Genomic DNA, 123,639 nt, shown 5'->3' with positions numbered 1-123,639 from the left:
CTGTGATCGCCGGTCCGTCTGCTGGATAGTCAGTTGACAGAAAGTCTCTTGTCCACCAGAGATCAAAGTTTTTCATAGTTGTAGCTTGATATAATGGATACGTAAGGTGTACCATTTCATAGTTGTAGCTTGATATAATGGATACGTAAGGTGTACCATTCGGTCGTTCGATCGGTTGCGTTTACCAGACTAAAGTACTTAAACAGCTGCAGACTGAATAATTGGTCTTTAGTTTGTAGATTTCTTAACCATTTCAGCGTGGGGATGATCCCCACGTTCTCTGGTCTTGTCCTTCGGTTGAGTTGTAGTTTAAACCATTTTGCAACATCCGGCTCACGCCTTAGTCTGCTTGGTCTATAGAGTGGTAGCCATTTCAACGTGGGGACCCCGTCCCTGCGCTCTCCTGACTAAATGAACATTTTGTCACAAGTCCTTTTATTAACTCTGGAAAGGGGTGTTCCATGACGTTTGTGTATAACGTCTGTGCTCACGGTGGCGTAGCCACTGACTGAGCATAAATTACTATGAAAAACAATTCTCATTTAGAAGACTAAGATCACATTGTCTTGCCAAAAGTATTCTTATACTCAATCATTCATTTTATACAGCATTCAGATGCAAACCCCATAATTGAGAAGTGTATACAAACAAAGATACAGTAATGTGTCTCCTGTCCTTCATGAGGTCACCAAATGAAACAAACTCGACATGACTGTTCCTTAAGTGTCCACGGACCACTCCAACTTTTTGAAATACAGACATACTGTTCAATTATTCAACCTTTTGATGTCCAAGTGTCTCTCTGTGTTCCACAGTCACATTCCAATCTCAATACTACAGAGCCCAGAAGCAGAGTATTTTACGAGAACTATAAAGCGGCCTACTCCACCTCTCCCCCTCTGTGGTAGAGAGAGGGCTGTGTAGAGCGGACCCACTGTAACCTGATCCTTCAGATCTTCACAGGAGAGTCATGACACAGTCACAGTGGTCAGGTATTCTGCCACTGTATACTCTCTGTTTAGGGCTAATTAGCATTCCAATTTGCTCCGTTTTTTTGGTAAATCCTTTCCAATGTGTCAAGTAATTATTTTCTTATGATTTGGTTGGGTCTAATTGTGTTGCTCTCCCAGCTCTGTGGGGTCTGTTTGTGAACAGAGCCCCAGGACCAGCTTGCTTAGCGGACTCTTCTCTAGGTTAATATCTCTGTAGGTGATGACTTTGTTATGGAAGTTTTTGGAATTGCTTCCTTTTAAGAGGTTTTAGAATTTAAAGTCTATTTTCTGGATTTTGATCATTAGTGGGTATTGGCCTAATTCTGCTCTGCAATGCATTATTTTGGTATTTTACGTTGTACGGTGAACAGGTCAGGGTTCCATAGCCAAATGCAGAACAGTTGAAACTGGAGCAGCAGCACGGCTAGGTGGACTGGGGACAGCAAGGAGTCATCATGCCAGGTAGTCCTGAGGCATGGTCCTAGGGCTCAGGTCCTCCGAGAGAGAGAAAGAAAGAGAGAAAGAGAGAATTAGAGAGAGCATACTTAAATTCACACAGGACACCTACTTCCGGCGCCGAAAAGAGATGGCCGCCTCGCTTCGCGTTCCTTGGAAAATATGCAGTATTTTGTTTTTTTATGTGTTATTTCTTACATCGGTACCCCAGGTAATCTTAGGTTTCATTACATACAGTCGGGAGGAACTACTGAATATACGATTAACGTCAACTCATCATCGTTCCTACCAGGAATATGACTTTCCCGAAACGGATCCAGTGTTTTGCCTTCCACCCAATACAATGGATCTGATCCCAGCCGGCAACCCTGTGCGACGCCGTAAAAGGGGCAAACGAGGCGGTCTCGTGGTCAGGCTTCGGAGACGGGCACATCGCGCTCCACTCCCTAGCATACTACTCGCCAATGTCCAGTCTCTTGACAATAAGGTTGATGAAATCCGAGCACGGGTAGCATTCCAGAGAGACATCAGGGATTGCAACGTGCTCTGCTTCACGGAAACATGGCTAACTCAAGAGACGCTAACGGAGTCGGTGCAGCCAGGTGGTTTCTTCATGCATCGCGCCGACAGAAACAAACATCTTTCTGGTAAGAAGAGGGGCGGGGGGGTATGCCTTATGATTAACGAGACGTGGTGTGATCATCATAACAACACACAGGAACTCAAGTCATTCTGTTCACCTGATCTAGAACTCCTCACAATCAAATGTCGACCGCATTATCTACCAAGGGAATTCTCTTCAATCATAATCACAGCCGTATATATTCCCCCCCAAGCAGACACATCGATGGCCCTGAACGAACTTTATCTGACTCTTTGTAAACTGGAAACCACACACCCTGAGGCTGCATTCATCGTAGCTGGGGATTTTAACAAGGCTAATCTAAAAACAAAACTCCCTAAATTCTATCAGCATATCGATTGTGCTACCAGGGCTGGAAAAACCCTAGATCATTGTTATACTAATTTCCGCGACGCATATAAGGCCCTCCCCCGCCCCCCTTTCGGAAAAGCTGACCACGACTCCATTTTGTTGATTCCAGCCTACAAACAGAAACTAAAACAACAAGCTCCCGCGCTCAGGTCTGTTCAACGCTGGTCCGACCAATCTGAATCCACGCTTCAAGACTGCTTCGATCACGCGGATTGGAATATGTTCCGCATTGCGTCCAACAACAATATTGACGAATATGCTGATTCGGTGAGCGAGTTCATTAGGAAGTGCATTGACGATGTCGTACCCACAGCAACGATTAAAACATTCCCAAACCAGAAACCGTGGATTGACGGCAGCATTCGCGTGAAACTGAAAGCGCGAACCACTGCTTTTAACCAGGGCAAGGTGACCGGAAGCATGACCGAATACAAACAGTGTAGCTATTCTCTCCGCAAGGCAATCAAACAGGCTAAGTCCCAGTACAGAGACAAAATCGAGTCGCAATTCAACAGCTCAGACACAAGAGGTATGTGGCAGGGTCTACAGTCAATCACGGATTACAAAAAGAAAACCAGCCCCGTCGCGGACCAGGATGTCTTGCTCCCAGACAGGCTAAACAACTTTTTTGCCCGCTTTGAGGACAATACAGTGCCACTGACATGGCCCCCTACCAAAACCTGCGGGCTCTCCTTCACTGCAGCCGAGGTGAGTAAAACATTTAAACGTGTTAACCCTCGCAAGGCTGCAGGCCCAGACGGCATTCCCAGCCGCGTCCTCAGAGCATGCGCAGACCAGCTGGCTGGTGTGTTTACGGACATATTCAATCAATCCTTATCCCAGTCTGCTGTTCCCACATGCTTCAAGAGGGCCACCATTGTTCCTGTTCCCAAGAAAGCTAAGGTAACTGAGCTAAACGACTACCGCCCCGTAGCACTCACTTCCGTCATCATGAAGTGCTTTGAGAGACTAGTCAAGGACCATATCACCTCCACCCTACCGGACACCCTAGACCCACTCCAATTTGCTTACCGACCCAATAGGTCCACAGACGACGCAATCGCAACCACACTGCACACTGCCCTAACCCATCTGGACAAGAGGAATACCCATGTGAGAATGCTGTTCATCGATTACAGCTCAGCATTTAACACCATAGTACCCTCCAAACTCGTCATCAAGCTCGAGACCCTGGGTCTCGACCCCGCCCTGTGCAACTGGGTCCTGGACTTCCTGACGGGCCGCCCCCAGGTGGTGAGGGTAGGTAACAACATCTCCACCCCGCTGATCCTCAACACTGGGGCCCCACAAGGGTGCGTTCTGAGCCCTCTCCTGTACTCCCTGTTCACCCACGACTGCGTGGCCATGCACGCCTCCAACTCAATCATCAAGTTTGCGGATGACACTACAGTGGTAGGCTTGATTACCAACAACGACGAGACGGCCTACAGGGAGGAGGTGAGGGCCCTCGGAGTGTGGTGTCAGGAAAATAACCTCACACTCAACGTCAACAAAACAAAGGAGATGATTGTGGACTTCAGGAAACAGCAGAGGGAGCACCCCCCTATCCACATCGACGGGTCAGTAGTGGAGAAGGTGGAAAGTTTTAAGTTCCTCGGTGTACACATCACGGACAAACTGAATTGGTCCACCCACACAGACAGCGTTGTGAAGAAGGCGCAGCAGCGCCTCTTCAACCTCAGGAGGCTGAAGAAATTCGGCTTGTCACATAAAGCACTCACAAACTTCTACAGATGCACAATCGAGAGCATCCTGTCGGGCTGTATCACCGCCTGGTACGGCAACTGCTCCGCCCACAACCGTAAGGCTCTCCAGAGGGTAGTGAGGTCTGCAGAACGCATCACCAGGGGCAAACTACCTGCCCTCCAGGACACCTACACCACCCGATGTCACAGGAAGGCCATAAAGATCATCAAGGACAACAACCACCCAAGCCACTGCCTGTTCACCCCGCTATCATCCAGAAGGCGAGGTCAGTACAGGTGCATCAAAGCAGGGACCGAGAGACTGAAAAACAGCTTCTATCTCAAGGCCATCAGACTGTTAAACAGCCACCACTAACATTTAGCGGCCGCTGCCAACATACTGACTCAACTCCAGCCACTTTAAAAATGGGAATTGATGGAAATTATGTAAAAATGTACCACTAGCCACTTTAAACAATGCCACTTAATATAATGTTTACATACCCTACATTACCCATCTCATATGTATATACTGTACTCTATATCATCTACTGCATCTTGCCATCTTTATGTAATACATGTACCACTAGCCACTTTAAACTATGCCACTTTATGTTTACATACCCTACAGTACTCATCTCATATGTATATACCGTACTCTATACCATCTACTGCATCTTGCCATGCCGTTCTGTACCACCACTCATTCATATATCTTTATGTACATATTCTTTATCCCTTTACACTTGTGTGTGTGTATAAGGTAGTAGTTGTGGAATTGTTAGGTTAGATTACTTGTTGGTTATTACTGCATTGTCGGAACTAGAAGCACAAGCATTTCGCTACACTCGCATTAACATCTGCTAACCATGTGTATGTGACTAATAAAATTTGATTTGATTTGATTTGATTTGACACCGGATAAGAGGAGAAATACTCCAGATATAACAGACTGACCCTAGCTCCCGACACAAACTACTGCAGCATAAATACTGGAGGCTGAGACAGGAGGGGTCAGGAGACACTGTGGCCCCATCCGATGATACCCCCGGACAGGGCCAAACAGGAAGGATATAACCCCACCCACTTTGCCAAAGCACAGCCTCCACACCACTAGAGGGATATCTTCAACCACCAATTTACCATCCTGAGACAAGGCCGAGTATAGCCCACAAAGATCTCTGCCACGGCACAACCCAAGGAGGGGCGCCAACCCAGACAGGAAGACCATGTCAGTGACTCAACCCACTCAAGTGACGCACCCCTCCTAGGGACGGCATGGAAGAGCACCAGTAAGCCAGTGACTCAGCCTCTGTAATAGGGTTAGAGGCAGAGAATCCCAGTGGAGAGAGGGGAACTGGCCAGGCAGAGACAGCAAGGGCGGTTCGTTGCTCCAGAGCCTTTCCGTTCACCTTCACACTCCTGGGCCAGACTACAATCAATCATATGACCTACTGAAGAGATGAGTCTTCAGTAAAGACTTAAAGGTTGAGACCGAGTCTGCGTCTCTCACATGGGTAGGCAGACCATTCCATACAAATGGAGCTCTATAGGAGAAAGCCCTGCCTCCAGCTGTTTGCTTAGAAATTCTAGGGACAATTAGGAGGCCTGCATCTTGTGACCGTAGCGTACGTGTAGGTATGTATGGCAGGACCAAATCAGAAAGATAGTTAGGAGCAAGCCCATGTAATGCTTTGTAGGTTAGCAGTAAAACCTTGAAATCAGCCCTTGCCTTAACAGGAAGCCAGTGTAGGGAGGCTAGCACTGGAGTAATATGATCAAATTTTGGGGTTCTAGTCAGGATTCTAGCAGCCGTATTCAGCACTAACTGAAGTTTATTTAGTGCTTTATCCGGGTAGCCGGAAAGTAGAGCATTGCAGTAGTCTAACCTAGAAGTAACAAAAGCATGGATAAATGTTTCTGCATAATTTTTGGACAGAAAGTTTCAGATTTTTGCAATGTTACGTAGATGGAAAAAAGCTGTCCTTGAAACAGTCTTGATATGTTCGTCAAAAGAGAGATCAGGGTCCAGAGTTTTAGGTCCTTCACAGTTTTATTTGAGACGACTGTACAACCATCAAGATTAATTGTCAGATTCAACAGAAGATCTCATTGTTTCTTGGGACCTAGAAGAAGCATCTCTGTTTTGTTCGAGTTTAAAAGTAAAACGTTTGCAGCCATCCACTTCCTTATGTCTGAAACACAGGCTTCTTGCGAGGGCAATTTTGGGGCTTCACCATGTTTCATAGAAATGTACAGCTGTGTGTCATCCGCATTGCAGTGAAAGTTAACATTATGTTTTCGAATGACATCCCCAAGAGGTAAAATATATAGTGAAAACAATAGTGGTCCTAAAACGGAACCTTGAGGAACACCGAAATTTACAGTTGATTTGTCAGAGGACAAACCATTCACAGAGACAATCTGATATCTTTCCAACAGAGAAGATCTAAACCAGGCCAGAACTTGTCCGTGTAGACCAATTAGGGTTTCCAATCTCTCCAAAAAAATTTGGTGATCGATGGTATCAAAAGCAGCACTAAGGTCTAGGAGCAACGAGGACAGATGCAAAGCCTCGGTCTGATGCCATTAAAAGGTAATTTACCACCTTCACAAGTGCAGTCTGAGTGCTATGATGGCGTCTAAAAACCCGACTGAAGCGTTTCATATACATTGTTTGTCTTCAGGAAGGCAGTGAGTTGCTGCGCAACAGCTTTTTCCCAAAACATTTAGACAAATGGAAGATTCGATATAGGCCGATAGTTTTCTATATTTTCTGCGTCAAGGTTTGGCTTTTCCAAGAGAGGCTTTATTACTGCCACTTTTAGTGAGTTTGGTACACATCCGGTGGATAGAGAGCCGTTTATTATGTTCAACATAGGAGGGCCAAGGACAGGAAGCAGCTCTTTCAATAGTTTAGTTGGAATAGGGTCCAGTATGCAGCTTGAAGGTTTAGAGGCCATGCTTATTTTCATCATTGTGTCAAGAGATATAGTACTAAAACACTTGAGTTTCTCTCTTGATCCTAGGTCCTGGCAGAGTTGTGCAGACTCAGTACAACTGAGCTTTGGAGGAATAAGCAGATTTAAAGAGGAGTCTGTAATTTGCTTTCTAATGATCATGATCTTTTCCTCAAAGAAGTTCATGAATTTATTACTGCTGAAGTGAAAGCCATCCTCTCTTGGGGAATGCTGCTTTTTAGTTAGCTTTGCGACAGTATCAAAAATAAATTTCGGATTGTTCTTATTTTCCTCAATTAAGTTGGAAAAATAGGATGATCGAGCAGCAGTGAGGGCTCTTTGATACTGCACGGTACTGTCTTTCCAAGCTAGTCGGAAGACTTCCAGTTTGGTGTGGCGCCATTTCCGTTCCAATTTTCTGGAAGCTTGCTTCTGAGCTCGGGTATTTTCTGTATACCAGGGAGCTAGTTTCTTATGACAAATGTTTTTAGTTTTTAGGGGTGCAACTGCATCTAGGGTATTGCGCAAGGTTAAATTGAGTTCCTCAGTTAGGTGGTTAACTGATTTTTGTCCTCTGACGTCCTTGGGTAGGCAGAGGGAGTCTGGAAGGGCATCAAGTAATCTTTGGGTTGTCTGAGAATTTATAGCACGACTTTTGATGCTCCTTGGTTGGGGTCTGAGCAGATTATTTGTTACGATTGCAAACGTAATAGAATGGTGGTCCGATAGTCCAGGATTATGAGGAAAAACATTAAGATCCACAACATTTATTCCATGGGACAAAACTAGGTCCAGAGTATGACTGTGGCAGTGAGTAGGTCCAGAGACATGTTGGACAAAACATGATGTCGAAAGCCTTTTGGAGTGAGTCTGTGGACTTCCATGTGAATATTAAAGTCACCAAAAATTAGAATATTATCTGCTATGACTACAACGTCCGATAGGATTTCAGGGAACTCAGTGAGGAACACTGTATATGGCCCAGGAGGCCTGTAAACAGTAGCTATACAAATATGATTGAGTAGGCTGCATAGATTTCATGACTAGAAGCTCAAAAAACATAGTTTTTTTTGTAAATTGAAATTTGCTATCGTAAATGTTAGCAACACCTCCGCCTTTGCGGGATGCACGGGGGATATGGTCACTAGTGTAACCAGGAGGTGAGGCCTCATTTAACACAGTAAATTCATCAGGCTTAAGCCATGTTTCAGTCAGGCCAATCACATCAAGATTATGATCAGTGATTAGTTCATTGACTATAACTGCCTTTGAAGTGAGGGATCTAACATTAAGTAGCCCTATTTTGAGATGTGAGGTATCACGATCTCTTTCATTAATGGCAGGAATGGAGGAGGTCTTTATTCTAGTGAGATTGCTAAGCCGAACACCACCATGTTGAGTTTTGCATTACCTAGGTCGAGGCACAGACACGGTCTCAATGGGGATAGCTGAGCTGACTACACTGACTGTGCTAGTGGCAGACTCCACAGTATAGACCTACTAGAGTCACAGTATAGACCTGCTAGAGACACAGTATAGACCTGCTAGAGACACAGTATATTTCTACTAGAGAGTATAGACCCACTACAGACACAGAATAGACCTACTAGAGTCACAGTATAGACCTACTAGAGTCACAGTATAGACCTACTAGAGTCACAGTATAGACCTACTAGAGTCACAGTATAGATCTACTAGAGACACAGTATAGACCTGCTAGAGACACAGTATATTTCTACTAGAGAGTATAGACCTACTAGAGAGACAGTATAGACCCACTAGAGACACAGTATAGACCCACTAGAGACACAGTATAGACCTACTACATACACAGTATAGACCTACTAGAGACACAGTATAGACCTACTAGAGACACAGTATAGACCCGCTAGAGACACAGTATAGACCCGCTAGAGACACAGTATAGACCCGCTAGAGACACAGTATAGACCCACTCGAGACACAGTATAGACCCACTCGAGACACAGTATAGACCCACTCGAGACACAGTATAGACCCACTCGAGACACAGTATAGACCTACTAGAGAGACAGTATAGACCCACTAGAGACACAGTATAGATCTACTAGAGACACAGTATAGACCCGCTAGAGACACAGTATAGACCCACTCGAGACACAGTATAGACCCACTCGAGACACAGTATAGACCCACTCGAGACACAGTATAGACCCACTCGAGACACAGTATAGACCTACTAGAGAGACAGTATAGACCCACTAGAGACACAGTATAGACCTACTAGAGAGACAGTATAGACCCACTAGAGACACAGTATAGATCTACTAGAGACACAGTATAGACCTACTAGAGACACACCGAAAAATCAACCCCCTTTTTCTCCCCAATTTCATGATTGCGATCTTGTCTCATCGCTGCAACAGCACAATTGGCTCAGGAGAGGCGAAGGTCGAGTCATGCATCCTCTGAAACATGACTCGCCAAACTGTGCTCCTCAACACCCGCCCACTTAACCCGGAAGCCAGCTGCACCAATGTGTCGGAGGAAACACCTTTCAACTGACGACCAAAGTCATGCTGCATGCGCCCAGCCCGCCAGAAGGCATCGCTAGAGCGTGATGAGCCAAGTAAAGCCCCCCCGGCCACACCCTCCCCTAAACCGGACGATGCTGGGTCAATTGTGCACCGGGCTATGGGACTCCTGGTCACGGCCGATTGTGACACAGCCTGGGTTCGATCCCAGACTGTTGTGACACCACAACACTGTGATGCAGTGCCTTAGGCATGCTGAGGGGTGCAGCGGTCTATCGTAACCCTAACCTTAAACCAATTCTAACCCTAATTGTAACGGGGGAAATGTCCCCACGAGGGAGAATTTTCCTTGTTTAACTATCCTTGGATAGAAGAACCCCCCCCCACACACTCTCTCTCTTACTTCCTCTCTCTCTCTTTCTCTCTCTCTCTCTCTTTCTCCCCCCCCCCCCACTCCCCTGTTTCATTCTGGTCCAGTCATTGGATAGCGGTGCCTTAAAGCATCAGGATTCCTTCTATCCCTCTCTGTCTGTCTTTAGGGCTCGTTAGTCTGCTGTCGGGCCCTCAGAAGTGGTGAGCTTCAGAGATTACTACTCCTGATCCCCCATGTCTTGGAGATATTTTTAAAGATGATGTTAGACCTGTGAAATACTAAGCTGAGGGTAAGACTTTGATTTGGATGTAGTAAGAAAAGAAACCCAACGCTTAAACGAGGTGGTGTGACGAGCGACTCATTGACGAATAACAGCTGTCTTTTAACACTACAAGTATATCATATTCTAAAATGCTAAAGGCTACTTTTTAATTAGTAATTTACAATTTATTATTATATATATATATATATATATATATATATATTTTTTTTTACATAGGCCTACATTTCCCCACTGTTTCTGTGTCCCAAATGTATCCGCTGTCGTTTATCATGTACACGACTAGAAGTCTTGCGTTCCTCTGGGATTGTGGTTTGGATCAGTGGAACTCAGTTCCACAGAGTTGATGAGCGAGATGTGAGTGAGAGAGAGAGAGAGAGAGAAGCCATGATCATGTAATGGGTGGAAGGGTGGAACACAGAGCTGCAGACCACTGGGATGTCGCCTCACTCCAGAGCTATTTCCTGTGGACAAGCTGTTTTGACAAATATGGGCTGCTCTGAGTGAAGACTCTCCATGGCAACCATCCAAGAGGACAGCCTACATAGAGGATGTTAAAATCAAATGCATTTTGAGTAAAACTATGATAGATATTGACATCAACAAGAGGCAGAGCAGAAGTTGTCAACATAGGGTAGAGACTGGCATATGTATTATTGGTATTTGGTTCATCAAAATATTAGAAGGATTCAATGAAAATCCTGTATTTACAGTTGATACAAGACTTCACTCTCATATCTGTTACTATCAGATAGAACAGCTCATCTTTCTGGTAGCTACAGTACTGGCTGTTGTCTTTGTCCTTTCTCTCTTCTCTGGCCACTCTCTCAGACAGATAAAGAGGGAGCCCCAGCCTGGCTTTGTCTGTTCGTTTCAAAGCCTAAACGACTGTCTGTCACATTCTTTTATCTGAGACTGAGGTGAAGGATTCAGGCTTGCATCCCAAAATGGCACTTTATTCCCTACATATTGCACTACTTTTGACCAGAGCACCTATGTACCCTGGCCAAAAGTAGGGCACTATATAGGGAATAGGGTGCCAATTTAGATGCATCCTCACTATGGCTTCTCCTGTCAACCTTCTCTTTGTCCTCTGCTGCCCAGGGGTGGCTGCATCCCTCCACTAACAGAAGATTGAAGATGCATAAAGACATTTGATCTAACAAAAGATTGCCACCGTCTCTGACAGACACATTCAAACAAACCACATGTACTACCACAACTACAGCAAATAAAAGGTATTTGGTATTATTATCCATGTCTCGGCAATCATCCAAAAACAAGAATTACTGTCAAAAATGAGGGTTGGGATGAGTAAATACTATGTAAATAATGAATGATCAGTGCAAGGAATTAAAATGTAATGGCTGGCATAGCCGTGATTGTGAAACACTTAAGTATTATTTTATCTCACTGAATCGCATCTGTTCTGCCCTTGAAAGCCAAGCATTCATGTTTGCAAATTGCTTTCCTGGGAGCTTGCTTACCTTATTATTTTACCTTTATTTGACTAGGCAAGTCAGTTAAGAACAAATTCTTATTTACAATGACGGCATACCCCAGCCAAACCCTAACCCGGACAACGCTGGGGACTCCCTATGGGACTTCCAATCATGGCCGGTTGTGATACAGCCTGGAATCGAACCAGAGTCTGTAGTGACGCCTCTAGCACTGAGATGCAGTGCCTTAGACAGCTGCACCACTCGGGAGCCCCTTAGAGCTTATTCATTTACAATTCATGACATCTGTCGTGATAAGCATACTAATAGATACGCCTGTACTAAGAGCTGTTTTTGGAGTATCAATAACCTGAAACAATGATTATGGTGTCCTATTCAAAGTATTGGGTGGATTGACCTGTGATTTCTGGGAATTTGTGACAATGGAGAATATACTGATCCTGTGGTGTTAAGAGACACCAGATATATCTGATTGGAAACAACAGATGCACAAAGTGGAACTATGATCCATGACAACAAACACAATATACCGTTATCTGATAACTTTATTAACAAGTTAAAAAAAGACAATGAATTACAATATTTACAGAATATCCAGAGATCAAATGGAATACAATTGTAAACAATCATTCTAGGCCCACCTTTAGGAATCAGATTTTCACAGGAGAAAAGGCAAAATGGAGAATCTAAAGTAGTAAAACTATAGAGAACAGTCTGAAGAGAGGAGAGAAACATAATGAAGACAAACTAAATATATATATATATATATACATACAAGTATCCAGTGTGTTATGACGAGCAGGGATTAAATTGGGAGGTGGGAGGAAGGGGTGTGACCAACAACCAAAAGAGTCCCACCACCTTCAGGGTACAGTGAGACACTGTATACAGTGACAGTTCAATAGATTTATATGAAAAATGTACCAATTTTGGGGGACAGAGAGACAGGACAGTTTCATCACCTTACAAAATCCATATTTAACCCCTGGTTTTAAGTGGAGCGGCTGCCACTTTTTAAAAGCTTATTTCCTCAAACAAACATTTCTCTAACGGGTTAATGTTTAAAAAGCTAGGCTAGTCCTTTAAAAGGAAAAGAGGACAAGGGGTAAAAGACTCAGCACCCCCCCCCCCCCCACATTGTTTTTAAGGTACAAAAAAATAACCGATATTTCTTATCAACCAGACGTTGTACAACAGCTTATTATTAACATTTTGATTTGGGAGTCTGAAAAACACTCCAAAGGTTTTTATCTTTAGATTTTTTTGTTTTGTTTATTTGTTTAATTTGAGACCAACACCTAAAGGGAAAAGGTTAAAGTTCCTTTCTGAAACACCACAGTTTCAAACACTTAACAAGCAGTTTGTTTTCTCTATACACAGCTGCATGTCACATACGTACATGCAGGACACCCTATAGGGGAACTGGATTCTATCAGAGCCATATATACATTAATACTGTATATATATATGGCTCTGGGTTCTACCCCTATGCAACAATGGTTCTTTACCCAGGAAAGACATTTGTAGCAAACATAGCCAGCTAAATATTTTGGTACCAAGAAAACATTTTATTTTCTGTCATTTTGATGGCTCAAATGAGTTATACCAATAACTGTCAATCACTTTGTATTGTATTTTTGTATTGGTTCCAACCAACCACTGTTGAAAAGAAAACATTTGTTTTGATGAAGCTTGAAATAATTGCTATTCATAATTCTAATAAGGCTTTGGGGTATTTGAGCAGCAACTTCTAACATATACAATCTCTGCCTTGTTTGTCAAAACAGCCTAGTCTAAAAAAGAAGCCTACAGAAGAGCAGGCTCTCCTAGTTATCTCCATAAACAATGATAGAATCATAGAATACAGCATAAATGCACTGGAGAACATTAGTTAAACACCCCAGTGGTCTACTTTCACATTGCTGGTCAGTCACATTTAAAATCATTTTTCTTTAGCATACAAGTTGGTTGTCTTTCAAATGCTGTCACAATTCTCTATTGATGAGGTGAATTAGCTGCTTACGTCATGCTATTTTCCACACATTATTCCCTCTATTTTCTTTTGACGTTGAAGATATATTTATATCACCAGAGTACAGTGTAGCTCGCTATCGATAGACCAAATAGCAAGGGAACTTAACCAATTAAGTCAAGCTGCTGGTTATCATGTTGTGGGAACACGGTTGTGTCAGTTCACCTTCAAATGTCAAAATCTCAACTGTCAGAAGTTGGACTATAGACAATAAATTCAGTTATAAAGAGTGGAAGTGATGGGAATGCCTAAGGCTGAAGGCATCACATCATATTCAAGGGAACCATATTAGGGCAAAAGCCAAGTCAATATTCTAAAAGTTGGATATATACTATAGATAAGGTGCAACTATTCCTCAAGGAATTATTCTACTTGATTAACACAATGCTAAAAAAAACTACTGTAAAGTTATCATTCGGGTCAAATCACAGAAATGTCCTACTGTGTTTTACAGCTAGTATAGATGGGTGGAGAGTGACACGTTGAGAAGGCAGATCTAGGATCAGGTCCACACTGTCCATATAATCTTCTTCATTATGATCTAAAAGGCAAAACTGACCCTAGATCAGCACTCCTACTCAGAGACACTTGAATACAGGCACAGGTCAAGAGGAGTCATCTCTCATATACTGTCTGTCTCTCAACATCATGAAACCGACGGCAGTCAGCTGCTCACAGTATATCTTCCTTCACAGTATATCGTCCTCCACTGTCCGTGTCCCCATAACGGGCTCGAACCAGTGACCATCCTCCTTGACAACGTACCGACCGATTGAGCTATACAAAAGGATCCAATTGCATCGACGACATTTCAAGCTAGCTGTGGAGTGACCTTACGGCACGTTCTTAACTCTGTTACAACGACAACACTAGACGATGGGATTATTAGGATAAGGAAATGAGGATCTGGATGGTAGCAGTGAGGTTAAAGGTGGGTCAGGGATTAAATGGGGGTCAGTGAGCTGAATGTGTTACCCCATACAGTAGGTTAAATGGGGGTCAGTTAAATGTGTTACCCCATACAGTAGGAGGTTAAATGGGGGTCGAGGTGAAGGGGGGTCAGGGAGCAGGAGGTTAAAGGGGGTCAGGGTGCAGTAGGAGGTTAAAGGTGGGGTCCGGTAGCAGTAGGAGGTTAAAGGAAGATCAGGGAGAAGAAGTAAGTTAAAGGGGGATCAGGGAGCAGTAGTAGGTTAAAGGTGGGATCATAGTAGAGTAGGTTAAATATCTTTAAAGAACCCCTCGTTTGGAACTTCCATGGGGTCAAAGGTGCTTTGATACATACAGTGCCTTCAGAAAGTATTCACACCTCTTGACTATTTCCCACATCTTGTTGTGTTACAGCCTGAAATTAAAATGGATTAAATGTAGATTTTTTGGTCAATTGCCGACACACAATACCGCATAATGTCAAAATGGAATTACAGTACTAGTCAAAAGTTTGGACACACCTACTCATTCAAGGGTTTTTCTTTATTTTTACTATTTTCTACATTGTAGAAAAATAGTGAAGACATCCAAACTATGAAATAACACACATGGAATCATGTAGTAACCAAAAAAGTGTTAAACAAATCAAAATATATTTTATATTTGAGATTCTATATATATTTGAGCTTTGCACACTCTTGGCATTCTCTCAACTAGCTTCATGAGTTAGTCACCTGGAATGCAATTCAATTAACCTTGTTAATTTGTGGAATTTAATTCCTTCTTAATGCGTTTGAACCAATCAGCTGTGTTGTGACAAGGTAGGGGTGGTATACAGAAGATAGCCAATTTTGGTAAAAGGCCAAGTCCATATTATTGCAAGAACACCTCAAATAAGCAAAGAGAAATGACAGTCCATCTTTACTTTAAGACAAGGTCAGTCAATTCAGAACATTTCAAGAACTTTGAAAGTTTCTTCAAGTGCAGTCGCAAAAACCATCAAGCGCGGTGATGATACTGGCTCTCATGAGGACCGCCACAGGAATGGAAGACCCAGAGTTACCTCTGCTGCAGAAGATAAGTTCATTAGAGTTACCAGCCTCAGAAATTGCAGCCCAAATATATGCGCTTAGTGGGACTATCATTTGTTTTTCAACAGGACAATGACCCAAAACACACCTCCAAGATGTGTAATGGCTATTTGACCAAGAAGGAGAGCTGCATCAGATGACGTGGTCTCCACAATCACCCGCCCTCAACTCAATTGAGATGGTTTGAGATGAGTTGGACCACAGAGTGAAGTAAAAGCAGCCAACAAGTGCTCAGTATATGTGGGAACTCCTTCAAGACCGTTGGAAAAGCATTCCAGGTGAAGCTGGTTGAGAATGCCAAGAGTGTGCAAAGCTGTCATCAAGGCAAAGGGTGGCTACTTTGAAGAATCTGAAATATAAAATATATTTTGATTTGTTTAACACTTTTTTGTTTACTACATGAGTCCATATGTGTTATTTCCATAGTTTTGTTGTCTTCACTATTATTCTACAATGTAGAAAATAGTAAAAATAAAGAAAAACCCTTAAATGAGTAGGTGTGTCCAAACTTTTAACTGGTACTGTACGTTGTTAGAAATTATTTGAAATTAATAAAAAATGTAAAGCTGAAATGTCTTGAGTCAACAAGTATTCAACCCCTTTGTTATGGCAAGCATAAATAGGTTCATGTTACATAATACGTTGCATGGACTCACTCTGTGTGCAATAATAGTGATTCATAGTAATAAACATGATTTTTGAATGACTACCTCATCTATGTACCCCACACATACAATTATCTGTAAGGTTCTTCAGTTGAGCAGTGAATTTCAAACACAGATTCAACCAATGCCTCGCATAAAATGGCACCTATTAGTAGATGGGTAAAAAAAGCAGACATTGAATATCCCTTTGAGCATGGTGAAGTTATTAATTACACCCAGTCACTACAAAGATAGAAGCGTCCTTCCTAACTCAGTTGCCGGAGAGGAAGGAAATCGCTCAGGGATTTCACCATGAGGCCAATGGTGACTTTAAAACAGTTACAGTGTTTAATGGCTGTGATAGGAGAAAACTGAGGATGGATCAACAACATTGTAGTTACTCCACAATATTAACATAATTTACAGAGGGCAAAGAAGGAAGCCTGTACAGAATAAAAATAATCCAAAACATGCATCCTGTTTTCCAATAAGGCACTAAAGTAAAAAAGCAAAAAATGTGGCAAAGCAATTACCTTTTTTGTCCTAAATATAAAGTGTTATGTTTGAGGCAAATCCAATATAACACATTACTGAGTACCACTCTCAATATTTTCAAGCATAGTGGTGGCTGCATCATGCTCTGGGTATGCTTGTAATCGTTAAGGACTGGGGAGTTTTTTAGGATAAAAAAAAGAAATGGAATGGTGCTAAGCACAGGCAAAACCTTGTTCAGTCTGCTTTCCACCAGATACTGGGAGATTAATTCACCTTTCAGCAGGACAATAACCTAAAACAAAAAGCCACATCTAGACTGGAGTTGCTTACCGAGAAGACCGTGAATGTTCCCGAGTGGCCGAGTTACAGTTTTGACTTAAATCTACCTAAAACTTTATGGAAAGACCTGAAAAGGGTTGTTTAGCAATGACCAACAACCAATTTGACAGAGCTTGAATGATTTTGAAAATAATAATGGGCAGATGTTGTACAATCCAGGTGTGGAAAGCTCTTAGAGACTTACCCAGAAAGACTCACAGCTGTACTTGCTGCCAAAGGTGCTTGCATCTACAACAAATTGACTCAGGGGTGTAAATACTTACGGAAATTAGATATCTGATTTAATTTTCAATAAATTTGCAAAAAAATCTAAAAACACTTTTTCACTTTGTCATTATTGGGTATTGTGTGTAGATGGCGAGAAAAAAAATATGTATTTAATAAATTTTGAATTCAGGATGCAACAACCAAATGTGTAATAAATCAAAGGGTATAACTACTTTCTGAAGGCATTGTATAGGCTTAAAAATGTAATTCTCCAATTTCAAACATGTTTTGGGGAAATGTCACCCACTCTTTTCTTTAAACAAAATAAATATCTTAGTTCAGTAGACGTGAACTAGGACTTAAGCTGTGGAAACTGACGATTTGACCTGAATGTATGCTTTACAGTACCATCCACTATTGGTTACCAATATATTAACATCTATTCTATGGGACCAGTGACTCACTTTAAAGTTAAACCATTTACATTTTTTGGGATGTAACACAAACGGTGATGTATATAAACCCTGGATTGCTGATGCTATGTATTGACCAATGAGAGGCGTTGAAGCCACCGGTCGGCCATATTGGCACTCCACAGAAGAAAACAGTCCATAGAAATGAATGGAATTCTACAGTATTAAAATTGAATGATTCAAGGTCAAAATTAAATGTATTTTAGTATTTTTGTTGCTGTAGTGGGCAAAGTAACATTATCACTTTCAAAACATTATACTTTAATGCAAATGTTTTTATATATATTTTTTTTTTCAATTTTTATTTATTTTTATGTTTAGCTCACATAATATAATAACAAAAATATGCATTAACATGTCTGTAATATACTGAACAAAAATATAAATGCAACACGTAAAGTGTTGGTCCCATGTTTCATGAACTGATATAACTGATATGTTCCAAATGCACAAAAGCTTATTTTTCGCAGATTTTTTTTTTTACATCCCTGTTAGTGAGCATTTCTCCTTTGCCAAGATAAACCATCCACTTGACAGGTGTGGCATATCAAGAAGCTGATTAAACAGCATGATCATTACACAGGTGCACCTTGTACTGGGGACAATAAAAGGCCACTAAAATATGCAGTGTTGTTACACAACACAATGCCACAGATGTCTCAAGTTTTGAGGGAGCGTGCAATTGGCATGCTGTCTGCAGGAATGTCGACCAGAGCTGTTGCCAGATGTCCACCAGAGCTGTTGCGAGAGAATGTTATGTTAATTTTTCTACCATAAGGTTATTTTATAGAATTTGGCATTACGTTCAACCAGTCTCACAACCGCAGACCACGTGTAACCACGCCAGCCCAGGACCTCCACATCCGGCTTCTTTACCTGCGGGAGTATCTGAGACCAGCCAACTGGACAGCTAATGAAACTGAGGAGTATTTCTGTCTGTAATAAAGACCTTTTGTTGTGAAAAACTCATTCTGATTGGCTGGGCCTGGCTCCCAAGTGGGTGGGCCCTGCCCAGTCGTGAAATCCATAGATTAGGGCCTAATTTATTTATTTAAAATGACTGATTTCCTTATATGAGGTGTAACTCAGTACAATCGTTGAATTACATTTATATTTTTGTTCAGTATAGAATAAACGTGGCAAAAACAAATGTAGACTTTATAAATGCATTTCTATAGCTTCCAAAATATTTTTTCAATGGTGGGGGAGTTCCAAGATGGAGGCGCGGTGGCATCAACACAATGGTGGGGGAGAGCCAAGATGGAGGTACGGCGGCTTCAAAACAGCGCTCCCTGTCAGTCATCTAGTGTATATATAAATCATTGAACACAACCTATTGTTTCCAATATGTTACACTTAAAAGCTAACAATGCTCCAAAAGGTGACAATTCCTTTGACTTTGTTTTTTATGTTTACATCTTTTTTTTTTGCAGCCTATTTTTGATACCCAACCCAACATCAATATCCATAAAACCTAATGTTATGGTCTCTAGCACAGTGACTACAATGTTAGGCCACAGTTCTCTTCTCTTCCCTCTCTTCCTATAGGTCATTTTTGGTCTCAAGTATTTCTTTGTCTTCCTCATTCTGATTTTTACTACTCTGTGATACGTCAGAGGCATATCCTCTCTCCACCTCCATGCCGTTGCTGGATAGGTCCATCCCTCTATCGGTCATTGTCACGACATCCAACGAGCCAATAAGAAGCTGATCTGAGGTGTCTATTGCTGGAGTGGTGCTAGTGTCTGTTGTTCTGCTGTTGGTAACAGTCCTGCATGGGGATGAGAGGGTGAAAGGTCAGTGTTCATCACCATAGGAACATACTGGGGGAAAACATGCTGAAGGAAGAGGCTGAGAGGGAGGGAAAGAAGTAGGAATGGAGAGAGAGAGACGGGAGAGATGGGACAGGGAAAGGAGAAGAGAGGTATGCAATCCTAGTAAACAAAATTACGTTGAAAATATGTCTTTTAGACATCTAGTTGCTGAATCAAAGTTAAAAATATGAATTTTCCGGACGTTGAAAATACATATTCTACAGGGCATTGAAATCGGGTGCATTTCAGGTGCGGAATGAAAGGTGAAAATACATATTTTCCGGACATTGAAAAGACGTTAATAACAGACGTTGAAAATACTTATTTTTTCAGTCATTGATTCTATGGCCAACTTCATATGAATATACACTACCGTTCAAACGTATGGGGTCACTTAGAAATGTCCTTGTTTTTGAAAGAAAAGCACCTTTTTTGTCCATTAAAATAACATCAAACTGATCTGAAATACAGTGTAGACATTGTTAATGTTGTAAATGACTATTGTAGTTGGAAACGGCTGATTTGTAATGGAATATCTACATAGGCGTACAGTGCCTCATTATAAGCAACCATCACTCCTGTGTTCCAATGGTAATCCAAGTTTATCATTTTAAAAGGCTAATTGATCATTAGAAAACCCTTTTGCAATTATGTTAGCACAGCTGAAAACTGTTGTTCTGATTAAAGAAGCAATAAAACAAACCTTCTTTAGACTAGTTGAGTATCTGGAGCATCAGCATTTGTGTGTTCGATACAGGCTTAAAATGGCCAGAAACAAATAACTTTCTTCTGAAACTCGTCAGTCTATTCTTGTTCTGAGAAATGAAGGCTATTCCATGTGAGAAATTGCCAAGAAACTGAAGATCTCGTACAACTCCCTTCACAGAACAGCACAAACTGGCTCTAACCAGAATAGAAAGAGGATTGGGAGGCCCCGGTGCACAACTGAGCAAGAGGACAAGTACATTAGTGTCTAGTTTGAGAAACAGATGCCTCACAAGTCCTCAACTGGCAGCTTCATTAAATATTACCCGCAAAACACCAGTCTCAACGTCAACAGTGAAGAGGCGACTCCGGGATGCTGGCCTTCTAGGCAGAGTTCCTCTGTCCAGTGTCTGTGTTCTTTTGCCCATCTTTTCTTTTTATTGGCCAGTCTGACATATGGCTTTTTTTTGCAACTCTGCAAAGAACACAGACACTGTGTTTTCCGATCAATTTGATGTTATTTTAATGGACAAAAATGTTGCTTTTCTTTCAAAAACAAGGACATTTCTAAGTGACCCCAAACATTTGAACGGTAGTGTACATTCTCAATGAAGTATGCATTATATCACAACATTTATTATATGAAAAAGGAATTCAAGATTACAACAGAATATTTATTCTGTCACATGCACTTATTTATGTGAGCTTTTTCAAAAGCTTTAAAATGTGCTATTCTTTGCTATGACTGTGATATTTTGTGATTTATCTACTTAAGTTGAATGGACTGACTGTAAGTCGCTCTGGATAAGAGCGTCTGCTGAATGACCAAAATGTAAATGTAAAAACAAACACTTGCAAAGCATGCCGGGTATTATTGTAATGAGCCCCGCCCCAAACAAGTACATATTTGGTTGGTATGGACCAGATCCAAATCTGAACAAATCATAGACGTCTATGCTATGTTTCATCAATTTGAACATCGCAGTACAGTACAGCGCAGTTTAGCACAGTAGAGCACAGTACAGTATGGCACAGTACAGTAAACTTTAATTCAGAAGAGTACAGTACAGTAGAGTTTAATTCAATAGAGTAGAGTACATTAAGAGTAAAGTAGTGTACAATACAGTAGAGAGGGTGTGGTAAGTTGAACCAAAGGGGTAAGTTGAACCACCCTTGTTTCTAGGAAACCATACATAAAATGAATAAGGTCATCCTTTCATTTAGTCTGTGAAGGAAGAAACCACATGGAAAAGTGGTAAGCAAGTTGCGTCAAAAAACATTTTGTTTTTACAAAGTCAAATGAATTTATCGTGTTAGAGGTTTTATGATGCTTGTATCTAAACTAAATTAGATAATGTAAAGATTGTTCTATACATCAGTTGGGATCTCTATAAGCTTCAATATAAGGTCATAAAACTAGCATGAAATTGCTTCATTGTAGCTGTGTGGGCTAATAGTCAAAATGTTTGCCTTGGGGTAAGTTGACCCAATGGCCATGGGGTAAGTTGAGCCAATGGCCATGGGGTAAGTTGAGCCAATGGCCTTGGGGTAAGTTGAGCCAATGGCCATGGGGTAAGTTGACCCAATGGCCTTGGGGTAAGTTGAGCCAATGGCCTTGGGGTAAGTTGAGCCAATGGCCATGGGGTAAGTTGACCCAATGGCCATGGGGTAAGTTGACCCAATGGCCATGGGGTAAGTTGAGCCAATGGCCATGGGGTAAGTTGAGCCAATGGACTTGGGGTAAGTTGAGCCAATGGCCTTGGGGTAAGTTGAGCCAATGGCCTTGGGGTAAGTTGAGCCAATGGCCATGGGGTAAGTTGAGCCAATGGCCTTGGGGTAAGTTGAGCCAATGGCCTTGGGGTAAGTTGACCCAATGGCCTTGGGGTAAGTTGACCCAATGGCCTTGGGGTAAGTTGACCCAATGGCAAGTTGAGCAAATTCAAGTGTTTTCTTCCCAAGCGTAATGCAAGGCATTATTACTGGGATATATTAGCCAATGTTAAAAGTGTTTACAAAAGTACAAAGTGTTTGTTATTTGTTCAAAGATGCTTAAAATGATTAAAATACAAAAAAAGTGATTGTGTTGAATTGTGTTTGGGGAAAAAATATAGACATAGTTTTAAAAAGGTAGTGGTAATATTTCATTCAGTACATAAATGTGTAGGCGGCTTAACTTACCCCATACCCCTTTGTTTTGGACAAACTATGCTTTCAAAACAGTCATGTTTACAAGAACTCAGATTTTTTTCTAGGGATACACAACATCCAGAAATATGTGTAGATATCTTTATTAGAAAGAATACTATATTTCCCTTGAAGAAGTGATGCTCAATGTAAAAAATGGCTCAACATACCCCACTCTCCCCTTCACTCTACTTTATTTTACATTTTTTGTATTTTATATTTATATATATATATTTTTACTCTACTATACTTTTCTGTACTGTACTGTGTACTGTAATACACTTTTCTTTACTGTATTGTGTACTGTACTAAGCTGTGCCATACTGTACTGTGTACTGTACTTTACTCTGCTGTGCTCTACTGTACTGTGTAGTGTGCTCTACTGTACTATATTGTACTGTACTCTACTGTACTGTATTGTACTCTACTCTGCTGTGCTCTACTGTGTACTGTACTGTGTTGTACTATACTCTACTGTGCTTTACTGTACTGTGTACTGTACTGTACTCTACTGTACTGTACTCTGCTGTGCTCTACTGTACTGTGTACTGTAATGTACTCTACTGTACTGTACTATACTGTACTCTGCTGTACTCTGCTGTACTGTGCACTGTACTGCATTGTACTGTACTCTGCTGTACTGTGCACTGTACTGCATTGTACTGTCCTCTGCTGTGCTCTACTGTACTGTGTACTGTAATGTACTCTGCTGTACTCTACTGTACTATATTGTACTGTACTCTGCTGTACTGTACTCTGATGTACTGTACTCTGATGTACTGTACTCTGATGTACTGTATTGTACTGTACTCTGCTGTGCTCTACTATATTCTACTGTACCCTCCAAACTTATGAAACAGATGTCTACGATTGCTTTTTGGTCAGGACCAAATCTGAACCAATTATAGACGTCTACGTTTGGGCCAAATAAAGGCCAGACCGGACCAATTCTGAATCAAACATAAACGTCTATGATTGGTTCAGATTGGGTCTGGTCCGGACTAAGAATCTACGTCCTTGGACATTAAAATCAAGGCCGGGCCAGACTGCACCAAAAAAAGACGTTGCTGTCGGTAAATGCTTAGCGGGGGGGGGGGGGGGGGAAGCACAGAGCTAAATACTAATATAAGATATTATAATGTATCTCTATGGACTCACATTCCGTGTCGGAGGACGTGGCGTTCCCACTCTATGTTGTTGCTGAAGCAACGACCACAGAACTCACAGGGGAAACGCTTCTCACCGGAGGCAGACACACTGCTGCTGCTAGGGGAAACCACAGGGACATCTGGGGGACAGACAGCGATTAGCATGATGAGGGGTTAATATCAGACATACAGCAAAGACAGATATAACAGCCCCCCAGTCACATCACATTACTGATCAGTGACAGGGCCAGTAACAGGGTTGTGTTCATTAGGGCACATGTATCAAAACGTTTTGAAACAGTCACTCCCTGATTGTCAGTTTTCTTCTGTTTAGTGCCTAATGAACACAGCTCAAAGATTCTTGTTTACCTTTAGGAAAAGGCTTTTCTGCCACTCCCCCTTCCTCTTCCTCCTCTAGCTCTTCATCTCTACTCTCCTCCATCATCTCTTCTTCCATGACCGTTCCATCCTCCTCTCTCTCCTCTTCCTCCTCGGCGCTACTGCGAATCTCCTTTAATGCATCCAGCTGATCCAGATTGACCCGCCCCATCGACTCAAAATTACGGATCACCTGATCAACAAGAGAAAGACAGAGGTATCATCAGTATGTTCTTACTGCTGTCAAGTTGTTGTTTACTTGTATACAGAATTGTATACAAGTTGGCACGATCTTGTGATTTTCTCAGGATGACATCCTTAGAGAACTGCCTATTTTAAAAGCAAGTAGGTAATTTTTTAAAGCCGACCCATCCCCAGGACACGTACAACTGAATTAAAGATTGATGTGTAGGCTACTCCAAAGTAAAAAAAAAAGATGAACAGGAAGAGCATGTGTCAAGGCAGGGCATGCTGGGAGTTGGAGTTCAGACCACATCGTGGAGGGGTGTGTGCCACAGAGTGAAAACAAGACTATACTATAATATCAACACACTTCCCATATTGACAGGATGAAGTCCCTTGCATATATGCCAGCCAGACAGGCTGCATGATGGGAGTTGTAGTTCTGAGTCTGACTTACCTTGTGCTCGTCTCGGAGGTGTTCCTCCAGCTGGTAGCGCTGCCTGCTGTCGTAGTAACACAGTTGGCACTGGTAGGGTTTCATCTCGTTGTGCTTGGTGACGTGCAGCTGCAGGCTCTGGTCGCTGGAGCAGGTGAAGGTGCATTTGTGGCAGCGGAACACCACGCCCGCCAGGTGGCGAGACAGCTTGGAGCGGGACACCTCCAGGGGTACCACGCGCTCCTCTGTGGGGGTGAGGGAGAGGAGGGGAGAGAGAAAGAACGAGATAATGACTATTGTGTAAACACCATAACACTTACAACTGTGAAGTCATATCTTAGCACAGGAGGTTGGTGGGACCTGGGGAGGAGGGGCTCCTGGTAATGACTGGGGCGGAATCAGTGGAATGGTATCAAATACATCAACCACATGATTTCCATGATTTCCAGGTATTTGATGCCATTCCATTTGCTCCATTCCAGACATTATTATGTGCCGTCCTCCACTCAGCAGCCTCCACTGTATCTTAGTAAGTGTAGCTAATCACTTTGGTTTGCGACAATACAGTGTAATGTCCCGGAACTCCGAGACTAGTACAGCTGTGACTTTAAGCTCAATAAGATCATGACACTTGGCACTAAGAGTTATTTCCCTCTGAATTGTCTTATCAATATTTGAGCAGATAAACTATGGCTTACCCCTGTGCAGGACGATGTGGTCGATCATATTGCTCTTGTATTTGGTGTGGTAGAGACAGAGTGGACAGCGTAGGTCTTTGTGACCCTCCTCAAGAACCACGGTGTGTCCTGCTTCCACATGCATGGTGAATGCTGACCTGAGAGGAACCGAACAGATGCAGTGAGGCCCAGCGGACAGAAGAAAACAACCAGCACAATCAGTTGCCAAGCAACCATCATAAAACTCCCCCAAAAAGAAGACAATTTGTCTTTCCTTGATTCCTCATGTCCACTCTCCTCTCCATTTTGTCAACATGTATTTGAGAGGGTTCCGAGGCGAGGGACCTTGGATCCTCTCCTCCAATGCGGTTTAAGGAGTAAAGAGGACGTGAGGACTCAAGGAAAGACAAAGTTGTTGTCACAGTATCATTCATTTTCTCACTTGGAGCAGGTGAAGAAGGAGCAGTCCTTGCACTTGAACAGCTTCTTCCCTCCGTGTCGGTCTCTGTAGTGGCGGCGCAGGCTCTGCATGTACCCCGAACTGAACTCACAGAACTCACAGGTCAGGATGCCATCCGGACGCGTGTCGGAGGTCGCGCCCTGGGCCGGGGCGGTGGTCACATGACTACGAGATGCTAGCTGATAGTGACTGAGCTGCTGCCGTACGTCCGCCGTCTCATGCAGGTACCCAGCGTCTAGAGTGCGGGAAGAGAGAGTGGGGGCTGAGTGTGTATATCGTATAATACACTACCATTCAGCAGACACTTTTATTGAAAATGACTCACAGTTACAGTACAATTAGTGATTTTTTTTGTGTGTGATCCCCCCGGGAATTGAACCCACAACCTTGGCATTGCTAGTACTACGCTAATGCAAACTAAGCCACACAGGACCATATGGATAAAAATCATGAAGAAATACTGCCTTACAGTAACTTCCTTTTTTATACTGTAGTAATTAATCATCTACTAGTTATTAACCGAGAAAACTCCCTGTCAGGAACTCAAACAGGCTGTGAGGATTCACCCAAAGAGCTATAAAAGTAAACATGGCTTCAGAATCTGAATGGATCTGGAGTGTGTTGGGTTTTACTTCTAGAATGCCAGAGGATTCCGGAATGGAAATCAAACCCACCACGGCTCTACACACTAAGAATGGGTTCCTCAAGGGTTCTTTGGGAAGAGTGATGGTTCTATGTGGAACCATAATGACTCAAAGAACACTTTGAGCCCTTCAATGGTTCCTTACAGTTCACAAAAGGGTTCTTTGCTCTTTTAGTGCTAATTCAAATGTAGGGGAAGTGGCTCAATATAATATTTTGGGGCGTGGTTTACGCACAGCTCTTTTTGTGCAACCATGAGTGAGAGTGTCATTTCAGTTTATCTAATCTGTTGTGTTATGCCATAACATGTTATACATGACAGGTGCCAGTAACGGTGTCTTGTGAAAGAATCAAGTAAGGCCTTGTGTCAATTGAGAACTGTTGACTAAATCAGTGGTTGTCAATTCTCTCCTCAGCGACCCCCAGCCGTTCCAGAGCTAGTACAGCTGATTTAACTTGTCAATTAACACAATAATGACACCCATGGAATTTTAACAATATGTCTAACCAGAATATAAAACCCTGTATGATTCTTCAAAATGATCAATAAAGAACCTTTGAGATTGAGGAAGGTTCTTTATAGAACCACTCTCCATAAAGGTTCTGTAAAGAACTATTAAAAAGTGTTCTATATAGCTCCCAAAAGGGTTGTAACCATAGCGAAACCCTTTTTTGGTGCTACAGTGGCAAGAAAAAGTATGTGAACCCTTTGGAATTACCTGAACTTCTGCATAAATTGGTCATAAAATTTGATCTGATCTTCATCTAAGTCACAACAATAGACAAACACAGTCTGCTTAAACTAATAACACGCAAACAATTATACGTTTTCATGTCTTTATTGAACACACAGTGTGTAAACATTCACAGTGCAGGGTGGAAAAAGTATGTGAACCCTTGGATTTAATAACTGGTTGACCATCCTTTGGCAGCAATAACCTCAACCAAACGTTTTCTGTAGTTGCACATCAGACCTGCACAACGGTCAGGAGGAATTTTGGACCATTCCTCTTTACAAAACTGTTTCAGTTCAGCAATATTCTTGGGATGTCTGGTGTGAACCACACTGAGGTCAGGACTCTGACTGGGCCACTCCAGAAGGCGTATTTTCTTCTGTTGAAGCCATTCTGTTGTTGATCTACTTCTGTGTTTTGGGTCGTTGTCCTGTTGCATCACCCAACTTATGTTGAGCTTCAATTGGCGGACAGATAGCCTTACATTCTCCTGCAAAATGTCTTGATAAACTTGGGAATAAATTTTTCCGGCGATGATAGCAAGCTGTCCAGGCCCTGAGGCAGCAAAGCAGCCCCAAACCATGATGCTCCCTTCACCATACTTTACAGTTGGGATGAGGTTTTGATGTTGTTGCGCTGTGCCTTTTTTCTCTCCAAACATAGTGTTGTGTTCCTTCCAAACAACTCAACTGTAGTTTCTTCTGTCCACAGAATATTACGCCAGTAGCGCTGTGGAACATCCAGATGCTCTTTTGCGAACTTCTGACGTGCAGCAATGTTTTTTTTGGACAGCAGTGGCTGCTTCCGTGGTGTCCTCCCATGAACACCATTCTTGTTTAGTGTTTTACGTATCGTAGACTCGTCAACAGAGATGTTAGCATGGTCTAGAGAGTTCTCTAAGTCTTTAGCTGACACTCTAGGATTATTCTTAACCTCATTGAGCATTCTGCTCTGTGCTCTTGCAGTCATCTTTGCAGGACGGCCACTCCTAGGGAGTGTAGCAACAGTGCTGAACTTTCTCCATTTATAGACAATTTGTCTTACTGTAGACTGATGAACATCAAGGCTTTTAGAGATAGTTTTGTAACCCTTTCCAGCTTTATGCAAGTCAACAATTGGATCTTCTGAGATCTCTTTTGTTCGAGGCATGGTTCACATCAGGCAATGCTTCTTGTGACTAGCAAACTCAAATGTTGTGAGAGTTTTTTATAGGGCAGGGCAGCTCTAACCAACATCTCCAATCTCATCTCAATGATTGTACTCCAGGTTAGCTGACTCCTGACTCCAATTACGTTTTGGAGAAGTCATTAGCCTAGTGGTTCACATACTTTTTCCAACCTACACTGTGAATGTTTAAATTATGTATTCAATATAGACAAGAAAAATACAATAATTTGTGTGTTATTAGTTTAAGCAGACTGTGTTTGTCTGTTGTTGTAACTTTGATGAAGATCAGATCAAATTCTATGACCAATTTATGCAGAAATACAGATAATCCCAAAGGGTTCACATACACATACAAGGTTCTATATAGCACCAAAAAGGGATCCTCTGTGGTAACAAGCCAAATAACCCTTATTTGGCACTATATAGAAGCATTTGTTTTTAGTGTGTACTGTAACATCCCAGAACTGTGTGTGTGATTGGCACCACAACCACTGTGGATGTCTGCATGTGAAAAAAGCCTCATTCAGCACAGTAGCAAGACGAAGCCAGTGAATATGTAGATGAGATGGCAGGTACAGTCAAATCCTTTGAGAAAGTAGTAATCTGTCTTCTTAAATGGTAGTAACAGAAGCCAATAGTTCTGCCCAAGAGCTGTTGAACCGTGCTGAACCCCTGTGAAGCAGGAAGGAAGCAGCAGACTCCTTGGGGACTTTTCAGCCAAGTGAAATATTTTTACACTAGTATCATGACGACCACAGATATTCAACAGTCAATTACTTTCATAGGAAAACCCTGCACCGAACTACAAGACAGCACAAACACTAGTTGTAAAAATCTACTAGTTGTAACATTTAGAACTGCTAACGTTCTGCTCTGTTCCCCCTCAATGGTCTGCTGTAGCCAACGGTGACATGGCGGTTGCATTCCACAGTGCTTCTCTGCTCTGCTCTCGGTGTTCCACTTCCACCTAGAGGGAAAATTCCATTGTGCCCACAGCTAGATGACACCTGCCAAGAACATTCTAGAACAGAGCGGGGCGGTCGGTTGGAGGGCCAGGCACCTGACACGCTAGTTTAACACCTTCTGGAACCAGTCATGGGCACAAAAAGAAAGGTGGATTCTGTTTGATCAGGTCTAACAATGTGAATCCTGGGATTTCAGAGGGAGACCATATGTTAGCTCCTATTCCAGTGTTTCCCCTAGCGGTGAGAAGGGCTGCCCTGCTGAGTTCTGATGCTCGCCAGCCTTGAAATGAATGAGGCTTGTACTGGTTGTAATTTAAAATTTGTATCTGTGTCAACAGCACCCAACCCCAAATATTGTCTTTGTAGTATTATTGTTCTGTATATACAGTGGGGCAAAAAAGTATTTAGTCAGCCACCAATTGTGCAAGTTCTCCCACTTAAAAAGATGAGAGGCCTGTAATTTTCATCATCGGTACACTTCAACTATGACAGACAAAATGAGAAAAAAAATTCCAGAAAATCACATTGTAGGATTTTTAATGAATTTATTTGCAAATTATGGTGGAAAATAAGTATTTGGTCACCTACAAACAAGCAAGATTTCTGGCTCTCACAGACCTGTAACTTCTTCTTTAAGAGGCTCCTCTGTCCTCCACTCGTTACCTTTTTTAATGGCACCCGTTTGAACTTGTTATCAGTATAAAAGACACCTGTCCACAACCTCAAACAGTCACACTCCAAACTCCACTATGGCCAAGACCAAAGAGCTGTCAAAGGACACCAGAAACAAAATTGTAGACCTGCACCAGGCTGGGAAGACTGAATCTGCAATAGGTAAGCAGCTTGGTTTGAAGAAATCAACTGTGGGAGCAATAATTAGGAAATGGAAGACATACAAGACCACTGATAATCTCCCTCGATCTGGGGCTCCACGCAAGATCTCACCCCGTGGGGTCAAAATGATCACAAGAACGGTGAGCAAAAATCCCAGAACCACACGGGGGGACCTAGTGAATGACCTGCAGAGAGCTGGGACCAAAGTAACAAAGCCTACCATCAGTAACACACTACGCCGTCAGGGACTCAAATCCTGCAGTGCCAGACGTGTCCCCCTGCTTAAGCCAGTACATGTCCAGGCCCGTCTGAAGTTTGCTAGAGAGCATTTGGATGATCCAGAAGAAGATTGGGAGAATGTCATATGGTCAGATGAAACCAAAATATAACTTTTTGGTAAAAACTCAACCCGTCGTGTTTGGAGGACAAAGAATGCTGAGTTGCATCCAAAGAACACCATACCTACTGTGAAGCATGGGGGTGGAAACATCATGCTTTGGGGCTGTTTTTCTGCAAAGGGACCAGGACGACTGATCCGTGTAAAGGAAAGAATGAATGGGGCCATGTATCGTGAGATTTTGAGTGAAAACCTCCTTCCATCAGCAAGGGCATTGAAGATGAAACGTGGCTGGGTCTTTCAGCATGACAATGATCCCAAACACACCGCCCGGGCAACGAAGGAGTGGCTTCGTAAGAAGCATTTCAAGGTCCTGGAGTGGCCTAGCCAGTCTCCAGATCTCAACCCCATAGAAAATCTTTGGAGGGAGTTGAAAGTCCGTGTTGCCCAGCAACAGCCCCCAAACATCACTGCTCTAGAGGAGATCTGCATGGAGGAATGGGCCAAAATACCAGCAAGTGTGTGAAAACCTTGTGAAGACTTACAGAAAACATTTGACCTCTGTCATTGCCAACAAAGGGTATATAACAAAGTATTATGATAAACTTTTGTTATTGACCAAATACTTATTTTCCACCATAATTTGCAAATAAATTCATTAAAAATCCTACAATGTGATTTTCTGGAATTTTTTTCTCATTTTGTCTGTCATAGTTGAAGTGTACCTATGATGAAAATTACAGGCCTCTCTCATCTTTTTACGTGGGAGAACTTGCACAATTGGTGGCTGACTAAATACTTTTTTGCCCCACTGTATTGTGTTCGTTTAGGAATTTACTATTTGATGTCAACTGTGTTGTACATTTGTGTACAATTCAGTCCATGATTGCAATAAACCAATAAAACCTATTAATACTACTACTTGGGGCCTTTTGTAAAGGGTGTTTTCACACCTGGTCCTTTTCAGAATATTTTTGTGAATTCAGTGCGGTTCGCTTAATTTTTGTGTGCAGTGTGAACACTCCTACAGAACTCAGACCCCTCAAAAGAGCCCCCGAAGTGAACCAAACGGAGACCATCTCGAGAGGTGGTCTGAGTTCGGTTAGCTTGAATTCCACAGTCCTGTTCCCTTTTTTTGTGGGCAATGTGAACACAAAGCTGCCCAGGTTCTCTTGTCATTATTCCAGAACCACGCACTAGACTACTGCAACACCGTTTCCCCTGACATAACCCCTCACATTAGTGGCACAAAATATATTGATTAGAGATTGTCAAGGATGCAAAGAAATTCCAAAATATGTGTAGAGTTTTGTACTGACACAATGTTCAGATTATTTGTTTTCAATATGTGATCTACAGTATAGGCTAAGAGAGCTTCATAAGCTGTTTATTCCATTCGATTACAGGCTCAAAATGGCGAATACAGGCTCAAAATGGCCAGAAACAAATAACTTATTTCTGAAACTTGTCAGTCTATTTATGTTCTGAGAAATGAAGGCTATTCCTTGAGAGAAATTGCCAAGAAACTGAAGATCTTGTACAACGCTGTGTACTACTCCCTTCACAGAACAGCGCCAACCCGCTCTAACCAGAATAGAAAGAGGAGTGGGAGGCCCCGGTGCACAACTGAGCAAGAGGACAAGTACATTAGTGTCTAGTTTGAGAAACAGATGCCTCACAAGTCCTCAAATGGCAGCTTCATTAAATAGTACATGCAAAACATCAGTCTCAACGTCAACAGTGAAGAGGTGACTCCGGGATGCTGGCCTTCTAGGCAGAGTTCCTCTGTCCAGTGTCTGTATTCTAGGCAGAGTTGCAAAGAAAAAGCCATCCTCCACCAAACTTTACAGTTGGCACTACACACTGGGGCAGGTAGCGTTCTCTAGGCATCCACCAAACCCAGATTCGTCCGTCAGACTGCCACTCCTGTGGCGGGCCGGACGCATACACGCTGACACGGTCGACAGTTGTACGGTGTTTTCTTTGACACATTGGTGTGGCTTCTGGGTTAAGCGAGCAGTGTGTTAACTTCTTATGGCTGGGGGCGCTATTTTCACGTTCGGATGAAAAGCGTGCCCAGAGTAAACAGCCTGCTACTCAGGCCCAGAAGCTAAGATATGCATATTATTAGTAGATTTGGATAGAAAACACTCTGAAGTTTCTAAAACTGTTTGAATGACATCTGTGAGTATAACAGAACGCATATGGCAGGCAAAAACCTGAGAAAAATTCCAACCAGGAGGTGGGAAATCTGAGGTCTGTAGGTTTTCAAGTCTTTGTCTACCCAAGATAGTGTAAATTTGGTCCGAATGCACTTCCTAAGGCTTCCACTAGATGTCAACAGTCTTTAGAACCTTGTTTCAGGCTTCTACTGTAAAGGGGGAGAGAATAAGAGCTGTTTGAACCAGGTGTCTGACAGAATGCCATGAGCTAAGTCAGGCGCGCGGCCATGAGAGCGAGCTCTGTTCCTTTTCATTTCTAAAGACAAAGGAATTGTCCGGTTGAAACATTATTGAAGATTTATTATAAAAACATCCTAAAGATTGATTCTATACATCGTTTGACATGTTTCTACGAACTGTAATATAACTTTTTTGACTTTTCGTCTGGACTTAGTGCTCGCGCATTGTGCATTTGGATTACTGGACTAAACGCGCAAACGAAAAGGAGGTATTTGGACATAACTGATGAACATTATCGAACAAAACAAACATTTATTGTGGAACTGGGATTCCTGGGAGTGCATTCCGATGAAGATCATCAAAGGTAAGTGAATATTTATAATGCTATTTCTGACTTTTGTTGACTCCACAACATGGCGGGTATCTGTATGGCTTGTTTTTGTGCCTGAGCGCTGTACTCAGATTACTGCATGGTGTGCTTTTGCCATAAAGCTTTTTTGAAGTCTGACACAGCAGTTGCATTAAGGAGAAGTATATCTTTAATTCTATGCATAACACTTGTATCTTTTATCAACGTTTATGATGAGTATTCCTGTAAATTGATGTGGCTCTCTGCAAAATCACCGGATGTTTTGGAGGCAAAACATTACTGAATATAATGCGCCAATGTAAACTGAGATTTTTGGATATAAATATGAACTTTATCAAACAAAACATACATGTATTGTGTAACATGAATTCCTATGAGTGCCATCTGATGAAGATCATCAAAGGTTAGTGATTCATTTTATCTCTATTTCTGCTTTTTGTGACTCCTCTCTTTGGCTGGAAAAATGGCTGTGTTTTTCTGTGACTAGGCCCTGACCTAACATAATCATATGTTGTGCTTTCGTCGTAAAGCCTTTTTGAAATCGGACACTGTGGTGGGATTAACAACAAGTGTATCTTTAAAATGGTGTATAATACTTTAATGTTTGAGGAATTTTAATTATGAGATTTCTGTTGTTTGAATTTGGCGGCCTGCACTTTCACTGGCTGTTGTCAAATCGATCCCATTAACGGGATTTCAGCCGTAAGAAGTTAACCTCTTGAGGCTGAAGGGGCAGTATTGAGTAGCTTGGATGAAAGGTGCACAGAGGTGCCCAGAGTAAACGGCCTGCTCCTCAGTCAAAGTTGCTAATATATGCATATTATTATTAGTATTGGATAGAAAACACTCTAAAGTTTCTAAAACTGTTTGAATTATGTCTGTGAGTATAACAGAACTCATATGGTGTGGGGGCTGTGCTTTGGTAAAGTGGGTGGGGTTATATCCTTCCTGTTTGGCCCTGTCCGGGGGTATCATCGGATGGGGCCACAGTGTCTCCTGATCCCTCCTGTCTCAGCCTCCAGTATTTATGCTGCAGTAGTTTATGTGTCGGGGGGCTAGGGTCAGTTTGTTATATCTGGAGTACTTCTCCTGTCTTATCCGGTGTCCTGTGTGAATTTAAGTATGCTCTCTCTAATTCTCTCTCTCTTTCTCTCTCTCTCGGAGGACCTGAGCCCTAGGACCATGGCTCAGGACTACCTGGCATGATGACTCCTTGCTGTCCCCAGTCCACCTGGTCGTGCTGCTGCTCCAGTTTCAACTGTTCTGCCTGCGGCTATGGAACCCTGACCTGTTCACCGGACGTGCTACCTGTCCCAGACCTGCTGTTTTCAACTCTCTAGAGACCGCAGGAGCGGTAGAGATACTCTTAGTGATCGGCTATGAAAAGCCAACTGACATTACTCCTGAGGTGCTGACTTGCTGCACCCTCGACAACTGTGATTATTATTATTTGACCATGCTGGTCATTTATGAACATTTGAACATCTTGGCCATGTTCTGTTATAATCTCCACCCGGCACAGCCAGAAGAGGACTGGCCACCCCTCATAGCCTGGTTCCTCTCTCGGTTTCTTCCTAGGTTTTGGCCTTTCTAGGGAGTTTTTCCTAGCCACCGTGCTTCTACACCTGCATTACTTGCTGTTTGGGGTTTTAGGCTGGGTTTCTGTACAGCACTTTGAGATATCAGCTGATGTAAGAAGGGCTACATAAATACATTTGATTTGATATGGTAGGCAAAAACCTGAGAAAAAATCCAAACAGGAAGTGGAAATTCTGAGGCTGGTCGAGTTTCAACCAAGATCCCATTGAAATCACAGCGAGATATGAATGAGTATTCACTTCCTACGGCTTCCACTAGATGTCAACAGTCTGTAGAACTTTGTCTGATGACTCTACTGTGAAGGGGGGCCGAATGAGAGGAGAATTAGTCACCACTGCCATGAGGTGACCATTCTTTGACCATGCGTGTTCACATGAGAGGGAGCTCCGTTCCATCGCTCATCTGAAGTCAATGTAATTCTCCGGTTGGAACGTTATTCAAGATTTATGTTAACAACATTCTAAAGATTGATTCAATACATTGTTTGACATGTTTCTACTGACTGTTACGGAACTTTTGGACATTTCGTCAGGTTTTAGTGAACGCGCTTCGTGACTTTGGAATTGTTTACCAAACGCGCTAACCAAAGTAGCTAATTGGACATAAATAACGGACATTATCGAACAAATCAAGCATTTATTGTGGACCTGGGATTCCTGGGAGTGCATTCTGATGAAGATCATCAAAGGTAAGGGAATATTTATCATGTAATTTCTGGTTTCTGTTGACTCCAACATGGCGGCTAATTTGACTATTGTTCTGAGCGCCGTCTCAGATTATTGCATGGTTTGCTTTTTCCGTAAAGTTTTTTTGAAATCTGACACAGCAGTTGCATTAAGGAGAGGTATATCTATAATTATCATCTACATTTATGATGAGTATTTCTGTTGAAACGATGTGGCTATGCAAAATCACTGGATGTTTTTGGAACTAGTGAATGTAACGCGCCAATGTAAACTCAGATTTTTTCATATAAATATGAACTTTATCAAACAAAACATACATGTATTGTGTAACATGAAGTCCTATGAGTGTCATCTGATGAAGATCATCAAAGGTTAGCGATTAATTTTATCTCTATTTGTGCTTTTTGTGACTCCTATCTTTGGCTGGAAAAATGGCTGTGCTTATTGTGGTTTGGTGTGACCTAACATAATCGTTTGTGGTGCTTTCGCTGAAAAGCATATTTGAAATCGGACACTTTGGTGGGATTAACAACAAGATTACCTTTAAATTGGTATAAAACACATGTATGTCTGAGGAATTTTAATTATGAGATTTCTGTTTTTTGAATTTGGCGCCCTGCACTTTCACTGGCTGTTGTCATATCGATCCCGTTACCGGTATCTCAGCCCTAAGAAGTTTTAAGAAGCAGTGCGGCTTGGCAGAGTTGTTGTTTCGGAGGATGCATGGCTCTTGACCTTCGCCTCTCCTCATTCCAAAGGCAAGGGGAGTGTTCTTCCTGTTTTTTGTTTTTTTTACCCCAGAGTTCACTTTAAACAGGACGGAGATAATTTATTTTAAAAGAGGAGTTCTCCTGTACAGTGTCTTGCAAAAGTATTTACCCCCTTGGCGTTTTTCCTATTTTGTTGCATTACAACCGGTAATTTAAATGGATTTTTATTTGGATTTCATGTAATGGACATACACAAACTAGTCCAAATTGGTGAAGTGAAATGAAAAAAATTACTTGTTTCAAAAAAATAAAATATAAATGTAAAATTGAAAAGTGGTGGGTGCATATGTATTCACCCCTTTGCTATGAAGCCCCTAAATAAGATCTGGTGCAACCAATTACCTTCAGAAGTCACATAATTAGTTAAATAAAGTCCACATGTGTGCAATCTAAGTGTCACATGATCTCAGTATATATACACTTCTTCTGAAAGGCCCCAGAGTCTGTAACACCACTATGCAAGGGGAACCACCAAGCAAGCAGCACTATGAAGACTCAGGAGCTTTCCAAACAGGTCAGGGAGAAGTACTGATCAGGGTTGGGTTATAAAAAAATATCCGAAACTTTGAACATCCCAAGGAGCACCACATTATAAAAAATGGAAAGAATATGGCACCACAACAAACCTGCCAAGAGAGGGCCGCCCACCAAAACTCACGAACCAGGCAAGGAGGGCATTAATCAGAGGCAACAAAGAGACCAAAGATAACCCTGAAGGAGCTGCAAAGCTCCACAGCGGAGATTGGAGTATCTGTCCATAGGACCACTTTAAGCCGTACACTCCACAGAGCTGGGCTTTACGGAAGAGTGACCAGAAAAAAGCCAATGCTTAAAGGACAAAATAAGCAAACACGTTTGGTGTTCACCAAAAGGCATGTGGGAGACTCCCCAAACATATGGAAGAAGGTACTCTGGTCAGATGAGACTCTGGTCAGATGAAAATTTAGCTTTTTTGGCCATCAAGGAAAACGCTATGTCTGGCGCAAACCAAACACCTCTCATCACCCCGAGAACACCATCCCCACAGTGAATCATGGTGGTGGCAGCATCATGCTGATGTTTTTCATTGGCAGGGACCGGGAAACTGGTCAGAATTGAAGGAATGAAGGATGGTGCTAAATACAGGGAAATTATTGAGGGAAACCTGTTTCAGTCTTCCAGAGATTTGAGACTGGGACGGAGGTTCACCTTCCAGTAGGACAATGACCCTAAGCATACTGATACTGCTAAAGCAACACTCGAGTGGTTTAAGGGGAAACATTTAAATGTCTTGGAATGGCCTAGTCAAAGCCCAGACCTCAATCCAATTCAGAATCTGTGGTATGACTTAAAGATTGCTGTACACCAGCGGAACCCATCCAACTTGAAGGAGTTTTGCCTTGAAGAATGGGCAAAAATCCCAGTGGCTAGATGTGCCAAGCTTATAGAGACATACCCCAAGAGACTTGCAGCTGTAATTGCTGCAAAAGGTGACTCTACAAAGTATTGACTTTGGGGGGGTGATTAGTTAAGTTTTCTGTTGTTTTTTTGTCTTATTTCTTGTTTGCTTCACAATAAAAAATATTTTTCATCTTCAAAGTGGTAGGCATGTTGTGTAAATCAAATGATACAAACACCCCCAAAATCCATTTTAATTCCAGGTTGTAAGGCAACAAACTAGGAAAAATTCCAAGGGGGTGAATACTTTCGCAAGCCAGTCTATATATGAAAACACCCTAAAATAAACGGCATATCATCGAATAAATTAGGGCTCATTTGAATAAGATATGTTAATCGCAATTACCTTCCTGGTTAAAAATAAATAAAAAAATATCAAACTAAAAACAATCTACAATCAATAAAAGTCTCCCTTCTCAGTCTGCTTGGTAATACAGATGGAGCTCTTACCGTCAAGGTTAGAGGTCAGGGGTGTCTGGTGAGGGTCTGAGCCCAGCCTGAGTGGCCTGGTCTGGGGGCCCTGGGTGGTAGCGCCAGCACGAAGCCTGGGGAGGGTCAGGGCCTCCCCATGGTCCCGCAGAGAGTGCTCCTTCAGCTGGCTGATAGTCATTGAGGAGAAGGGGCAGGACAAGCACTTATAGGTGTTCTCGCCTGTAAAATAGTAATAATAATAATAATAGCAAGTAAAGTAACCCAGAGTCAGAATGGCTCATAATAAAACATGGGTTTTATGTAACCGTTAGAGATTCTCATGGACCCAAAGACACCTTGTATGTGTCAAGAATAAATAAAGATCATATCAATATGATATCAATATTTTACAGTTTGATGATAATATATCACTAAATATAATTTCATTAAAGTCACAGTAAAAAAACAACTAAAAAGAAAAATACTATGATAGTGTAAAAGAAAGGACTCTCTCTCTTCGGCAAAGTAACAGAAACGTTGGTCAGAGAGAGAGTCTTTTGAGAGCGGCTTTGTCCAACTTAGTATGGAGTCGAACACGCCAGTCAGTTTTCAGACTCCGAGTCACTCAAGACACGACAATCTGCCGCTCGTCTGACAATTTTCTTTTTTGACACTTTTTATGATGAGAACCCCGACTCTATTCAAGGGCAAATCGATTGGCTTGATACTATATTGTAAGGCCAAAAGCTTTCAGCTAGACTGACAGAGCCAGTGCCTTTGGCAGCCAACGGATCTGAAAAGAGGGGTGCTGACACTCATTTTCTACTGCTCTACCCTTCAATGACTTTTGCACCTTATCGAGAGAACCAGCATTCACATGCCACAAGCTATGGATTCCACCGCGTTCACATGATCCATTACCAAGGCAGCAATCCAAACCCAATCTTTTTCAACTGTCCCGTAATCTGGTTTTAATGTCCATTCTAGAATGCCCTTCCAACAAATCAGAAACTAGTTTTCAACAATGCTGTGGTATAATAATACTGTAAACAACAGAAGACGTTTTGAAGAAAACCACCACCAACAGACCATGTTAGAACACTTTCAACATGTAATCAAATGTTAAATGGCTCTGCTTTGGAGTCGATTATCTGAAGCAATTGTTGATTGTTGTTGACTCATCTTTCTGTGTTCTTTTCCAATCATAACTGAGACAACATTCATGACTAGTTTTTAGATGGTTCTTCTATGTACTCGCATTGTCATTTGTGATGATTGGCTATCATATCTATTCCTATGTTCTGGCGTTGGTTCACTGGCTACATCAGTGCAGTCTATAGGAGTAAATATCCAACAACATCACACACAGAGCAAATCCGCAGCCACTTGTATGACAGATATTCCCTGCACTCAATGACAGGCTGACTTTAAGATATTCCCATAGGGGACATATGAGAGACTACTGATATTAGTGTTGATTTAGTATCCTCGAACAGCTCTGGTAAAGTCATACATTCAGACTAGGCCACAGCCCCAATACACAGCTGGGGACAATAATAACCCACTAGCTTGGTCCTAGATCAGTTTGTGTTGTTTAGCCAGCTCCTATTAAGTCATGTTTGGCAGCATGAACAGATCTGGGACCAGCAGGCTAATAACATACCATGTACACGTGGGTTGCGTCTGAATTGTTATCCTATTAACCAGAGCCCTGTAAAAGTAGTGCACTACCCACATGAAAAAATACTACAGTTTACTATACTGCCCTACCAAGTAAAAGAGCAATAACTACTCATTGAGTGTATCTGGGAAAAATATCTTTAAAGTTTTAATTGTTCAGCCAAATGAGTTGGCAGATCACTGAAAATGTGGTTATCTGTTGTCTTACTATAAGGTCATTTTTTTAATTCATATTGACTCTGACATTACCTTTGACCCTAGACTGCAGTTACTGTCTTCTTGCTTGTTACACCCACTGGAATACATTTCCATTATGATTTTTTTTTAAACACAAACTTGTGTTCATAGATTTATTTGTATGTGGCTATCAGTTTCATATAGTTTGATACTTGTATCAGCAAAGAAGAATCAATAATACCAAGGTAAACCGTACACACTGCAGATTGGTGATACCAAGGTAAACCGTACACACTGCAGATTGGTGATACCAAGGTAAACCGTACACACTGCAGATTGGTGATACAAAGGTAAACCGTACACACTGCAGATTGGTGATACCAAGGTAAACCGTACACATTGCAGATTGGTGATACAAAGGTAAACCGTACACACTGCAGATTGGTGATACAAAGGTAAACCGTACACACTGCAGATTGGTGATACAAAGGTAAACCGTACACACTGCAGATTGGTGATACAAAGGTAAACCGTACACACTGCAGATTGGTGATACAAAGGTAAACCGTACACACTGCAGATTGGTGATACAAAGGTAAACCGTACACACTGCAGATTGGTGATACCAAGGTAAACCGTACACACTGCAGATTGGTGATACCAAGGTAAACCGTACACACTGCAGATTGGTGATACCAAGGTAAACCGTACACACTGCAGATTGGTGATACAAAGGTAAACCGTACACACTGCAGATTGGTGATACAAAGGTAAACCGTACACACTGCAGATTGGTGATACAAAGGTAAACCGTACACACTGCAGATTGGTGATACCAAGGTAAACCGTACACACTGCAGATTGGTGATACCAAGGTAAACCGTACACACTGCAGATTGGTGATACCAAGGTAAACCGTACACACTGCAGGTTGGTGATACCAAGGTAAACCGTACACACTGCAGATTGGTGATACCAAGGTAAACCGTACACACTGCAGATTGGTGATACAAAGGTAAACCGTACACACTGCAGATTGGTGATACCAAGGTAAACCGTACACACTGCAGATTGGTGATACAAAGGTAAACCGTACACATTGCAGATTGGTGATACAAAGGTAAACCGTACACACTGCAGATTGGTGATACCAAGGTAAAATACCAAGGTAAAAGGCAGTATCTGGCGTGCTTTTTTCCTTGGTTTTACGGAAAATGTTTGCAGTTACTGAAAACATGACACACCATTGTCTCCATAACACAACACAATGGAGGTAGGATATTTGTCCACATGATAGAGCATGTATTTAATGTATCAAAAATGTCAGTAACACATTTTTGGACCAAATGTGCAGTTACTGCTCTTTTGCTTGTGAAGGACAGTATAGAATACTACAGTACGTACTATAGTATTCTACAGGAAACTGTATTATACTGTAGAATACTATACTACATACTGTGGTGTCCCTTGATCTTGTGCAGTACTTACTATAGAATGTTGTAGTATACTGTAGAATACTATTATAAATACTACAGTAATGTCCACAAAAACACTACAGTCCGCAAAAACACAACTTTTTTTAAAAAATATAACTAGCGTAAATACTACAGTATCTTTTTTGCATAAACCCTGCCCATTCCCCTCCCCATTTCATAATTTGTGCCATCCATGAGTGAGAAACCTACATGCCAAGTGAAGACCATACAACGTGTTCCCTACAGGTGATAGAAAAGAGCAGAAGCCCTGAATTATCCGTTCAGATCCCAGTCGTAACTACCCACCTACAGGTTATGGAAAATGTGCTCTTTTAGTATTTCTCCAGTAGGTTTCCTAAAGGAGAAAGCCTCCACTTCCATGTCAAAGACAGTTAAACAAAAACACTAAAGTAAATACTACAGTAATGTCCGCAAAAACACTAAAGTAAATACTACAGTATAGTACAGTCCACAAAAACACTGCAGTAATTATTATAGTATACACTACAGTTTTCTTTTACTACAGTATTTATACTATAGTTAACTGTAAATACTACAGTATAATACAGCATTCACTGTAGTGTTCTTGCAGACTATTGTCTGCAAAAACAGTATTTACACCACAGTATACTATAGTATTTCTTTACGTGGGTGTATAGGGAATAGAGTTCTATTTCGGACCCACCCATGAACACGGTCCGTTTCAGGTAGTTGTATAGAGCTCAGTGAGGTGTGCTGTGGTTGTTTTCTACCTGCGTGTGCTTTGTGTAGGTGACTCTTCAGGCGACTCAGGTAGGCAGACTTAAAGGGACAGAGCTTGCATCTGAAAGGCTTGTGGTGCCCATGGTGGGACTGCACGTGTCTGTCCAGACTGAAGAGATGGAGACAGAGAGGAAGCAGGAGGAAGAGGGTTAGAGAGAGAGAGGAGACAGACAGAGCGAAGAGACAGAAAGGGAGACAAAGAGAGATATAGTGAAAGAAAAGTCTTCACACATGTTCCAACACATCACAACAGAATGCTTTCAGGGAAGCAGAGGGAATCTGTTTTCATATAACTTCCTTTTTCAAAACCACAATTTCCAATGACTATTGAGCAGAGGCCGTAGGGGAAAAGATCTACCACAGTCCCTGTATCCCTAGTGTATCTCTTTGTGTCTGACTGCAAACCACATAGAACGTATCTGGGGAATATTAGTGTGTTTTCATACAAGCCTCTTGGGTGGCATGGGAACGCATTTCCTTTCTGGGTCAGGGCACATGCAGTAGAGTGGGATTACACAATGGAGCTCAACAAAGATGAAGTCTTTCAGCTTTGGATAAGAAGACAAATTAAAATCAAAATGTCTGCCATGCCTGCAGTGTCTCTCACTGGAGTGGACTGGAGTGAGCTTTGGAGGCAATGTGTGTTCCATCTAGCCTGGTGCCAGATCTGTTTGTGCTCTTTCCTTCTCTATTGCTGTCATTGTCAATCACAAACAGACTGGCACTTAGGCTTCATTCCATCCAGAGAGAATGTTGAAATAAAGCACAGCTAAGGAGACAGGTGCAGGAGAGTAAACGCCATACAGAACACAGCCACACACACCAAGACATTAGAGGACACTATTCATCGAAACAGCAACACACTCAATCTTAAACAATTCAGAGGGTTTACGAAAGTGAACTCCAAATCCCAGAATGCCTCTGATATATACATGTACTGTATGCCCTTCGTGTGTGTGTGTGTGACAAGCAGTGAACCAATCATTTATATTATCTCTTTAAGTCTATATGATGTCCTCTTACTTGTGTCTGAAGGGGGAGACGAACTGGCAGTACTGGCAGCTGTACTTGTCCTCTCTGGTGAACATGGCCATGGCCGAGTGGCTCCTCTCGTGGGACCTCAGCCCCTGCATGGACATGAAGACGCGGTCGCACTGAGCGCACGGGTGTCCCCCAACAAGCCTCTCCTTCACCTGCTGGCTGACGGGCGCCACTACCCCAACCCCCTCTCCAACTGCCATCTCCGTCGTTTCTATGGCAACAGCATCCCCGGCGACCACCGGGCCCATCGCTGTGGCGACCATCGTCATGTCCTTGGGGGATGTCTCCATGATGGAGTTGTCGGTCACCTCTTCCACCTCTCCGTTGGTGATGCTGTTCTCTCCCGGGATGGTGGACAATGGTACATCTGTGACTTCCTGCTGAGGTGAAGGACAGAAGGAGAACAGCATTATAGCAGCTATATTTATTTATCATTTCCATATGCTTTGGCAGTTAACACGTCGTACTGACTAATGTACTCCAAACTGTTGCCATTGTACCAAACTAACCTTGCTTTAGGCTTTGGCTCACTGGGCTAACAGTCTCGTGGTGCGTAGAGAACTTGAACCTAGTCAGTCACACCATCATGGCCGAATATGTTATTTGATTCCTGAATTTCATTTAAAACAATATTGCTAGCTGTGATTGAACTTAAATTCGAATAACCTCCCTACCGGCATGTACATACTGTAGAGCAGGGATAGCCAACTAGATTGAGCCGCGGGCCTTTTTTTGTCGGAGTGGATGGTCAGGGGGTAGGAACATAATCATAATAATTTTTACACTGCAAATTGACCGCAACTAAGCCCAAAAATATATTGTATTTGAAAATAACAATTATTTCCTACCTTGACTACATTGATATACAATCGCATAAGACTCTTTTTTTATTTGTGGAAATACTTGGGAACATATTTCCTAAATTAAACTCATTTCTTGCTGAATTCCTGGTCTTTTTTGACCAAATGTTTCTTTGTTTGTTTTTTTATAAAAACTTTGCAAGCCAAAAACAATCACTTGCAGGCCGGTTTTGGCCCGCGGGCCGCCCGTTGCCTAGCCCTGCTGCAGAGAACAGTAAATTAGCCATACCGTAGTAAACAGTAAATTAGACATACCGTAGACAACAGTAAATTAGACATACCGTAGAGAACAGTAAATTAGACATACCGTAGAGAACAGTAAATTAGACATACCGTAGACAACAGTAAATTAGACATACCGTAGACAACAGTAAATTAGACATACCGTAGAGAACAGTAAATTAGACATACCGTAGAGAACAGTAAATTAGACATACCGTAGACAACAGTAAATTAGACATACCGTAGACAACAGTAAATTAGACATACCGTAGACAACAGTAAATTAGACATACCGTAGACAACAGTAAATTAGACATACCGTAGACAACAGTAAATTAGACATACCGTAGAGAACAGTAAATTAGACATACCGTAGATAACAGTAAATTAGACATACCGTAGATAACAGTAAATTAGACATACCGTAGTAAACAGTAAATTAGACATACCGTAGACAACAGTAAATTAGACATACCGTAGACAACAGTAAATTAGACATACCGTAGACAACAGTAAATTAGACATACCGTAGAGAACAGTAAATTAGACATACCGTAGAGAACAGTAAATTAGACATACCGTAGAGAACAGTAAATTAGACATACCGTAGACAACAGTAAATTAGACATACCGTAGAGAACAGTAAATTAGACATACCGTAGAGAACAGTAAATTAGACATACCGTAGAGAACAGTAAATTAGACATACCGTAGACAACAGTAAATTAGACATACCGTAGAGAACAGTAAATTAGACATACCGTAGAGAACAGTAAATTAGACATACCGTAGAGAACAGTAAATTAGACATACCGTAGAGAACAGTAAATTAGACATACCGTAGAGAACAGTAAATTAGACATACCGTAGACAACAGTAAATTAGACATACCGTAGAGAACAGTAAATTAGACATACCGTAGAGAACAGTAAATTAGACATACCGTAGAGAACAGTAAATTAGACATACCGTAGAGAAGAGTAAATTAGACATATCGTAGACAACAGTAAATTAGACATACCGTAGAGAACAGTAAATTAGACATACCGTAGAGAACAGTAAATTAGACATACCGTAGACAACAGTAAATTAGACATACCGTAGAGAACAGTAAATTAGACATACCGTAGAGAACAGTAAATTAGACATACCGTAGACAACAGTAAATTAGACATACCGTAGACAACAGTAAATTAGACATACCGTAGAGAACAGTAAATTAGACATACCGTAGACAACAGTAAATTAGACATACCGTAGACAACAGCAAAATAGAAAATGGTTTAGGAGTAAAAGTAGGGCTTTAAAACACTGATTGTTTTTTCTAGTCAACGTTTAAAACGTCCTGTGAAAGTAGACATAATGAAGATCCAAGGTCTACATAATGAACTACTAAATTCTTACTACTGCTGGTACCACTAACACTAACCAGGTCTTCTGTGTGGCTTCTTTAATCTGACAGTTGGTGATGGTTAAAGTAGGATCTGTTTTTTAACAGACCTTCCTCATTATTAGCCAAAGAGAACTAACTTTGCCCTCCTGTGACTGTAGTTGATTATGAGGACATTAACCTTGAAAACGCCCTGACAGAGACCAGGCGACCAGAGACCAGGCGACCAGAGACCACGGCCTGAGACATATTCATTAGCCCATTGAAAGAAAAAAAGTTTTTAAATGCTTTGCAACAGGAAACAGAAATGAGTATTTCTGACTGGGCAAGTCCATGTAGTCCCTCCCTGTTTCAGTCCGTTTTCCGTTGTTTGGTGCCTAATGAATAAGACCACGACCTGCCCTGGTCTGCATGTCCCACTTCCTTGATCTGGGAAAGGCAGCACAAAGTGTTTTCTGTCCTGTGCCCCTCGCTCTCTCTCTCGCTCTCTCACACAGACATGACGGCCAACAGACAACCAACCTGGCTTTTTATGGCCTACAGGAAGCTCACTATTTCTGCTCAAGGACCTGACCCCGCACTTCATAGGACCATAAATAAGATGAGCGTCCGCAGAGCTGGCCAGCCTTGCATCGTCAGCCTATTCTCACCACCCTCTGGGAGAGCTAGGGGACAGGCCAGGGCCAATGTAAATGGCAAGAAATCTAGTACAAACTAGTACAGAAACATGTAATAGCCTAAATGTTCATATGAAACAAATATGCAGTGTAAATATTTGCTATAAACTGATTGACTTTCTCTTCATATTCAAAATATTTCCACCACACTTTTATTTGGTGGCAAATTTCCAGAGTGGTTTTGTTTTGTTTTCTAGTTGGTGCCGTCATGGAGATGGCTTCTCTCGCTCTCTTTCTGACAGGACTTCAGCCATGCCATCTTCAGTATACAGCATTACAACGGCCTGGAGTGGCCTCCCTGGAGTGGCATGGCCCGCAGAATCAACCAGGCATTCCTTTGGCTTCCTTTTTGGGTGAGGCTTTAAATCTTCAGGCCTGTCGTCCCTTTGCCAAGTCCCTGGCAAGCTCAGTGGAATACTAATGTCCAAGCGGTTATCCGCTGCACTCAAAGTTATGGCTTCTTTTTCCCCTGCAACAGGAGGGAGGGACTACCTCACTTGTTTTCTCCAGGGGAAGTTGACAGACTGTCTACCCAGGTGCCTGCCTGCCCTGCAACGGGAGGGAGGGACTACCTCACTTGTTTTCTCCAGGGGAAGTTGACAGACTGTCTACCTAGGGGCCTCCGTTGCAATAAACAAAACTGAAAACAGAACCCTGCTGCCCCCTAAAAACAGACCTCAGCAGTGTGGGGGTCTCTGAGGGCTAGGAGTCAGAAGTCATGACGGACTCTGAACCAAAGAGAACAGGGGACACAGTGGCTTTTAGAGATACGTTTTAGGGGAATTTTAAACATTTAAAAAGCAGCTTCAGAAGTAATCTTTCAGTTTCAGCTGAGATAATTTTTCATGAGAGGTAAAGGGCTAAAATGTGTTATGGGATGAAAACACACATAATAATAAATCATACTTCTATTTGTAAGAATGTATTTAACCATCTTAATGCACGTACATTAATAATATGCATATAAAGCATTTACATTTATATAAGCAATAAACCAACTAACTCTACAGTCTAAATGGACTAGTGACTGAATACTGATGAAAAACCCCTATACTTAGAGCCTGCAGCTGCAGGTAGAAGGCAGCTTTAATTCACCTTAAGACTTGTCAAGAGTATGTGTGACACCCGTATGTTACCAAACCCTTGGCTATGTGATCATCATTACCTTGACATGGCCCTCCTTCACCTCCCCGTACTGGACGTGTTTCCTCAGGTGGTTACAGATGGCTCTGAGAGTGGGGTGGACCTCAACACAGAAGTTACACCTGTAGCCGATCGGCGCTTTGTCAGTATTGTTCACCAGCTAAAAGAAAGGGAAAACGGGGGGGGGGGGGGGGGGGGGGGTGGACAGCCAAAATTGTAAACAAGTTGCTTTTCACAAGACTAGTTGCAATGATATTTTCTATTGCTGATGAAATTTCTTAAAATAATACTTAAACATTTCATATTCGTTATTCAATACTATGGGTAACATTGCTATTTTAGCCATTACATTTTAGACTAACAGTGAAATGCTTACTTACGGGTCCTTTTCCAACAATGCAGAGTCAAGATAAACGCTCCCTATAGTCTTGCTTATTATGCCTGTCTCATTCGACTCTGACCACATCTAGTATTTTACTGAGATGATAAATAATTTGTCCTTGAACTCTACAACTCACCTTCTCAGTCTTTGTCTCCGGTGGCTCAGATGCCTTCTGCTTGCTAAGGAGCTGCCTCCTCCTCTCCTGCCTCATCGCCCGCTTCTGGAACTCCTCGTTATGGTTCATCAGGTGAGTGCTGAGGAGAGGAAGACCCAGGAATTTCAGCTCACAGTGGGCACACTGATAGAGCTCTGTCTCCGTCCCATCCTCCGTAAGGCTGGGGTGGATGACGAAGTCCCGCTTCAGGTCCTTGCCACTGTGATGGTCGTTGTAGTGCATGGAGAGCAGATCGACCGTGCTGAAGGATAGCTGGAAGCATTTTAGACACTTGAACGGCAGCCACTCGGCAACCTCTCCCTCTGGCTCGGGCTTCGGTTCAACCTCCACCACTTTGTTCACCTCTTCGATGGGTTCGGGTTCTTTGGCATAGAGTACAGTGAAGTAGCGTCCGAGTTTGCTGGAGTGTTGCCGTTTGGGGAAGACTCCTGGATGGCGTTTGATGTAGTGGGAGACTATGCTCTTCCTGCTGAAGGCCTGGAAAGCACAGAGCGAACACTTTCTCCTCTCCACGGCCAACCGTAACTCCTCGGTCAGCTCCGACCCTTCCGCCTCCGACGCCAAGGGCACCACCACTTTACTGGGCTTCTCCGTCAACGTCTTGGAGGCTGCCAGGCAATGTGTGTAGTAGGCATCAATGTCATGACGCTTCTGATAGTGAGCCGCCAGGCCTTTGCGAATGGGATTGGTGTACGAACAGAGAGCACACTTGAAGACATTGTTCTTGCCTTCCGGCTGAGCTCTGACATTGTTGTGTTTGATGCGGTAGTGTCGAGCTATGCCTTTTCTGGTCGAGCAGAAGTACTTGCAGAGCTGACACCTAAACACAGCATGGGCCTCTCCTTTGTTGATGGGGAACTGGGTGAGAGCGAGTTCGAATTCGCTGACCTCTTGTACCTCTGACGATAGACTCGTGGCACTGCATTCAGCCACCGGCTCATCTTTCACTGTGGAATATTGCACGTGGGGAGTCTTGAACATATCTGAAGCTGGTTGATTGTGATATTTCTCGTAGTGAACTTTCAGTTTCTCCAATGTCCCATGAGTGTAAGGACACATTTTGCACCTGTACGCACCATAGCCCTGTCTTTGGGTTTTGCACTTGTCATCCACTTCAGTTATATCTTTAACCTGCTCTATATCGTCTGAGAAGTCCTCCGCGGTGACCTTGACCAACGGATGCCTCTTCTGGTAATGAGTGAGAACTCCATGGATGCGTGAGTTCACATACGGACAGTGGCGACACTTGTAAACCGAACTTGGATTGATATCAGCTTCCTGTGCGAAGTCAGCCGCCTTGACTTTCATGCCTGGGTGTTTCTTGCCATAGTGTGTCAGAAGTCCATGTAGGCTGTTATACTCAGACAGACATACAGTGCACTGGTACGGGCTGTTTGAGATAGAGCTGCTTGTGTGGGAGAGCCTGGGATGGTGTTGGAGGTGTTCTTGAGGTGGCGTAGGGATATCCAGTGGGCCTTCATCGTGCTCAGTCGGAAGAAAAGTGAAAGGTGGTCCTTTAGCCATCGACGGGTGGAGTGTCGCTTGGGACCTTTGACCTTTGATGATGTCCAGTAGCACAGACTCATCCCCTTTGACAGCCCAGGGGTGGACAGCTTGGTAGTGGTTGGTGATATCCCAGATGGAACAAGCCTCGAAGGCACAATCTCTGCATTGGTAGTGCTTAGTGTCCCCAGCGTTCCCTCCCGGCTGGGAGGCAGTAGTATCAGGCCCTGCCCACAGCTTGCTGGCCATGTATGTGTAGTCAACGTTGTGCTCTGGGTGCCGTCTTTGGTAATGCAAGAGCAGCCCGTTGGGTTCTCCGTGGGAATAGATGCACCACTCACAGTGGTAACCAGCCTCCAGGATGCCGTCTTGGTACGCCCAGTGTAAAATGGTCATGGCTGTGGCCTTCACAGTAGGATGATCCTTCTTCAGGTGCTTCTTCAAGGCGTAAACGTATGGAGATGTATAAGAGCAGTGCCTGCACTTCAATGAGCGAAGGGTTTCGGAGGACGTCTCTATCATCTCAGCAGGAGCAGCAGGCGCAATGGCAGAGGCTGCAGTGCCTGACTGGCCCATCTGAGCTCGCTCTCGTTGACTGCGGACCACTGCAGTGTGCCGGCGTACAAGGTCAGCATTCGACTTTGCGTCCCTGTGCTTCTTTTGGTAGTGAATCAGCACTCCTTTTACAGTGCGGTTCCCGTAGTCACAGTGCTGACAGAAGAAAAGCATCTCTGCTTCTCCCTTCTCTGTGCCAACCCTACCATGGGAATTACTGGACCCATCGAATCCGTTGTTGTTGAACTGTTTGAGGAACTGCTTTGGAGGTGCAATCTGTAGCTCATCCATTAGTTTCATCAACCCAGGGGTGGGACTGGCATGCTTGATGTATTTCGCTGTGACTTTTATTTCTGGATGTCTCTTTTGATAATGGACAAGAACACCCACTACAGAGCGGTTGCTGTAAACACAATGTTTACAGTAGTAGATCTCCTCATCCGTACCAAATGGCATTGTGGCGCTGGATGACTTCACAGGGGTGGGTATGTTGACATTGTAGGAAGAGCTGCCTGCTGACAGTGGCCTATCAACTGTGATAACCCTCATAGTTTTCTGAATGCGGAAATACGAGGCCTTCTGCTCTGGGTGCTTCTTCTGATAGTGAACTAGAACAGAGTGCATGTTAGGGCTAGCAAAGGAGCATACTTCACAGTCATACACCACAACATTACCACCCTCTTTCAGGGCTTCCGTCTCTGCAGTTGTATCTTGCGTCTTTGCAACATTTTTGTGTGCAGGACTGGATGAGGACTTGGGCGTGGAAGTGGAAGAGCTACAGGTGAAACTCTTGGGACCGGAGTTTAATATTTCTCTCAGCGTTTGAGATTCTGCACCCTTGTGTTGCTGTTCCACCACGTAGCTTGAGAAGATCATAGCGTTGTTTATTTTCACTTCAGGGTGCATTCTTTGGTAATGGGGCATCAAGCTCCTGACGTTTGGACTTGTGTACGAACAGAAGCGGCACATGTACACCAGATCTGGTTGGTTGAAGTTCAGCACATTGCTGGCTTCTGGATGGTGATCCATGTAGTGATCGTGAAGATCGTTGAAGTTGGTGTATTCGATGAAGCACTCCAGGCAACGGAAGACTGCGCTCTGATCCTCGGGGTCGAGGATGTATCTAAAGCTAAACTTGATATAAGGGTGCATTCTCTGGTAGTGGGTGCTTACACTGCGGGCTGACTTGTTGTGGTAGTCACAGTGCTTGCAATAGAAGCGTGCGACCCCAGAGACCTCTGAATAGTCCAGGTTCTCATGGAAAGCAGTATCTCGGCTGTCTTGGCTGCTCTGGTCCTGGAGATCAGCTTTAGGATCAGCAGAGTCGTTGTCCTCATCGTCAGAGAGTGTCAGCGCAATGGGAATGTTCCTTAGCTTTGACGTAAGGGTTCTTTTTCTTTTCCCCACCCGGCCTTCGTAAAGCTTGTTGTAAACGTAGCCATGATTTTTACTATCGCTGTCATTCTCCTCCTTGTCTCTGCCCGCATCTTCATCAATGTTGAGCTCTCCTTCCTCTTCATCATCAATTCCTTCCAGATGAATCACCAGATCCTCCTGTTGTTGACTGATCTTGCTCTGAAGGTTGTTGGCGATTTCATCAATCCTAGTTCTCTTTTTGACTGGAGACAGATCTAAAGGTAGGTCGTTGATGGACTTTCTTGCTGTTTTCCCGGTTAAGTGCTTTTTGGATCCAAGTCCAAGAATCGAAGTCTGGGTTTTTTGTACAAAGCTCTGAGAATTGGAGAGCGTTTCTAATTCAGAGTCCTGCTGCTCATTTGCTGACTCCTCCAGAACGACAGCTTGCATTTCGTCACAGTAGGAGTGTTTGTGTTGCTGGTGAACCCTCAGACCTTTCAGGGTGGTGGTCGAGAAGCTACAAAGAGTACAGCGGTGAGGGTTCTGCTGATTAAGGTCATTTAGCACACTGTTAAGCTTTTTCCCATTGACTTTGGAAGCAGCAACATTTCCTCCGTTCACTGGTTCTGGAGTCTCGTTCTGAGGACCTGGGCTTTCACTGGTCAAGTCCATGGTGTCCCAGTCTGAGGAGTGGCTTTGCTTGTGCGTGCCTAACTTGAGAGGGCTGGTGCAGATGAAGGGGCACACATCACACTTGTACACTGTAGTCTTACCAGACAGGTGTATGTTCTCGATGTGACGGGAGATGCTTCTGCGATGCATGGTGAGGAAAGAGCAGAAGGGACATTGGAACCTGTTCATGTACCTTCTGAACGGTATCCCTTTAGTCTCCAGCATCTTGTTATCCTCCTCAGACAGAAGCTGCTTAGCAGAATCACCGGCTGACAACGGGTCGGTGTATTTGGGGTCATCCTCGTCACCCAGTTCACCGTCGTCGTCTTCAGAGCTGCTCCTAGGGTCCTCCAGCATGCCTGAATCCATCTCTATGGCAGAGTTGGAGACATCAGACATCACGAAGGTGGACCTTTCAGACAAAATGGAGGATCCTGTGCTGTTGGGCGCTACCGATTGGATCTGTGAATACTGATAGGGTGATATCCCAGAGGCGGTCTTGCTGAGCTTGAAAACTGAGCAGTTGCCTACTGAGGAGCCTTCATTAACACTCTGGTCATTGGAAACCATATTGGAGTTAGGAGGGCTTCTTGGGGAAGAGGGGGAATCCGATTTAGAAGAGCCTGCGCTTCCCTCTCCTTCTCCACTTGGGTGGATGGTTGAGATCCTTTTCGCCATGTTGCTGTTTTTCATCATGTTATCACACCATTCCCCACGAAGAGCCTGGTTCCCCCTGGACTTCCCCAGAGGTTTAACCATGGACTCCAAGATGCCACGTTCCACCACATCCTCTTCTATTTCCTCACTGGGTTCCTCAGACGACAATGCCTCAGATTCTTCAACAGCCTCAGATGGAGATTCTGGGGTGTCCAGATTAAGTTTCCCTTTATGATACATCTTTTGGTGTTTCAGGATCCTGGCTTTGCGTGGAGACTTGTATGTACAATACTGGCAGGAGAACACTTTCCCAAGACTATCATGGATGAGGATGTTGTAGTTGGACTGTTTGGACGCCTGGGAGGCTGGTGAGCTCCCACCACTTAGTGTGGCTCCATGTACCTTCTTGGTGTGTTTACTCAAGAGAGATTTGGATCTAAAGTAACGGACACAGATCTTACACTGGAATAACTGGTTTGCTGACTTGTTGGATTGGTTTGCTGACTTGTTGTATGGCATTTGGTTCGAGCTGGAAAAGTCTGTTTCGAAGCAGTGGCCTGTGGGAAAGAAAGAAGAAAAAAAGAGACCAGTGTAAAACTTGAATCAATCTTTCCTTTAATAATTATATGCTTTATATAAATATATAAAATATGTACATATAAGACATATAAATATGTAAAGTATAAATATGTAAAGTATAAGACATACCTATATCATTCATAATAAGGAATCATAATCATTTATCCATACACAACACAGTCGATGGAGTGCCCTTACCCGTTTCAGTTTGGGGAGATTCATTCTGCTCATCCTCCTCCTCCCCCTCTGTCTGGCTGGGGGAGTTAAGAGAGTCTGACCTGGACTGGCAGGGACTCCCGCCCCCCTCTCCGTCTCCGACGTCCGTGGGCTGCAGGAAGGCTGTGTGGACATCCTGGATGTGGGCCTTGAGGTCGTCATATGACTCAGCACGGAAGTCACAGCCATCGCACTGTAGCACCTCCATCGCTGAGGACTCCCTGGAAAATCAGGGAAACCTGGCGAGGAAAACACAAGAGAATAGAATGGGTGAGTAGGGGAAGAAATTAAAGTGAAGGGGCGATGCCTCAGTCTCAGTCTCACACAACAACATGTCACATTTAGGCCACATGGGTGGAAACACAAAAGTATTTAGGCCTAGCACCGGTGTAGGCTAAAACCCTGGGATAGAAATTAGTGTAGGCTAAAACCCTGGGATAGAAATGCAACAGTAGAGACATTTTAGAGAAGGCAAGACAAGAGAATTGGTCAGTTTCTGCCTCGGTCTCACACGTCAACATTAGAGACATCTACAGACGGCTGGATTCTTCAGCTCTGACATCACTGCAGTGCATACTAAGGAGATCTGTTGTTGTTGCTGTTGCATGGTTCCAAGAACAATGGGCAATCTGAGGAGGGATTACTGAGTTGATTTGTTCCATCTTTATTACCTTGGGATAAACTACAGCTGGAGAGCAGTGCCATCAGGATGAGTCCCAAATAGTACCCTATTCCTGATATGGCGCACTACATTTGACCAGGGCCCTATAGGCGGTGGTCAAAAGTAGAGCACAAAAAAAAGGGACTAGGGTACTATTTGGGACGCATAACCGTCAGACTGCATCCCAATATTTACATCACACACACACACACACAGACAATTCTCTCAGATTGCATCAAGTCCCTCCCAAATAAGACTTAAATCAATCCACACAGAGAGAAAGATAAAGCTTTGTGTCCGCAGTGCTATTCTGTTCCATGATGAAACACACAACTGATGTAACTGATAATGGTCAGTGCTATCCGGTACCCTTGGGACGTCCCTACCCTAATCCTTAACCCCTACCCTAACATGAACCATAATCCTTACCTTAAACATTTTAAACGGGGTAGAGACGTCCCAAGGTTCACGGATAGCGCCCAAGGTTCACGGATAGCGCCCAAGGTTCACGGATAGCGCCCAAGGTTCACAGATAGCGCCCAAGGTTCACGGATAGCGCCCAAGGTTCACGGATAGCGCCCAAGGTTCACGGATAGCGCCCAAGGTTCACGGATAGCGCCCAAGGTTCACGGATAGCGCCCAAGGTTCACGGATAGCGCCCAAGGTTCACGGATAGCGCCCAAGGTTCACGGATAGCGCCCAAGGTTCACGGATAGCGCCCAAGGTTCACGGATAGCGCCCAAGGTTCACGGATAGCGCCCAAGGTTCACGGATAGCGCCCAAGGTTCACGGATAGCGCGGACCAACTGATAATAACCTGTCACCTCTGACCTCGACATTCTAACTAACCAATGGCATTGCTTGTTGGTCAAACTGACTTGCTGCACATAAATACACCAATATGCCATTCATTTACATTTCTCTGTTTCAAATAGACAGTTTTCAATGTAGACCAATGCCACATAAACACACACTGGTGTGTATTGTTATGATACAAACATAAATCCCAAACTTGTGGACAGACTTGTCTCAAGAGGAATAAAGTTTTACACAGTGTGGCAAAATACACACAATTCCAAATGGTAACCCGCTTCCCTTTCTAAAATATGTTTCCAAAACAATGGATGTTAAACAAATACATCCATTATAGGTCAAATAGCACAGGACAGTTTTTAGACCATCACAAAAGATAGGCAATCTTAATTAGCCATCTCTGTCTACAGAGATGTGTCAGTTAAAAAGGAAAAAAACACATTTCAATGTGTTAATGAAACAGAGAGAGTGAAACATGACTGGGGCATAAAATGGCTGTTTATGTGGCAGTTATGACAGCTATTTCATCAAAAGGGTTTTCGCCTCTTGTCCACACTTCTTTGTGTGGCGACACACAGAGAGAGACACACGGCATTACCTTGAAATGTCACCCATTAACACTCAAACTCCTCACAGCGTGATGTGCACTCGCTTTTTTATTATTTTTATATATATTTTATTGGATTTGATCACTTTCTAAATAAAGGCTGAACTAAAACACCAGGTCTAATTCTGCAGAAAGCAGAACAGGCCATATTTAATACATTTGCCACAGGTCATCTGTGCTGTGCATTCGTCTAGACCAAGGACATTAATATTTACATGTATTCAAAGAGGATTATTGCTTCACTCTACGAGCACAGTGTAGCCCAGTGAAATATGCATCGTTTTGTATAATCCTTTGGTCTTGGCAGAACAATCATAACATAGCATTCTGGGGGTTATTTATTGGTAAGATGTCTATAGAATTTGACCATCCCTTATGGCAATAGTCTATACAACCAGCACTAGTTCCTATTCTGTTCAGAATATACTGTTCAGAAAAGTAGAAGGTAGGAAGAGCACTAAGAAGCTGTTGACTTTAGAAAGCCTGTGTTATTCGACTCCCTGGCCCTATCTTACAGAGCCATCCACCAGCATTCCTGTCCTAGGAGGAGCTTTGCAATACCACCACAAGGCCTATATATCCTGTTCATCAGAAGCGCCTGCACCTGTGGCAAAATGGTGGCCAGTAAATGTCAATTTGAGTTTGAGCACACACTCTTCCTTTACCTGGTCCTGTAAACGTACACCATACTAAAGTACCAACAAAATAAAAGGTTGAACAGTGTAACCTGGTGCAGAGCTCCAATGACACAGTGACTTCTCCTCTCCTATGACTAACTGTGGTAGAAGGGGACATTATTTTCCCTCATCTGTCCATTTGTTTTGGTATTGCCCCTATGTAGCTTATTTTTGGCTGCACGTTCAGGAGACCTCTGGTATGTAACCATAACAGTTAACGTCCGTCCAGTAACCAACCAATCTCCACTGGAACAGCCCCTGCAGCCTGCCAGTGGGTCCCCGAGAAGCCAGTTCCTGCTCCCTCATTGTTGTCCAGGGTCAGGTTGCCACGCTGATCTGTGGCAGCTCTCTCGTCGGAACTCAGAACATGAAATACAAAACAAAGATGCATTCTAATGCCAGGATCCTTGACATGGATATCAACAACGGTCCTGCTACTATCTCCCTTCGTGTCAGTTTAGTGACTTCATGCCAGCCACACCAAGTTAATGGGCGGTATTTGTAATGCTTTTATCTGCTCTGTCGGCGCTCTGACAGTCAGGCACTGAGCTGTGCAGCAGATCCTTTGAGCTTCAAGGGCAGCCATTTTAGGAGACAGCCAGCTATGTGTGCTTAGGTGTTCAGCCAGTGCTCTCACTGCACAACATGGCCCCACGGATCAGATCCTCCTCACAGAGGCTGCATCACAAATGGCTCCCTATTCCCTATATACTGCACTGCGTTTGACCAGATCCCTATGGGGCCCTGGTCAAAATAGGGCTCTGGTCAAACGATAGGGCTCTGGTCAAACGCAGTGGACTATATAGAGAATAGGGTGCCATTTGTGACGGGTCCTGAGACAGCACAGACAGTCACTTGAGAGCTGCTGACAGAAATCTATCTGCCAGATGTACTGTGCCTCAAGTCCTTCAGCCTGCCTGCCTTGCCTGCAATGTAGCTCAGCAAAACCACCTCGCACTTGCCAGCCTTCCTGACTTAGCCCTTTCATTCATTGGTGACAATACATTTATTGGGGACAAAAAAATTACTTTAAAAATAACCAAATAATTAAGAGGGTCAGGCCTTTGGAATTACACCACACCAGCTTCTTTAAAACAAATTGGGAAGAGAAAAAATATTTTGAAATTGCCAACTCAGCCCCACAAGGAGGTTTTAACATGCCTGAACTTCCTTTATTCAGAGCTCAGAGAAACATCTGCGGTCTTTGGCTTGAAGAGCCAGAGAAGAGGGGTGGAGAGGAGTGAGGAAGAGAGGGGAAGACGAGAGGAGAGGAAGAGAGGAAGATGGGGGAGGAAGATGGGAGGAAGAGAGGAGTGAGGAAATAGGGGAGGAAGATAGGGAAAACAGGCCAGCATGACCCAGCCACCTGACTCTGCTCCCCAGATTCCAAAGTCTACTGACATTTGTTAATCACCAACCAGTCTCTCTGCATCGGCGAGGCTGCCAGCAGTCACACCCTCTACTCAAACTGGGCCCGGCCCGGCGGCAGCAGCTGCCCTGTCTGAAAGAGGGCCTTTCAATAAGCCAGCATTAAGCTGATTAAGAGTACAGAGGTTTTGTCCTTAACCGTTGGTCGGTCTGGTCTCAACCAATCCACCATCTCGTGCAGTATACAGGAGAGGCAGGCAAGGGAAGCCGCAGATTAAATTATGTGGCCACATTTAACTGATAACACACTACAGACACATGTTATGGAGGTGTAGAGATCCTCAATTATTAATCCTGGATTGATTGAGAACATTACTGATCTCTCTTGTGTTGTGTCATCTCTCATGGACATCAATCTATTGTTGTGTCATCTCTCATGGACATCAATCTATTGTTGTCCAAGAGAGATGACACAACACAAGAGAGATCAATACATTATTATTTAATATTTGAAAAGGTTTACAAATAACAAACATACAACCAAATTTTGACAGAAACCAGATCTCTGACACTTCATCTAGAAGCTCCCTGTCACATCATCTAGAAGCTCTCTGACACTTCATCTAGAAGCTCTCTGACACTTCATCTAGAAGCTCTCTGACACATCATCTAGAAGCTCTCTGACACTTCATCGAGAAGATATCTGACACTTCATCTAGAAGCTCTCTGACACTTCATCTAGAAGCTCTTACACTTCATCTAGAAGCTCTCTGACACTTCATCTAGAAGCTCTGACACTTCATCTAGAAGATATCTGTCACTTCATCTAGAAGCTCTCTGACACTTCATCTAGAAGCTCTCTGACACTTATTCTAGAAGCTCTCTGACACTTATTCTAGAAGCTCTCTGACACTTTTCATCTAGAATCTCTCTCCCACATCTCTCTGTCACTTCCTCTAGAAGCTCTCTTCCACAGCTCTCTGATACCTCATCTAGAAAATCTGACACTTCATCTAGAAGATCTGACACTTCATTTAGAAGCTCTCTGTCACTTCATCTAGAAGCTCTCTGCCACTTCATCTAGAAGATCTCTCCCACAGCTCTCTGACACTTCATCTAGAAGCTCTCTGACACTTCATCTAGAAGCTCTCTGATACTTAATCTAGAAGATCTGACACTTCATCTAGAAGCTCTCTGACACTTCATCTAGAGGCTCTCTCCAACAAATCTCTTGACACTTCATGTAGAAGCTCACTCCCACAGCTCTCTGACACTTCATCTAGAAGCTCTCTCCCACAGCTCTCTGTCACTTCCTCTAGAAGCTCTCTTCCACAGCTCTCTGACACTTCATGTAGAAGCTCTCTCCCACAGCTCTCTGTCACTTCATCTAGAAGCTCTCTTCCACAGCTCTCTGTCACTTCATCTAAAAGCTCTCTCCCACAGCTCTCTGTCACTTCATCTAAAAGCTCTCTCCCACAGCTCTCTGTCACTTCATCTAAAAGCTCTCTCCCACAGCTCTCTGTCACTTCATCTAAAAGCTCTCTCCCACAGCTCTCTGTCACTTCATCTAAAAGCTCTCCCCCACAGCTCTCTGTCACTTCCTCTAGAAGCTCTCTTCCACAGCTGTCTGTCACTTCCTCTAGAAGCTCTCTCCCACAGCTGTCACTTCCTCTAGAAGCTCTCTGTCACTTCCTCTAGAAGCTCTCTGTCACTTCCTCTAGAAGCTCTCTGTCACTTCCTCTAGAAGCTCTCTGTCACTTCCTCTAGAAGCTCTCTGTCACTTCCTCTAGAAGATCTCTGACACTTCAACTAGAAGATCTCTGACACTTCATCTAGAAGCTCTCTGACACTTCATCTAGAAGATCTCTGACACTTCATCTAGAAGATCTCTGACACTTCATCTAGAAGCTCTCTGACACTTCATCTAGAAGCTCTCTGACACATCATCTAGAAGCTCCCTGTCACATCATCTAGAAGCTCTCTGTCACTTCATCTAGAAGATATCTGTCACTTCATCTAGAAGCTCTCTGACACATCATCTAGAAGCTCTCTGTCACTTCCTCTAGAAGCTCTCTGTCACTTCCTCTAGAAGCTCTCTGACACTTCAACTAGAAGATCTCTGACACTTCATCTAGAAGCTCTCTGACACTTCATCTAGAAGCTCTCTGACACTTCATTTAGAAGATCTCTGACACTTCATCTAGAAGATCTCTGACACTTCATCTAGAAGATCTCTGACACTTCATCTAGAAGCTCTCTGACACTTCATCTAGAAGCTCTCTGACACATCTAGAAGCTCCCTGTCACATCATCTAGAAGCTCTCTGTCACATCATCTAGAAGCTCTCTGTCACTTCATCTAGAAGATATCTGTCACTTCATCTCGAAGATATCTGTCACATCATCTAGAAGCTCTCTGACACTTCATCTAGAAGCTCTCTGACACTTCATCTAGAAGCTCTCTGACACTTCTTCTAGAAGCTCTCTGACACTTTTCATCTAGAAGCTCTCTGACACTTTTCATCTAGAATCTCTCTCCCACAGCTCTCTGTCACTTCCTCTAGAAGCTCTCTTCCACAGCTCTCTGACACCTCATCTAGACAATCTGATACTTCATCGAGAAGATCTGACACTTCATTTAGAAGCTCTCTGTCACTTCATCTAGAAGCTCTCTGCCACTTCATCTAGAAGCTCTCCCACAGCTCTCTGTCACTTCATCTAGAAGCTCTCTGACACTTCATCTAGAAGCTCTCTGACACTTCATCTAGATGCTCTCTGACACTTCATCTAGAAGCTCTCTGACACTTCATCTAGAAGCTCTCTGACACTTCATCTAGAAGCTCTCTGACACTTCATCTAGATGCTCTCTGACACTTCATCTAGAAGCTCTCTGACACTTCATCTAGATGCTCTCTGACACTTCATCTAGAAGCTCTCTGACACTTCATCTAGAAGCTCTCTGTCACTTCATCTAGAAGCTCTCTGCCACTTCATCTAGAAGCTCTCCCACAGCTCTCTGTCACTTCATCTAGAAGCTCTCTGACACTTCATCTAGAAGCTCTCTGACACTTCATCTAGATGCTCTCTGACACTTCATCTAGAAGCTCTCTGACACTTCATCTAGAAGCTCTCTGACACTTCATCTAGATGCTCTCTGACACTTCATCTAGAAGCTCTCTGACACTTCATCTAGAAGCTCTCTGACACTTCATCTAGAAGCTCTCTGACACTTCATCTAGAAGCTCTCTGACACTTCATCTAGAGGCTCTCTCCCACAGCTCTCTGTCACTTCATCTAGAAGCTCTCTTCCACAGCTCTCTGTCACTTCATCTAAAAGCTCTCTCCCACAGCTCTCTGTCACTTCATCTAAAAGCTCTCTCCCACAGCTCTCTGACACTTCATCTAGAAGCTCTCTGTCACTTCCTCTAGAAGCTCTCTTCCACAGCTGTCACTTTATCTATGTCAACACTGTACAGATCCAGATTATTCAGAACTTCATATGGGTTAATTTGTTAAAGTAATTATCATATATTCAAAGTATGACTTTCAGAATGAATATGGTACAATGAAGACTAGGCAATGTCAACACAAAACAATTTAGACTTTGAGCTTCAGGCTTATTACTTCAGACCTTATGGGTCAAATATTTATATATTCAACCCATGGCTTTCAGAATGAATATGGAACAAACAAGACTTCCACTAGACAGCTTCAGACTTCAGACCTAATGGTTCAACATGTTGTCCTTTCATATATCTAAACCAGAATGAATATGTTACAAGCAAGAGTCTGCCACCTATAAAATTGCCTCATGGGTCAATGGAATTCAGTGGAATATTAATATTGTCTGTATATGCATTTTTCTGTCGACGGCAAAACCCACCATTGGTGTGTGTGGCCAAAGAGCTGTTTTTCCATGTCATATAACCACAGCACCGGTTCTAATCTTAGTGCCAATACAGTTTATCAAACTCCAGGCGGTGCTATCGTCAGATGACATGAAAATAGAGGCTTTTGGCCACGCACACCAATGGTGGGTTTGGCCTTCAAAATAACATGCATATGCAAAAAATACTTCCACCACCATACTTTACAGTAGGGATGATCTTTGATATTATGGGGCTATTTTGCTTCCAATGGTCCTGTGGCCCTTGTTAAGGTCAACTGCATCACGAATTTTACCAAGTACCAGGACATTTTTGCCAAAAACCTGGTTGCCTCTACCAGGAGGATGAAACTTGGCCACAAATGGATCTTCCAGCAAGACAATTACCCCAAGCACACATAAAATCCACTAGGGCTGTCCACGACTAAAGAAATCTGTTATTTTGACCAATTGATCAAAATGGTAACATTTGTATTTTTCTATATATAGACACACGCTGTGTATTAATAAAATCAAGTATATGCACTGAGCTTGTCTGATGCTTTAAGCACACTGTTTGATTAAATAATTAAGACACAAAAAGGACTCAAGAGGGAATCAGAGATCTAGATAACCAGAAGGAAAAAACCTGTTCCCGACCCTCCTCCTGCAGTTGTCAGTAATAGGCTACACCAGGGGTCAGCAGTCTTCTTCCTGTGGAGTGCCAATTTACAATTAATATGACCATTTCTACTGATCTGCGTGCCAGTTATGATTTTCATATGCACATTGTCATGGAGCAGTTTCAATTCAATTATAATAAAGTATGTTTGTTCTATTGCCAATTAGGTAAAAAAAATTGCATACAGAAAGCTAACAAATAAAAACATTGCAGGAAAAAAATATATAAAAATAAATATTCAATAAAATCACATTGGCTACGCATGGAAGTTTGTTCATGTTCTTCATTCATCTCTACTCCACTTGTCTACAATGAACTTGAAACATTGTAACAACTATCAACTGGTCCAGCTCACAGCAACATTGTATCAACTATTCTGGGAACTCAGGGTTTCCGGAGCCAGTGAGCTCCAGACAGACACAGTTGTATTTGTGCAAGGGCTAAGAAGTAAATCAGGTATTTTATGAAGTTTCCACTGGATCAGAGTATGCAATTTTTCCCTTTCACGCTGAGACTCAGTGGTTATCGAAAGGGAGAGACCCCGAAAAATGTTTTAAATACATTGAGGAACTATTGTTATTCTGTAAAAACAGACTTTGTTTACATGCTGTTTGAGCTGAAGAAAAAAACACAGCTCATTAGTGGTGGTCAGAAATACTATCAGACATCCCCAAACGGGGAGGCCTACTTCTATGCGTAATTACCTTGCTAATGCCTGTCTTAGAGTGATGGACTGACATTCCTGCTGCTCGACAAAAAAAAATCTCAGTCGACCAACAGCCTATCGACCAAACAATCGCCCAGTCGACTAAAATGGGGTCAGCCCTAAAATCCACAAAGAAATTGTTAATTGACCACAAAATAATTTTATAGTGGACATCTCAGTTTCCGGAACTGAACCCCATTGAAAACCTATGGTTTGAATTGAAAAGGGCAGTCCAAAAGCGCAGATGAAGGATATCAAAGATCTGAAAAGATTCTGTATGGAAAAATGGTCTCCAATCTCATATAACATTTTAGAAAAGAGCTCAATGTCATTAACCTATCAATGGGAGTATGCTGGAGCTGGAGGATTGAAAACAGGGGATCCAATCATTTTTACCCCCATCTTAAAATATATATATATATACAGTTGAAGTCGGAAGTTTACATACACCTTAGCCAAATACATTTAAACTCAGTTTTTCACAATTCCTGACATTTAATCCTAGTAAAAAATCCCTGTCTCAGATCAGTTAGGATCACCACTTACATTTTAAGAATGTGAAATGTCAGAATAATAGTAGAGATAATGATTTATTTCAGCTTTAATTTATTTCATCACATTCCCAGTGGGTCAGAAGTTTACATACACTCAATTAGTATTTGGTAGAATTGCATTTAAATTGCTTAACTTGGATCAAACGTTTCGGAAGCCTTCCACAAACTTCCCACAACAAGTTGTCCTCCTGACAGAGATGGTGTAACTGAGTCAGGTTTGTAGGCCTCGTTACTCGCACACACTTTTCAGTTCTGCCCTCAAATGTTCTATAGGATTGAGGTCAGGGCTTTGTGATGGCCACTCCAACATCTTGACTTTGTTGTCCTTAAGCCATTTTGCCACAACTTTGGAAGTATGCTTGGGGTCATTGTCCATTTGGAAAACCCATTTGCGACTAAGCTTCAACTTCCTGACTGATGTCTTGAGATGTTGCTTCAATATATCCCCGTAACTTTCCTACCTCATGATGCCATCTATTTTGTGAAGTGCACCAGTCCCTCCTGCAGCAAAGCACCCCCACAACATGATGCTGCCACCACCGTGCTTCACGGTTGGGATGGTGTTCTTCGGCTTGCAAGCCTCCCCCTTTTTCCTCCAAACATAACGATGGCCATTATGGCCAACAGCTCTATTTTTGTTTCATCAGACCAGAGGACATTTCTCCAAAAAGTATGATATTTGTCCCCATGTGCAGTTGCAAACCGTAGTCTGTTTTTTTTCTGACGGTTTTGGAGTAGTGGCTTCTTCCTTGCTGAGCGGCCTTTCAGGTTATGTTTATATAGGACTTGTTTTACTGGGGATATAGATACTTTGTACCTGTTTCCTGCAGCATCTTCAAGAGGTCCTTTGCTGTTGTTCTGGGATTGATTTGCACTTTTCGCACCAAAGTACGTTCATCTCTAGGAGACAATACGTGTCTCCTTCCTGAGCGGTATGACGGCTGCGTGGTCCCATGGTGTTTATACTTATTATGACGGAGGTCTACTATTATTTTCTGAGATCTTGGCTGATTTCTTTTGATTTTCCCATGATGTGAAGCAAAGAGGCACTGAGTTTGAAGGTAGGCCTTGAAATACATCCACAGGTACACCTCCAATTGACTCAAATTATGTCAATTAGCCTATCCGAAGCTTCTAAAGCCATGACATAATTTTCTGGAATTTTCCAAGCTGTTGCACAGTCAACTTAGTGTATGTAAACTTCTGACCCACTGCAATTGTGATACAGTGGATTACATGTGAAATAATCTGTCTGTAAACAATTGTTGGAAAAATTACTTGTGTCATGCACAAAGTAGATGTCCTAACCGACTTGCCAAAACTATAGTTTGTTAACCAGAAGTGTGTGGAGTGGTTGAAAAACGAGTTTTAATGACTCCAACCTAAGTGTATGTAAACTTCCGACTTCAACTGTATATATATTACTTTCTAAGCAAAATCTCTTTCTCTGAGCAATTGTATTAGCATAAAATTAAAATGAGCATATAATATAGCTCAGTTTTTGTATTATTTATTTTATAGTCTTTTTTCTCATCTTTATCAAGGGTTCCAATAATTACGGACTTAGGGGCCAGGCTCCGGTCTAGACGCACGCTTACGACTGCTCCTATAGTTTTGCTTCGGTACTGCAGTTTAACTGACCCCCCTGTCCAGAAAGACAGTTTCCATACACGGCCACATACAGACGTCAGATTAGAAAATACCTAATAAGACACTTTAGTCATCACCTTTGTGCACAAAACATCCATTGAATGAATCAAATAATTGTGTGAGGCAAATTTTTTCTTCCAGCACTCAAGCTGAAAATATTAACATATTAACACGTCATCACTGCTCGTGCTGCCCCCTGAGTGCTAGTGCTCATGTGATGTTGTTCAGATAAACCAGATGCAACCCGGACATAGACGGTCGATGAATCGGCGTATGCGAATGCTAGTAGATTACCTTTTAAAACAATGGTCGGACATCTTGGACGCAGTCTCCAGTTTTGATTATACCTCAGTGATCCGGACCCCACTGGATGTTCTTTACCATAATAACTGTAAGAGCATGTTGTGATACATGTTCTTTACCATAATAACTGTAAGAGCATGTTGTGATACATGTTCTTTACCATAATAACTGTAAGAGCATGTTGTGATACTCTAGTAGCATATACTGTATGTTCTTTACCATAATAACTGTAAGAGCATGTTGTGATATATATTATTTACCATAATAACTGTAAGAGCATGTTGTGATACTCTAGAACCATATACTGTATGTTCTTTACCATAATAACTGTAAGAGCATGTTGTGATATATATTATTTACCATAATAACTGTAAGAGCATGTTGTGATATATATTATTTACCATAATAACTGTAAGAGCATGTTGTGATACATGTTATTTACCATAACTGTAAGAGCATGTTGTGATATATATTATTTACCATAATAACTGTAAGAGTATGTTGTGATACTGTAGCATAGATGTTCTTTACCATAACTGTAAGAGCTTGTGTTGTGTCATTGTATACCGATAACGTCATCGCCGGTTGGGGCGTGTCTCGTTTAAGTGTACAGTTTCATCTCCAGCTGCAATGAGACATGATGAAAAAACTTGCTATAAAGGGACAATTCCGCCACTTTATAACCAGTTATTATCCTGTTAGTATATACGCAGTACTTTAAGATTTGATACACATTTTGATCTTTTATCGTTTTTGTTAGTCATACTGCACAATTTTTGTCATTTTGAAGCTTCTGTATTGCCCTCGTCTACAGCATACTACGATTCCCATGGTGCATTTCGTCTCCCACGATGCAATGCTCCGTCTAGGTTAGCCTGCAGTTAGCTTAGCTTAGAATGTCATTTTGAATTAATTTAAATGTCATTGACCACGTTTCCATCCACAGTTTTTATGCGAGTAAAGTCATATAGTATTAAAAAAAAATCACGACAGCTGTGTAATTTTATAAATGCCGACAGATCATTTGTTTGTTCGACATGGTGAGATATTGTCTTTAAAATTAATTATGCAGGAAACGGCGGTGGAAACGCCTTTATGCGCAAATATTGATATAATAATCGATATTTCAAAGTAAATTTGGAGTCACGCGATGATATGGTGTATGGTCCTCCCACTACGACTCGGGAAACCACAAAGTTTATTAGGCTACAGATGAAATAAGTTATGAAGTGTGGTGAAACTGCACGGTGATAAGCTTGATGCTGCTTTCCAATAAATAGAAGGTCTTATTCTGGTGACATGGTGATCGATGCGTGACTGCCGTTTGACAAATACAAATACTATGGCTCTTATCCATCATAATCTCATGTAGATAGCCTACCTACACAGCCTACCCACATCGTATATAGGAGATGTGGGCTAGGTCACAGGTGCCAAGACCAGAATAGGCATATTTCCTATTTAACGCAACAGTTTTTGTGACAAAACTAATCGGTAGAGTTGAAAATGCGATGGAAACACATTGAACTTCATTCAGTAGGTGAAAATGTAAGCGATAAAGTCCATTTTGTGTGCACTACGTCATCACACATTGATTTTGATCTGAAACAAGTCTGTTTGGTGGAAACACACCACCGCTGGGAAAATGTGCATATTAAAAATGCTTTATTAGAAAAAAAACTAAAATAAAACTTATGTTAGGTTTTGTTGAAAGGGTCAAACTGTATTGAACCACACCCTAATCCATCATCTCCTATGGACGTAAATGCATGGCGTTTAGTCCTCCCACAACGAGTCGGAAAAACATGCAGTTTATTAGGCTACTGTTTTATAATACATATAAAAACAGGCCAGCACAGCCTTTATGACAATAATTGAAATGATCGTTAGGTAGGCCTAGTGTAGGTCTCTGTTCGATAATGTCAGAGGTGTCCCTGATGCCATGACGAGGTAAGAGAGGGAAGAGAAGAGGGTATACATTATGCATCACTGTGCCTTGATATAAAAGAAAGGCCCAACGGGCACCAGTCTGTTAGCGAATCGGCTGCACTTTGTTGTGTTTCTGGCTGTGGCATGGGATGCCATTTTTCACACTTGACCCCTTACATTCTTGATATAATTACAATCACATTCTCAGTGCATTATTTATGTTGAACGGACCAGACTATCAGACCCAGGGCTGCTCCTGTTTCTAAGTTGCACACCTGAGGAGAGAAGCTCCTAAATCACATATCACCTTAGCTAGCATTGGTATGTCTGTGCTGAGTATGTCATAGGCCTGTTACCTAAAAAGGATGTCCAAATGCATGCTTTGCTAGTTATTTTGGTTCAAAATGGGACTGGTGCCCCCCACTGTGCACACAAAGGTTATGCAAGCAACCAAAATAACTAACTAATCTCTAGTTCAAACTGATCGTTTTGGGTAAACTAAATACATAGTATCTTCTCACGAAAACGTTCTTAGCGTCAGAACGTTCTCCGTTTTTCTCTACGACCCCCACAAGCCCCACGGGACTCATCTGCACTCAGTAGCGCCGACGTGCCAACTTCTGTCTGTAGCGTCCAAACCGTTTGGGCTACAAACTAATGCGATCTTATGGAAAGGAGATACTCTCTCTTTGGCTCTATGACCCCACGGTAACCCGGTACCTGTTAAAAAAAAATATGGAAGTTCAGTGCCTTCAGAAAGTATTCACACCCCTTGGCTTTTTCTGCATTTTGTTGTGTTACAGCCTGAATTTAAAACTCAGATTCTTTTTCCACTGGCCTACACACAATACCCCATAATGTTAAAGTGGAATTGTGTTTGAAAAACTGAAATGTATTGGGTGTGGATACCGTGGAAAGATGTGGGTCTGCGCAAGTGTGATGTCATTAATGTTTGTGGAAATGCATGTATGTAACTGTTTGTTTTTGTCAATGTATGTATATATATTTTAAAAAATAAGAGGAAATCCAAGGCATGTTTGACTAGCCTGGTATCTCAGATCTGTTTATGTTGTCTTGCCGGACTCCTATGGCCGTTGTCATAGCCAAACATTGGAACCAGGATCATATTTGACCCCTCTCTGAACTTCCTTTTCATAAGGCCTGTGACTTATCCTTTCATGACTGTTTCCTCTCCATCTATGGGAGACACTGACAGTTAACATCACACAACAGTTCTCCAAAGGTAAGAACTTCATAAACAACCTGCACAGGGCATTTGTTTTCCAGTGTATGGAGTTACATCATAAACAACCTGCACTGCGTTTTCCGTTAAATGTTACTTATGTAGGCAAGCTATTCATAAAACTCCAGTGCCCCACGCCCCAAAACACAGGCCCAGTGGCCCACGCCCCACGCCCCAAAACACAGGCCCAGTGCCCCACGCCCCAAAACACAGGCCCAGTGGCCCACGCCCCAAAACACAGGCCCAGTGGCCCACGCCCCAAAACACAGGCCCAGTGGCCCACGCCCCACGCCCCAAAACACAGGCCCAGTGCCCCACGCCCCAAAACACAGGCCCAGTGGCCCACGCCCCAAAACACAGGCCCAGTGGCCCACGCCCCAAAACACAGGCCCAGTGCCCCACGCCGCAAAACACAGGCCCAGTGGCCCACGCCCCAAAACACAGGCCCAGTGCACCACGCCGCAAAACACAGGCCCAGTGCCCCACGCCCCAAAACACAGGCCCAATGGCCCACGCCGCAAAACACAGGCCCAGTGCCACACATCCCAAAATACAGGCCTAGTGCCCACACTCCGAAATACAGGCTCAGTTCCCCACGCCCCAAAATACAGGCCCAGTGCCCCACACCCCAAAACACAGGCCCAGTGCCCCACACCCCAAAACACAGGCCCAGTGCCCCACACTGTAATAGCCTAGCTACAATTAAACTGTTACTCATACTGTATAATTTATATGTGTGCATACTAATACAACATTTATACTAATACTAAACCCATACTGATGATAAATCCATACTAATATTAAACCCATACCGATGCTAAATCCATAATGATGCTAAACCCATACTGATACTAAACCCATACTAATACCAATACTAATACTACCGCCATACTGACACTAAACCCATACTAATACTATACCCATACGAATACTAAATCCATACTAATACTATACTAATACCAAACCCATACTAATACTAATACTGAACCTATACTAAGACTAAATCCATACGGATACTAATACTAGTACTAAACCCATACTAATACTAAACCCATACTAATACTAAACTCATACTGATACTAAACCCATACTAAACCCATACTAATACTAAACCCATACTAATACTAAAGCCATACTAATACTAAACTCATACTGATACTAAACCCATACTAAAGCCATACTAATACTAAACCCATACTAATACTAAACTCATACTGATACTAAACCCATACTAATACTAAACCCATACTAATACTAATACTAAACTCATACTGATACTAAACCCATACTAAAGCCATACTAATACTAAACTCATACTGATACTAAAGCCATACTAATACTAAACTCATACTGATACTAAACCCATACTAAAGCCATACTAATACTAAACCCATACTAATACTAAACCCATACTAATACTAAACCCATACTAATACTAAACCCATACTAATACTAAACCCATACTAATACTAAAGCCATACTAATACTAAAGCCATACTGATACTAAAGCCATACTAATACTAAACCCATACTGATACTAAACCCATACTAATACTAAACCCATACCAATACTAAACCCATACTAATACTAAACCCATACTAATACTAAACCCATACCAATACTAAACCCATACCAATACTAAACCCATACTAATACTAAACCCATACTAATACTAAACCCATACTAATACTAAAGCCATACTGATACTAAAGCCATACTAATACTAAACCCATACTGATACTATACTACACCCATACTGATACTAAAGCCATACTAATACTAAACCCACACTGATACTATACTACACCCATACTGATACTAAACCCATAATAACACTAACCCCATACTAATAATACTAATCCCATACTGATACTAAATCCATACTAATACCAATACTATACTAATACTAAACCCATACTGATACTAAATCCATAATAACACTAACACCATATTAATACTAAACCCATACTGATACTAAATCCACACTAATCCACACTAATACCAAATCCATACTAATACTAATACTGAACCCATACGAATACTAAATCCATACTAATACTATAATAATACCAAACCCATACTAATACTAATACTGAACCTATACTAAGACTAAATCCATACGGATACTAATACTAGTACTAAACCCATACTAATACTAAACCCATACTAATACTAATACTAAACTCATACTGATACTAAACCCATACTAAAGCCATACTAATACTAAACTCATACTAATACTAATACTAAACTCATACTGATAGTAAACCCATACTAAAGCCATACTAATACTAAACTCATACTGATACTAAAGCCATACTAATACTAAACTCATACTGATACTAAACCCATACTAAAGCCATACTAATACTAAACTCATACTGATACTAAACCCATACTAATACTAAACTCATACTAATACTAAACTCATACTAATACTAAACCCATACTAATACTAAACCCATACTAATACTAAACCCATACTAATACTAAACCCATACTAATACTAAACCCATACTAATACTAAACCCATACTAATACTAAACTCATACTAATACTAAACCCATACTAATACTAAACCCATACTGATACTAAACCCATACTAATACTAAACTCATACTAATACTAAACCCATACTAATACTAAACCCATACTAATACTAAACCCATACCAATACTAAACCCATACTAATACTAAACCCATACTAATACTAAAGCCATACTGATACTAAAGCCATACTAATACTAAACCCATACTGATACTATACCACACCCATACTGATACTAAAGCCATACTAATACTAAACCCATACTGATACTATACTACACCCATACTGATACTAAACCCATAATAACACTAACCCCATACTAATAATACTAATCCCATACTGATACTAAATCCATACTAATACCAATACTATACTAATACTAAACCCATACTGATACTAAATCCATAATAACACTAACCCCATATTAATACTAAACCCATACTGATACTAAATCCACACTAATCCACACTAATACCAAATCCATACTAATACTAATACTGAACCCATACGAATACTAAATCCATACTAATACTATAATAATACCAAACCCATACTAATACTAATACTGAACCTATACTAAGACTAAATCCATACGGATACTAATACTAGTACTAAACCCATACTAATACTAAACCCATACTAATACTAATACTAAACTCATACTGATACTAAACCCATACTAAAGCCATACTAATACTAAACTCATACTAATACTAATACTAAACTCATACTGATACTAAACCCATACTAAAGCCATACTAATACTAAACTCATACTGATACTAAAGCCATACTAATACTAAACTCATACTGATACTAAACCCATACTAATACTAAACCCATACTAATACTAAACCCATACTAATCCCATACTAATACTAAACCCATACTAATACTAAACCCATACTAATACTAAACCCATACTAATACTAAAGCCATACTGATACTAAACCCATACTAATACTAAACCCATACTAATACTAAACCCATACTGATACTAAAGCCATACTAATACTAAACCCATACTAATACTAAACCCATACTGATACTAAACCCATACTGATACTATACTACACCCATACTGATACTAAACCCATAATAACACTAACCCCATACTAATAATACTAATCCCATACTGATACTAAATCCATACTAATACCAATACTATACTAATACTAAACCCATACTGATACTAAATCCATAATAACACTAACCCCATATTAATACTAAACCCATACTGATACTAAATCCACACTAATCCACACTAATACCAAATCCATACTAATACTAAACCCATACTAATACTAAGTCCATTCTGGGATTGTTGAGAAGTAGACCGTTTTGAACAGGGTTTCATATTTATTTCCATGGACCATCGATTTGTAATAGTTCCTATTATGCAATTGTTTCTAGTCACCAACCTCTAACTACCTTACAAGTTCTACTCAATAATTTGTGTTTCACTACTTATTTACTGTATACATGACTGATGATGTTGACCGATTTCCTTATTTAATTGTTTTATTTAACCTTTATTTAACTAGGCAAGTCAGTTAAGAACAAATTCTTATTTACAATGACGGCCTAGGAACAGTGGGTTAACTGCCTTGTTAAGGGGCAGAACGACAGATTTTTACCTTGTCAGCTCGGGGATTCGATCTAGCAACCTTTCGGTTACTGGCCCAATAATTCAGTAAATCTTTGTAATTGTTATATGTTGTGTCTATATTTTTGTTCAGTATACATAATAAACTCAGCAAGAAAAGAAACGTCCTCTCACTGTCAACTGCGTTTATTTTCAGCAAACTTAACATGTGTAAATATTTGTATGAACATAACAAGATTCAACAAATGAGACATAAACTGAACAGGTTCCACAGACATGTGACTAACAGAAATGGAATAATGTGTCCCTGAACAAAGGGGGGGTCAAAATCAAAAGTAACAGTCAGTATCTGGTGTGTATTAAGTACTGCAGTGCATCTCCTCCTCATGGACTGCACCAGACTTGCCAGTTCTTGCTGTGAGATGTTGCCCCACTCTTCCACCAAGGCACCTGCAAGTTCCCGGACATTTCTGGGGGGAATGGCCCTAGCCCTCACCCTCCGATCCAACAGGTTCCAGACGTGCTCAATGGGGTTGAGATCCGGGCTCTCGCTGGCCATGGCAGAACACTGACATTCCTGTCTTGCAGGAAATCAGCCATACTGCTCGTTCTGCGCATGGTGGCATTGTCATGCTGGAGGGCCATGTCAGGATGAGCCTGCAGGAAGGGCACCACATGAGGGAGGAGGATGTCTTCCCTGTAACGCACAGAGTTGAGATTGCCTGCAATGACAACAAGCTCAGTCCGATGATGCTGTGACACACCGCCCCAGACCATGACGGACCCTCCACCTCCAAATTGATCCCGCTCCAGAGTACAGGCCTCGGTGTAACGCTCATTCCTTCTACGATAAACGCAAATCCGACCATCACCCCTGGTGAGACAAAACCGCGACTCATCAGTGAAGAGCACTTTTTCCAAGTCATGTCTGGTCCAGCGATGGTGGGTTTGTGCCCATAAGTGACGTTGTTGCCGGTGATGTCTGGTGAGGCCCTGCCTTACAACAGGCCTACAAGCCCTCAGTCCAGCCTCTCTCAGCCTATTGCGGAAAGTCTGAGCACTGATGGAGGGATTGTGCGTTCCTGGTGTAACTCGGGCAGTTGTTGTTGCCATCCTGTATCTGTCCCGCAGGTGTGATGTTCGGATGTACCGATCCTGTGCAGGTGTTGTTACACATGGTCTGCCACTGCGAGGAGGATCAGCTGTCCGTCCTGTCTCCCTCTAGCTCTGTCTTAGGCATCTCACAGTACGAACATTGCAATTTATTGCCCTGGCCACATCTGCAGTCCTCATGCCTCCTTTGCAGCATGCCTAAGGCACATTGTTAAAATAATTCCCACTGTCAGCGGTGTCTCTGCTACTTGCCACTGATCTGGGCTGAGGTAGTTCGTTTCACCTCTCGGCCTATGTCGTGTGCGGAATTTCCTGTCAAGAAGCCTTCTGAGGGCCTCCCGGGTGGCGCAGTGGTCTAGAGCACTGCATCGCAGTGCTAGCTGCGCCACCAGAGTCTCTGGGTTCGCGCCCAGGCTCTGTCGCAGCCGGCCGCGACCGGGAGGTCCGTGGGGCGACGCACAATTGGCCTAGAGTCGTCCGGGTTAGGGAGGGTTTGGCCGGTAGGGATATCCTTGTCTCATCGCGCTCCAGCGACTCCTGTGGCGGGCCGGGCGCAGTGCGCGCTAACCGAGGGGGGCGGGTGCACGGTGTTTCCTCCGACACATTGGTGCGGCTGGCTTCCGGGTTGGAGGCGCGCTGTGTTAAGAAGCAGTGCGGCTTGGTTGGGTTGTGCTTCGGAGGACGCATGGCTTTCGACCTTCGTCTCTCCCGAGCCCGTACGGGAGTTGTAGCGATGAGACAAGATAGTAATTACTAGCGATTGGATACCACGAAAATTGGGGAGAAAAGGGGATAAAATTTTAAAAATAAAAATAAAAAAAAAGAAGCCTTCTGAGCATTGATCAACTTTGGGAATGCAATAATAAGTGGGTAAACGATAATCAACTAAATAAAAAGGTGAGTAAATGCTATTTCACAAAAAAAAAGCTGTGTAAACAGCTTTTACGTGTGTTTACCCTACACTACATCCCTGGTTGTATCTGGGGAAAAAAACATTAATAAATGTCAATATCCTGCCAGGCAGGGTTGAATCTACATTTGTCCGGCATTTTAGCTATCGATGTGACGTTTGGAGCCGCCTAATCAGTCAGTTCTGTACCCGCCTGGCTGAGTGGCAGTGTGGGTTGAATGAGCGAGCTCGCCTGGAAACCAGAGTGCGAAACACGTGAAGACATCTGCTTTACAAGACCAATACATTTCTACTATTTTTCATATTAACATATGTGATCATTTTCTGTTCTCTCATTTTAATTCAAGTACTTTTAAAGTACCAACTTGAGTAAATGTCTGATTTTCAAGGTATTCCAGTACTTGAATTTCAGAGTTCCAAATTCAAGTACCTCAAGCAACTTGTGCGAACCCTGTTTGAAACAAAATACTTACCTGAAGAAGAAAAAAACATAATATACACAAATTGTTCTCCTATATCCATTTATCAATATTCCACATTTCTACACATTTCCCAGAGATTAGCCAGTACACGGTTCACAACGGTGAGGAAAACAATTACTGTTTATTCTATTCCCTCTGTTCTATTCACTCATCGTCATCAGAGGACAAAACTTCCTTAATGGATTTGATCATGAGGAAGTGTCTGAAAACACACAGACATGACGCATTGATTCCACCTGGCTGATCGATGAGGCAGCAGGCCCTATTATTATGTTCAAAACAGGGGAAATAATCAGTAGAAAAAGCACCATGTCGTTCAACATATATCAACTAGTGTGTGTCCAAATTGGCACCCTATTCCCTATGTAGTGCACTAAACTGACCAGTAGTGCCCTATAGGGAATAGTGTGCCATTACAGACACAGCACTGCTGGTATCATGGGCCATATGAGGTGACATCAGCCAGACATAGTCATCTCCCAGTGAATCTCTCTCTGCCCGGTGGGGCAGCTGCTAGTCATGGTGGAGGTGACATCAACCCAGGCTCATAGTTTCGAGTATGATATGTCTCCTCTAGTCTGAACCATGGTGACATAAGTTAACCATTTAGTGATGAATCTATTAAAATGACTTAATCTAGCTAATGTTAAAACCACAGTTTGGCTGGGTGATGAGTCAATCAACCACTATGGATAGATCAGGATCATAATAATTCAATATTTTACAACATTTTCTAAATTAGTTGCAAAATGTTTTTTTATTATGACGCCTTGGCTTGAAACATTACTAAATTAGATGATTGTATATTACAGTAATCTTCTCCACCACCAACACCACCATAATGGCTTTTATTTTAGATGAAATGTGTTCCAGGAAGCATATGGCATATGGAGCTGAACTAGGTCAACCATTAACGAACTAACACGATGCTTCTCAGACAGAGAACACCCAACTGAAGCCCCGCTTCTAATCTACACGGGTAGATATTTCACAGTTTGACTGACCTTAGCTAATGTATGAATGGGCCCTGGTTAATAAGGGTGCACTATAAAGGGAATAGGACGCCATTCCACATACACGTCTATGTTTATGGAGCAACAGCTCTCCGTCCCCAGAAATATTTATCTTCAATCTTCTTGTTCAACAACATTTGAATAGATCTTGGAGTAATAACAAATCAATTCACCGCCAGTCAGCCTCAGATGACAGATGGTTACCCGACGTCCCCCGAGCTAGCTAAAGCTCAGCTAGCATTATTACTTAATATCGCCACATCGCTTTCTTCTTCTTTACGGGGCCAGCCAACTCTACTGCCTGCCTGCCGACCAAACCATTTCCCATTTTGTCTTTCCATCAAAGCCATCAAAGAGCACATCATGGCACAGTACAACCTTGCTCCGAGGATAGCGTAGCCTTTGTCTCTTATAGAAAGCTTCTATTGTTGCTCCACTGATTCTAAAAAGGGTGGTTGTGACAGAGCACTCAAGAGCATTGGCCCCTCTTGCACAAGCACGAGATAATGGCCCCTCTTGCACAAGCAGGAGACAATGCCCCCTCTTGCACAAGCAGGAGACAATGGAACTGCAGATCAAGAAGAATGTTCTCCCATAGCTGTCCCTCTAATGTCATCTAGCAAGCTGGGTATTTCCTCCTGGTAGAAAGCATCACAAACATGGCTGATACGATCTAATCATATACAACGTGCTAGTTTAATATTCTGCTAACATTTACATTTCCTGAAGCAAACGTACAGTTGGCTTTCAAAAAGAAAGGAGGACCAAGGCACTCTTCATATAATGAAATGGCCTTCGTCAGGGAGTAGCGTATACAGGAGGTTACATTCAATAACAAACATTTCTGGATTAATCAAAAGTGAAGCCATTATCATTTCACCATCTGACTGTGTGACCTTCAAACCTTCAAACCGAAAGGAAAAGCAATCAACAAAAGCAACAAAACACAGCATATTAAATCCTTAAAACCCTGTAGGTTTGGTTTGAAGGCAGCTAAGCTAGATAAGTCTCAGCACTCTGGATCCTTCTTGCCATGCATGGCTATGGTTCACTGTCTAATCAGAATATTGCTCAACCTGCTTTAACAGAGTCACCTCACTTGGCTGGCTGCTCCCTCTGGCCTGACAGAATTATCTTCTGCATCACAGAGAGACCAGCAGAGCAGAGATTGGGTGAACAGAGCTAGCTACGCAGAGACAGAGAGAGAGGACTCCATTTCATAGAGCACCCACTGCAGAGCAAAACAGAGAGAACAGGGAAGTATCAGTGGCTCAGTGGCATTGGACGGTCATCCACCATTTTGTGATCCTCAAGGTCTGCATGGGCAACCCAGTCCCCCTCCCTGCCCTGCCTGCCTTTACCCTGCTATCTTGTTACACAGATGGGACTGTTTAGCTAGGAGCACAGACCTGGACCAGTTTCCTTTCTCGTTTTCTGCTGTCATAGCTGACAGAGAAAGGAGAAGTGAAATGTTCTCTCTGCTAGGTGGTTGCCTTGTCACCACAAGGTCTTCTTCAGAAGATAGGTAGACACAAGAGATTTGAGGATCACAGTTCAGCCACCACCAAATATGGAACGTAATCTCTCTTTGAGATAGCAGTCATGCTGTAGGTTAACCAAGGTTTCCAGAGAAGGCCGTGAGAAGGGTTTACTGATAACACGATGAAACACAAACATACATTTGCAGTGCTTCAGCCTACATTTGCAGTGCTTCAGCCTACATTTGCGGTGCTTCAGCCTACATTTGCAGTGCTTTCAAATTGAGGTAATTGGGTTTTATTTCTGATAAAACACACAACTCAGGCTTTTAGGCTCACAGCAATAAGGTTAATTAAATATGCCATCCCCAAAAAGTATTAAGTGCACAAACTAATTGCAAGCCTTTAGCACTATTATTCAAAAAATGTTATTCTTTTTTTTTTTAATCGGTGGAGGTACTTCTCACTTGGTTTCTCTGCCCTTTGGGTTAGAGTATTCTCCATGGGCTGAGCTGATACATGTACCTTAGCAACTTCTCCAATGACGCAAACCTCACTTCACTTTGACATTGCTCCTGCTCAAAACACCTGGTCTAGAGTGTTAAATCGCAAGGTAAAACATTCGGAATACATACAGGCACAGGTAAGCACCGTCAACGTGTCACTGTGTGAAATTATACAGCCTATTTTGTCATTCATGTAATTTAATCCCTGAGGCCATATCACAGTTTTATATTTTTACATTTTAGTAATTTAGCAGATGCTCTTATCCACTGTGACTTACAGTAGTGAGTGCATACATTTTCATACTGCATCACAGTGCTTGGCTTGACATCGTGTCAAGAGTTTCATCATCATTTTTATTAACACACTTACTGGCTACATTAGTTGCTAGAAATGTATTAATAGTAAAGGAAATCTGTGTAGTATTGAGAATTAGAAAAAGCATATAATACTGCAATTGCCTCAAGAAGCAATCACTCATCGATCAATCATCGATCACTCAGCGATCACTCAGCGATCACTCAGCGATCATTCAGCAATCATTTAGCATTCATTCATCATCAGAGGCACGGACAATATGAAACAATAATAATATCCGCCTCCCACACTAACAGTTAAACCACCACATAATTAAACAGTCATCTCACACTATTTGACATTTCCATTATCTTACCCAACTGACTGCTGCTCGCCATTCACAAGGCAGCGGAAATAATCATAATAATGACTAATCCAGAGATCTCAATCAAAAATTGATCAAAATAGTCTGACTGTCAAAAGTTCTCTCAAGGTCAATTACAAAGCCAAAAGGTTTGCATAAATACAAACAAGTTGAACCACATTTACTATGTGCCCATTAAGAAATGCTTGAGTTCTTTACTACTAGTAAACACTGTAATGGTACCTTAAATAAATTAGGTTCTTAGATGTAGTGACCAGTGGATAGTAAAGCCACAAGCCCAGAACGTCTGTTTGAAGCAAAACTCAAGCTGTGGCTCTGTTTTCAAACTGTCTTGGATTGTATTTCCCAAAGGGAATGTGCTGGGTCACGGATGAATACGTAGAGTTAAAGACAGAAAACTGAAGTAGGATGTCCAAGGACATTCTTGGAGAATAACCAGGAAGTGTTTTTCCACAAAGACAATTAGGCCAACTTCAGCAAACCATGATGCATTCAGCATTCCACTACACAACCAAGCAATCCATAACCCATCTCTGTTTGACTTTGGCACCATTTCCCAAAGTTAGGCCAACAGAGCCGACCTGCCAATGCTATGTGTCCAATTCAAAATAGATTTGAGGCACATGGATTTCTCCCCTGAGAGGTCACCATTGCAGGCCTACAGAAAGCATGACTATTATTGGTCACTGATGACAGAAACCCACATAGGTGTGAAACAAAGGCTGTGAATAGGTTGTAACAAGGTTGTAACAGGATTAGCCTACAACAAGATTACTACAAGATTACATCAGTTCTCTCTCTTTCCACACATTGGGGTTTGTCCACTACGTTCAGAGCTTTCATCTCCATAATCAAACCATTTAATAAGAAGTTCTTCTACCTTGCTTCAGTGATGGTCATCATACTGGGCGTCCTCTATTGTTAGATCTAAGGTCAAAGCTCTGTAAATAATGTGTCCTAATCTTTTTCTCTTCATACTTAGAATATATTCTGCTCAATTTAAAGATAAACGAGAGCATGACTGATCTTAAAACATTATTGCTCTTTATGAGGTGTAAGCAACATTTCTCATCGTGACGTTCTTTGTGGAAGTCTTCCAAAACATTCAGCATTACTGTCATCTTCCTTTACCTGACACAGATACCAGTTACAGGGTGAAGGTGAGGTTACAAGCTGGTAGGTCTTGAAGTGAACGAAGCAAGACAGTGGACATAGATATAGATCCCACTGGTGGAAACGGGAAAGCCTAACAGAACTGTTACTTTCTAGATGTGACATTTTTAAACTGTTTCCGCTGTATGCTAGTCTCTCCTACTGTATGCTAGTCTCTCCTACTGTATGCTAGTCTCTCCTACTGTATGCTAGTCTCTCCTACTTGTATAGAAGTATCTTACGGTCCCTCTTCAGGTGAGCCAAACCACCCTCTTGAAGAGCAACACAAGACCCATTAATATTAACTTACCAGCGAGACCTCCTTCCCAACTCCTTAAATATTTAATCGGCCTTGGACAGCTTCATTGCTCTGTAGGCTGAGGCCAGTGGATCCCCTTTACAAGACCACTCCTGTTCCCTCTCAAAGAGGGCCTTGTCCCCTGCCACTAGACTGCCTCACAAACTGGCGTCTCCAAAGAATTCAGAATTTTTCCACCGCAGCTCAGCTCGACTCGGCTGACAGAGTTGGTTTACTGTGTCTCGTTTGAGAAACTTATGAAGGATTGTGGATGAGACTGATCAGACTTGCTAACCTATGGGAAAGCTGGTGGCTACTGGCTAAGCCTATATCAGTCTGATTAAATATGGTTTACTAGATATCTTGAAAACAACATAAAGGCACATAGAGCTTCTTAAATTCAGTTCAAAATAGTCCTAGATGTCCACAGAGACTCCATGCATGTGCAATGATGCCTCATGTCTCATGATCGACACTGTCTCTGTTTTTATTGTATTTTTTTAAATTTAACCTGTATTTAACTAGGCAAGTCAGTTAAGAACAAATTCTTAACTTTGTGTACCTCGTAGTACTGAGCAGTAAAAAGAAATCCCATCAGTATATAGTGTAAGATTTTTCTACAGATCAAACAAGGAAGCTCCTTACACATGCTGACCTTACTAGGGATGTACCCCTGGCACTAACATCTTATGTAATATAAAGTAAATATTATAAAATATTAAAAAACAGTTAAGTAACGTTATTTCATAACCCCTTCCAAAGTTGGTATACAGATAGAGAGAAGATGCCATTTGCACTGAAGTGAACCATGACAACAGTAACCAGAATGTCACTGCCACAAGAAAATCACTTCCTTTAACAGTTTAATTTATTCTACCATGATTTGTGCTCTTGTACCTAAATACAAAATAATGCCAAGAAGAGCTATAATGTGGGTTAGGTTTGATTTACATGCAAGCTAATCAGAAAGCAGGTAAGATGGTAGCTGTGTTTTGCAGTGGCAAAAAAAAACACTCAAAATATCCAATATTGACAGAAAGGGGGCTATTCTGAAATAGGGCCATAGCATGAACTACTAAAAGAAAGTGTGTTCACCGTTGCAGTAGGCTAGGCCCTACATCTTATGAGCCAATGCATCATGTCAAGAAAGCACTCACTGGACCATTTCAATTGGCTTTTGTGTCTCTCTCTCCCGTCCCTGCCACGGCCGCAAGGTATCTACACTAGAGTGCATCACTCTGCCACTCTGCCCGAGCTCCATTTCATTCTTCCTATATGTCCAAACCGTCACTGAACTAAGAGGTCACATTCATTCTGTTGTCTAATTCTTCCCATTTTCTTCATAAGACTGAAATACCTCGCTAAAATCTTGTTATAAAAGTATCTCTTATGATTATAAGAACTTGACAAATGTTCACAACAGTAAATCCCTTACAACAGAATGGGGATAAAACATCAAATTATATATAATTGTATTTGTCACATTCGTCGACTACAACGCATGTGAAATGCTTACTTATGAGCCCTTACCCCAAAAAATGCAGAGTTAAAAAGTAAGAAAAATGTGCAGAAGATGTCAAAGGAAATAGTAACACAATAAAATAACAATAACGAGACTATAGACATAGAGTAGCGGTACCGAATCAGTGTGCAGGGGTACGAGGTAGTTGAAGTAATTGAGATGATATGTACATGTAGGTAGGGGTAAAAGTGACTCGGCAATCAGGATAGATAAAAAGCAGAGTAGCAGCACCGTATGTGAAGAGTGTGAAAGTGTGTCTATGTGTGGCGTCCCTGTGTGTGGTGTCAATATTCATGTTTGTGTGTGTGTGTAAGCGTATGTAGTGTTTGTATGTGTGTGTTGGGGTGTCAGTGTAGTATGTGTGAGTGTGTGGGTAGAGTCCAGTGAGTGTGCATAGAGCCGGTGCATAGAGCCGGTGCAAATAAAAAGGGATCAATGCAAATAGTCAGGGTAGCCATGGTTGTTGTCCTGGCACCACACTGCCAGTTCTCCGACCTCCTCTCTATAGTTGTGCACAACCATGCAGTGGTGGGTGAACAGGGAGTACAGGAGGGGACTAAGCACGCACCCCTGAGGGGCCCCGTGTTGAGGGTCAGCGTGGCGCATGTGTTGTTGCCTACCCTCACCACCTGGGGGCGTCCTGTCAGGAAGTCCAGGATCCAGTTGCAGAGGGAGGTGTTCATGGTGTTGGGCACTATGGTGTTGAACGCTGAGCTGTAGTGAATGTACAGCATTCTCACGTAGGTTTTCCTTTTGTCCAGGTGGGAAAGGGCGGTGTGGAAGGGGCAGTATGTCTGGATGATGGTGTTGATGTGATCCATGATCAGCCTTTCAAAGCATTTCATGGCTACAGATGTGAGTGCTATGGGTTTAGACAGGTTACCTTGGCGTTCTTGGGCACAAGGACTGTGGTGGTCTGCTTGAAACATGTAGGTATTACAGACTGGGTCAGGGAGAGGTTGCATGCTCTGAGTATGCGTCCTGGTAATCCATCTGTTAACCTGAATGTTAACCTGTTTAACCTCTCTTGGGTAGGGGCAGTATTTTCACCTCCGGATGAAAAGTGTGCCCAAAGTAAACTGCCTGTTACTCAGGCCCAGAAGCTAGGATATGCATATAATTGGTAGATTTGGATAGAAAACATTCTAAAGTTTCTAAAACTGTTAAAATAATGTCTGTGAGTATAACAGAACTGATATGGCAGGCAAAACCCTGAGGACAAACCATCGGGGGGGGGGGGGGGGGGGGGATTGAGGTCATAGGATTTTCCAATTGTTTTCTATGGGATACCCTTATTATTAGGAACCTGGTTGCAGTTCCTATGGCTTCCACTAGATGTCAACAGTCTTTAAAAATTGTTCTATGTTTTTCTTTTGAGAAATCAAGAAGTAGTCCTATTCATTGTAAGTGTCACTCCAGGTGGACTCTACTGTTTTGGCGCGCGTGAACTGGAGCGCGCTTCACGTTGTTTTTATCCGGTATTAGAAACAGTTTATTCCGTCTTAAATTTTATTGATTATTTACGTTTTAGGGTACCTGGTTAAGGGTACCTGTTTGGACCAAGATTACAGGTAACTTATTAGATACTTTGTAGGCATGTTGGGCGAGTTGAAACCGGTGTATTTCTGAATCAAACGCGCCAAATAAATTGACATTTTTGGGACATAAAGAAGGACATTATCGAACAAAAGGACCATTTGTGATGTTTCTGGGACATTTGAGTGCCAACAGAAGATCTTCAAAAGGTAAGGCATTAATTATATTGCTATTTCTGACTTTTGTGGCGCACCTGTCTGGTTGAAATATGACTTTCATGTGTTTGTATGCGGGGCGCTGTCCTCTGATAATCGCATTGCTTTCGCCGTAAAGCCTTTTTGAAATTTGACACAGATTTTTACAGCGGCTGGATTAACAAGAAGTTAAGCTTTATTTTGATGTATAACACTTATATTTTCAAGAATGTTAAATATTTGAATTTGGTATTTTGGAAATTCGCGCTCTGCAATTTCACCGGATGTTGGCCAGGTGGGACGCTACCGTCCCACCTGCCCATAAGAAGTTTTAAAAGGTGTTAGTCACATCGGCTACAGAGAGCGTGATCACACAGTCGTCAGGAACAACTGGTGCTCTTGTGCATGGTTCAGTGTTGCTAGCCTCGAAGCAAACATAGAAAGCATTTAGCTTGTCTGGTAGGCTCGCGTCACTGGGCAGTTTGCGGCTTTGCGGCTTTGTAATCCGTGATAGTTTACAATCCCTGCCACATCGGCGTCAAAGCCGGTGTAGTAGGATTCGATTTTAGTCCTGTATTGCCGCTTAGCCTGTTTGATGGTTCGTCGGAGGGCATAGCGGGATTTCTTACAAGCGTCCGGATTAGTGTCCCGCTCCTTGAAAGTGGCAGCTCTAGCCTTTAGCTCAGTTCAAATGTTGCCTGTAATCCATGGCTTCTGGTGGAGATACGTACGGTCACTGTGGGGACGACGTCGTCGATGCACTTATTAATGAAGCCAGTGACTGATGTGGTAAACTCTTCAATGTCTTTGGATGCATCCCTGAACATATTGGAGTCTGTACTAGTGAAACAGTCCTGTAGTTTAACATCTGCTTCATTGGACCACTTCCGTATTAAGCGCGTCTCTGGTACTTCCTGTTTGCGTTTTTGCTTGTATGCAGGAATCAGGAGGATAGAGTTCTGGTCAGATTTGGCAAATGGAGGGCGAGGGAGAGCCTTGTATGTGTCTCAGTGTGTGGATTATAGGTGATCTAGGTTAATATAAATATTTGTATAGGAGTGAAAGTCGCCTTGTTTAATTTGGAAAGACTGAGGTGCTTTCGGTGGCTTAATCCTTCCTACAGCAGGGCACAAATATTTAAACATAAACACGGTAATAGCCTAATGCATTGTCGGTCAGTACAATGAGAAAGTAGACTAAATATTTTTGCATTAATGCTGAAGAAAAACAAAACTACTTTGATAAGGAAATGCACTTTAACCCCCAGAGTGTCAACACACAACTTCTGGAGGTCTTGGACAATCCATCAGAATTGGGCTACTGTGTAATGCTGGAGATCTGCTAACTTCATCCAGATTGTTTGAGACTAAAAATAGCCTAGACATGAGGTTCACAGTGATGTTCTATCAGTGATCAATTGTGATCATAGCATCAAAATGTAGGCGATAATGCAGCTAACTTGGGTCGTAAGTATCCATTCTTCAACGTGGAAGCTATTTGCATGGTACAGGAATGACTGATCTGTAAAAGATCAAGACTACAGCATGAAGTCTAGCAAGAACATCAACTTCCCAGCAAATACCAAAATCTGCCCTGCTCTGAAGCCATCTAGCCTACATATTTTCAGTCCAAACATCCCAGCTAGCTCCTCCTTGAGAACCTGTTTCCCTTGACATGTGAGACCGAGACATGCGCCACCATTTTGATTGCCTCCTAGCCCACAGTTGTCGCAGAGTGTATAGTTCAGTCTCCTTGTCAGCAAGATTTCACCGTGGCCAGAGCGAGTGAGTCTGCAGGAGAGTCAGGCACACATTGCCTTCTCTTGACTGAGTGAATGACAAGGAATGCCATTCCTTCAGCCATACGGTACACACCAGTTAAACTGAGGTTGAGGAGAACTACATGTACTGTACATGCTGAGAACATAAGCACATAAATAACAATTCGATTAACAAACGACTATTCAAACTCTAAATCTCAAAACAATGTGTAATAAAACATGTAAATTGTTCATTTAACTTTTTGGATAGCTCTGTCTATCTAATGTACTGTAGCCTAAATTGACAAATAGCCATATGGCATAGCCTGCATGGTGAGATGGTTGAAGTGTAGCAAACTGCTTTTGAAAGTTATCTACTTTACTCTCAAGAACTTTGTAAGACTGCACTCCTCTGTGTGTGTGTGTGTGTGTGTGTGTGTGTGTGTGTGTGTGTGTGTGTGTGTGTGTGTGTGTGTGTGTGTGTGTGGTGTGTGTTGTGTGTTGTGTGTGTGTGCGCGTGCACTGTTTGGGGACCACCACTTTGTAAAGCATGAACAACTCGCAGCTACAACCACTACATTATTAAGCATTAAAATTCCCATCTCATCCATGTGTGTCTGCGACTGTCCTTCTCTCCCCAGCACATTGACAGCTCCAAACCATCACAGACTAGACCTACCACTGGGACCCATAATAACACTCCTAAAGTACCCTACATTTACCCCTAAACTCAATGGCAATAGTAGAACAGGTGGAAAGGAAATGAATCAAATGAATCCAAAATAGAATATTAACTTCACCTTGACTTGTTCTCATAAATCACTATAAATAAAACTAACAATACTTGTTGGTATCCATAAAGACTTCCAAACTATAGCTACATTAACCCTGTAACAACCCAGAATTGGCTGCTGTACAGGAGAAGAAAGTCAACCTTTGTTCTTCCGTGAAGGCTCCTGTCTGACTCCAGGCTCTCCTCTGAGACTCATCTGCCTTCCTCCATTTTATGGTGAAGCCCCAATGACATACCTGACTTCAGAGCCTTGGCTGACAGCATAACATCCAAAACAGTTCTCCTTACAGCGCCACATCAGACTCAGAATACATTTAAAAAAGAAGTCAAACTGATCATACGGATATTTCATCCAAGAAACTCGTAGTTAGATAGTTCCAATCATATGAAGAACCATATTAAATCCACATCAGATTAGATTGTAATTGAAGGAATAAACCATCGGCAGCATAACATAGTGGACATGGAGTGTCTGGACGTGTACCAGCGGCTATGCCAGCCAGACTGTCGCTAATGGAGGCTGGGCTCTCTCTTTCTGCTCTGGCTGGCTGGGAGTGGGAGAGGAGGTAGAACAGTCCGTGCAATGGCTTCTCCTTGGAGCAATCGCACAACACAGCCGGGGGACCGACAGCTAAATCTCCTGACTCTTCCGACCTAGCGCAGCTCACAGCCTCGGCTTTCTTATTTCCTCCTTATCCAGTTTGATAAGAACACGAAAGATAGATAGCTAGATAGCTACACGAATGGAAGGTTGGTAGAATATTGGTAGAAGAAGCTAGTTGACTTTGACTACCATGGTTTCCAGCGCCAGCCAGTTCGAGCATTCGTTTGTCCACCCGTTTATTCACGCTCGCCCAGGCAAGTCACCACGTCTGGTGCTACACTAACTAAGAAAGGAGATAAGCTCTTTCCATGTCATTCACGAGGCGCTCTCTCTGTCTCCAAATTATTCCATCTATCAAACAACGACGTACTCGTGAACCATGAACCCAAGCGAGCAGTGATCTTGAACAAACTGGTACATTTTATTATAAACTCACAGTTACGTCTTCTTCTGGTGGAGAAGCGATCTTCTACATAAAAGTTGTCCTGTATTTCATGCGTTCGCCCGGTCTAATGGATGAACGCCATGTTTCCTGCTTCTCCTTTGCTGCAGCTGCAGATGACCTGAGATCCGCCTGTCTCTGAATAATGAGCAACCACAGAGACAAGGAAGACAATCTGCAAAGCAGGCAACACAAAGAAGTTTTGGAGACTAGCAAGCACCAGAGGGTGCACAAGAGTTTGCGATGAGACGACAGGAAAGGAGCAGCAGCAGGATGATGGTCAACGTGTGTATCCTCTGAGCAACTCATCACAACGTGTGTATCCTCTGAGCAACTCGTCACAACGTTTGTATATTCTGAGCAACTCGTCACAACGCGTGTATCCTCTGAGCAACTCATCCTTCACCGATTAAAATTAAACCCCAGTCTCAGGCAGCCATGAATGGGCGTCGTTAACAGCTAGAGAGGGAATCTAGTGCATGAATATAGAAGTTATATCCATATGCACACGTCATGAGGGTTATCAACAGTTCACAGACTGAAACTGGGTAATGATGCTGGATACTGTATCCCACATCCAACCTGACAGACAGGCAAACAGACAGACAGACAGACAGACTAGATTAGATAGACAGACAAACAGACTAGATTAGACAAACAGACATACTAGATTAGACAGACAGACAGACAGACAGACAGACTGACTGACTGACTGACTGACTGACTGACATACAGACAGACTAGATTAGATTAGATTAAGCAGACAGACAAGCAGACATACAGACTAGATTAGGCAGACAGACAAGCAGACAGAAAAGAAGAGAAGTGAAGAGACTATAATAGAACAATGTAGTATAGAATAAAATAGAATAGAATAGCATATTGGCTTCCCCACCACCCTTGTCTCCCATTGTGTAATAAAGTACATGTGCATGTGTTATAAACAGATTCAGGACACATTTTTAAAAATCACAATAGCTTAAATATGACTAATAAAGTCCATGATGATCCCCTTGGCTCCTGTAGTCAATGTTGCTCTTCCATCAAGATGCTAACCAAGAGGAAACAAATAGGACATCCTGTTTTGATCCTGTATTGGTGGAGTGTGAGAGAGAGATGTGTAATGTTTACTGTTAATTTTTATTGTTTATTTCACTTTTGTATATTATCTCCCTCACTTGCTTTGGCAATGTTAACACATGTTTCCCATGCCAAAAAAGCCCCTTGAATTGAATTGAGAGAGAGAGAAGAATGAACTACCTTTCCAAATAGAAGGAACGTAACAGAGTTAAACATTTCCTGATGAGTTACAATATCATGATGTAAGTTCTGCCAGAGCCCTCCGAGACTATTATAAATGTCCAGGTAGCCTATAGTGTAGCAAGCTGTTTAGCAATGTAATTAACACCCACAACAATTGTCTAGACTCATTTTCTACTTTTGTGTTTTCATTACTGTGTAATTATTCTTCTAAGTACATTGTAATAAGTATTGTATTTACTTGTTTTTACCGTGCATAAAATAGAGTTATGTTGGTTATGATAATAATTTTATGATGGATAATTGTGAGACTTTCTGACACAGAAATACTACATTAATTAATTATGTTTTGTTTCAAATGTTTTCATGTCATTCATGAATTATAAACAACTTTGGTTATGGAAGTGGGGGGACATAACTTTTTATATATATATATATACAGTGGGGAGAACAAGTATTTGATACACTGCAGATTTTGCAGGTTTTCCTACTTTCAAAGCATGTAGAGGTCTGTAATTTTTATCATAGCTACACTTCAACTGTGAGAGACGGAATCTAAAAAAAATCCAGAAAATCACATTGTATGATTTTTAAGTAATTCATTTGCATTTTATTGCATGACATAAGTATTTGATCACCTACCAACCAGTAACAATTCCGGCTCTCACAGACCTGTTAGTTTTTCTTTAAGAAGCCCTCCTGTTCTCCACTCATTACCTGTATTAACTGCACCTGTTTGAACTCGTTACCTGTATAAAAGACACCTGTCCACACACTCAATCAAACAGACTCCAACCTCTCCACAATGTCCAAGACCAGAGAGCTGTGTAAGGATATCGGGGCTAAAATTGTAGACCTTGTAGAGTCCGTGCCCCAACAAATTGAGATTGTTTTGAGGGCAAAAGGCGGGATGTGGATGTTTTTCAAACACTTCCGCAACCAGCAAAAGGATATTCATGAGAATCCTCGGCGAGAGGAGGCTATCGAAGAGTGGATGACACTTCATCATTCGCCAACTAACAAATTGATACTCTCCTTGACGCTTGACCACTTTTATGTTTCCAGGTCAAGGAGGAGAGGAGGACGGAGGAGTCGAAGAGAGGACGGACTTTTGCCAAATTGTGAATCTCTCAGAGGGAGCAGGTGTGTAAGGAAATGGGAGGATCCATCTTGACTCCATCTTGGTCAGAAATGAGGGGACTCGATGAATGCCCCAGGCATGCCCTGGGTGAACTGGGTTAGCGTTGACTGCATTTGATTTGGAGCCGGGTGCCCCGTTCTGGCCATAAGAGGCTTTTCCAGCAAGACAATAACCCCAAGCACTAATAAAAATTCACAATGAAATGGTGATTGACCACAAAATCAACATTTTGCAATGGCCGTCTCAGTCTCGGGACTTGACCCCATTGAAAACCTGTGGTTTGAATTGAAGAAGGCAGTCCATAAGAGCAGACGAAGGATCTGGATAGATTTAGTATGGAGGAATGGTCTGAGACAATGATCATCAACTAGATTCAGCTGGGGACGATTTCTTTTCTTGAGCGGATGGTCAGGAAGCCGGAACATAATTATAAATAATTTGTAGACTGCAAATTGACAGCAAGAAGACCAAACGGATATAACATTTGACTAAAACATAATAATTTCAAATCGTGCTTAAATTTGTATACGACTATGTGTCTCTCTATTATGTGTGAGAATACTTGGGAACAGATTTCCAAAATTAAAAGCTGACTTCCTGGTGCTTTTATTATAGCCAACAATGAAAATAAATAAAATGATGTACAAAAAAATTTGGTACATACAGTACATATATATATATATATATATTGTTGCTCAGAATACTTGGGGGGCCAAATAAACCACCAGTTGGGGAACCTTGCTCTCCCAATGTGTTCTCCAAGCTCATAAAACATTTTAGAGAAAGGCTCCGTGTGGTTATCCTCGGGAGGGTGCTAGAGTGCGGGACGATGCTAGAGGCTTGAAAACAGACGTGACAATAATTGTTATCAATATATATTTTTTAGAGATGTTTTGTATTAATTTTTAAACAAAATATCTTTCTCTGAGCAATTGTATCAGTATAAAATAATAAACATTAACATTTTTGGGGCGCATACAATATAGCTCAGTATTTGTGGAATTGGTTTTATAGAGCTTTTTTTTGCTCATCTTTATCAAGGGTGCTAATAATTATTGACCTGACTGTATATGTCTATATAACTAAGTACATCTCTATAACTATACTGAAGGGGTGAATGAAACTACATCAGATGACTGATGGGATAACAGATATGACTAGTACATAATATATCATCACACACACACTCACACACTCGCATACACACTCGCACACACACTCGCACAAACTCGTACACACACACACACACACCACACACACACACACACACACACACAGAGAGAGAGAGACAGATGGGATAACAGATATGACTAGTACATACTCTATCATCTCACACACACACACACACACACACACACACACACACACACACACACACACACACACACACAGACGGGGTAAAGATATGACTACATAAATACTGTAGTATCACACATGCACTAAATATACATGGTATGTGGACACCCCTTCAAATGAGTGGGTTTCGGCTATTTCAGCCACATCCGTTGCTGACAGGTGTATAAAATCAAGCACACAGCCATGCAATCTCCATAGACAAACATTGGCAGTAGAATGGCCTTACTGAAGAGCTCAGTGACTTTCAACGTGGCACCGTCATAGGATGCCACCTTTCCAACAAGTCAGTTCGTCAAATTTCTTCCCTGCTAGTTCTGCCCCAGTCAACTGTAAGTGCTGTTATTGTGAGGTGGAAACCTCTAGAAGCAACAACGGCTCAGCCGCGAAGTGGTAGGACACATAAGCTCACAGAACGGGACCGCCGAGTGCTGAAGCGCATAAAAATCATCTGTCCTTGTTTGCAACACTCACTACGAGTTCCAAACTGCCTCTGGATGCAACGTCAGCACAAAAACTGTTCGTCAGGAGCTTCATGAAATGGGTTTCCATGGCCAAGCAGCTGCACAGAAGCCTAAGATCACCATGCGCAATGCCATTGGACTCTGGAGCAGTGGAAATGCGTTCTCTGGAGTGATGAATCACGCTTCACCCTCTGGCAGTCCAACGGATAAATCTGGGTTTGGTAGATGCCGGGAGAACGCTACCTGCCTGAATGTATAGTGCCAACTGTAAAGTTTGGTGGAGGAGGAATAATGGTCTGGGGCTGTTATTCATGGTTCGAGCAAGGCCCGAACGCTACAGCATTCTAGACGATTCTAGCCTTTTCCTGTTTCAGCAAGACAATGCCCCTGTGCACAAAGCATGTTCCATACAGAAATGGTTTGTCGAGATTGGTGTGGAATAACTTGACTGGCCTACACAGAGCCCTAACTCAACCCTATCGAACTCCTTTGTGATGAATTGGAACACCGACTGCGAACCAGACCGAATCCCCCAGCATCAGTGCCCGACCTCACTATTGCTCTTGTGGCTGAATGGAAGCAAGTCTTTGCAGCAATGTTCCAACATCTAGTGGAAAGCCTTCCCAGAAGAGTGGCTGTTATAGCAGCAAAGTGGGGACCAACTCCATATTAATGCCATGATTTTGGAATGAGATGTTCGACGAGCAGGTGTCCACATCCTTTTGGTCATGTAGTGTACAGTAACAATTCATCCCTACTAACATGATGACGTGTGTAGCTCTGTGAACGTCCTGTAGCCTACGCAGTAGGCCGGGAATCCATATGGTCAAAAGCACTGATGAGGGTTCCAAGATTGTTGTTGTTGTGAAAGTGAGTAATCCTAATTTGGCAACCTCCTCACCACTTTGGAGCACTCCTCTGTGACTTTAGTTATTTTTCTTTTTCACATTTACCAAAGAGAAGATTACAGAGATCCACAAGCCTTGTTGTAGGCCTAAGATAGCCTTTGCTGGAGTGTAGGAATGTGTTCCGATATGTAAGGAGATCCTTGTAAAAGACACAGCCGCGGCCAGGGTTGAGAGTTGGTTGTGATTCCCAGGGGTGCTGGAAAGGTGGCTGGGTCTATCACGCTGATACGACATATGGCTGCTGAAGAAAATCTGGTTAATGTGGGCGGAGTCCCAAATGGTGACCTATTTCTAATACAGTGCACTACTTTTGACCAGGGCTCATAGGGTAGTGCACTGTCTATGAGGGATAGGTTGTTATTTGGGATGTAACTCAGGACAGACTGCACCGGGAAACACCAACCGTTTCCATGTCCCCTCTGTGCCTCAGTGCCAGGCCTTCCTCCAGCGCAGGCAGCTAAAAACAGACAGACGGACGTCACGGATTCACATGGTTCCACTGTGGGAGGGTGGGAGGTCAAATCAAAATCAAATCAAATGTTATTGGTCGCATACATGTATTTAGACAGATGTTAATGCGGGTGTAGTGAAATGTTTGCGTTTCTAGCTCCAGCAGTGCAGTAATATCTAACAATTCACCACAATACACACAGATCTAAAAGTAAAAGTAAAAGAATGGACTTAAGAAATATATAAATATTAGGATGACCAATGTCAGGGGTCCAGAAAATAAATATATAAATATACAGTATATATATATATATGTGATGGGATGTATGGACATCATAGACATTATGGTCAGTATGTGGATAGAATATTTAGTGTATCTGTAGAATACGTAGGATAGAATAGTATATATAGAGCAATAGTTGAATAGGATGGTCTTGACTAGAATACAGTATATACATATGAAATGGGTAAAACAGTATGTAAACATGATTAAAGTGACTAGTGTTCCATTATTAAAGTGACCAGTGATTCCATGTCTGTGTACATTGGGCAGCAGCCTCTAAGGTGCAGGGTTGAGTAACCAACCATGGGAGGGGAGAGGGGAGGAGAGGGTGAGGCACAGAGGAGAGGCACAGATTCAAGATGACCTACAGCTTTATGGATCCATATTCAGACGGTCCTCCTTGTAGATATAAATGGTCAATACTGGATCATAATTGTACATGTATTATTGACTGGGATGATTGGATTCACAATTGTGATTAGACAGATTGATTAAATGAGTGAATCTTATTAAAATAAATACTATGGGTGTACACAACTTATGTAGGGTGCCAGTAACCATCTTATGTTTGTAGTTGGTATTAGTACACAGGAAATACTTAATATATTAGCAATTCAACAAGCTCAGCTTACATTGTTCACCATTCAAGGAGCTACGTTCTTTAGCTGTCTGTTATTATCTCAGGACCTGTTCCATCACATCCACATCTCAAAGTCTGATTTCTTCCCTCAGTTTCAAGCTGGGGGGTGAGGTGCTGTGTCTAGGGTTCAATGAACTGTTACCCCAAAAACATTGGGGCTGTTAAGACAGACAGACACCAGAATGAAAGCAGTTTGTTCAAAATGTGTGCAAACATTGACAATGTCTGCAAGGTTTTTGGTCTTGTCTGAGAAAGCTTAGAGAGCGATTTGTTGAGTTTGTCAAAGCCTCTAGTCGTTTATTGGGTTTCGAGTCTTCAGAAAGTAATTTTCAAGTCAAATTGTTACCCAAATCAAAACTAGAGGAACTGCTTTGGGGGCACGTAGACATGAATACAAAAAAGCAACCATGGACTGAACAATGGCCGTGCCTGCTGTGTAATTTGAATGCAATTTTGAAATATTTTAAGTGAAGAAAAAAAAAACATTACTTTTCAAGGGAAGCACCAGACTACCGAGGGTAATTTTAAACAGAAAATATTATAATATAAATGTAGATAAATGCAGGCTCGAAGCATACGTGATAAGGCCTCAACACTGTACCCTAATTATTTCTCTGCAAACATAAAGAATACATTTTTTTTGCAAATCAAACTCTGTTTTCAGCACATTGCTCAAAGATGAGAAAAATATAAGAAACCCGCACACTGCTCTTGCTAGTATAACTGCTCTTTATTAAGCTTTGCGTATCGGCCTCAAGGCCTTCGTCAGAGCAACGTGTCTTATTTTTTCTCATCTTATTCAACTGTTATCATGCACCTGAAACAAAGATAGCTCTGATGTGCGAACGCCTTTTGAATTTTGAAGCACATTCCTCAAAGACAAGCAGAAATTAGGAGGAACATGAAATGAAACTTTTTTTTTTATTTTATTATTTTTTAACACAGGTCTTATGTTCATCAGGCCATGAAATCCCCAGCAGAGGAGGCTGGTGGGAGGAGCTATAGGAGAATGGGCTCATTGTAATAGCTGGAAAGGAATGATTGGAACGTACCAAATACATCAAACATATGGAAACCACGTTTGACTCCGGTTTCATTCATTCCCTTCCAGCCATTACAATGAGCCCGACCTCCTACAGCAGGGGTGGGCGTCTCCAGTCCTCGGGGGCCTGATCATGATTAGGTGATTATTGGAGTCAGGTGTGTTAGTTGGGGCTGGTGCTAAACTGTGACACCAATCAGGCCCTCGAGGACTGGAATTGCCCACCCCTGTCCTATAGCTTCTCCCACCAGCCCCCTCTAATCCCCACACCAACCAGGGTGTTGCAGGAGCACCAGTGGTCACCTCGCCCATAACCTAGTGTGAAAGGTGGTTGAAATAATATCAGTACAACCTCATAACAACCAGAAGTGGTCCTCATAACTATCTTTGCCCGCTGGGATTACACGTCACCAACACCTTCCAAACAGATTTGAGTAACACATGCAGAGACATGTACAGTTCCCTGGAATCAGCTCATCGTCATCGGTGTTAGACACTGTGTAGCACCTGCTAAAAAAAGATCCCTCTCTCTATCCTCTTTCTCAGATCCTGCCTTTTCTGATGCCACGCAGAATGCATTCCATATTTGCATAGCACTTACACCCAGAGGAGGCTGGTGGGAGGATCTATAGGAGGATGGGCTCATTGTAATGGCAGTTGGTTGTTGATCATTGCTAGACAATCCATTTTCAAGTCTTGCCATAGATTTTCACAACGATTTAAGCCAAAACTGTAACTAGGCCACTCAGGAACATTCAACTTCATCTTGCTAAGCAGCTCCAGTATATAGTTGGCCTTGTGTTTTTGGTTATTGTCCTGCTGAAAGATGCATTTTCTTTTAGATAAAAAATAAATGGAATAGAGCTAAGCACAGGCCAAATCCTTCAGGAAAACCTGGTTCATTCTGCTTTCCAACAGACACTGAGAGACAAATTCACAAGATCTATGGCAAAACCTGAAAATTGCTGTCTAGCAATAATCATCAACCAACTTGATAGAGTTGTGCAATATTGTACAATCCAGGTGTGCAAAGCTCTTGGAGACTTACCGAGAAAGACTCACAGCTGTTATCGCTGCCAAAGATGGTTCTAACATGTTTGATTTACTCAGGTGTGTGAATAAATTCGATATTTGTGTATTTCCTTTTCAATAAATTTGCAAACATTTCTAAAACCATATTTGCGCTTTGTCATTATGGGGTACTGTGTGTACATGGGTGAGAAAAATTATATTTTAAATTCAGGCTATAGCACAACAAAATGTGCAATAAGTCCAGGAGTATGAATACTTTCTGAAAGCACTGTATATGTTACCTTTAGAAGTGTCCAAATCAACTTAAAGTATCTACAACATTTGATTTACAGTGACACAAGTCAAAAGGAAGGCTACAGCTAAATTATTTCCTTTTACTGTTTGCTATTTCACAAATAATTATTTTGATTCCCATGATTCGATTCACTGCAATTTTACCAAACCCTAACTACTACAATGGCGAAGCACATCACTCAGTTACTCAAAAGTAATTGTTTGAAAATAATCGATTCATATAAATGAAATGAATCCCTATTTTATATAATGTTCAACTATTTTCAGAAATTTGGAGAGGGCAATCAGTTATACGTTAAATACAATTTGTATGGCCTAAACAAGATCAATATGTCACGTCCTGACCTTAGAGATCCTTTTTATGTCTCTGTTTTGGTTGGTCAGGGCGTGAGTTTGGGTGGGCATTCTATGTCTGGTGTTCTATGTTGTCCTTGTGTTGTATTTCTGTGTGTTTGGCCTGATATGGTTCTCAATCAGAGGCAGCTGTCTATCATTGTCTCTGATTGAGAATCATATTTAGGTAGCCTGTTCCCACCTGTGTTTGTGGGTGGTTGTTTCCGGTTTAGTGTTTGTGTCACCTTTCAGGACTGTGCGTTTGTCGTGTTTGTTGTTTTGTTTAGTGTTGCATATTTTATTAAATGATATGAACACTTACCACGCTGCACCTTGGTCCTCTTCTTCTCCTCCAGACGACAAGCGTTACACAATAAGGAGAGATTTTTGAGCTGCGTGTCTCATGTCTTGACTGTTCTTTCATGCGCAATGACCCACCAGCCTCTCCGCTGCCTATCAGCTGTTCCTCTATGTTCTTGTGGAGTTATATTGAAAATTGGTACAGATTTGAATGATTTTATGTGATATGTTTTAAGTTTTAAGGTTGAATGTCACGTGCACAAATACAGTGAAATGCCTTTCTTTTTTCTTTTTTCTTTATTGAATATCCGAAACATACAATATACTTGCTGTGAAGCCGCTCAACAACTACATCACACCAGTCATACAACAGATTCCAATTCAGAGCAACACACAGAAGCATCCAAGGTCAATGCCCTGCTCAAGGGCACGTTGACAAATCTACCACCAGGCCAAAAAACGTGAACCCGAACCCTCCAAGAAATGCCTTTCTTGCAAGCTCTTAACCCAACAATGCAGTAATCAATAAATCAAATCTAATCTAATTTTATTGGTCACATACACATTTTTAGCAGATGTTATTGCGGGTGTAGCGAAATGCTTGTAACAGTGTAATACTAAAAATAACATAAGGTAAAGTAAGTAAGCTATATACAGGGTCAGTCAGTTCCAGTACCATATTTACAATGTGCAGGAATACTGGAGTGATAGATGTAGATATGCATAGGGGTAAGGTGACTAGGCATCAGGATGAATGACAAACAGAGTAGCAGTATGTTCAATGTATGTTCATATTATGTGTGTTTGTGAAAATGATGGAGTGAGTGTTTGTGTGTGTGTGTGTGTGCTGGAGTGTCAGTGTGCGTGAGTGTGTAGGACCCTGTGAGTGTGCATAGAGACAGTGGACAAATAAAAGGGGGAGAAGAAGCTGTCGTGCCTTCTTCACAGCTGTGCATGTGTGTGTGGACCATTTGAAGTCCTTAGTGATTTGGACACAGAGGAAACTGAAGCTCTTGACCCGCTCCACTGCAGCTACGTCGATGTGGATCCCAGGAATCTAAGTTCGATTACGAGCTTGGAGGGGCAATGGTGCTGAACACTGATCTCTAGTCAATGAACACCATTCTCACATAGGTATTCCTCTAATCTAGGTGGGTGAGGGCAGTGTGGAGTGCAATTGAGGTGGTGTCTATGGATGTGTTGGGGCCGTATGCAAATTAGAGTGGGTCTAGAGTGTCTGGGATGGTGGAGTGAATGTGTGCCATAACCAGCCTCTCAAAGCACTTCATGATTACAGATGTGAGTGCTACAGGGTGGTAGTTATTGTGGCATGAAGCCTTAGAGTTCTTGGGAACAGGAATGATGGTAGTCATCTTAAAACCAGCATGATTGCTAGTTAACTTACTGCAGATCTGGACAAACGATGCACCTACTATCATTGTCACTATGTATAGAGGGCAGGATAGCGTGCAGAAAAGTGTAGTGCAGAAGTGAAGTACCAAAACACCTTGACTGGGGAGGAGCATGCAAGCAGATGAGAAAATGTGGCTTTAAGTAAGAAATGATATACAGTAGTAAAACATGCAAAAAGGAAAACGTAAACCAAGGAAAAAATGTGACCGAAATTGTGTTTTTACAGTGGATAAAAGTAGAGACTCAGAGCTAGAAAATGGTATATTGTACACTACATTTGAGGAACAATGGGAAAGTAATTCTGCTTCGAAAGTTGATAAACTTATAACCTCACTTTTGAGAAAATGGCCCTTGAATGTTTTGGTAAACGTACTGGAGAGCTCTTCTTTGTCTACACCCATTCAGCATCGTTCACACCCTCTTAAGCCTTAGCCCCACCCATCTCGTTAAGGATTCACATGTGAGGCCATGTACTAAACAATCAAAGATTTCAAGACTAAAGGCTGGTTTATGCTTCAGGTGTGTTCGAAAAATTCAATCTGGAGTGCCAGAGTCCGCTCTGGGCATTCATAAACTCAGAGCATTGTTAGATTGTCCATTCGTAAATTCAGAACATTTTAGCCTCGAGGCGTTCAGAGCGGACACACTGGACACTCTGGCCGAGAAGTAGGTTTGATTTTGAGCGTTCTGACCTAACAACAGCAGTCAAGCACCGCAGCTAACTGGCTAACTTGCTAGCTACTTCCAGACACAAATGAGAGCAGAGCTGCTTAGGCTGTTTTTATGTGACCTGGTCGCGGCCGGCTGAGACAAAGCCTGGGATCGAACCCAGGTCTGTAGTGACGACTCTTGCACTGCGATGCAGTGAAAAACGGATTTCTGACAAAATTAGAAATGTTTCATATCTGAAAATGTAGCTAGCTAGACTATCTTACCCATATATACATGAATGGACGCTTCTCCCTCTCTGTCACGGATGCCATGGTTGCCCTTAGTTTAAAGATGTAATCCGGAGACAGGTGTTTTATACAACAGCTTTCTGTGTGTTCTCTTTTCGACTCCCTCTGCATATTTGCAATAAAACACCAGAATCTCCTATCATGCTCTAATTCCACCGGGCATTCCACAAAACTCTGTCCTCCAGAAACTGGAGAGCAACACTTTTGCAGTTCTACTACCTGATATCTTTTTTTTTTACGCTGTGTTAGAAAGGATTACCTACACATACTGAGCAGCTCATGCTATAGACAGAAGCTTGCTACATGGCAGATCATTCCGAACTCATCTCTCGGCATGTCCAGCCCACCCATTATCTCAGCCAATCATGGCTAGTGGAAGGTTCTTGTCTTTTCCGTGGCTAAACCAACTAGGCTCGTAATTTAACAATTGTATTTGTATTTACAGAAAGTTCACATGTTCCAGAAGGCATTTGTTCAAATGGCATTACGTTCAAATGGCTCTCCTGTGAAATATTGAGGGGCGACATATGCCTAGTTTTCTGAAACAAGTCACATATGCACTACCCTCCCCTGTGCCCAATAAAAAAAATCACACAACCCTTCCCAAAAATTCAGTTAGACAACCCTCCCCTATTTTGGACCAGCCTCCCTACCCTAGTAAATTTCCAAACTGTGCCTAATTAGATTGACGCACTGGTGCTCTTAAAGACTTGTGCTCTTAGAGACTTATGGGATTAGAATAGATATCTCTTCTCTTGCCCTCAAAAGATCTATGATCCTAGTCTGGGTTATAGGACAATGGCAAATATAGCCTACAGTCACCCGGACAATATTAAAATCTACATATCGAAACCAATATTTTACCCATTTGATTATGTTAGACTTAGTATTGTAATACAAATTTCACATAATGTTACCTAACGATGACCAGAAGACATCACGTATTTTGTGGCTGTCCTTTTTGTTGCATTTGAATCATGTCACTATACTGTATAATTAATGTTTTTATGGATATGTCAATGGTCTATGGTTTTGAGGTACAGAGATGACATATCCATGACACACATATTTCACAGTTAGACAGTGTAGATCATTATTCTCCCACCAGTGACTGGGTCAATACTGCCAGTCGATGGGGAGAAATGGATGATTCTAGAGTGAGGTGATGAATATTAATGATTCCAAAGAACAAAATGATCTCCTCATACTCTGTCTCCAGCCAAAATGGAACCAAATTTAGCAACTGTCTAGATGATCTCAGAGAATGTAGAAATGTTGGGCAATTTGGAATAGTATGGTTTGATATTATGCATTGCACCATGTTGCATCCCTCCCACATTGACACTGCAAGCCCAGGAGATGGTTCCTGAGTCCCATCTCCTTGTCCATCTTGTGTGGTAGGATAACCTCTCTTGGGTTGGGGGCAGTATTTTCACGTCCGGATGAAAAGCATGCCCAAAGTAAACTACCTGTTACTCAGTCCCAGAAGCTAGGATTTACATATAATTGGTACATTTGGATAGAAAACACCCTAAAGTTTCTAAAACTGTTAAAATTATGTCTGTGAGTATAATAAAACTGATATGGCAGGCGAAACCCCGAGGACAAACCATCTAAAAAATAAAAATGTTCAGCCTACCACTGTTTTTCAATGGCTGTCACTTATATTATAAGGCGAAATCCTCCCAGATTGCAGTTCCTAGGGCTTCCACCAGATGTCAACAGTCTTTAGAAAGAGTTTCATGCTGGTTTTTGGAAAAATGAGCCAGAAATTTTTGTTTTTCTAGGTGGCTCCCATTTTGGCTGTAGTGTTTCCAAGCGCGTGGAAGAGAGCGAGTTCTTTGGTATTTTTCTCCGGTAAAGACAATAACGATTCTCCGTCTTAAATTGTATGGTTTATTTACGTATTAGGGTACCTAAGGTTTGATTATAAACGTTGTTTGACTTGTTTGGAAAAGTTTATAAGTAACGTTTGGGATTCATTTTGTATGCATTTTGATGGAGGGAAACTGGGTGAATTATTGACTGAAGCGCGCCAGCTAAACTGAGTTTTTATGGGTATAAAGAAGGACATTATCATACAAAAGGACCATTTGTGATGTATCTGGGACCTTTTGGAGTGCCAACAGAAGAAGATCATCAAAGGTAAGGCATTTATTATATCGCTATTTCTGACTTTCGTGGCGCGCCTGCCTGGTTGAAATATGTTTTTCATGCTTTTGTATGCGGGGCGCTGTCCTCAGAAAATCGCATGGTGTGCTTTCGCCGTAAAGCTTTTTTGAAATCTGACACAGCGGCTGGATTAACAAGAAGTTAACCTTTATTTTGATGTATTACACTTGTGATTTTATGAAAGTTAAATATTTATAATTCTGTAGTTTGTATTTCGCGCTCTGCAATTTCACCGGATGTTGGCCAGGTGGGACGCTACCGTCCCACCTGCCCATAAGAAGATAAACTAGCCTGGTCCCAGATCTGTGCCGTAGGATAAACTAGGCTGGTCTCAGATCTGTGAGGTAGGATAAACTAGCCTGGTCCCAGATCTGTGCAGTAGGATAAACTAGCCTGGTTGTCATATGTGTGCATACTGGTAGCGAAGTCAGGTGCAGGAGAGCAGAGATTTGTGAACAGGCGTACACTTTATTTAGGCAAAAGTGCAAAACGCGCAAAACAGTCACAAGAATTATGTTTAACAATAAACATCTTTGTGAAAATAACACGGAAAAAACAAGCCAGTCTGGCGCGTCAACAATACACACGAACACAAACAATCTTACACAAAGACATGGGGAACAGCGGAATAAATACATATAGATTGATTGGGGAATGAAAACCAGGTGTGCAGGGAACAAGACAAAACAAATGGATACATGAAAAATGGAGCGGCGATGGCTAGAAAGCCGGTGAGGTCGACCGCCGAACGCCGCCTGAACAAGGAGAGGAGCTGTCTTCGGCGGAAGTCGTGACAGTACCCCCCCTGACGCGCGGCTCCAGCGGTGCGTCAACACCGGCCTCGGGGACGACCCGGAGGGTGAGGCGCAGGGCGAGCCGGCCAGCGACGGTGTATTTCCCGCAGCAGTTCAGGGTCCAATACATCAGCCACCGGAACCCAGCACCTCTCCTCCGGACCGTACCCCTCCCACTCCATGAGGTACTGAAGGCCCCTCGCCCGACTCCAGGATGGAACGGACGGAGTACGCCGGGGCCCCCTCGATGTCCAGAGGGGGGGGAGGAACCTCCCGCACCTCAGACGCCTGGAGCGGACCAGCCACCACCGTCCTGAGGAGAGACACATGGAACGAGGGGTTAATATGGTAATCGGGGGGAAGCTGTAACCTGTAACATACCTCGTTCCCTCTCCTCAGGACTTTGAATGGCCCCACAAACCGTGGGCCCAGCTTCCGGCAGGGCAGGCGGAGGGGCAGGTTTTGGGTCGAGAGCCAGACCCTGTCCTCACTACGGTGACGGTCCGCGCTGGTCTTTTGGCGCAGCACGGCCTGCTGCAGGTGACCATGGGCGGCTTCCCAGGTCTCCTCCGCGCGTCTGAACCAATCATCCACCGCAGGAGCCTCGGTCTGACTCTGATGCCACGGTGCCAGAACCGGCTGGTACCCCAATACACACTGAAAGGGGGAGAGGTTAGTGGAGGAGTGGCGGAGCGAGTTCTGCACCATCTCTGCCCAGGGCACGAACGCCGCCCACTCCCCCGGCCGGTCCTGGCAATAGGACCGCAGAAACCTGCCCACATCCTGGTTCACTCTCTCCACCTGCCCATTACTCTCGGGGTGGAAACCCGAGGTGAGGCTGATCAAGACCCCCAAACGTTCCATGAACGCCCTCCAGACTCTCGAAGTGAACTGGGGACCTCGATCAGACACTTTATCCTCAGGCACCCCGTAGTGCCGTAAGACGTGTGTAAACAGGGCCTCCGCAGTTTGTAGGGCCGTAGGGAGACCGGGCAGAGGGAGGAGACGACAGGACTTAGAGAAACGATCCACAACGACCAGGATCGTGGTGTTTCCCTGTGAGGGAGGAAGATCCGTTAGAAAATCCACCAACAGGTGTGACCAAGGCCGTTGTGGAACGGGTAAGGGATGTAGCTTACCTCTGGGCAGGAGTCTAGGAGCCTTACACTGAGCGCACACCGAGCAGGAGGAAACATAAACCCTCACGTCCCGAGCCAAGGTGGGTCACCAGTACTTCCCAGTCAGACAGCGCACCGTCCGACCGATCCCCGGATAACCAGAGGAGGGTGATGTGTGGGCCCAATAGATCAACTGGTCACGGACAGCAGATGGAACGTACTGACGCCCGACGGGACACTGGAGGGGAGCGGGCTCTGTACGCAACGCCTGCTGAATGTCCGCGTCCAGCTCCCACACGATTGGCGCTACCAGGCAGGAGGCCGGGAGTATGGGAGTCTGATCCATGGGCCGCTCCTCTGTGTCATACAGCCGGGACAGTGTGTCTGCCTTCACATTCTGGGAACCTGGTCTGTAGGACAGGTTAAACACAAAACGGGTAACTATACCTCACCGTGATCTGATTTAGACCTCTATAGTCAATGCACAGGCGCAGACCTCCATCCTTCTTCTTCACAAAAAAGAAACTCGAGGAGGCGGGTGAAGTGGAGGACCGAATGTACCCTGACGCAGGTATTCGGAGACATAGGTCTCTATAGCCACCGTCTCCGCTTGCGAAAGGGGATACACGTGACTCCTGGGAAGTGCAGCGTCTACCAGGAGATTTATCGCACAATCCCCCCGTCGATCGGGTGGTAATTGAGTCTCCTTCTTTTTACAGAAGGCGAGAGCCAAATCGGCATATTCTGGGGGATTGCGCACGGTGGAGACCTGGTCTGGACTTTCCACCGTGGTAGCACCAACGGAAACCCCTACACACCTACCCGAGCACTCTCGCGACCACCCGTGAGAGCCCTCTGTTGCCAGGAAATGGTGGGGTTATGACGAGCCAACCAGAGAAGGCCTAGTACCACGGGAAACGCAGGAGAGTCAATGAGAAAGAGACTGATTCTCTCCTTGTAACCCCCCTGCGTCTCCATGGCCAGGGAGATGGTGGCTTCCCTGTTTAGCCTGGACCCTAATGGTCAACTATCCAGAGCGTGAACCGGGAAAGGTCTATCCACAGGAATAATGAGGATCCCTAAACTAAGAGCTAACGCTCTGTCGATAAAATTCCCAGCTGCGCCTGAATCAACGAGCGCCTTATGCTGGGAATGCGGGGAGAACTCAGGGAAACAAACAGGTACAAACAGGTGGACAACAGAGGACTCTGGATGAGAGTGGTGCAGACTCACCTGGGGTGACGCCAGAGTGCCCTGCCTGCTGCCTCGACTCCCAGAGGGACCAACCCGGCACCGACCGGCAGTGTGCCTTCTGCGGCCACAGATGGTGCACGTGAAGGCCCCTCCTCCAGCCTCCCTACGCGCAGCCCCTCCCAACTCCATGGGCACCGGAGCGGGAGTGCTGGGAGATGGAGCCGACAGAGCCCCCTCAGCACGTCCACGGATGACCAACAGGTTATCCAACCGGGTGGACAGATCCACCAGTTGGTCAAAGGTGATGGTGGCATCCCTGCAGGCCAACTCCCGTCGGACGTCCTCACGCAGGCTGCATCGATAGTGGTCGATGAGGGCCCTGTTGTTCCATCCTGCTCCTGCGGCCAAGGTCCGGAACTCTAGCGCGAACTCCTGTGCTCTCCTCGTCTCCTGCCTCAAATGGAAGAGTCGTTTCCCTGCCGCTCTACCTTCGGGCGGATGGTCAAAGACGGCCCAGAAGCGGCGGGGGAACTCCTCGAAGTGGTCCAATGCCGCGTCTTCCTCTCTCCACACAGCGTTTGCCCACTCCAAAGCTCTCCCCGAGAGGGATGAGACGAGGGCGGATACTCTCTCCCTTCCTGAGGGAGCTGGGTGAACGGTGGCCAGGTATAGGTCCAGTTGTAAATGGAACCCCTGGCACTGTGCGGCCATCCCATCATACTCCCTGGGAAGGGAGAGACGCATCCCATTGGAGCTGGATCCGGACGGGACGGGTAGAGGTAACCCCGGTTGCGCTGGTCGAGGCGCTGGAGAGACTTCCTGTCTCTCCCAGCGGTCCATGGTCTGGACAAAGCGATCCATCATGGCACCGAGATGATGAAGCATTGCCGCGTGTTCCTGGACATGCTCTTCGTCTCCTCTGACCGGGGTACCTGCTCCTGCTGACTCCATGGTAGGTGTAAGATTCTGTCATATGTGTGCGTACTGGTAGCGAAGTCAGGTGCAGGAGAGCAGAGATTTGTGAACAGGCGAACACTTTATTTAGGCAAAAGTGCAAAACGCACAAAACAGTCACAAGAATTATGTTTAACAATAAACATCTTTGTGAAAATAACACGGAAAAAACAAGTCAGTCTGGCGCGTCAACAATACACACGAACACAAACGATCTTACACAAAGACATGATGGGGAACAGCAATGTAGATTGATTGGGGAATGAAAACCAGGTGTGCAGGGAACAAGACAAAACAAATGGATACATGAAAAATGGAGCGGCGATGGCTAGAAAGCCGGTGACGTCGACCGCCGAACGTCGCCCGAACAAGGAGAGGAACCGACTTCGGCGGAAGTCGTGACACTGGTCTTAGATCTGTGTGGTAGGATAAACATGATCCTTCAGGGAGAAAGAGGTCCCAGGTGAGAGGATGAGAGAAGATGAGCAAAGACCACCAATCAGTGAACATCCAACCAACCGTATAGTACAGTGGACACTGCCTGCACCATGAGCTCTGAGGATTAAAAACAGCTGCATCCACTGCTTCCCCTGCTCTATTGACAGATGGATAAAGCCTTGGACTTTACCTTATTGAAATAGGAGAAAGTGCCTTGGGAGCCATGAAATCCATAGACCCTGCTTAAATGGGTTTGTAAGAGGCTTCTGCCGAGAGGACCATGGTTACGTCCCAAATGGCACCCTATTCCCTATATAGTGCGCTACTTTGACCAGGGCCCATGGCCTATATACTGAACTATCTTTTACCAAGGCCCATGAATAGGGTGCAATTTGAGATGCAGAACCATGGCTGAGAGAGAGCACATTAAACACAGCTAGCTCCTCCCTGGCAGCAGATTCCAGGACCAGGGCAAATTCTTCAGAGAAGGAAGACAAAAATAATGATAGCTCGTGGCCTCGTGTGATAGACGGTGTGAGTGAGACATTTGCTCCATTGGTCTGCTCCAGGGGGACCCTGTCAACAATAAAATGGCCATTCTCCTCTCTCATTCTTCTTCTCTTCTTCTTTTTATTTTTTCTTCTTCCCCTTCTTCACCCTCTTTCTCTGTCTTTTTCTCTCTCTCTCTCTCTCGCTGTCTTTCACTCTCAATTCAATTATATTCAAAGGGCTTTATTGGCATGGGAAACGTGTTTACATTGCCAAAGCAAATGGAATAGACAATAAACAAAAGGGAAATAAACAAGGGAAATAAACAATCAGTAAACATTACACTTACAAAAGTTTTCAAAGCATATAGACATTTCAAATGTTATATTATTGGCTATGTACAGTGTTGTAACGATGTACACTTTGTCTCTCGCTCTCTTTCTTACCCCCCCTCCCCTCGCACCACCACCAAGCGTGTTTCACAGTCAAGATGTGAGTGGGGTTGGTGTGTTTTGTTCTAATTTCATAGTTGTGTTTGTTGTTGTGTGGTTTCTCAACTCGCTTGTTTCTTTCGATTAATCATTCATTAACCTACACTCATTACCCGGAGCAATATAATAGGCTTTAGCAAGATGCAGATGGGGTTGCAGTGCCCTTAGGAAACATGTAAAACACCATTATAACGTATTGCCACATTTGAATGTGGTCTAATCATAACCAGACAATCAGACCATGAATAATATGACAGTAATAACTTTATTTTACTGTATGTTTTTTTGTATTTAACACTTATTAAACCAGGTAGTGTACCTCTTCCTCAAGGTAGACCTGACCAAGAAGGGAAGCTCAATAGAAAATGACAGTGAAGACAGGATGTTCTAAAACCACAGAACATCCCAGAACATTCCAGAACATTCCAGTGACACTCTGTCACCACAAAGGCTTTTACCTTGGGGAGAGTATATGATTAAAAATCAATAAACGCAATAATGGTACAAAAAAATAAATAACTTGTTCTTCAAATCTGGTGGTGACAGACAGCAAAACAACACGCCAGATTACCAGAGGGCTTATTCCAGTTCAAAGGATACGCTTTCCTTGTCAGATCAGCCTTAGCCCTCCCCTGTCCCTCCCCTGTACCACCTCTGTAGGGAGCTTTGTGAAGGGTAGGAATCAGAGAGAGGAGGATTAATTAACCCTGCCTGTCCCTCCGTAGGTATGCAGCAGCCAGAAGAGCCCTTTGTGTGGTGGCTCAGGATGGAATGCTGTGTAGATTTGAATATCAATGTGCCAGGGGGGTCCGTGAGAGGAGCAGGGAGCAGGGAAGGAGAGAAGAGGAGGAAGAGCGGACAGCAAGAGGAGAGGAAAGGAGAGGAGGAGCGGGAGAGCGGGAGAGGAGAGCAAGCGGAGAAGCGAGGAGAGGCGAGGAGAGGGGGCCTCTGGCAGGACAGTGAGAGATGTGTAATTTGCTCTTCGTTCCACCTGCTCTCCTGTCATGCATCCTGCCCGAAAAAACACATCCCTCCCCTGATGTCTGTCTGAGAGGAGAAGGGCTGAGGGGAGAGGAGAGGAGAAGAGAGAAATATATGCATGTCATTGCGTATTCTGGGGTCTGGGGCCTGAGATGCGGTAGGTAACAACAGGGGCTGGCAGGTATGCAAATAGGAGGGAGTAGCAGTCAGCCACCAGATTACATTCTAGAACATTTGCTATTCATATATTTGCAAGGTGACTCACTTCAGACAAAGCAGGTGATCAAGAGCTTTCTCTCTCCATCCGCCTCTCTCTCTCCCTCTCTTTCTCCCTCCCACCCTCTCTCTCTATTTCTCTCTCCTTCTCCCTCTCCCACCCTCTCTCTTTCTTTCTCTCTCTCTTCCCCTCTCGCTCTCTCCCTCCCTAGCTCCATCCATGAGGCAGAGGAGAAGAGAGGGGAAAGGTGTGATTGATCCAAAGCTTCAGCACAAGTCATAAGTCTTGCAAATGAATGGAGCCACAAATGATTTGATATGTATTCCGTCAGCAAACCCCATTTAATCCATTTTCCTGTCAGGGCTTTTTTTTTAAAGAGCTTCAAGTAAGACAGAGTATAGTGGGAAGAAAACAGGCTACACAGACATGTGATAAACACCTATGGGGTAGTTACAAATGTGAAATATTTCCCTCCTGTTGTTCCCTATTCCAAACCTGCCGACTAAAGATGAACACGAATCATCAGTGGTTGATAAAAAAATGGCCGTATGAATATGAACACTTCCTACAGTATAATTTACAGTAATTGATGTTCCATTTTGGTTGGAAGGATTCCGGCTTCAAATCAAATGTTATTTGTCACATGCGCCGAATATAACAGGTGTAGACCTTACCGTGAAATGCTTACTTACAAGCCCTTAACCAACAATGCAGTTCAAGAAATAGAGTTAAGAAAATATTTACTAAATAAATTAAAGTGAAAAAAATATATACAATAATTATAAAACACAAGAAAATTACATAATAATAACGAGGCTATATACAGTGGGGAGAACAAGTATTTGATACACTGCCGATTTTGAAGGTTTTCCTACTTCCAAAGCATGTAGACGTCTGTAATTTTTATCATAGGTACACTTCAACTGTGAGAGACGGAATCTAAAACAAAAATCCAGAAAATCACATTGTATGATTTTTAAGTAATTAAATTGCATTTTATTGCGTGACATAAGTATTTGATCACCTACCAACCAGTAAGAATTCCGGCTCTCACAGACCTGTTAGTTTTTCTTTTAGAAGCCCTCCTGTTCTCCACTCATTACCTGTATTAACTGCACCTGTTTGAACTTGTTACCTGTATAAAAGACACCTGTACACACACTCAATCAAACAGACTCCAATCTCTCCACAATGGCCAAGACCAGAGAGCTGTGTAAGGACATCAGGGATAAAATTGTAGACCTGCACAAGGCTGGGATGGGCTACAGGACAATAGGCAAGCAGCTTGGTGAGAAGGCAACAACTGTTGGCGCAATTATTAGAAAATGGAAGATGTTCAAGATGACGGTCAATCACCCTCGGTCTGGGGCTCCATGCAAGATCTCACCTCGTGGGGCATCAATGATCATAAGGAAGGTGAGGGATCAGCCCAGAACTACACGGCAGGACCTGGTCAATGACCTGAAGAGAGCTGGGACCACAGTCTCAAAGAAAACCATTAGTAACACACTACGCTGTCATGGATTGAAATCCTGCAGCGCACGCAAGGTCCCCCTGCTCAAGCCAGCGCATGTCCAGGCCCGTCTGAAGTTTGCCAATGACCATCTGGATGATCCAGAGGAGGAATGGGAGAAGGTCATGTGGTCTGATGAGACAAAAATAGAGCTTTTTGGTCTAAACTCCACTCGCCGTGTTTGGAGGAAGAAGAAGGTTGAGTACAACCCCAAGAACACCCTCCCAACCGTGAAGCATGGAGGTGGAAACATAATTCTTTGGGGATGCTTTTCTGCAAAGGGGACAGGACGACTGCACCGTATTGAGGGGAGGATGGATGGGGCCATGTATCGCGAGATCTTGGCCAAAAACCTCCTTCCCTCAGTAAGAGCATTGAAGATGGGTCGTGGCTGGATCTTCCAGCATGACAACGACCCGAAACACACAGCCAGGGCAACTAAGGAGTGGCTCCGTAAGAAGCATCTCAAGGTCCTGGAGTGGCCTAGCCAGTCTCCAGACCTGAACCCAATAGAAAATCTTTGGAGGGACCTGAACGTCCGTATTGCCCACCGACAGCCCCGAAACCTGAAGGATCTGGAGAAGGTATGTATGGAGGAGTGGGCCAAAATCCCTGCTGCAGTGTGTGCAAACCTGGTCAATAACTACAGGAAACGTATGATCTTTGTAATTGCAAACAAAGGTTTCTGTACCAAATATTAAGTTCTGCTTTTCTGATGTATCAAATACTTATGTCATGCAATAAAATGCAAATTAATTACTTAAAAATCATACAATGTGATTTTCTGGATTTTTGTTTTAGATTCCGTCTCTCACAGTTGAAGTGTACCTATGATAAAAATTACAGACCTCTACATGCTTTGTAAGTAGGAAAACCTTCAAAATCGGCAGTGTATCAAATACTTGTTCTCCCCACTGTACATGGGGTACCGGTACCGAGTCAATGTTGGGGGTTGCAGGTTAGTCGAGGTAATAGTCCGGATGGCTATTTGGTTAATTGTTCAGCATCTTATGGGTTGGGGGTAGAAGCTGTTAAGGAGCCTTTTGGTCCTAGACTCTGCACTCCAGTATCGCTTGCTGTGCGGTAGAAGAGAAAACAGTCTATGACTTGGGTCTTTGACAATTTTTTGGGCCATCCTCTGACACCGCCTAGTATATAGGTCCTGAATGTCAGGAAGCTAGTGATGTACTGTGCCATATGCACTACCCTCTGTAAAGCCTTATGGTCAGATGCCGAGCAGTTGCCATACCAGGCGGTGATGCAACTGGTCAGTATGCTTTCAATGTGGCAGCTGTAGAACTTTGAGGATCTGGGGACCCCTGCCAAATCTTTTCAGTCTCCTGAGGGGGAAAAGGTGTTGTCGTGCCCTCTTCACAACTGTCTTGGTGTGTTTGGACCATGATAGTTCATTGGTGATGTGGACACCAAGGAACTTGAAACTCTCGACCCGCTCCACTTCATCCCGTTGATGTTAATGGGGTTCTGTTCGGCCCTCCTTTTCTTATAGTCCACGATCAGCTCCTTCGTCTTGCTCACATTGAGGGAGAGGTTGTTGTCCTGGCACCACACTGCCAGGTGTCTGACCTCCTCCTTATAGGCTGTCTCATCGTTGTCGATGATCAGGCCTACCACTGTTGTGTCGTCAGCAAACTTAATGATGGTGTTGGAGTCTTGCTTGGCCACGCAGTCGTGGTTGAACAGGGAGTACTGGCGGGGACTAAGCACCCACCCCTGAGGGCCCCCAGTCTTGACGATCAGCGTGGCAGATGTGTTGTTGCCTACCCTTACCACCTGGGGCGGCCCATCAGGAAGTCCAGGACCCAGTTTCCGAGGGAGGTGTTTAGTCACAGGGTCCTTAGCTTAGTGATGAGCTTTGTGGGCACTTTTCTGTTGAACGCTGAGCTGTAGTCAATGAACAGCGTGCTCACATAGGTGTTCCTTTTGTCTAGGTGGGAAAGGGCGGTGTGGATTGCGATTGAGATTGCATCATCTGTGGATCTGTTAGGGCGGTATGTGAATTGGAGTGAGTCTAGGGTTTCTGGCATGATGGCGTTGATGTGAGCCATGACCAGCCTTTCAAAGCAATTCATGGCTACTGTGCTATGGGGCGGTAATCATTTAGGCAGGTTACCTTCACTTTCTTGGACACATGGACTATGGTGGTCTGTTTGAAACATGTAGGTATTACAGACTCGGTCAGGGAGAGGTTGAAAATGTCAATGAAAATGTCAATGAAGACACTTGCCAGTTGATCCGCGCATGCTTTGAGTACACGTCCTGGTAATCCGTCTGGCCCCGCAACTTTGTGAATGTTGACCTGTGTAAAGGTCTTTCTCACATCGGCTACGGAGAGCGTGATCCCACAGTCATCCAGAACAGCTGGTGCTCTCATGCATGCTTCAGTTTTGCTTGCCTCGAAGCGAGCATAAAAGGCATTTATCTCCACTGGGCAGCTAACGGCTGGGTTTCCCTTTGTAGTCCGTAATATTTTTCAAGCCCTGCTACATCCGACGAGCGTCAGAGCCCTTGTCGTAGCGTTTAATCTTACACCTGTATTGACGCTTTGCTTGTTTTTGTCACGCCCTGACCTTAGAGATCCTTTTTATGTCTCTATTTTGGTTTGGTCAGGGCGTGAGTTGGGGTGGGCATTCTATGTTTTGTGTTCTATGTTTTCTATTTCTGTGTGTTTGACCGGGTGTGGTTCTCAATCAGAGGCAGCTGTCTATCGTTGTCTCTGATTGAGAACCATACTTAGGTAGCCTTTTCCCACCTGTGTTTTGTGGGTAGTTGTTTTCTGTTTTTGTGTCTGCACCAGACAGAACTGTTTCGCTTTCGTTCTCCTGTTTGTTGTTTTTGTTCGATTTGTTTTTTTGGGATAAAATCATGAACACTTTAAACGCTGCACCTTGGTCCACTCTTCCTTCAGCCCACGAGAAGCGTTACAGAACTACCCACCAAAGGACCAAGCAGCGTGGCCAGGAGAGGCAGCCCCAATAATTATTTTTTGGGGGGGGGGGCACACGGGACGATCGGCGGAGCCGAGGATGGAACCAGAGCCAGTCGGGGTGAAATTGGAGGTGAGCGAGGGGAGCGAAGCAGAGACAGTGAGGGAGTTGATGGGGAGATTGGAGGAGAGAGCTATGAGAGAGCTGCTGTGTTGGTGCATGAGGCACGACATTCGCCCTAGGGAGCGTGTCCTCGAGTTGATGTCACCTGAGACAGCTCTCCATACTCGTCCTGAGGTGCGTGCTAGCCGTCTGGTGAAGACTGTGCCAGCCCCACGCACCAGGCCTCCTGTGCGCCTTCCCAGCCCTGCACGTCTTGTGCCAGCTTGGTGCTCCAGACCCCCAGTGCGCTTCCACGGCCCGGTGAGTCCTGCGCCGGCTCTAGGCACGGTTTCCCCAGTTCGCGAGGAGAACCCAGTGCGGCCTGTTCCAGCTCCCCGCACGTGCCGGGCTAAGGTGGGCATGCAGCCAAGAGGAGCGGTGCAAGTGCTAAGCACCAGAGCTCCAGTGCTCCCCCACAGCCCGATTCGACCTGTGCCTGCGCTCTGGAGGTGCCGGGCTAGAGTGGGCATTCAGCCTGGAAGAGTGGTGCCAAGGCTACGCACCAGATCTCCAGTGCTCCCCCACAGCCCATTGTATCCGATGCCTCGGCCAAGGAACAGGCCTCCTGGATGTCTCCCCAGCCTGGTGAGTCCTGTGCCTGTTGCCAGAACCAGGTCTCCTGTGTGTCTCCCCAGCCCGGTGAGTACAGCGTCGCCCGGTGAGTACAGCGTCGCCCTCCAGCCCGGAGCCTCCAGAGACGGCCTCCAGCCCGGAGCTGCCAGAGTCTCCCTCCTGTCCGGAGCTGCCAGAGTCTCCCTCCTGTCCGGAGCTGCCAGAGTCGCCCTCCTGTCCGGGGCCCGCTGCGAGGGTTCCCAGTCCGGTGTCGGCGGCGAGGGTCCCCGCTCCAGAGGCACCACCTAAGTGGGCCAAGCCTAAGGTGGAGCGGGGTCCACGTCCCGCACCAGAGCCGCCACCGCGGATAGATGCCCACCCAGACCCTTCCCTATAGGTTTAGGTTTTGCGACCGCACCTTTGGGTGCACCTCTGTCACGCCCTGACCTTAGAGATCCTTTTTATGTCTGTTCCCTGTAATCCATGGCTTCTGGTTGGGAAATATACGTATGGTCACTGTGGGGACGACGTCGTCGATGCACTTATTGATGCAGACGGTGAATGAGGTGGTGTACTCCTCAATGCCATTGGATGATTCCCGGAACATATTCCAGTCTGTGCTAGCAAAACAGTCCTGTAGCATAGCATCCGCATCATCTGACCACTTCCGTATTGAATGAGTCACTGGTACTTCCTGCTTTAGTTTTTGCTTGTAAGCAGGAATCAGGAGGATAGAATTATGGTCAGATTTGCCAAATGGAGGGCGAGGGAGAGCTTTGTATGTGTCTCTGTGTGTGGAGTAAAGGTGGTCTAGAGTTTTTTTTTCTCCTCCGGTTGCACATGTGACATGCTGGTTGAAATGAGGTAAAACGGATTTAAGTTTTCCTGCATTACAGTTCCTGGCCACTAGGAGCACCGCTTCTGGATAAGCATTTTCTTGTTTGCTTATGGCCTTATACAGCTCGTTGAGTGCGGTCTTAGTGCCAGCATCGGTTTGTGGTGGTAAATAGACGGCTATGAATAATATAGATGAGAACTCTTGGTATATTGTGTGGTCTACAGCTTATCATGAGGTATTTTACCTCAGACGAGCAATACCTCGAGACTTCTTTAATATTAGACATCGCGCACCAGCAGTTATTGACAAATAGACACACACACACACACCCGCCCCTCGTCTTACCAGACATAGCTGCTCTGTCCTGCCGATGCACGGAGAAGCAAACTAGCTCTATATTATCCGTGTCGTCGTTCAGCCACGTCTCGGTGAAACATAAGATATGACCGTTTTTAATGTCCCGTTGGTAGGATAGTCTTAATCGTAGTTTGTCCAGTTTGTTATCCAATGATTGCATATTGGCCAATAATACGTCGGCAAATTCTTACAAGGCACCTCCCCCTTTCCCTCCTCTTTTCTTCATGCTGATGATGTGAATTTGGGCCTTGTCTTGACAAAGCAGTATATCCTTCGCGTCGGACTCATTAAAGAAACAATCTTCACCCAGTTCGAGGTGAGTCATCGCTGTTCTGATGTCCAGAAGCTCTTTTCGGTCATAAGAGACAGTAGTAGCAACATTATGTACAAAATAAGTTACAAACAATGTGGAAAAAATTAATAAAAATAGCACAGTTGGTTAGGAGCCCGTAAAACGGCAGCCATAGCCTCTGACACCATTATATAGATACATTATTCTAACAGCTTTCCCCTGCTGTTAGTTTAATAAGGAAGACCACTAGAATAGAACAAATCAGAGCTTATAGGGCTCCCTTGGCATACAAATGGAATGCACCACCACCCTGCCTGCCCTGACCAAAATGAAACCGCTGCAGTGGATAGGAGTCTAGAGATACAGCCACATGTATTTAGGAGAAGGCTGGCAGTGTGTCCTAGATACCAGCTCCTTCACACAGACACAAACCACCGCGGACCAAGCCTTGGAAAATGTCATATTTCCCTTTTTATTATTGCAACCTTCAGCTGCTATAAGTTACACAGAGCTCCAGTACTGGGACTTACTCTGGACAAACACTTTTGATTTCTATCTTAAATCATCATATTCATAGCGTGATACAACTAGACTTATACACTATATTGTATATCAGTGGAGGCTGCTGAGGGCAGGACGGCTCATAATAGTGGCTGGAACGGAAAAAAATGGAATGGCATCCAACCATGTGTTTGATGTAATTGATACCATTCCACCTACTCCGCTCCAGCCATTACCACGAGCCCATCCTCCCCAATTAAGGTGTCACCAACCTCCTGTGGTGTATATATGGTTCTATATACACACGTGGCTCTAGATACCATCTTAGTTTGGTGTAAATATCCAATCCATATCATTATTACTTGGCCAGTATGCTTGGACAGTACCTATGGTATATGGTGGAGTGTAGGCTGGACTTGCCGTGACCAGTTTGTCTTTGGGTCACCAGAGGGATGAGGAAACAAAAGAGACAGTACATTGGGTTCAGTGCCTTCTGAAGAGCTGCTGATGACTGCAGTCTGATTGCGTTCTCTTGATGAAACACCTGCATGTTGTTCTGAAGAGGAGGGCCAATGAACATTAGGCAATAGATTATACACAGTGAGTATTAGTGAATCAAAGATATGCTCAAATGCAAACCGTCTCAACCTAATTTCATATGATAAACATTATTCAAACATTGGAAATGAACATCAATCAAAAGCAATCCTTTGAACGAACACATCAATCTTTATTGGTGTTTTTTGTAGATTGTAACATACGCCGTATAGCACCAGTAAGGAATAGGAGCAAAGCAAACCGTCAACATAGACATCCCTAAATATCACACCAACCCCCCAGAGGTTGTACTGTAAGTAACAGGTCAGATTGATCAATACAAGATATGAAAGAGGGATAAGAAATATAAGGGCAGCAAAATAGAAACTAGACGAGAAGTTGTTGGCATTTCATTTATTATGAGTTCTTTGTTGAGATTCTAGAATGAGACAGGGCCTTGGTGTCAGCAGATTCCGCCCGGCAACAGCAGCAGTAGCAGCATTAGCACCGTGGTGTAGCATTCCAAATGGCACCTTATTCCCTATATAGTGCACTACTTTTGACCAGGACCCATAAGGCTCTGGTCAAAAGTAGTGCACTAAATAGGGAATAGGGTGCCATTTGGGATGTAACGGTAGAATTCACGAGACAAGTGACCAAGTCAGCGTTTTCTCCCACAGCCACTGTATTAAAGAACATCACAGTTGTCAGCCTCACCAAGCAAAAATTATGAGGACAAATAAAGGTGCCTGTAGTAGTTTGCAGGCTGCACCTACTCTTACAAAAAAACACATGAAAAAATCACACATGAAAAAGAGCACATGTTTTAATAATTTCACATGTAACAAAAATATATAATAATCACATGCGGTAAATTTCATGTGTGGAAAACAGGCACGAGTCAGTCACATGGTTTTGGAACATGTGTGAAGTTTCAAATGAATTTTCACGACTCAGACACGTAGTTTCCCAACATTTCACCTGTGATATTATCAGGGTTGGGTAGTTTACTTTCTAAATGTAATCCGTTACAGTTACTAGTTACCTGTCCAAAATTGTAACCAGTAACATAGCTTTTGGATTACCCAAACTCAGTAACGTAATCTGATTACATTGTTACATTTAGATTTCCTTTTTTTTTTAGGGATCCCTTGTGGCGCAGTGGTCTAAAGCACTGCAAAAGTGCTAGAGGCGTCACTGCAGACCCTGGTTTGATCACGGGCTGTATCACAACCAGCCGTGATTGGGAGTCCCACAGTGCGGCGCACAATTGACCCAGCATCGCCCGTGTTAGGGGAGGGTTTGGCCGGGGTAGGCCGTCATTGTAAAATAAGAATTGGTTCTTAATTTTCAGGTTAAATAAAATGTAAATAGGTTACTTTCCCCCTAAGAGCGATTAAAATAAGAAAAAAATGTATGTTACCAATTGAATGATATCTGTTGCAGAATAAGTTAAAGTTTACATAGCTGGCCATACTGTATATGGATGTAAACTTTTACTTTATGGTTTGGTTATGTAGGCTTCTTGTAACCCATTGCTTTCTGCTACATATAATATGATTAAATGATATATTTACATTAAAAACAAATGTCTATCAGAATTCCAGTCATTCCAATAAATGTTATACCCCTTGATCTTCAAGAATAGGACTTGGAAATATGGAAGTATAGATTAACCAAATTGTTTAACCTGAGTATAACCCCAAAACTAAGGACTTATTAGCCAGCCCTACTCTGTTGTTTATGATTTTGTTGTCATGAAGGACTGATTGGGCTCAATGATTCGAGTTGAAAAATAAATGCTTCTCTCATTGAATGACATGCTTTGAGCACTACTGAAAAGTGCTATTTACATGTGAAAAATGAATGCCATATGCTGCAATTGCTATAGGCCTATTGTTAAACTTTTTGTTGGTGACACTTTGATATCTTGATAATATGCAACTATTTAAAGGGCAAATCCACAGATGAAACAATAACAAAATGGTCGCCCTGCCTCTGTTTTGGTAAAAAGCTGAGGGATGGACCTGGAGAAATGTAACCACTCTCAGATTATTAGACAGAGCTATGAACGCAAGGACTGACCATCCATGATATCAAAAGTATTGTTTTAACCATGTTATGAGGCTATACAGTGTTTGTTTACATTTACAATGTTTACAAAAGTTGGAGAAAAACTTGCTTATATTTTGGGTTCTCGTGGAGTGCGACAGTTAAACTAAGCTCATGAGGCATTTATAAGTTATATTCTTCAAGAATCAATGGATATAGTTTGGACACACCTACTCATTCAAGGTTTTTTTTTTTTTTTTAACTTTTTTCTACATTGTAGAATAATAGTGAAGACATCAGATCTATGAAATAACACATGGAATCATGCATTAACCAAAAAAGTGTTAAACAATTCAACATATATTTTATATTTGAGATTCTTCAATAGCTACCCTTTGCCTTGATGACAGCTTTGCACACTCTTGGAATTCTCTCAACCAGCTGAACCTGGAATGCTTTTCCAACAGTCTTGAAGGAATTCCCACATATGCTGATCACTTGTTGGCTGCTTTTCCTTCACTCTGCGGTCCAACTCATCCCAAACTATCTCAATTGAGTTGAGGTCGGGTGATTGTGGAGGCCATGTCATCTGATGCAGCACTCCATCACTTTTGACTGGTACTATATAAAATATATATTGATTTGTTGAACACTTTTTTGGTTACTACATGATGTCACCGACCAGCTCAAATTGGTCTTATGTAGCAACATTTGAAATTGTGTTTTTTACATTGGATAAAATTAGAGACTCAGAGCTCCAAAATGGTATATCATACACTGCATTTGAGGAACAATGGGAAAGTCATTTTTGCTTTGAAAGTTGATAAACTTGTAAATTCACTTTTGAGAAAATGGCCTTTAAATGTCTTGCTATTACTACTGGAGAGCCCTTCTTTGTCTACACCCATTGAACATCTTTCACACCCTCTTAAGCTTTAGCCCCACCCATCTCTTTAAGGTTTGATCCAAGCGGTCTGTAATAACAGCAGTCAAGCAACCCTGTAAAGACCTTTATTATACACAGATTCTAAATAGATATTGATAACAAATGTGTATTTTGTGGTTGTGATCAAGAGACTGTTGTCCATTTATTTTGGGACTGTTCTTATGTCAGAAGATTTGAGTGAGTTTAAAGATTTTATTTGAAAATAAACTACTATTAATGTTAATTTGAAAGATTCTGATATTATGTATATTGTATAACATAGAATTGAAATATTGTTTTGAAATTATCAGTAAGTGTAAAAACTAAAAAGCAATACATAACATAAAACTTTTTGACAAATTGAAAATGTATGTCATACCGTCTGTTAGGTCTGTTTGGTTAAAATACTGTTGTTTGTATATTTCTGTTTTGTATTTGTTTTGTTCATAAAAATAATTTAAAAAAATACATTAAACAAATTGCAGTCAAGCACCCAAGCTAACTTGCTAGCTGCTTACAAACACAAATGAGAGAACAGCTCACTGAACATTACTCGCTCTAGCAGAGCTGGTTAGGCTGTTATGTTATCCAGAGCATTGGTGACTGCAACTGTGCTGTCAGATTGTCTGTTCATAAATTCAGAGCATTTCGCTCTCGGTGTGTTCAGAGCGCACACAACACTCTGGTTGATGAGTAGGGTTGATCCGAACATTCTGACCTCATAACGGCAGTCAAGCACCCACGCTAACATTGGCTAGCTTGCTAGCTACTTCCAGACACATAATGAGAGAACACCCCACTCTGACCATTTTACTCGCCCTAGCAGAGCTGGTAAGGCTGTTTTCATGTTATCCAGAGCGTTGGTGACTGTAACGGTGCTGCTGGCAACAATTTAATTATGCTTTTTGCTGAAAAATAAACGCAGTTGACAGTGAGAGGACGTTTCTTTTTTTGCTGAGTTTATATGGCAGACCAATCCAAACTATCAGCATGTCCAGCCCACTCAATATCCCAGCCAATCATGGCTAGCGAGACCTTCTAGCCATCGCTGATCCATTTTTCATTTTCCATTGGTTTTGTCTTGTCTCACATCACACCTGGTTTCAATCCCATCAATTACATGTTGTGTATTTAACCCTCTGTTCCCCCCATGTCTTTGTCAGTGATTGTTTGTTGTATGTTTTGTGCAAGTCATGTTCTGGTGCGACGGGTTTTGCACCCTTGTATATTATTTTTGTATATATTGGTTTTCAGAGTTTTTTTTGCATTTATTAAACTGCTCTGTTTATACCAAGTTTACCTTCCCGGCCACCAGCATGCACTCATTACACTAGGCTTGTAAATTCACAATTGTATTCGTACATACAGATGGCATACAAGTTTGTTATTAAGGCACATGAAAGTCCACATGGTCGAGAAGGCATTTCTGCCAAAAACCGCATTTTGATAAATAAAAAAAGTTTCCTTTCAAACGCTCTCCTGTGAAGTAGTGACCCGCGACATACGCCTAGCTTCCTGAAACAGGTCACATATTTCTAAAATATAAAATATATTTTGATTTGTTTAACACTGTTTTGGTTACTACATGATTCCATATTTGTTATTTCATAGTTTTGATGTCTTCACTATTACTCTACAATGTAGAAAATAGTACAAATACAGAAAAACCCTTGAATGAGTAGGTGTGTCCAAACTTTTGACTGGTCCTGTATATATTGCGGCAAACCTCTTCAAGGTTATGAGCGTTTGTCACAAATTAAGTGGGAGACTGTCACCAAATTACCCCAGAATGAGAGTTCTTTCGAACAGGACAGTACCTGTGTGTTTGTTTATCCGTCCTGGTCCACCCAGGTCGTAGGCAAGGTCAAGGATAGCAGGGTTCGGTACACGAATCGGGTTCTCGGTAGGTCCAGGTCCAAACGCCAACAGGTAAGTCCAAAACAGTCCAGCTCATACACGGTAAATCCAGCCAATATCTATTGTCTCTTTCTCTACAGTTCATAGATCCTTCCAGCCCTCTCTTCCTCTTCCTGGTTTTTCTTGACCCTTTATCTGTGTGTCGGCTCCACCTTCTGAGGTTTCCCCTTGCTTCTGGGACTTGTAGTTTTGGCATTCGGCCATTTTGTGATCTGTAGTTCTGATCGGGGTGGCCATTTTAGTGATCGGGCAGAGCCCGTTTATTAGTTCTGCTCTCACATATCTGCCATTTATCACTCGACCCCCTTCTTTGCCACACATCTCCCCCCCTAGATCCGACCCCCTAGGTCGGGCTACCGCAGCAAAATATGCGTGCATGCGGGATAACCCATCCACATTTCCCATTTCCTTCCCTGCTTTGTGTTTCAAGTCAAAGTGAAACGGTTGGAGATTCAAAAACCACCGCATCACCCGAGCGTTCTTCTCTTTAGCCCTATGCATCCAGGTGAGTGGGGCATGGTCACTGATGAGGGTGAAGTGGCGCCCCAGCAGGTAGTATTTCAGGCTTTCTAGAGCCCACTTTACTGCCAGCGCCTCTTTCTCAACGACTGCGTAGTTGGTTTCCCGTGGTTCCAGCTTCCTGCTTAAAAACAGGATGGGGTGTTCCACCCCTTCTACCTCTTGGGATAGCACTGCTCCCAAGCCGACCTCTGAGGCATCCGTCTGAACCACAAACTCTTTCTCAAAGTCTGGTACCACCAGCACTAGATTACAGCAGAGAGCCTCCTGTAATGTCCTAAATGCTTTGGTGGCCCTTTCATCCCATTTGACCATGTTTGGCCCTCTGGCTCTTGTCATGTTGGTGAGTGGGGCGGCCACTGTGGCATAACTTGGGATGGACTTCCGGTAGTAACCGGTCAGCCCTAGGAAGGCTCGAACCTGCTTCTTATTTACTGGTTTCGGCCACTCTCTAATTGCCTCCACCTTCTTACGTTGGGGTTTGATTAACCCTCTTCCCACGGTGTATCCCAGATACTCTGTTTCCCCTAACCCCACATAACACTTGGCAGGGTTCGCCGTGAGCCCTGCCTTTCTAAGGGCGTCTAACACCGCCTGTACCCGGGGTAAGTGGGATTCCCAATCAGGGCTGTAGATCCCCACGTCATCTAAATAAGCTGTGGCGTATGCCTGGTGCGGTTTTAGGACCTTGTTCATGAGCCGTTGAAAGGTGGCTGGGGCCCCGTGTAAGCCGAATGGCATGACGGTGTATTGAAACAAACCGTCAGGGGTTGCAAAGGCTGTCTTTTCTTTGGCCCTGGGTGTCAGAGGAATTTGCCAGTACCCTTTTGTCAGGTCCAGGGTCGTAATGTACCGAGCTTTACCAATTTTCTCCAGTAGTTCGTCTACTCGGGGCATGGGGTAGGCATCAAACTTGGAGATTTCATTTACCTTCCGAAAGTCGTTACAGAACCGCAAAGACCCATCGGGCTTGGAGACCATCACAATTGGGCTAGACCACTCACTATGTGACTCCTCGATCACTCCAGCTGTCAACATTTTCTCTGTCTCTGCTCTAATCGCGGCCTGTCGAGCCTCGGGTACCCGATATGGCCTCATGCTCACTTTTCTCCCTGGTAGGGAAACGATATCATGAGCCATAACCTCAGTTCGGCCGGGTATCTCTGAAAACACATCTCTGTTTTTCTGTCTCAGGGTCTTTACTTAATGTACTTGTGCTGGGGACAGAGTAGGTGAAATATTTACTTCGGCTGTCTCCTGAGTGTGTGTAGGGTATGTGACCATTAGTGTTTCTCTCTCTCTCCATGCTTTTAACAGGTTTATGTGATAGATCTGTTCCTGTGGCCGTCGACCTGGCTGTCGGATCCGATAATTAACTTCTCCTATTCTCTCCAGTACTTCATATGGTCCTTTCCATGTGGCTAGTAGTTTTCACTCTACCGTGGGGATCAGCACTAACACCTTATCTCCCGGTTGAAATTCCCTCAGGGTAGCCTGCCGGTTATAAGTGTGCCACTGCTGCTCTTGTGCTTGTCTCATGTGCTCTCGGACGATGGGCATGACTGTGGCTATCCTGTCTTGCATTGCCGTGACGTGCTCTATGACACTAGTATACGGGGTGGATTGGTGTTCCCAGGTTTCCCGGGCGATGTCTAAGATTCCCCGGGGGTGCCTCCCATATACCAGCTCAAAGGGAGAAAACCCCAGCGAGGCTTGAGGAACCTCTCTAATGGCAAACATCAGATACGGCAACATGCAATCCCAGTTTTTCCCATCCTTATCGATTACCTTCCTGAGCATTGACTTCAGGGTCCTGTTGAATCTCTCAACCAGCCCGTCCGTCTGAGGATGGTAAACCGATGTCCTCAACTGTTTCACCTGCCACAATTTACAAAGGTCCGCCATAAGGCGGCACATAAATGGGGTCCCCTGGTCAGTAAGGATCTCCTTTGGAACCCCTACCCTGGTGAACAAGAGCACTAATTCCTTGTCGATATTTTTGGAAGTCATCGTCCGAAGGGGAATGGCTTCTGGGTAGCGAGTGGCATAATCTAGAATGACCAGAATGTATTGGTGTCCTCTGGCGGACTTGGGTAGTGGGCCCACTATATCCATCGCTATCCTCTCAAATGGCGTTTCGATTATGGGGAGTGGCACTAACAGGCTTCTAACAGCTGGTCGGGGAGCTGTTAACTGGCACTCCGGGCACTCTCCACAATGCCGAGCCACTTCAGCCTGAATTCCTGGCCAGTAAAACCTCCTTACAATCCGGTCTCGGGTTTTATCGATACCAAGGTGTCCACCCAGAATGTG

The 123,639-nt window shown here is 43.1% G+C and overlaps 1 protein-coding gene and 1 non-coding gene across 6 annotated transcripts; one reads left to right on the top strand and one right to left on the bottom strand.

Moving 5' to 3' along the window:
* Positions 1-12,261: 12,261 nt before the first annotated feature.
* On the bottom strand, positions 12,262-87,941 carry LOC139538483 (zinc finger protein 462-like). 5 transcript variants are annotated; one of them, XM_071340578.1, is made up of 13 exons: positions 87,491-87,936; positions 53,786-54,042; positions 48,227-53,565; positions 47,731-47,868; positions 43,399-43,796; positions 42,366-42,484; positions 38,321-38,521; positions 25,910-26,162; positions 25,489-25,625; positions 24,812-25,035; positions 24,163-24,364; positions 23,804-23,933; positions 12,262-19,713 (listed from the first exon to the last, which is right to left on the bottom strand). In XM_071340578.1, exons 2-13 carry the CDS (start codon positions 54,009-54,011, stop codon positions 19,485-19,487), a joined length of 7,596 nt encoding a protein of 2,531 aa, XP_071196679.1. In that variant the 5' UTR covers positions 54,012-54,042; positions 87,491-87,936; the 3' UTR covers positions 12,262-19,484. The 5 variants fall into 5 exon arrangements, with proteins under 5 accessions (XP_071196679.1, XP_071196698.1, XP_071196689.1 ...); XM_071340597.1 differs by having other exon boundaries at positions 43,399-43,793; XM_071340588.1 differs by lacking the exon at positions 87,491-87,936 and adding an exon at positions 86,687-87,468.
* LOC139540196 (U7 small nuclear RNA) lies at positions 41,934-41,986 on the top strand. The gene has a single exon (XR_011668118.1). It is a non-coding gene; the product is annotated as a U7 small nuclear RNA (small nuclear RNA).
* Positions 87,942-123,639: the final 35,698 nt, after the last annotated feature.

This window comes from Salvelinus alpinus, chromosome 1 (genome assembly GCF_045679555.1).
Source record: "Salvelinus alpinus chromosome 1, SLU_Salpinus.1, whole genome shotgun sequence".
In the NCBI taxonomy this organism is placed as follows: domain Eukaryota; kingdom Metazoa; phylum Chordata; class Actinopteri; order Salmoniformes; family Salmonidae; genus Salvelinus; species Salvelinus alpinus.
The sequence above is the reverse complement of the archived record's forward strand: the minus strand, read 5'-3'. Positions and strand labels throughout refer to the sequence as shown.

Bases quoted from the DNA above. Each gene is read 5' to 3' on its own strand.
- LOC139538483 (XM_071340578.1), bottom strand. From the start codon at position 54,011: ATGGAGGTGCTACAGTGCGATGGCTGTGACTTCCGTGCTGAGTCATAT. The intron at 47,869-48,226 runs GTGAGTTGTAGA...CCTTTCTTTTAG, and splicing joins CGGAGACAAAGACTGAGAAG to CTGGTGAACAATACTGACAA. The intron at 24,365-24,811 runs GTAAGTCAGACT...CTTGTTGATCAG, and splicing joins ACCTCCGAGACGAGCACAAG to GTGATCCGTAATTTTGAGTC.